This window comes from Moschus berezovskii, chromosome 8 (assembly GCF_049115385.1).
Source record: "Moschus berezovskii isolate FMDL1 chromosome 8, NW_MosBer_1.0, whole genome shotgun sequence".
Taxonomy (NCBI): Eukaryota; Metazoa; Chordata; class Mammalia; order Artiodactyla; family Moschidae; genus Moschus; species Moschus berezovskii.
The window spans coordinates 95,167,922-95,301,912 of NC_142467.1; the positions used below are offsets into that span (position 1 = coordinate 95,167,922).

Genomic DNA, 133,991 nt, shown 5'->3' on the forward strand with positions numbered 1-133,991 from the left:
CAGTCTTGAGGTTGGAAAACTCCAGTCTAAATAAAGTGGAATAGAAAATGATAGAATAGATCATATCAGAAAGGGTTGCTCAAAAAACAAATAAGTATCACTTCACAAGGCTTATCTAAGGAGGTAATGGTTTTTTGGGTTTCTTTTTTTTAATATTTATTTGACTGTTCCAGGTCTTGGTTGTGGCATACGGGATCTTTAGTTGCTGCATGAAAACTCTTAGTTGCAGGATGTGAGATCTAGGTTCCTGACCAGGAATTAAACCCAGGGCCCTCTTCTTTGGGAGCAGAGTCTTAGCCACTGGACTACCAGAGAAGTCCTAAGGAGGTAGTGTTTGAACAGAGGTTTTTGTGTTGAGCAAGATTCAGGCAGAGGACACAAGCAGAGGCCAAGTGGCTGGAAGGCACTTGGCATGTCTGGGGAGCAGAAAGCAGGTCAGCGTGGCCCCTGAAGCCAAGTGGAGAAGAAAGGGTGGAAGGAGAGGAGGGTAGAGGTCAGCTGGGGTGATGGGAAGCCAAGGGGAGGATTTTAGGTAAGGGAGGGATATGGTTTAGCTTCTAGGGAGTATCCTGATAGTCTAGTGGTTAGGATTTGCCCAAATTCAATCCCTGGTCAGGGAACTAAGATCCCACAAGCCATGAGGCCCAGTGACTGCCCTCTCCCACCAAAAAAAAAAGTCTTTACAAGGATCACTCAGGCTGCTGAATGAAATAACAGCAAGGAGTCCAGAGTGGGGGAGAAGCTGCAATACTGACAAGGATGTTATTGAGGGTAGTGACAAGGATGCAGGAGGTGAAAAACAGCTGAACTGTGCCTAGATAGAGCAGGTGTAACACAGCAGTGAGGGCAGAAGTGCTTGAGCAGGGCACTGCGAGGGTGGTGGCAACTGATGGGACAGCCCTTCTCCCCAGAGGCAGGGTGGGAGCTCCGGCCTCAGGGAAACCGGCTGGGCAGGGTCACCCACCTGACTCATAGCAGAAACTGGAAGGGCCAATGCTGCTCACCCACTTCTTCAGTCACTGCGGTGGAAACACCACTCCTAGCACCAGGGTGCCTGCAGTGAGTGAGTCAAAGTCGCTCAGTCGTGTCCGACTCTCTGCAACACCATGGACTATACAGTCCATGGAATTCTCCAGGCCAGAATGCTGGAATGGGTAGCCATTCCCTTCTCCAGGGGATCTTCCCAACAACCCAGGGACCAAACCCAGGTTTCCTGCATTCCAGGTGGATTCTTTACCAGCTGAGCTACCAGTGAAGCCCAGGTGCCTCCAAGGTCTCCTCTAAACTCTTCCGCTTCCACATTCTTCCCTCTTTCCTGCCCCTGATTCCGTAAGGTGAAAAGTGTCTGTGTCCTTCTCTATTTTCTCATCAGACTGGGCACAAAACTATGTTTATCTAGGACACCTAGCTTCAAATTTAGAGTCCAGCAATTAGGAATGGTCTGCCTGTGAACTCCTACCTATGCATCAAAAGCCATGCCAAATGGACCCTCATTTGGGAGGGCTTCTTGGATGCCTGTGGTTGCAGATCTAACACAATAACTAATACACATCAATTACCATATGTAAAATTAGACAGCCAGTGGAAATGTGCTGTATGACACATGGAGCTCAAATCCGGTGCTCTGTGACAAACTAGAGGAGTGGGATGGGGTGGGAGGTGGGAGGAAGATTCAAGAGGGAGGGGACATATGTATACCTATGGCTGATTCATGCTGATATATGGCAGAGAACAACACAATATTGTAAAGCAACTATCCTCCAATTAAAAATAAATAAAATTAAATATATAGAGAATAATATATATAATACATACATAGTAAATATGTATATATATATATAGAGAGAAAAATCTCTCCCACCAAATACATATCAATAGCTAGTACAAATCGAGTACTTGCTGCATTCCAGGTCCAATTCTGAGGACTTGACAATGATCCCAGGATGTAGTTTATTACTATTATGTCCATTCTATAGAGAGGAAATTAAGGCTCAGGGTCACACAAACTAGTTGCCTAATGGGTGTCGTGACCCAAGGACTAAAGAACTGATAAAACCAAGGAGGGTCTTGGAATGCAAGAATGGAAAAACCACACCGTTATCATCCTTCTCTCCCCCATGTTGGAACTATTAACAGACTTCAGGTCCTCCTGTCTCACCTCCCACCCCAAACAGGGAGAAGGCATTTGCCTTACTCTTCCCCCACCCAGTATTCGTGCGTCATCCAATCAGCAAATGACCCGCAAGATTCCTATCCCACTCCTTGTACCCTGGCTATAAGAGTGGACTAAGGACCCCTATTCAACGTCCGTTCTCCCTTGAGCTGGCCCACTGTTCTAACAGTATCTCCCACTCAAATAAACTTTATTCTCCTCTCATTCTGCTTCATGTCAAAATTCTTTTGCAACCCGCGCATGGACCATGACAGTGGGGCCAAGATTTAAACACAGGGAATGTCACTCTGCTGCCTCAGCAGCAGGAATCCTTAAATCCTTCCCGGTAAAACTGGTTTGATCATCACCATCTTCCAAACAAAAAATCTTCAGGCTCAGAGGAGTTAAGCAATGCACCTGAAGATCACACAGCATGTCAGTGGCTAAACCAGGCTTGGCATATGGGTAAGCTGCCTTCAAAGATCTCAGCTCTTCTTTTAAAAAAAAAGTTTTGAAATATGTTAATTTACCCCTAAAAGTTACATTAAATGAAGAATTTTTTTGTTTTTATTTTTTATTGAAGTATATGGTTTTTCCAGTGGTCATGTATGGATGTGAGAGTTGGACTGTGAAGAAAGCTGAGCGCCAAAGAATTGATGCTTTTGAACTGTGGTGTTGGAGAAGACTCTTGAGAGTCCCTTGACTGCAAGGAGATCCAACCAGTCCATTCTAAAGGAGATCAGTCCTGGGTGTTCATTGGAAAGACATGCTAAAGCTGAAGCTCCAATACTTTGGCCACCTCATGCGAAGATGACTCACTGGAAAAAGACTCTGATGCTGGGAGGGATTGGGGGCAGGAGGAGAAGGGGACGGCAGAGAATGAGATGGCTGGATGGCATCACCGACTCGATGGAGGTGGGTCTGAGTGAACTCTGGGAGTTGGTGATGGACAGGGAGGCCTGGCGTGCTGTGATTCATGGGGTGGCAAAGAGTCGGACACGACTGAGCGACTAAACTGAACTGATAGCTGAATTCAAAGCGCTAAGCTCTTAAGCTACCTCCTTTACCACTTCATCTCTGGGTTCAAAGTGTACTTAATGAGCACCTACTGCGTGCAAGGCAATGGTTCTAGGCTCTGGAGACAAAATAAGGAACAACTCCCAGGTGACATTTGAACTGAAAGATGAAAGAGAGTCCACCCTGAGACGATCTAGAGGCAAAAAGAGGTTCCAAACGTTACCAGGAGCCTTCCATCACCACCACCCCCAACCTTTGTCCTCCCTTAGCCAGGAATGCCTTTCCCTACATAACAAACTTCTATACATCCTTCAAAACCCAGCTCCAACACCTGCTCCTCCTAGGAAGCCTTTCCAGACCGACCTCCCGGGTGGAAGTCCGCAACTTCCACCCTTGGGCTTGCACATCTTGGGGCCTTCCCACTACCCCATAAATAACCATAGACGTATGGGAAGGTCTCGGGAGTCGGCCCCACCAGGCTGGATGATCGTTGAGGCCCAGGCCCAGCGGCCGCACAGAGCTCATTTTTTTAAATTAATGAAGAGCAGAAAACTATGACAATTCTTCAGGAAGAAGACTCAAAAGGTATCTCGTAAGCTCTCCGGCTCCACTCGGGCACCACTTGTAGGGCTCCGCCCCTCCATCGCCCCGCCCCGAAACGTATCCCATGCTTCCCGGAAGTGGGCGGTCTCGTAAGCCAGCGCCGCGGGCGCAAAGCACGCTGAGAGTTGTAGTTCCGGCATCGTACGGAAGCCGGGAGGGACGGGCGGCGCGATGTGGCCCAAAATATTGCTTAGGGGGGGCCGGGTGGCGGCCGGCTTGTGCCCAGCACTGGGGCCTCGCCTCGCCTCCCGCTTTTCCCCGCAGCGGACGCCCGAGAATCGCCTGGCCCCGCAGCGGAGCCTGCACGCGACGGCGGCCCGGGCTCTCCCGCTCATTCCCATCGTGGTGGAGCAGACGGTACAGTGGCCGGGCGGGGACACGGCCTGGGAATGCAAGGGCTTGAGGCACGAAAGGCGTCTGACCCTCATCCGCGTCTTTCTTCCCCAGGGTCGCGGCGAGCGCGCCTATGACATCTACTCGCGGCTGCTTCGGGAGCGTATTGTGTGCGTCATGGGCCCTGTGAGTGCCTCGCGCCGCGATCCTCCCATTCGGCTGCCCGGATCTCCGCAAACCTCCTTGATCCTCTGACTTCTCCCTCATGACTTTCCTCCCTAGGCTGATGCTCTTGTCCCAATCTGACACTCCCTGCTTCCTGGGCACTTAAGCCCCCTGATGCTCCCTCCCGGCCTGTAGTCCCCCCTTCTACTCCTTTAAATCCTCTGCGTCTCCCTCCCTAATTTCTGACTCCCTCGTCACCAATTATCTTCCTCCCCATTCCTGGGCTCCAGTCCCTCTCCCCAACCTCCTCACCTCTTTCCTTCCTGTTGCCTGAGTCCCCCCTTCCTGTGTCCCCAAGCCCCTGGTTCCGGATCAACCCCCACCACATCCACTCCTGGTCCTGAACGCTTCCCGACCTGTCTTACTTGGGCCCTGACCACCATTCTGGTGCCCTGACTCAACCCCAGCCACGCCATAACTGCTGCCCTTAGCTTCACCCCCATCTGGGGCATCCCTGCCCTCCTCACTTGCAGATCGATGACAGTGTTGCCAGCCTGGTCATCGCACAGCTGCTGTTCCTGCAGTCGGAAAGCAACAAGAAGCCCATCCACATGTATATCAACAGCCCCGGTGAGCAGGGCCTTCCCTGGGTGCCAGGGGCACTCCTGGGGACACACCAGGTGACTCCAGGGACTGAGACCCCTTATCAGGGAGGTTCTGTCTCTGGAGCAAGAAAAGGGGCAGAGCTTCCTTCGGAATCTCCAGAGGGTCTGGAAACCTCCAAAAGCTGCCTCTTCCCTTGCTTTTTTAAAGAGGCACCTGAACCTGCCTCTGATCCCATACGTAATGTTTTACCTAATGTTTTGACAACCTGACTTCGGTTGTCAAAATGTTTTAAACTGGTAGATTCCATCCTATCCCCGGAAAAAGGTAGACTAGCCAACAGCCAATTTATTTTATTATGGTCAAGTTGTTCCTCCTGTGAGATCTTAGTTCCCTGAGCAGGGATCAAACTCAGGCCCATGGCAGTGAAAGCCCTAACCACTGGACACGTGGGGAGTTCCCTGAATAGCCAATCTTAATTGATCGTTTACTGTGCCGGGCACTTTTATAAGCACTTTATAAGCATTTAACTCATTTTCTTCATGCAACCTCACGTGATGGGTAGTGTTTAGTTATCTCCAACCTACAAGGAGGTATCATGTCTCCAAGAGGCTGGGTAACTTGCCCAAGGTCACATGTGGTAACCTGCCCAGCCAGGGGTCATACCCAGGCAGACTGGCTCCAGAGTCTTCACTCGTAGTTATTACTTTCTCCCAATTCTTGAGAACGTGGCCAGTCTCATCCTTCACTGGGTCCACATGCAAGTGTGGCAACTGTCAGGTCACTTTGGAGCTAGCCCTCGTTTGTTGCCCCCACCTGCCCTGTGTCACCTTCCTACCTCTGGGAGTATTTCTGTTTGAGACCCCAGCCCTCTCCAGGGCCTTAGGGGAAAGGATGGCGGAGGGTAGCTGGCACAGCCCCTCACTCTCGGCCCCATCCGCAGGTGGCGTGGTGACCTCGGGCCTGGCCATCTACGACACGATGCAGTACATCCTGAACCCCATCTGCACGTGGTGTGTGGGCCAGGCGGCCAGCATGGGCTCCCTGCTTCTGGCTGCTGGCACCCCAGGCATGCGCCACTCGCTCCCCAACTCCCGCATCATGATCCACCAGCCCTCTGGGGGCGCCCGGGTGAGTGTGCCCTGAGAGCTGCTTTGGGGGTGGGGTGGGGGGTCTAGGCAGGTGAACCAGCCAGACAGGCAGGAGTCACGTGACGAGGTGGGTTTAAAATGTAGGTTTTGTTCGTATGCAGATATGGTGAGGCCAACTGATCAGGAGAGGGTTGCCATTAAAAAGACAGTTTATGACTCACAGATCCCAAGAGGAGGGAGTGTGCCAGGCCTTGGGGACCACACAGAGTGGCACCAGGGTTGGTTGAGAGGAAACGTGGGCAGGAGCCTTCTTCAAGGTTTCTGCTGGAGAGAACATGTGAGGTTAGGATGGGCTAGCATGAATAGTGTCGGTGGGCTCTAGGGCGTAGGGACTGTCCCTAGTTGTCTGGTACCCTGGGGTGATGGGGCAGGAGGATGGTGACCCAGGGTGTGATAGCTCTGCAGAGGAGGTGGTAGGGGTGTGGGCTTGGACTGGCGGCTTTGCATGTGAAAAGTGTGTTCTGGGCAGCTTTCTGATGTCTCCAGGAAATTAGCTCCCTCCCTCCTGGTCAGGGAGGCACCAGCTGCCAGAAATAAGAACATAGAGTTAATACAGAGAGCCTTCCTGGAGGTGGTGAGGATGAAACTGAATGCTGGCAGCTAGAAGCCCAGGGCGGTCTCCTGAGTCCCTCTCCATGCGAGTGGCAGACCCTGATCCAAACCTTCCCCCTCTTGGGATGGCCCCCCAGGGCCAAGCCACAGACATCGCCATCCAGGCAGAGGAGATCATGAAGCTCAAGAAACAGCTCTACAGCATCTATGCCAAGCACACCAAACAGAGCCTGCAGGTGATCGGTGAGCGCCCCCTACAAGGCCCTCAGCTGCTCTTTTATTGGAACCAATACAGGCATACTGGTCAGGCCTCTGGACCTGGTCCAGCTGACACCAGGCTGGATCATCCTGTGTTGGGGCCCCTCCAGGGCCCTGCAGGATGTGTGGCACATCTCCACGCTCTGCCCACCAGCTGCCAGCAGCATCTCCAGGTGTGACAGCTAGAACCATCTCCAGCCATTGCTCAGTGTCCCCCTGGGGACCCCACCCTACCCCCAGCTGAGAACCCCTGTTCTGAGCACTCTTTTTAGAGACCCAGGGACTTCACTGGTGGTCTAGTGGTTAAGACTCCGCACTTCCACTGCAGGGGATGCAAGTCTGATCTCTGGTCAGAGAATTAAGATCCCACATGCCGTACAGTATGGCCAAGAAGAAGTAATGATAATAATTGAAAAATTAAAAGACATAAACACTTGACTGAAAGAGGTCCAAAGGTTTTGAACAGGGTCTCCCACAAAGAAGATTTCAAATGGCCAAGAAACAGAAGCCAAGGTTTTCATCACCTTTAGTGATGATGTTTAATAATGATGTGTCATCAGTGGGACTTCCCTGGAGGTCCAGTGCTTAGGACTCTGCGTTTCCACTGCAAGGGGCACAGGTTCCATCCCTGGTTGGGGAACCAAGATCCCACATGCTGCATGTGGTGTGGCCAATAAAAAAGAAAAAATTATAGTAATGACATCATCAGTTATTTGGAAAAGGCAGATCAAGGCCCTGATGAGGTACCATTTCAGTCCACTGTGCTGTGTGTGTTCAGTCGGGTCCGACTCTTTGAGACTCCGCGGACTATAGCCCTCCAGGCTCCTCTGTCCATGGGATTCTCCAGACAAGAATACTGGAGTGGGTTGCCATTTCCTCCTCCATTTCAATCCACTGGAGCAGCTCAGATAGAAAATACTGACACCACTGAATGCTGAGGGGAGCGTGGAGCCACTGGAACGTTTATCCACTGCAGGTAACCACGATAACTACAACCACTTTGGGAAGCTGTTAAGGCACTGAGGGTGAACACCCAGAAAGACACCTGGTTCCTATGCTCGGCATGTAACCAAGGGAATCAAGCGCTTCTGTCCGAAGATGCAGACGGGAATGTAGTCCTGTTCCTACAGTCCCAAATGGGGAAAGACCCAAGTGCCTGACAGCAGGAGAGTGAGTGGCCAGTGGTGGTATATTCACAAGGTGGGACGCTACCCAGCCAGAAGGACTGGTCCACAGCCTAGATAAATCTCCAAAACAGTGCTGAGTGGGAAAAGGAGTAAATGCTCTGGTTATGTTTATTTACTTTTTTAATTAATTAATTTTTTTTACCACATTGCTCCGCATGCAAAATCCCCAACCAGGTGTCCAACCCATGTCCCTGGCAGTGGAAGTATGGAGTCCTTTTTTTTTTTTTTTTAATTTGGCTGCACCAGGTGTTAGCTGCGGCACATAAGACCTAGTTCCCTGACGAGGGATGGAATCTAGGACCCCTGCATTGAGAGTGTGGAGTCTTAACCACTAGACCACCAGGGAAGTCCCTGTGATTGTGTATTTAAAAAGCAAAAAATTGGCATAACCTCTATGCCATTAGGTCACTCTTAGGGGGTTGGGGGGGGGAGGGGGACATTTAGCAACTGTCCCCAGCAGGGTTTGGGAGGTCTGATCTGAGTGCTGGCCGCATGTGTGGGTTCAGTCTGAAAATCACCACACTGCCCACTTCCATGATCTGTGCCCTTTCTTAGATGTGTATTCACACATAACAAGCTAAAAAAAAAAAAGAAACAGGTATTTTACTGGTGAGGAAACTCAAGGCACAGGGATGGGGAGGCAGGGTCACACAGGGTGGACTTGGGCTGATTGAGGACTGGAACATGGCCCTTTCCATTGTTCACCACCCGCATCCTGCCTGTACGCCCCCTGCAGAGTCAGCCATGGAGAGGGACCGCTACATGAGCCCCATGGAGGCCCAGGAGTTTGGCATCTTGGACAAGGTTCTGGTCCACCCCCCACAGGATGGGGAGGATGAGCCGGAGCTGGTACAGAAGGAGCCAGGGGAGCCAACAGCGGTAGAGCCTGCCCCAGCGAGCGCCTGAGAACTGGCCTCCCTCTTGCCCTCCCAGGGAGAATGGAGGTGCCTGGCCTGCAAGCCCCTCCACATGAGCCTGGAGGGGCTCCTTGAGGAACTGTGGATTTGGGGGTGCCCCTGTGGCTGGGTAGCCCAGCTGAGACACTGTGATTTTAAATTAAATCTTTGTAGCCTTTGCTCCCGGCTCCGGCGCCTTCCCTCTGGCGTCTACCCTGGCTCATGTGTGCCTTCATCTTGAGCAGAGCCCAGAGCCTACGTGACACTCCAGACACTGCTCCAGAGGCCACAACTTACTGTGAAGAAGACACAAAAGTCCCCGTCCTGAAGAAACTTACATTCTTGGGAAAGCAGACAGTTGTTTTTTTTTAAATCAGGGCAAGAGGTATGCAGTGTCGGGTGTGTGTGACAGAAGTTAGATGCTGTGGCCTGCAGAGGCCTTGCTAAGAAGGCAACATTAGAGCAAAGACCTGAAGGAGGTGAGGGTGGGGGAGCCAGATTGCTCTCTTGGGACACAGCAGGCTTGGCAGAAGGCATGGCAAGTGCAAAGGTCTTATAGCAGGACTATGCCTGGCACATGAGGGGAACCATGAAGGAGCTGTGGTGGCTGGAGGGAGGGAGGGAGGGAGGGAGGGGAAGAATAGAGATAAGAGCAGGAAGAGGAGGAGTATAGATCATAAAAGGTCTGGTAGGGCTTCCCAGATGGCTCAGTGGTAAAGAATCTACCTGCCAAGATTCAGTCCCTTGGTCGGGAAGATCCCCTGGAGGAGGAAATGGCAACACACTCCAGTATTCTTACCTGGACAGTCCCATGGACAGAGGAGCCTGGCAGGCTACAGTCCATGGGGTCGCAAAAAGTCAGACACGACTTAGTAATTAAACAGCAACAGGTCTGAGATAGGAGGGAGGTGCCCCATGGAGGGTTTCAAAAAAAGGAACGGGACTTCCCTGGTGGTCCAGTAGCTAAGACTCTGCACTCCCAGTGCAGGGGGTCTGGGTTTGATCCCTGGTCAGGGAACTAAGATCCCACATAGTGCAACTAAGCCCAAGTGCTGGAACTCCTGAGCCTGCACCACAACAAAGACCCAGCACAGCCAAAAAAAAAGAAAACAGAAAAGAGGAACAAAAAGGAACCAGAGTGGTGGGTGGAGGGCGGCAAGCACAGAAACCACCCAGAGGAAGGGTGACCCGGCCCCAGCCACATGGTGAGAGAGGTCAGTTTCCTGCCAGGTTTCAAAGGTAGGGCTTACGGGTAGGATGTGAGATTTGAGAGAGAATGAAATCTCCCAAAACTCCTAGGTGTTGGCCCAAAGCAGCCAGAAAGATGGAAAGAGAGATGAGATGTTTCCAGGAGAGTTGTGGGGAGGAGCAGGGGTCAGGATCAGGAGTTGACTTTGGCTGTCTGAAGTCTAGCATGCCTCCCCACTTCTGCCCATCCCCCTCCCCACCCCCGCCCCGCAGACATCCCAGGGCATGGTTAAATCTGGAGTCAGGGTTGGGAATAAAAATGTGGACTTCAGTGTGTCCATGAGTTAGCAGTCAGGCTAAGAACTGGCTATGGCACTTGGCCCCGCAGAAATCACTAGTGGCCTTCAATAAGACCACTTTTAGTACTAGGGGGCCAAAAGCCAGGTTGGAGTGGACCCAGAGAGAAGGGCTGGAAAATACTGGGCACTAGACAAGTTTTCCCGGAGAAGGCAATGGCAAGCCACTCCAGTACTCTTGCCTAGAAAATCCCATGGATGGAAGAGCCTGGTAGGCTGCAGTCCATGGGGTCGCTAAGGGTCAGACACGACTGAGCGACTTCGCTTTCACTTTTCACTTTCCACTTTCACACATTGGAGAAGGAAATGGCAACCCACTCCACTGTTCTTGCCTGGAGAATCCCAGGGACAGGGGAGCCTGGTGGGCTTCCGTCTGTGGGGTCACACAGAGTCGGACACGACTGAAGTGACTTAGCAGCAGCAGCAGCAGACAAGTTTTCCAAGGAATTTTGTTGTCAGAGCAAAGAACAATTTTTGTTGTTGTTTTTTAATATAGAGGACTTTTTAATTTGGCTTCATTCATCAATTACATTTGGTTGAACTTTTTCATTCTGTGCAATTTAAAATATATACAAAAGTGGAGAAGACCCTCATGGTCCATTGGTTAAGAATGGCCTGCCAGTGCAGGGGACACAGGTTTAATCCCTGGTCGGGGAAGATTCCACATGCTTCGGAGTAACTAAGCCTGTGCGCCACAACTACTGAAGCCCACATGCCCTAGAACCCATGCTTCACAAGAGACACCACCGCAATGAGTCTGTGTGCCAAAACTAGAGAGTAGCCGCTGCTCCCCACAACTAGAGAAAAGCCCACACAGCAATGACGACCCGATGCTGCAAAAAAATCACCTGTAGTAATTTTTTAAAAAAATAGGAAAAAAAGTAGAGAAACTAGAATAATGAGGTCTCATGTACCCACCACACCAATTCATGGCTGGTTATGACTCGTCCCTCCCCTGCCTCTACAAAGCCTTTACCATGGCTTTGTAGTACTTTGAAGCAAATCCCAGCTTTTCATTTCATCTGTAATATTTCAGTATGTATTTCTAAAAGGATAAGAAATTTTATTTCTCAAAAATACTAAAAATAGAATAACCACATGACCCAGCAATTCCACTCCTTTTGGTATATATATATATATAAAAACACTATTTAGAAAAGATAACATCCATGCCTATGTTCATGACATTATTTACAACTGCCAAGATATAGAAGCAATCTAAGTGTCCATCAAAAGATGAATGGATAAAGAAGATACAGTACATATACACAATGGAATATTACTCAGCCATAAAAAAGAATGAAATAATGCCATTTGCAGCAACATGTATGGACTTGGAGGGTATTATTCTAAGTGAGTTAAGTCAGACATTCTGTATCATATCACTATTATGTAGAATCTAAAAAATAAACTAGTCAATAAAACAAAAAAAAAGAGACACAGTTACAGAACAAACCAGTGGTTACCAGTGGGGAGAGGGAAGGAGGAGGGGCAATATAACTGTAGGAGATTTTTTTTTAAGATTATTATTATGAGAGTCTATGAAATCATGTGTGTGAAACTTTTAAAAACTGTAAAGTGCTACAGAATTTAAAGAACTTTCAAAAAAGATTAATAAAGGACAAGGAATCTTTAAAAAAGACAACCACAACATCATTTTCAACCAGAAAAAAATAACGCCGTGGTCGAATATTCAACCACGTCCAAATTTCCCTGGTGATCACTATTTTTTTTTTTTTAATTTTTCCAATCAGGATCCAAATAAGGTGCAGGCATTGCCAACTGGTTGATAAATCTGTGTCTTGTTATTGTGGTTTCCCCCTTTAATCTCTTAATGTCTCTCTCCCTCTTTTTCTTCTCTTTTCTTGAACTTGTTGGAGAAACAGGGTCATGTGTCTTATGAACTCTCCCTATGAATTTTGAGGATGCGATTCTGTCCTTGATACTTCCGGTACCCAGTGTCTGGATCTAGACACGTTTGATTCGATTCAGGTTCCGCTTTTCGGCCAATGACCTTAGAGTGAGGCTGCCTTGTAGCAGGAGACATTTTAAAACCAGTTGTCTCTGTTACCATAACAATAGGAGCGGATGATAGTCCTCTAGAATTATCAGCCCAAAAAGGGCTGACAAATGGTGACATTCCAATTCTACCATTAAAGGAAGAGGAGTTTTTGTTTATATACTATTTTTAAACAAAGTATATAAACAGTTTATATACCGTTTTAAACTGGAAGCCACCCTGTTTGTATGCGGATGGGGGGGTTCAGGATGGAAGGCGCCTCGTCTTGACCTTTGACTGAAACCCCTAAGTCCACAAACCTGGTCCCACCCCATAATCACAGCCTTAATGTCACTCCGCTAACTCCTACAGCTCAGCCTGACTGGACTCGAACCTTAACTTCATAGCCTCGACCCAATCCTTCTCTGAACCCTTGACCTCCGACCCCCGGGCAGACCTAGTCTGTGACACCACCGCCCCGCCCCGCCCTCTGGAAGACGGACCTGACGCACAACTAGTAGTCTTGAGCCTCTGTGGTCGAAAGGACCCAATAGCGCTGGATAGGAGGCAGGTTCTGGGAAGAGCCAATAGCTTGAGAGGACGAGCCAAGTAACAACCAGTAACTTTGAGCGAGAGGCGGGACTCTGAGGAAGACCAATTGCTGGAGGGACTCGGTGCAGCCACAGCCAATGACCCTGGGGCGGGGCGTGGCCCTGACCCCCAGCCTCTTCCAAGACCCGGCTCCGGGGCTATGGCCGGAGGTGGGCAGGTGGTACTACGGACGCTCTCCCAGCAGGGCTGGGTGCGGGGCTCGGGCCCAGCCGTGCTGAGCCGCCTACAAGACGCGGCCGTGGTGCGGCCCGGCTTCCTGAGCGCGGCCGAGGAGGAAACACTGAGCCGCGAGCTGGAACCCGAGCTACGCCGCCGCAGATATGAATACGACCACTGGGATGCGGTGAGGCTGGTGGCGCTGGGGGCGGAGCCACAGGGGCGTGGCTTGGGACGTTAGAGACCGGGCAGGAGTGGAGCGCTGGGGTGGGCGGGGCTACATCTGGGGCAGGGCCTGGAGTGGGGGCGCGGTCTTGATGCTTGGGGTTTTGGGGGCTGGAAGAGCGCTTTGGAGATGTGGGCGGGGCCATAACGAGGCAGAACCGAAGGGTGTTTGGGGGACAGGACAAAGTTAGGGGTGGAAACGGGTGTGGAGCGAGATGAGGGAGAGTCTCGGGTTAAGGGGTGGAGACAGGGGACCCGGTGAATCAAGTTGTGAATATTGGAACCGGTCCACCGCTAGGGACGGAGTATGGGACTGAACTGGACCCTGATGGTGGGTAGAAAGGACTAAGGCCAGACCCAGATGTGGCAGGGGTTGGGGTTTGAGAAAACATCTTGGGGTAGATAGGATCAATGTTGAGAGTTGAGGATGGGGTCAAGTGTCATGCTGGAAAAACCAGGCCTTTGCACTTCCACCACCCTCCCCCCTCATTCCCTCCCCAGCCCTGGGCTCTGCCTCAGTTTCCCTGTTCCCCACTCCTGGAAGCTTCCAGGCTTGACCTGAGCGCTCTGGGCAGGCCATCCACGGCTTCCGAGAGACAGAGAAGTCGCGCTGGTCAGAGGCAAGCCGAGCCATCCTGCGGCGTGTGCAGGCAGCCGCCTTTGGACCTGGCCAGAGCCTCCTCTCCTCGGTGCACGTGCTGGACCTGGAACCTCGGGGCTACATCAAGCCACATGTGGACAGCATCAAGGTGGACAGGGGGCAGTGGCTTGGAGCTCCCAGCTGGGGGCGAGCTGGCCAGGCCAAAACCCACCCTCTGCCATGTCCGTTCTTCCAGTTCTGCGGATCCACCATCGCTGGCCTGTCCCTGTTGTCTCCTAGCATCATGCGTCTGGTGCACACCCAGGAGCCGGGGGAGTGGCTGGAACTCTTGCTGGAGCCAGGCTCCCTCTACATCCTTAGGTATTGGCAGCCAAGGAGCCCACACTCCACCAGTAACTCACAAGACACCCACTCAACATTTGCAACACCTTCTGTCACTCAGCCCTGACAGCAGACTCTACCCCTAGGGCTCGTCTGCCCGGAACCAGGGCCGCCCTCACAAGCCACATTCTCTGTTTTCTCCTGCAGGGGCTCGGCTCGTTATGACTTCTCCCACGAGATCCTTCGGGATGAAGAGTCCTTTTTTGGGGAGCGTCGGATTCCCAGGGGCCGACGCATCTCGGTGATTTGCCGCTCCCTCCCTGAGGGGAGGGGGTCAGGGGAGCCTGGGCAGCCACCCCCAGCCTGCTGAGCCCCTGGACTATTACCCCAAGCTGTTCAGGACACCATGTTTGTGAATAAAGTTGTGAATAATGTTGGAGAATGGACAAGCTGGCCTCCTGTTGCCAGCTGTTTGCAGGGAGGCCAGGATCTGCCGGGGAAGCCCAGGACCACACCTGCCTCCCCCACCCCTCCTCGGAGCATTCCCAGCTGAACACACAGTCACAAGGCTGGAGGAGCAGTTTCCTTTATTGAGCCCCTTGCTGGTGGCCCCAGCCCACCTTCCCTTCTCTTCGCCTCGGCCTCTGGGCCTCCAGTAAATAAGTCAGCTGAGCTCCTCCAGCGGCTGCAGGGCCCCGGGCCAGCCATCCTTAGCCACTGCAGCCACAGGCTGCTGCCGAGAGCTGGGGCAGCCGCTGCCAGCGGTGGTGGTCGTCGAGAAAGGTCACATCAGCGTAGCGGGTGGGCCGGCAGCAGGGTCCTCCATGGGCTCGGCCTTGGCCCCGCAGTCGGGCCAGCGTCAGGCCATGTTGGGTGCGGGCACTGCGGGGACAACTGCCGGCGCAGTAGCGGAAGATGACCGTCTCCTCCGACGTGTAGCCCAGGCCCAGCTCGGCCACAGGCAAGGACAGGCTCCACAGCTGGCACGGGCTGGTCAGGGCTCGGCGCAGGCGGGCCCCTGCGGGGACAAGGGGCAGCTCACAGCAGGCAGAGTCTGGGCAGAAAGGAGTTGGGGAGCACACAGGGTTCCGGGAGTCCTTACCCAGCTGTGGCCTCTGGGTCTCTCTGTCCACCGCTGGCTTGGATGAGAGCTCTCTCTCCGCCACCAGAGCCTCCCAGGCACCCCGGCTCCCACCAAGGTCCGAGTGGAGGATCAGGAGAAGCAGAGAGCCTAGCAAGACTCTTCCTGTGGCCATGATGACGGGCAGGTCCTGAGGATGCAGATGCCCGGCACCCTCAATTTATCCCCCCTCTGCCCGAGCTGGAGAATTAACCTCATCACTTCCAGCCGCTGCTCGTTGCGAAGGCTCCAACGTTGCACACCTCGGGCCCAGGCAGCCCCGCTCCTCTGCCCCACACCCCATCCTTCCAAGAGTTAAGGGTGCACACCCCCTCACACACACACCCCATCCAGACATTCCACAGACCCATTTCCAACACCCCCTCCACCCCCTGATTTACGAGTGCTGTGTCGGAAGCCAGGGCCGAGCTCAGGGAGGGCAACTCGAGGTCCCCACCCCACCTGCTGTCTGGAGGGAGGGCTGGGGGGCCCCATGGGTCTCCAAATGGGGGTCCTACCCTCTTGGGCAGGGTGCTGGGGCCCAGTAGCCCCCACATTATGCACCAGGTAGAGTAGATGTGCATTCAGGGAAGAGGTGGGTGAACTGACGGGGAATCCATCATGGCTCCTGCCTGGAGGATTAAGACATCATGCCCTGCCTCCGGGTCTGGCCCAGCCAGTATCAAAACAGGAAAAGGGAGAGGCCTGGGGACTGCCAAGAGCTGGGACACCAGGGGCAAGAAACTCACCCTGCAGGGACTTGTATCTCTAGAAGGCCAACCTTAGTCCCCTTGAACCCCAGCCCTACCTGGGGTTGGAGGGCATCAGAGCAGGAGGGGAGGTTAAGCCCGGCTCTGGTTCCGGTAATCTCCCAGCCTTTCTCCATCATCCTGGGGAAGTGAGCCTCCATCCTCAGCCATGAAAGGGGACTAACAGAGCCCCTCCCACATGAGGTCCTAAGGACAGACAGAAGACATATTTAGTGTGTAGCAGGGTGCCTGGTACCAAGCAGTTAAGAGCCTCTTAGAAGCTTCCCTGGTGGCTCAGATGGCAAAAAATTCACCTGCAATGGAGGAGACTCAGGGTTCGATCCCTGGGTTGGGAAGATCCCTGGAGAAGGGAATGGCTACCCACTCCAGTATTCTTGCCTGGAGAATCCCACGGACAGAGGAGGCTGGTGGACTATACAGTCCATGAGGTTGCAAAGAGCTGGACACGACTAAGTGACTAAGGACGCACAAAATGCTCGAGGCACAGGAAATAAGAGCATCTTTTTTATTTTCAATTAAAAATTTTAGGCCATGTCCTATGTCATGCGAGATCCCAAACAAGGGATCCAACTTGTGTATCTGCATTGGGAGCCCAGAGCCTTAATCACTGGACCACCAGGGAAGTCCTGAAATGCAACTTGTGTAGGTTTGACAAGGTGCTTGAACTCAATGCAGGCAAGACCAGATTAAAGCTCCTGCTCCTAAGATTGGCAAACATCAGAGTCTGCTTACACATGGCTGGGGGTGTGTGTGTAATGGGCATGCCTGTTGGTAGCAGTATAAACCAGTGGCAGTTGAACACTGGCTACAGAAACCACCAATCCCATCCCTTTGATCCAGGACACGTGCTTCAGGAACTCATTTCAGCTGAGCCAAGGTGCAAGCTCCGGGGCTTTTCACTGCCCTTTGTATCAAGAAGTGGGAAAGGACCACAGCACCACCCATGGGGTACTGCTTCAGTGATTTTTGTGTGCTTTTTTTCTTCTCAACTTCTTGTTGAGACTACCTTCAGATGGGGGGTGTGGGTGGGAGGAATGTCACTTATCCAAAGTCACCCAGAATTAAGAGACACAGGTAGGGTTTGAACCCCAAGTCCTGCTGAATGCAAGACTCCTGATCTGAACCACTGGGGCACATAGACCAGTGTAGTGGGGGAGGCCTCAGACCTCAGTCCATGTGGCAGGCAGAGCAGGGCTGAAATTGTCAGGGTAAGGGGCAGGCACTTCCTTCACAAAAGTCCTGGCGGAAGGATGGGAGGGAGGTTGGAACGAGCTGGGACATTCCTGGGAATTAGCCGGACATCTCAGGCATTCCAGCTCGGCAGCCAAGGGCCTGTAGAACTGGGTGGGGAGGTTTTCCACCTGCCATCTCCAGCATCCTGCCACCAGCCGGATCACTCAAACAGGGGTTTCAACGTTGTTCCTGCTGCCAAGTTCCATTTCCAGCAACGTGACTCTCCACGAATGCAAAGAACCCTCTTCCTTACAGAATGCCTAGCCATACTGGACAAAATAAACACCTTACCAACTTGTGAGACTCTAAGGGAAGCCCCAGAAACCCCACTGGGAAGTTGAAAAATAGTGTCCAGATGCCAAGACCAGTAACAGGGGTTTGGGATGTGGTGGCCATTTGGGACAGAATCAAGAGTTGAGAATCTTAGAATGAGACATCTGAGGCGTGTGTGCATGCTAAATTCCTTCAGTCATTTCCGACTCTTTGCGACCCTATGGACTGTAGCCTGCCAAGCTCTTCTGTCCATGAGATTCTCTAGGCAAGAATACTGGAATGGGTTGCTGTGTCCTCATCCAGGGGACCTTTCCAACCCAGGGATCAAACCCCGGTCTAAGTTTCCTGCATTGGCAGGAGGGTTCTTTACCACTAGCGCCACCAAGAAACGGCTTCTGGGGCACCTGGTGGGCATGTGCAAAAACCATCTGGAAGAACTTGCCTGGGACTTCCCTGGTGGTCCAGTGGCTAAGGCTCCACTCCCAATGCAGGGGGCCCGGGGTTCGGTTCCTGGTAAGGGAACTAGATCCCATATGCTGCAACTAAGACCCAGCACAATCAAATAAATAAATAAAAACAAATATTATTTAAAAAAGAACTTGCCTGCAAAGCAGGCCAGCCAGGAGCCCCACAGACAGAGCCTGGAACTAGGAACGAGTCCCCTATCCCAGGTCACAAACACGATCATAAAGAGGCATCAGAAAACAACAGGATGCCCATCTGCTTCAGGTACTAGGTGAGTGTGATGGAGACTGTAAGACAAGGATGTTTAAACTAACAATGGAAAAGAAGGCATCAAAAACCAAATGGGCCATACACTCAAAACAGACCTACTGATCTGAAAAAGAAAGATACTTTGCAGAACTGAGAGACAGTGACACTAAGTACTTATGGGTTTGTATACATGTGCTCAATCATGTCCAACTCTTTGGGACCCCATGGACTGTAGCCCCACCAGGCTCCTCTGTTCACGGGATTTCCCAGACAAGAATACTGGAGTGGGCTGCCATTTCCTCCTTCAGGGGAACGTCCTGACCCAGGGATTCAACCTGCATCCCCTGCACAGGCAGGCAGATTCTTCACCGCTGAGCCACCTGGGAAGCCCTACGTTTAATGGGTTCAGGTGATGGATAAGCCACAGCTGAAGAGAGAACCAGCCAAGTGGAAGACAGAGCTGAAAGAAATCACCTGGCAGCTCCATGGAGGAGGCTGAGGGGGTAAGGAGAGGATTAAGTTCTAAGAGGCGTCTACAGGCGGCGGGACGAGAGGCAGCGAGGGTGGGAATGAAGACACTGAGGACTGTGGAAAACAGCCTGTTTATTAGGGGTGGCATCACTCCTTGAGGGAGAAATGCATCTTGTCGTTGATCATCTTGCGCTCAGGGTTCAGGCGCTTCAGGATCTGAGCCAGCACATTCACTGTCTGCTCACTGCTCAGCCCCGTCTTCTTGGTCTGGAACTTCTTCAGCAGGTCCTTGGTGGTCATGGGCTTCCGCGTCAGGTAGCGGCGCACGGCGTCTTCAGTCACTTGAACGTCGCTGGAGGTGGGGAGGTGGGTGTCAGCGGGTGTCCTCTGTCCCTGAGCCCCCTGACCCCCAGCCCCCACTGGCCCCTGCCATCCTCGCCAACTTACCCACTGCTGGGGGTTGACTTCCCCGACTGGGGCTGAGGAGTGGATTTCCCGGACAAGCTCTGGGGCCCGGCATCCAGTCGCAGCCGCTTAGCTGCCGGCGTTTCGCTGGTGCGCTTCCCTGTGGGAGGGGGCAGTGGGGCTGAGACCAGGTCTGGGAGGCTGGATCGCCGGGCAGGGGGCTGGGGGACAGTGCTGGGGTCATGTGTGCAAGAGGCTCAGAGGACGCGGAACAGGAAGACCAGGATGCGGTCAAGAGGGCGGGCAGGGCGGGATGGGGGGTCACTACTCACCCTGCTCCAGCTTGCTGGCGGCTGCCCGGAGGGTGGAAGAAGTACTGCCGGCCTCAGTGCTGGGCGTGCCTGGCCGGCTGTTACCCCGGGAACTGCCCCCTGATGGCTTCCGCTCCCTTTTGGGGGGCGTCTTCTTTTTCTGTGGAGATCGCAGCTGAGCACACATGTTGGGAGAGGGCCCCCCACCGTCCTACCTAGCCGGCCCTCCCTCAGCTGGGCCTTACCGCCATGAAGAGTGCCGAGGAGGCTTCACTGTCGATGTCACTCTCTTCCGAGCTGTCGGACTCCTCGCTGCTGTCTGCAAGGGGCCAGAGGAGGGGATGTCAGGGCCGGAGACCCCTGAGCCAGCCCTGGGCCCTGTCCCAGATCAGGGGCTCAGGGGGGCCAACCCACCTTTCCTCCGCTTCTTCTCCTGCGGCGTGGGCGCCTTCTTCTCCTCCTCCTCCTCCTTTTCCTCCTCGGGCGGCTTTTCCTCCTCACTCTCTTCACTGCTCTCACTCTGCTCGTCCACGCCCTTGGGACCCTCCTCTTGCTGGGTGACCTTGGGCTTGCCTTCCAGCTCATCCTGGGAGCTGCTGTAAGACAGAGAGCGGGCAGAGGGTGAGTGAGCGCGTCCGCAGGCCGGCCCAGGGTCTCACACCCGCCTCCCGCCTGCCTCACCTAGAGCCGTCGGACATGTAGTCCACCTCCTGGCCCTCGAAGTCCCCGTCATCACTGTCCTCAAAGGCCTCATCATCTGAGCCCTTCTTCTTCTTCTTCCGGCCCCCCTTGCTGGGCGGTACCTTCTTCTTGGCCTTGGGGGCTCTGCCACCTGGGGAAGGACAGACAAGGTGAGGGGCTCAGATGGGCAGGCATCGTGTTGTGTGTATATAATGATGCCTGAACGTCTCAGGGGCTGTGGTGATGCCAGGATTGGCCCCAATTCCTCCAGGAGGCAGAGAGCTGGCCCAGGGTTGTACCAATCACCCACTGCCAAGCAGGGAATCCCAACTCCACACCCCCAGCCAACCCCTTTCTCTAACTCACACTCAAGGCCGCCATCCCTGGCCTAAATCACCGGGGCCAGCCAGCCACCGGGCAACCAGAGACCACCCCTTGGCCCAGAGCCTGCTGGTACGACTCAAACTGGCCAGTCCCAAGGCCATTCCCATGGAAATCCCAGTCGAGGCCATGGCCGAGAGAGACCTTCCTGGGACCTCCTAACCAACCCTGGTGCTTCCCCCAGCGGCCAAGTTCCTGGGGTGGATCCAGGGGTCTGCAAGTAACCAAGCAATCCTCTCAGGGGCATTCACCTCTCTGAGTCATCACACAGGACCTGGATTAATTACAACTGCCACCCCTGCCGCCCAGGGCTGGCTCCACCCGCCTCACCCTCCTCGCCGCTGGCCTCGCTGTCATCGGACGACATTTCCAGGTCGTCCTCCAGGTCATGGATGCGCAGCTCGCTGGCCTTCTTGCGGCTGCGCTTCTCCTTCTCCTCATCCTCCTCGTCCTGGTCCTGGTCTTTCAGTCGCCGCTGCTGCATGATGCTGAAGTGGTTCAGGACCTTGTTTCTCCTGTGGGGCGGGGGCAGTGTTACAGCAGGGGCTGGCAGCGGGCCTGGCTCCGGGGACCCCCTCCGGGAGTGGGCCTCATCCACTGGTGCCTCCCTGCACTTCCACCAGGTGTGCCCCGGGGGGGAGCCACTGATACAACTTAGGTGATGAGCAGGACGACCTGACCCCACACGTGGGGACACAAGCATGTGGCAGAAAGACCCTGAGATCACACAGGGAGAGCTGGCCCTCCTTTGGTTCCCTCTCTGCCCAGAGTCCCTCAGGAGAAGATCTCATGTGATGCTGACGCCCTAGCACTGGATCCACCTCCCCATTTCTCCAGTCCATCTGACCCCTGGAGCTGAGTCCCCAGCTCCCAGCTGGGCACAACGTCGGGGGCTTGCAGCCCTTTTCCAGGCGTGGCCCCATCACTCACCTCTCCCACTCCTCCTCAGCCTCCTCGGCCGTGAGCGTGCGGTGTTTGGCCAGCGGCGTGAAGTTATACCAGTTGTGCACAGGGAAAGCCTCAAAAGCCCCATCAGGGCACTGGGTGAAGATGTAGTAGGAGGTGTTTTCTGTCACGCCGCCCTTCTTTATTCCCTTGAACCTGCAGGGAGTTCAAGGTCACAGTCTGTGCAGGGAAGAGGGACCAGAGCCACCCCCAGACCACAGCCCCTGCATCCCTCTCTCCAGGGCCACCTGGGTTCTCCCAGCAAAATCTGAGGCTGGAAGGCTGGCCCACTGACTGCCTGAGCCTGGTTTCCCACATCTGGAAAAGGGCGGGGGGCTCCCTGCCCTCGCAGAGCAGGCTTAGGGCTCCTGTGCACTATACAGGTCATGGTCCGTTCTGGAAGGAACTGTTAGATGGGCCGTAAAGAGCACAGGGCTCTACTGTCAGACCCCTCTGGATTCCGCTCCGGAATCCTCCTTGAACCACTGCCAGCCCAGGCCCCTCTGGGCCTCCATCCTTTCCCTTTTCTGCCCACCCCCACCACCAAGTAGAGGCAGTCTTACAGAGTGCCCCTTCCCCACCTACAGCCTTCAGGCTGCCCAGGCCCCAGGCTACCCCAGGGCTCCAGCTGTGCCTGGCACTCCCAGCGCTCTCAGTCCACCCACTCTGCCATTGTCATGCGCTGTGACAGTCCCTGGGGCTCGGTGTTTCACGCCTTCGTGCTCACTGTTCAACCGGGAGTGCCCTTCATTTCCCTTAATCTCTGTCCTCCCCACGGTTCCCAACCCTCAGTTCTGGGCAGTCCTTGGCTGGGAGCAGGAGGACAGCAGGCGGAATTCCTGCATGCCTAGGGAACACTCGAGCATCCCCTTGGTTCATCTTCCCCAAAAAAACCCCTTCACGGGAGGATGAGCTGTCACCCCCAGCCATAGGACCTAGAAGTTCGGCCAAGGACACCGGGGAGTGGCGGGAGGGGCACTTACTTGCGGCCTGATTTGCCGTTGACCCGCAGCAGCCAGGGCTGGTCCTCTGGCCGGAACTCCTTGAGGACAATGCCGTACTTCTTCCTCCGCGCCTCCTCCCGGAGCTTGCGGTTGAACTCGCTGCCGGCGCCCGACTCGGGCATCTCTTCCTCTTGGTAAATCTTCTTGTTGCTCAGGTCTCGTTCCAGCCGGGCCTGGGAGGACGCAAGGCGACACTTCTCATCAGGGAAGCTGCTCCCCATCCAACGACACCCCTTCCTCCCCGAAGGCTGAGCGGTGGACCCTCAGAGCCAACTTCCCGCTTGGCGAAAAGAGGCTCTGTGAATGTGGGCAAAGGGATCTAAAGCCCGCTGCGATGTCTGTTTTTGCAGCTTTTTGAAAGTATGAAGTTATTTCCAAATGAAAAAAAAAAAAAGACACCCCAGAGTCCAATCACTTCTCATAAACTGTTTGCTGCAAACCCCATCACAGGCTCACCTAGTCCAGAGCCTTCACCTCCACCCTGCCTCCCTTCACTTGCCCTCGACCCCACAGTGGACAAATCTCTTTACAGACTGTTTGTAACCCTTTAATGGCTTCTGCTATGGATGAATGTTTGCGTGCCCCCAAAATGCATTCTCTTTGGCTGTGATCCGGGGCTTCTGGAATCTTAGTTCCCCCACCAGGGATAGAACCTGGGCCCCCGCAGTGAATGGGCTGGAGTCCCAACAGTTGTATCTCCAGGGAATTCCCCCTAAATGCATATAACCTAATCTCCAATGTGATGGTATTTGGGGGCGGGGCCGCTGGTAGATGATGATTAGGTTGTGAGGCTGCAGCCTTAATTAGGAGTGGGATAAGTACCCTCTTTAATAAAGGATTCCAGAGTGCTATGTCCCTCTTCTGCCAGGTGAGAGTACAGTGCAAATGCACCAGCTATGAACCAGAAAGCCTGCCCTCACTAGACACCAAATCTGCTGGCGCCCTGATCTTGGACTTCCAGCCTCCAGAATTGTGGGAAATAAATGTCTTGTTTATAAACCACCCAGTTTCTGGAATTATGCTAGAGCAGCCTGCAACAACTAAAACAGCTTCTAAAGACCGTTCTGGAGTCTCCAACAATGGGGGCTCTGAGTCACCTCTAGGAGGCAGCCCCCTCCTCTCTTGCCCAGATAGATCTCGACCTCAAATGCCCATCAATGGGCACAAATTTCAGGAGAAAGCCTCCTGCAGGGCCATACATATCTTGCCCTCAGGGGTGCCCAGAGGCTCAGTCTGGGCCTTAGTTATCATTTATCTGCACATGGGGAGAGCGGGGGATACTAAGCCTCAGTTACTATCACAACCAAGCAACTATTATATCAAATCCAGGGTCAGGTTTTCTCACATCCTCAGAACTCAGACTTACCTGATTCCAAGTAGTGAGGTTGACTTTATCGGCTGCATTGAAAGCCATGATATTGTATTTCTTGGTGGTATTTCTGGAATGGACAAGAAAGAAGAGGCAGTGCTCAGTCAATCATTCATTAATTCAGTAAACCCTGCCAGGCTCAGTCCTTTGTGCTGGGCAACGCTGGAGACCCATGAAAAAAACCCAGAGATCAGTTAGGGACAAATATTTCTGGGAAGCCAAGATGGGATAATTAGGAACTCAGCCCTGGGCAGGGGGGTGGACAGGCAGGGAATGCCTCCTGAAGAAGGAAAATACTGTAACGGAATTTCGCAGGATCAAAAAGAACCCACCCAGTAGAGTCAGAGTTGCCATTCCTGGCTGAGGGAATCCTAGGCAGGGAGGTTGCGTGTTACTGTATATTAATGTACTCATTCATTCACTCCATTAAAAAAACAGTAATGCCCGAGAGGCCTAGGCTCAACCCCAGCCCTGGAAGAAAAATCAGACACTCCTGGAGGCTCAAGATTTTAATCCTTTTCTGGAGGGAGAAGGGGTTGGTAGGATCAGGGACTTACTTGGGAACTCGGACGACATACTCAGTGACATTCTGGCTGCTGGGGCCCTGAGGGGAGAAAAAGCAGGACAGTGAGTGAGAGGCTACAGAGGCCACCACCGGGACCGCAGTCGAACCGCCTTGCCGCACACTTACGAGGGCCGCCATGGGCGATGGGCGATTGACCCGGGTCCGGTCAGAACCTCTTTCTTTACGCCTCCCTCGGGGTGCGCGTCCCTCGGTTCCGCGGAGGCCGCCCTCGAGGTGTCGGTCTCTGGCCTCGATCACGGACCGTACGCCGGGGATACAACCGATCCTGGGAAAAGCTATCCGGAGTCGGCGCTGGGTCGGCGATCAGCTTGAGATCGCCTGTGCCAAGTCTGCGCCTGCGCAGACGCCTAAACCGGAATCGAAATCCCTCAGCAGGCCTACTCGAAGCAACCTACTCCGAACTGAAGGCAACACCTTCTCTATCTAGCGTGCTGACGGCCCGCAGTATATATAGCACGATAATCCCATCAAGCCGATAACCTCATCATGCGGATAACCCAATCAGGTGATGTGGGGACGCCCCCAGTGACATGACATCTCAGGACCGCGGGGTATCTTGGGAAGGAAGGGAGGAAACCCGCCACCCTCAGGCCTGTCGGGCTATTTGCGCATGCGCTACTTTACTCCGGAAGTGAGTTCGGGGAGGCCGCGTTACCACAGCAACCGAGGCCTCCTCTGCAGCCGACTGCTGCGGCTCTACCTGAGCCTCTTTGGGGTTCATTTCTCCCCACAGCCCCCGAGGGTAGCCCTATCATCTCGCGAAATAATCGGACCAGGGGCCCTTGTGACGTTCAACCAAACCAGGAGGGGTCAGGGCCTGTGTAGGGGATGGAGCGCGATCACCCCACGGGCCGCAGGTGGGTTGGGTTTGTGCAAGTCCAAGCTGCCCCAAATAGGCAGGCCTCTGAGGCCCCAGAAGAAGGGAAACATCGCGGGGGTGGCTGGCTTACTCGGGGGAAGGGAGGGAGGTTGTGGAGGGGGGAGAATGCAGGTAACCCCGCCTCGAGTCCAGGTGTGCACACGCCCCTCCTCCCGGCCCCCTACCTTATAGTAACACAACTGCGCATGCTCAGGGCCAGGTATTCTGTGATCCACTTTAGCACCTGCTGGGCTTCCCTTGTGGCTCAGCTGGTAAGGAATCCGCCTGCAATGCGGGAGATCTGGGTTCGATCCTTGGGTTGGAAAGGTCCCTTGGAGAAGGGAAAGGCTACCCACTCCAGTATTCTGGCCTGGAGAATTCCATGGGTCATAAAGAGTCGGACATGACTGACTGACTTTCACTTTTAGCACCTGCTGCGCTGGGTTCTGGAAAGTCCATGGGGAATGTCGGAAGCCAGCACTATAAACTACAGGTCTCCATAGATGTGTCTGATAGTTATGGATATTTATCTATTCCTCACTTGCTACAATTATGTCAGAAACTATGCCAAGCACTAGAAATACAGGGACAAGGAAGACAAACAGATTCTGTCCTCTTGTAGCACATAGTCTGGCAGGGGAGACAAGAACAAGTAAACAGGCAAACTCATTACTGATAGTGGCCATTGCTGGAGGAAATAGGATTCTTTTTGTGTGGTGGTGAGGAATTAGGGTTTTGAGACTGGGAACAATGCGGTGGGAGGCTCTTTAGACAGAGATTAGAGAAGACCTGAAGGGTGAGCTGCAACCTGAAGGGACTGTGGTATGGAATTCCAGCGGGGGTGGGGATGGGGGAGGAGCAACAGGGAGGTGATGAGTACAAGGGTCCGAAAGGCCACTGGGCTGAAACACAGTAAAGAAAGGGGAGGGTGGCATGGGATGAGACTGGAGGGATGGGCAAGTCCCCATCCGTCTCAGAGCCTCAGTTTCCTCAACTGTAAAAAGGGGTGATGCTTCAAGGAGACGCTGCACACAAAGGGCCTGACCTGCGTGGGTTCACACCTCATCCACAGGACCTGTAGCAGTATTAATGGGTGCCGCGCCTGGATATATCACTGGGTGTGGACACACACCCCCAGATACCACCCTAGGGCAGAAATAGGTCTGCAGCAGACATGTGTCCAGCGTCACCCACTATAGTTGACACAGTCACCTCAGCACCAGCTGACCCCTACAGGCACCAACCCCTCTCCCCCCGTCCCTCTTCCTGGGGCACTGCAGACATCCTCAAGTCCCCCTGATCATCTTTGTGATGGGTGGTCCAGGCTGCGGCAAAGGGACACAGTGCAAATACATGGCAACCAAGTATGGCTTCTGTCATGTGGGGCTGGGCCAGTTGCTGCAGCCGGAGGCCCAACAGGGTACCCAGTGGGGCTGGAAAATCCATGACCTCATGCTGCAGGGGATCCTAGTACCCACAGTGAGAGCTCCCAGGCAGGGCAGCAGAGGGATGAGGGGGCCCATTGGGAGGAGCTTCCCAGGAGGACCCTGTAGGAGCCAAGGGGCCTCTCGAGGGCAGAGGCTTTGTCAACTGGCTGCTGCTTTGTCAACAAAGCCTCTGTGTCCTCACCTGTAAAATGGGAGAGCAGCTGGACCCTCAGCAGAAGGCTAGGGTGAGGAGTGAATGACTTCATTCCTATAAAGGGCTTGGCAGAGTGCCTGGCCCTTAAGACACGCTTAGTAAACTTTATTATTGTTTTAGTCACTAAGTTGTATCCGACTCTTTGAGACCCCATGGACTTTATCCCTTCAGGCTCCTCTGTCCTTGGGATTTACCAGGCAACCCACCAGAGTGGATTGCCATTTCCTCCTCCAGGGGATCTTCATAACCCAGGGATCAAACCCACATTTCCTGCATTGGCAGGGGGATTCTTTACTGCTGAGCCACCTGGGAAGCCCTCAGTAAACTTAGCTAGTATTTATTCACTTTGTGACCTTGGGCATGTTGTCAGTGACCCTTTCTGCCCCCAGTTCCTCACAATAAGATGGAGGCTGTCCCAGTTCCTTATGATAGTGATGAGCAAAGGAGCCCAACAAGCCTGGAGTGGGGCAGACGCCCCCCGCCCCAGCAGACAGTAGCTGAGAAGTGCCCCCAGAGACCCCCAGCTCATCAAAGCCGACTCAGGATCCAGGGTACCCAGCAAATATTCCCCCGAATTCACCAGAACTTTCCTAGGTGACCTCTTAGGTGAGGGGGCCCCCCAGGCACTGAGTGCAGCCGCCCCTTCCCTCCCCAGGGAGTCATCCTTGTGATCAGCGTCCAAATGCTGTCCTGCCCAGAGAGCCAGGGCTTCCTCATTGACAGCTTCCCCCAGGAGCTGAGGCAGGCCAAGGAGTTTGAGCACTTTGTGAGTGACCCCAAGAGGGCATGAAACCAGGCCTCGTCCCCACCTCGGATGGAGACGCCAGGCAAGAGGAGCTGATGACAGGGAAATGGTGTTTTGTGTTAATTAGGGGATGGTCGGGAGATGGTTGGAAGTGTCTAGGCCCCCAGGTGAGCTCTTCAAGGGTGAGGACAAAGTCATTTTAACATCTTCCCTGGTGGCTCAGACAGTAAAGAATCTGCGTGCAATGCAGGAGACCTGGGTTCAATCCCTGGGGCAGGAAGATGCCCCTGGAGAAGGGAATGGCTACCCACTCCAGTATGTTTGCCTGGAGAATTCCGTGGACAGAGGAGCCTGACAGGCTTACAGTCCATGGGATGGCAAAGAGTCAGACATGACTGACTAACACTTGCACTTTCCACACAGTCCCTGGCAACTGGTAGACAAACTATTTGCCCACTGAGAGGCAGGCAGGCTTAGCATCACCTCTGGGTCGTAAAGATGGACTGTAGCTCTCCACTTATCCATTTATTCAACCTCCTGTGCCCAGAATAGTTCTTGAGGGCAAGCTAAGTCCTCTGGACTTCACCAGACACATGGGACAGGGACTAGCAATATGTTCCATGCAAAATACAACAGAATTTCTGGTAGCGATAAGTGCAATGAAGAACAGAAAGCAGAATGACATCCCGGAGAAGCTGTTGATCAGTCTCTAAGTCATGTCCCACTCTTTGCAACCCCAGGGACTACGGCACGCTAGGCAGGAAAAGAGAAACAGTGGCAGGCTAGGGGCCTCCAGGCTTTCCTGGGACTTGCTGGATGCGGTAGAAACACATTCAGGTGCCAGGCGAGGGGAAGAAATCAAAGTTCGCAGGGGGCTGCCCCCGCCCCCCTGCCCCCCAATCCTGCCCTCTGTATGCACCTCTACTGAAGCAGTTTTGTCCAGTTCGGTGTGATGAAGGTAAAAGGCAAACAGTGGCTCCCTCTCCAGGTCTGGGAGCTTGAAGGGCAAAGGCTGAGCTAACGAATGACTCTAGCCAGCACCTGGCCTAGGGTAGACGTCCAGTCACCCATGCCAGCTGGATGGTCTCCACAGGTGGTCGCAAAGCATCAGGACAGAGGCTGCAAAACCCCCAGGGCCTCGGGTCCCACGTGATCCACTGACATGTTCAGTTTGGACTATTCAGCGTTTCACACGCTTTTTTTTTTTTTTTTTTAATTCGTGGCCAACCTTCAAAAATCCGGAGATGCCACATGAAAACTCCCGGCTCCTCCTGAAAAAAAACTCCTGACTTGGCAACACGGGAGCCTGCTGGTCCCCATGGCAACTGCAGTCTGAAGTCCTCCGGAGCTTTTCACCAACCCAGCACTGTTCTCCACACTCTGCACAGATGAACTCTGATCTTCCGGAACGTTCCAGGCACCCTGCTTTTTCACAGAGGGATCAGGGAGCTAGCCCAGGTCACACCATTCAGGCAGCCAAGGCAGGACCAGGGCTCTGGTTTTAACACATGGACGGGATGTGCTCCCTCTGTTTCCCACCGGCCCCCCTACACCCAGCCGCTCCCTCTCCTTTACGGAGGCCCATTTAGGATCCTGCTTGTGTGGTGGCTTCACGCTAAGAAGCACAGCACACGTGCTTTTCTCTGGCACCCGTGTGGCTCTGAGAAGTAAGAAAATGAAAATAAACAGGATCTTAGTTCCCTGACCAGAGACTGAACCTGTGCCTTCAGCAGTGAAAGCTTGGAGTCCTAACCAATGGGCCACCAGGGAATTTCCAAGAGTGGGTTTTCTTTTAAAAAAAAAAAAAAAAAGTATTTATTTTGGCTGCGCCAGGCCTTAGTTATGGTATTCAGGATCTTTAGTTGTGGCATGTAGAATTCGAAGTTGTGGCATGTGGGATCTAGTTCCCTGACCAGGGATGGAACCTGGGTCCCCTGCAGTGCTGAGGCTTAGCCACTGGACCACCAGGGGAGTCCCAAGAGTGGGTTTTCTTTACAGAGAATTTTGATCTCTGTGAGCCTTAGGGTCCATCTAGGGTCTGCGTTAAAAAGCGTCCCTGGAGCCACCCAGCTTAGACCTCCAGCCCTGACCCCACCGGGCTTTCGAATCTGTTGCAGGCCCCTCTGGCTGGTATGAGTTGGAGCAGTAAGTCTGGCCTGAGGCTGAAGCTCCACAACAAGAACACGATGCCCAGGAATTCTTCCCTTTATCCTTCCTGCTTTCTCTGTGCTGTTGGGGGGACAAAGGTGCTGAAATTCACAGGAAGCCAGAGCTAGACACTGCCTCGGCGTTCCCAAAAGACCAGCATTCCTATTTTATAGACAGGAAAACTGAGGCCCAAGCAGGGAACATTCTCTGAGACTGGTCCCTACTCTGTGGGCGGCGGTGGGCTGGCCTTGGAGCCCTTGAGACAGGGGCTGAGGTCACACTCAGCTGCTGTCTCCACGTGTCCACTCTGGGTCAGCACTCCCAGCCTGTTTCCTCACTGCGAGTGAGGCTGATGCAGGGAAACTGTCACGTCTGTTTCTGAGTTGACTGCAGTCACATCTGCCCCCATCCTGAGAACACACGCTCTGGGGAACCGTGGGGTCCTTAGCCATTTGTCTAAAACTTGGCCTGGCTCGTGGCAGGAAGCATCTGTTTGTTGTTGTTGTTGCTTTTGTTGTTTTTTACTTTTTTGGCCACATCCTGTAGCATGTGGGATCTTAGTTCCCTCACAAGGGATTGAACCTGTGCCCCCTGGAGATGGGAATGCAGAGTCTTAACTACTGGACCACCAGAGAAGTCCCCAAGCAGCATCTGTTGAATGAGCACACAGGAAGCCCCCAGGAAGCAGTAGGCTTGAGGGCCAGTGGGCCAGGCCAGACCAGACACCAGTAGCCCTGACTATCTGCATCAGGTCGGGTTGTGCAGGAGATCCATGAACAGTCTCCCCAAGATGCCCAGGGACAGAAGGCCCACTTATGGGATTCATGTTTCTCCCCAAGAATCACTTATACTGTGAGACCAATGATTTGGGGAAGTTCACAAAGGAATGTTTTAATTATTAATTTTTTGGCCTTGAGGCATGTGGGAATCTTAGTTCCCCCACCAGGGATTGAACCCATGCTCTCTGCATTGGAAGCGTGGAGTCTTAACCACTGGACCACCAGGGAAGTTCCAGAAGTAGGCTTTACAATAATGACGTGTGTTTTCAAACTTTATCCTAAGTATAGCCTCACAGGAAGTTGCCGAGATGGTGGAGAGGTCCTGCCGGACCCTTCATCTGGCTTCGAGGAAGGGGCATGTCTCATGCAATGCGCGCTGCCCAATATCAGAACCAGGCCGTCAGCCCTGGTTTGTATTTGTTTTCACAGTTGCCTCCATGGCAAGTGACATCCACTTTCCATTTCCCAAACTGCTACCATTACCTTTAAAAAAAAAAGTAGAAAAGGGAAGTGGATAGAAGTCAAAGCCTTAAATGATAGCTCAGGCAGTGAAACGTGGACTCAAGTCAGTCAAAGAACATTTTTTGAAATTTATTTATTTATTTATGGCAGTGCTGGGTCTTTGTTGCTGCAAGCGGGCTTTTCCTCCAGTTGCAGACAGTGGGGGCTACTCTGTTGTGGTGCTCAGGCTTTTATTGTTTCAGAACACAGGTTCTAGGACTTCAGTAGTTGCAGCTCCCAGGATTTGTTGCTCCTCCGCATTTGAGATCTTCCTGATCAGGGATGGAACTCATGCCCCCTGCATTGGCAGGCAGATTCTTAACCACTGGACCACCAGTGTCGTAGTCGCTCAGTCGTATCTGACTCTTTTGAGACCCCATGGACTGTAACCCACCATGGAATTCTCCAGGCAAGCATACTGGAGTGGGTAGCTATTCCCTTCTCCAGGGGGATCTTCCTGCTCCAGGGATTGAACCCAGGTCTCCTGCATTGCAGGCAGATTCTTTACTGTCTGAGTCACTAGGGAAGCCGGGGGGAAGTCCTTAATTCTTAAAAAATTTTTTGTTTTGCTCTGCTGGGTCTTAGTGGCAGCACAGGGGATCTTCAATCTTCCTTGCAGGAGGCAGGATTTTTTGTTGTGGCTAGAGACCTCTTGTCGGAGAAGGCAATGGCGAGCAACTCCAGTACTCTTGCCTAGAAAACCCCATGGATGGAGGAGCCTGGTGGGCTGCAGTGCGTGGGGTCGCTAAGGGTCGGAGACGATTGAGCGACTTCACTTTCACTTTTCACTTTCACACATTGGAGATGGAAATGGCAACCCACTCCAGTGTTCTTGCCTGGAGAATCCCAGGGACGGGGGAGCCTGGTGGGCTTCCGTCTATGGGGTCACACAGAGTTGGACACGACTGAAGTGACTTAGGAGCAGCAGCAGCAGAGAACTCTTAGTTGAAGCATGTGGGATCTAGTTCCCCAACCCATGCCTCCTGCATTGAGAGTGGAGTTTTAGTCACTGGACCACCAGGCAAGTCCCTGCTCTTTTCTTTTTAATCCATGAATATTTTAGTACATATTTCCTAAAAAGTGAAGGCTTTTGTAAAATTGTATCATGCTTCCATTATCACACCTTACTATCCTCCATGTTGTGAAATAACCAGCCATCATGGAAATTCCTGTGAACACCTCAAAATCTTTTTCTTTTCACGTCTTGTCTTAATCGGGATTGAAGTAAGGTTGGCCCACTGTGATCGATTGCTTTGTCCCGGTCCTAACTCAGTATAACTGGTGGCCTTTTAAGAAGAGGAGGTTCATACATGGACAGAATGGCCACTGCCGACACAGGGAGAGCACAAGCCATGGAGAGAGGCTTCCGAAGGCCTCCATTCTGCCAGCACCTCAGCCTCACATTTCCAGTCTCCAGGACTGGGAGGAAGTGGAATTTCTTTTTTTAAAAAAATTTATTTTGGGCTGTTCTGGGTCTTGGTTACTGTGAGTGTGTGTTTCTCTAGTTGTGGCGCAGGCTTCTCGTTGTGGTGCCTTCTCTTGTTGCAGAGCACCGGCTCTAGCAACTGAAGCACAAAGGCTTCAGTAGTTGAGGCGCCCAGGCTCTAGAGAGCAGGCTCAGTCTTTGCGGTGAACAGGCTCAATTGTTCCACAGCATGTGGATCTGAATTCCCGGACCAGCGATCGAACCCTCGTCCCTTGCCTTGACAGATTCTCAACCACTGGACCACCAGGGAAGTCTCCGGGAAATAGAATTTCTGTGCCTGAAGTCACCCAATTGTGGTACTTGGTGTGACAGCCCTCACAAATTTAAGATAGAGGGTCAATCAGGGGCTGCTGTAACACACCCCCGCCGGCCCCTTATCTTAAAGATTCATTCATTGCTGATTGGAATCAGTAACTTCGTATTCCGAATCAATTCAAAATGTATAACTTTCAGTCATTTGTTTCCCCCACATAAATTAGCTGACATTCTTCCCTTAAAGAAGGAATGTCCTTCCTCAACAAGGGCTATTTGAAATATATTGGTTCCTGCCAGACAGGTGGGACACAAGCTCATCTTCTCCCTTCCAAGAGCCCATTTTCAGACTGAGGGGTGACAGTGAGGTTCATTGTTTTGTCTTCCTACGTTTTGTTCTCTTGCATCCTTACCATCTCAGTTGATGCTGCTGCTAAGTCGCTTCAGTCGTGTCCGACTCTGTGCGACCCCATAGACGGCAGCCCACCAGGCTCCCCGCATCCCCGGGATTCTCCAGGCAAGAACACTGGAGTGGGTTGCCAGTGCCTTCTCCGGACCATCTCAGTAAAATAAGTATTTAAAGTATTTAAAGTGAGTCTTCTTTTTTTAAATTTATTGGAGTCTAATTGATTTAACACCCAGGATTGATCTCCTTTAAAATAGACTGGTTGGATCTCCTTGCAGTACAAGGGACTCTCAAGAGTCTTCTCCAACACCACAGTTCAAAAGCATCAATTCTTCGGCGATCAACTTTCTTCACAGTCCAACTCTCACATCCATACATGACCACGGGAAAAACCATAGCCTTGACCAGGCGGACCTTGGTTGGCAAAGTAATGTCTCTGCTTTTTAATATACTATCTAGGTTGGTCATAACTTTCCTTCCAAGGAATAAGCGTCTTTTAATTTCATGGCTGCAATCAGCATCCACAGTGATTTTGGAGCCCCAAAAAATAAAGTCTGACACTGTCTCCACTGTTTTTCCATCCATTTCCCATGAAGTGATGGGACCAGATGCCATGATCTTTGTTTTCTGAATGTTGAGCTTCAAGCCAACCTTTTCACTCTCCTCTTTCACTTTCATGAGGAGGCTTTTGAGTTCCTCTCACTTTCTGCCATAAGGGTAGTGTCATCTGCATATCTGAGGTTATTGATATTTCTCCAGGCAATCTTGATTCCAGCTTGTGCTTCCTCCAGCCCAGCGTTCCTCATGATGTACTCTGCATATAAGTTAAATAAGCAGGGTGACAATATACAGCCTTGACGTAGACGCTTACTCCTTGGAAGGAAAGTTATGACCAACCTAGATAGTATATTAAAAAGCAGAGACATTACTTTGCCAACCAAGGTCCATCTAGTCAAGGCTATGGTTTTTCCGTGGTCATGTATGGATGTGAGAGTAGGACTGTGAAGAAGGCTGATCGCCGAAGAATCGATGGTTTTGAACTGTGGTGCTGGAGAAGACTCTTGAGAGTCCCTTGGACTGCAAGGAGATCCAACCAGTCCATTCTAAAGGAGATCAATCCTGGGTGTTCATTGGAGGGACTGGTACTAAAGCTGAAACTGCAATACTTTGGCCACCTCATGCGACGAGTTGACTCACTGGAAAAGACTCTGATGCTGGGAAAGGTTGGGGGCGGGAGGAGAAGGGGACGACAGAGAATGAGATGGCTGGATGGCATCACCGACTCTGCGGACATGAGTTTGAGTGAACTCCGGGAGTTGGTGATGGACAGGGAGGCCTGGTGTGCTGTGATTCATGGGGTCGCAGAGAGTCGGACACGGCTGAGCGACTGAACTGAACTGAACTGAATTGATTTACAACGTTGTTTTAGTTTCAGGTATACAGAAGCATGATTTGTTTGTATATATACTCATTCTTTTTCAGATTCTTTTCTGACATAGATTTTTACAGAATATTGAGTAGAGTTCCCTTTGCTGTACTGTAGGTCCTAGTTGCTTATCTGTCTTGTATACAATACTGTGTATACGTTCATCCCAAGCTCCTGATTTATCCTTTCCCTCCTCCCCACATGTCCCCTTTGGAAACCATAAGTTTGTTTTCAATATTAAGTCTGTTTCTGTTTTATAAATATGTTCATCTGTGCCATTTAAAAAATTAGATTTCACATATGACTGATATCATATGATATTTGTCTTTGACTTATTTCACTTAGTATGATTATCTCTAGGTCCATCTATGTCACTGCAAGTGGCATTATTTCATTCTTTTTCCAATTTCTATTTTTTGGCTGCACTGCATGGTATATGTGATTTTAGTTCCCTAGCCAGGGATCAAACCCAGGTCCCCTGCATTGGGTGTGCAGTCTTAGCCACTGGACCACTAGGGAAGTCATGATTTCTTTCCTTTTTTATGACTGGGTAATATTCCATTGTATATATGGACCATATCTTCTTTATCCACTCATTTATAGATGGATATTTAGGTTGCTTCCGTGTCTTGGCTATTGTAAATAGGGCTGCTGTGAACAAAGGGGTGTATGTATCTTTGAGTTATGCTTTTCTCCAGATATGTGCCCAGGGATGGGATTGCTGGGTCTTCTGGTAGCTCTATTTTTAGTTTTTTGAGGACCTGCCATACTGTTCTCCACAGTGGCCTGCACCCGTTTACATTCCCACCAACAGTGCAGGAGGGTTTCCTTTTCTCTACACCCTCTCCAGCATTTATTGTTTGTGGACTTTTTGACGATGGCCATAATAGGTCTTCTTTTTTGTTATTCAATGTGTCTCATTTGGGGCCATTAGGAGTCCCCTCAAGCTGCACAGTGTCCTCCAGGACACAGCTCCATTACACATTCACCGACTCGCTTTCTTTCTGTGTAAGACGACACTTCCCACCCCCCACCTTTCACATTTCTAGCCCAGCACTGGAATCAGCCATTTCTCCTGGAGGCCCCTGGGCAGTGGTGTTCCATCTGGGGGCCAGGGCACTCATTGCTACAGGTGCTCATTGTTTCCAGGCCTCTCCAGCAGACAGGGCCAGGAAACACATACTTTTGAAAGGAAAAAATATATATATATATCACAAGTTTATACTGTTGTTTCCAGCTCACATTCAACATCACCGTGTTTTACTTTTCTCTTTTCCCTAAAAAGTCTGCTTCCTAAAACCACTGATATTCTCATTTGCATTATTAAATTAGATGCAAAATAGTTTCCAAATAAGTAACATGCCAATGTTAACTACTGAGAATTAAACTACTATAGAAAGTTTAAGACTTCTTTGCAGCTATGGTTTTCCCTGGGCTTCCTTCGTGGCTCAGATGATAAAGAATCTGCCTGCCAATGCAATAGACTGGGATTCAATCCCTGGGTCAGGAAGATTCCCTAGAGAAGGAAATGAAAACCCACTCCAGTATTCTTGACTGGGAAACCCCATGGACAGAGGAGCCTGGCAGCCTGCAGTCCCTAGAGTCACAAATATTCGGACACAACTGAGCAACTAACACTTTCTGGTTTTCTTTATAATAGCTCTCCCTGTGGACGGACCACAAAAACACTGGGTCCCTAGTGATAATTATTTTCTCCCTGCATTTGCAGCATGACATTGACACAGGGTTCATTCATTTCAGCTTGGCTTTCAACATTCAGGGATTGCTTTTTTAAATTAAAATTTTGCATATGCAGCATAGGGGGAGCCTGGTGGGCTTCCGTCTATGGGGTCACACAGAGTCGGACATGACTGAAGTGACTTAGCAGCAGCAGCAGCAGCAGCATACTTAATGATTTCAAAGTCACATAAAAAAGTAGATCCACCCCTGCCCCCAACTGTGCCCTCCCCTCCCTGTATGCAACCATTTTCATTAAGTTTTGGATTGTTCTTTCTGATATTTCTTTTTGCAAATATAATATAGGTGTGTGTGTGTGTGTCCCTCCTCATAAAAACTAGCATTCCATATACACCACTTCATTTTTTGTTTTACTTTACAGTATACTCTGAGATTTTATATCAGTGTCAAGGAGTCTTCCTCAGACTTCCCCCCTGGTCCAGTGGCTAAGACTCTGTGCTCGTGGGCTCTGGAATGCACAATAGTTGTGGCGCATGGGCTTAGCTGCTCTGAGACATGTGGGATCTTCTTGGACCAGGGATGGAACTCATGTCCCCTGCACTGGCAGGCAGGTTCTTATCCACTGTACCATCAGGGAAGTCCCTCTTAGTGGTTTTAAATGGGCATTTCTCTTATGTTGAATGAAGCTGGGCATCTTTTCCAAAGTTTTAGGCCAGTTTCATTTCTTCTTCAGTACATTCTTTATATCTTTTGCTCACTTTTTCCCATCCTAGAGGATTGTTGGTCTTTTTTTCTTCTTGAATTTTGGGAACTCTTTATATATTAGCTGTTTGTAATATAGATTGCAAAATTCCTCCCCGCCCCCCCTCCCTGTTTGTCAATTATTTTTTTACTTTATTTTACTGTGCCTTTGTTTTTTTTGGCTGTGATGCCCAACTTGTGGGATCTTAGTTCTCTGACCAGTGATGCAACTAGGGCCCTGACAGTGAAAGCACTGAGCCCTAACCACTCAACTGCCAGGGTATTCCTTATTGTGACTTTATATATTTATTTGGCTGTGCCTGGTTGTAGCATGCAAACTCTTAGTTGTGACCTGTGGAATATTGTTCCCTGCCCAGGGATCAAACCTGGGTCCCCCTGCATTGGGAGGGTGGAGTCTTAGCCACCAGACCACCAGGGAAGTCCCAATAGTGGGCAGTTTTATCTTATTCCCAACTTTACTCAGAAAGAAATTTTCCATTAAATAAGATGCTGGCTTAGGATGTTTATCAATTCCTAGTGTTTTTTTTTTTTTAATTAAATAAGGAATGTGTGAATTTTGTCAATTAAATTGCTCTTTCTGTTTAAAAGGATTATCATATGACTTTTTCTTTAGTTAAGATAGTAACACAATAAATTGTACTGAACCGTCCTTGCTTTCCTAGAATGAATCCCACTGGGCTGTGGAGTTTTGTTGTTGTTATTTTGTTTTTTAATGTGCTGACAGGTTCTGTTTTGAAAGGAAATTCTGGAAGAACTAGGAGGTAGGGTTCAGGGATTGGATCAGAGATTGAACCCATGTCCCCTGCATTGGCAGGCAGGTTCTTATCCACTATACCATCAGGGAAGTCCCTCTTAGTGATTCGAAATGGGCATTTCTGTTACAATGAATGAAGCTGGGTGGCCTTGGAGATCCTGGGAGGTCTCCCTGGAGTTAGGAGGGGGCATTGGTGAGCTGAAAACTCTTGTACTTTCCCCAGTCGAAGTGCTTGCGTGAGAGGAAAGCAATGGAAAACTGCTTAAATCCGTCTTAAAGAGAATGTGTGTGTGTGCTTAGTTGCTCAGTCATGTCTGACTTTTTGCGACCCCATAGACTATAGCCCAACAGGCTCCTCTCTGTCCATAGGGTTCTCTCGGCAAGAATACTGGAGTGGGTTGCCATTCCCTTCTCCAGGGGATCTTCATGACCCAGGGATGGAACCTAGTTCTGCATTGCAGGTGGATTCTTAACCATGTGAACCACCAGGGAAGCCCTTTAAAAGGAATATTTCTATCAAAATACCCATCAATGAGGAACCAGTTAAGTAAATTGTGACACACATCCATACAACATAATGGGCTTCCCTGGCAGCTTGGAGTTAAAGAATCCACCTGCAATGCAGGAGACTCAGATTCCATCCCTAGGTGGGGAAGATCCCCTGGAGAAGGAAATGGCAACTCATTCCAGTATTCTTGCCTGGAGAATCCCATGAACAGACCGGGCTACAGTCCAAGGGGTGGCCAAAGAGTCGGACACAACTGAGTGACTAAACGAAGCAACAATAAAACAGAATACTATCTAGTGATTAAATAATCAGTACCTTCCTTGTGTGTCAAATACACAACCATCTTCAGCTTGCTGCTGCTGCTGCTAAGTCGCTTCAGTCGTGTCCGACTCTGTGCGACCCCACAGACGGAAGCCCACCAGGCTCCCCCGTCCCTGGGATTCTCCAGGCAAGAACAGTGGAGTGGGTTGCCATTTCCTTCTCCAGCTTACTAAGTGAATAAAATCAAGGGCAAATCAGTGTCTTTACCACGTATATGAAAAAACAGGGAAAATAACATCAGAACCAAATTTGCTTGGTATATGCCCAAAGAGTTCCAGAAGGAGACACAAGAAACAGATTAACTTGATTGCGTCCAAGGAGGGTGAAACTGGGTGCTTGGGTGCAGCAAGGAGACTCTTTACCCTTTCCCACTGGTCTTGTTTGGCTTATGAGCTCTGCCAACGTCCTACCTGTCCAAAACACAAACAGAAGAAAAACTTGGAACGACAAGAGTAAAACAGACCCAAGGGGCCTGGTTTTTTACTGGGGCAGCACCACCCTAGACCCCTGCTCTCAGGTCAGGGGTGGGCACAGAAGGCCACCTCACTCAGCCTCTTCCTCACCCAGCCCCCTTTCACAGATGCCCAGGTGGGCTGGGCCCCCAAGGTCGTCATCACATTTGCCTGTTCGATGGTGACGATGATGCAGAGAGCCCTAAGCCAGGGCCAGGTGGAACACTGGACAGACAACTGTGAGGCGGCCCTCCATCAGCACCTGGAAACGCACTACACCTTGTATGAAGCTGTCCTGACCTTCTACCAGCAGAAGAACCTGCTCCCAAACGTAAGTACCATTCCCCCGCCCCAATCCCAGCCCCCGCAAGGGGACCAAGTCCAGCTGAAACAGAGTAGGGGTTACACTGTTACCTGGGTCCCAGATCTCTTGGGCTCGCCTGGGTTTCCCCAAGCACATACACCAGCAGTGGGGGGCGTTCCATCTTTTCCATTAGGCAGAAGGGGTGCGGCTGTGTGGATTACCAGAGATGATGCTGTAGGTCTGAACAGAATGACTGGCTCCAAAACCACAACATTAAGTATGTTCTAGAACATGTTGAAGGTAGTTTAGTTGCTCATTCATGTCCAACTCTTTGCAACCCCATAGACTGCAGCCCAATAGGCTCCTCTGTCCATGGGGTTCTCTAGGCAAGAATACTGGAGTGGTTTGCCATTTTCTTCTCTGTGGGATGTTACAAAATTTAGGATCATGACAACTGGTCAACCACAGCTCAGCTCCAATGCAGCCATGAGTCCTCAAAGTGTACAAAGTAGGAATATGTGTTTCGGTTTGAATTTTTGGCTGTGCTGGGTCTTCACTGCGGTACACAGGCTTTCTCTACTTGTGGCGCATGGACTTCTCTTGTTGCAGAGCTTAGGCTGAGAGTGGACTCAGTAGTTGTGGCGTGCAGGCTTAGTTGCATTATGCTTTGTGAGATCTTAGTTCCCAGACCAGGGATCAAAACTGTGTCCCCTGCATTGGAAAGTGCATTCTTAACCTCTGGATCATCAGGGAAGTCCCCCCAAGTAGGGGTCTCTTAATTCTGAAAGTGACCCACGCAGCTCCTATACACTGCTATGGAGATAAGAGAACTTTGGTGTCATTCCTGGTCCCCTCCCCCAACCAGAGAGAGGAAGGGGCCTGGAGCACCATGGTGGGGTGGGAAGGCGATGAGCCAGCCTGGCACAACCCCCATCCCATGCAGTCTGTGAGGCCAAGCCAGCGCCCAGCTGCCCCTCCCTCATCTGTGCGGCCCTGGGGCTGCACCTGTCAGTTCCACTCTAGCAACTAAAAGGGGAACCTGCTCTCCCCTGGTACGTGTGTGGGAGAGGTGTGGAGGCCGTGACCTGGCTCTACTCTGAACTGACCCCCTCTGCTACCCCTTGTCTCCATTTTGGCTGAAGTTCAAGAAAACATTTTTGCCAAGTGTGGCTCTGTCATTGAAAGCCTGCAGCAAGCCAGGAGAGGGCCAGGGGCCCCGACTCCCCCCTCACCTGAGGTCAGAGCGGGTGCACTGCCTGAGGTGAGATGCTGGTGAGGGGAGCCTTGGGTTCCAATCTAAACTGAGGCTCCCTGCGACCCCAGGGTGACAGCCTTCCCCCTTTCCTGGGCCCACAAATGGCTGACTGGGGGCCACTCCCACAGGGGTAGGTCCCTAAGGAGCCTCACGTGGGAGATCACAAGGGCCGCGAACAGCCCCACACCATGACACCTGAGTTTCCCTGCTGGAATTCGACCATACCCCCCAGAACTCTCCCAGCAAAGTACGCCTCTGGATGACCGGCCCTGGGCCAGACAGCTCAAGGAGTCCTCCACAACTGCTCTCCCATCTCATCCTCATCCTGACACTGCCAACCCCTGGGACAGATGTCCTTCCCTTGGACAGGCCAGGTTTCCACCTCAGGGCTTGCCAGCCAAACAGGCCACAGTGAGGACCGGATCACACAAAGCTCGGTGTGGGTTTGCTCCAGCAGCGGCAGGCTGTATCCATGGGAACACCTGTCCTCAGGGACCCTGCTGAGTGCCCTGCTCCCCAAGTTCCCAGTGGTACAAATGCACTGCTGGGGCTCTGCCTGCTTCTCCCTTCCTGCAAGACCAGACTTCAGTCAAAGTTTTTAGGGGCCCCCACTCGACTCTCATTGGCCAAGCCTTGTTCCTCTTCCACTTGTTTCCTCTAGAAATACAACTGCGGCCGGCACGCAGTTTTAGACAAAAAGCACTTTATTTAACCAAAAAATGGGGGAGGGGGTGAGAGTTAGGAAAGCACAATGCGCCTGCAGAAAACTATCATCTCTTAGAATTGTTCTTTTTTTAAAATAAAAAAAAATAAAGGAAAAAACCCAATACAACACAAAGCTTATAATTTCCAATCACCATTATCAGGCTTTTACAACATCTATAAAGAACAAACATCTGCTTCAAAACTCTATGGGGGGGGGGGGGCAGGGGGGAGAGAGAGAGACAGAGAGAGAGAGAGAGAGACGGCACCCGGCAGACTTGGGGAGGTTTTGTTACCATTTATTTGTGAAGTTAAAAACGAGCGATAAAAAGTAAAAACTGCCATACAATTTTTTGTTTGTTTTGTTCTCAATTGTTTTCAGTTTCCATGTCCTCTTGAACAGATGAAACACAACAGACCAGTCCTGGGGGCAGGGGGCAGGAGGGGCAGCGCAGCGGGGTGAGGGGAGGGGGAGCGGAGCTGGGTGAAGAGGAGCGAGAGGAGGAGCAGACAGGCTGAGGGAGGGGCCGCCTGGCACAGGGTGGAGGACGGGCTTTCCTAAACATCAATACCTGGTCCAAGGAATGTTCCAACTCTAACTAAAAAGAAATAGCAAGAATGATTTTGTTTCCTTTTTTAAAAGTTTATTTTAAAAACATGAAGAGGGCCAAGGGTGGTCGCAGGGAGTGAATGAATTGCTTTCTCCTGAAAGAGGCAGTTTCAGGAAGGCTGGGGCGGGGTGGGGGACGATAGAGATTTTTTTATATATATATATAATTTTATAAGTTTTGTTTTGCTTTTAACTTTTTTTTTTTTGCAGAGATTTAGTTCTCGCTATCTTCTCTGGCTGGCTCAAGATGAAGGATCCCAATTTTGAAAGAAAAAAGCGTATGAGACACACAGAATGAGCGAGAGAGCGAGAGCCTGGCACTGCCCGCGCCTCGACCCCCAAGCCACTCAACAGAGGGCTCCCCTGGCACCCCCCTTGGCAGCCATCGCTCTCTCGACAAACAAACGGAAAAAAACAAACGAAAAAGCCCCCAAACAGAACAAAATGGAAAAAAAATAATAAAAGATTTTCACAGATGAAGAAGTTCACATTCATTCGATTCATTGAGCCTGCGGAGAGGGAAGAGATAGGAATTGGTCACTACGGGGCGGGGAGGGGGACAGGGCGGGAGACTGGGGGGAAAGTGGCAAGGAGGGGGCCAGGAAGCCCCTCTCCCGAGCCTGTGGCAAGCGCAGGCTGGAAGGATGTGTTTGTAGCTGTCTAGTCAGTGCTCTGGGACTGGCTGCAGTCAGACTGGCTCTGAGATGGAGGAGAGTGACACAGGAAGGAGAAGCAGGGGCCGAACAGAGAGAGCGAGAGCAAGAGAGAAGCGCTCAGGGCTGGGGGGATGGGAGAGGGGTGCCCTGTGTCTTCAGGAAGGCGGGCAGGCAGCTCCCGGCGCATCACGACATGACAACCAGAGATCACGGTGTCCCCACAACACCCCTGTGAGGTAGGTTGGAAGGTGGCAGCGATCGTCATGCCCACTTCACAGACAAGACCGGGACACGAGGCGGGCGCAGGCGTGAGAGCAGAGGCCGAGCCTGGGCGTGGCGGGCGGGCCCTGCGGCCGGGCCCCTTGGCGCCGCCCCCGGCCCCCAGAGCTGTGGCCGGGCCCCACGGGGCAGCTGGCAGCACACACAGTCACTTGGACACGCGGGGAGAGATCGTGGGTTTAAAAATAAAAGAATCAAAAGAACAAAAACCATGAGAGTAATGCAGAGAGGGGCAAAAATATCCGTTTTCTTCCCAAGTGGCCAGATTGTGAGTGAGCGAGTCAGCAGCCGGGACGGCGACCTCCGGCTGAGCGGATGGCCTGCCCCCCACCCCCAGGACTACCCACCAGTTCAACAGTTCCTCCTTTTATCTGCTGCGCGCTCTCCCCCAGCATCACGACAGCGTTACACAGGAACAAGCGGGCCGGCGGAGAGGCCTCTTCTTTAACCTCTGGACCCAGCGCACACTTCCCCCAGCTTGTGGGGGCTCCCGGAGACCTCTGGCCACACGGCCCCCGCTGCAGGCATCAAGGACACACCCCGCAGGGGAAGGGGTTTCCGGCGCTACCCACTAAGGCAGGATGGACGGTGGCCGGGGGTTGGAAGGAGAAAGGAGGAGGAGGAGGGTGGCAATTCCCACTTGCCTGCTGCTGTCCCTGCTGTGTGGGCGGAGGCTGGGGGCCGCCGGGACCTGGAGTCTGTCCGTAGTAAGCGGCTTGCTGTCTGTAATATTCAGCCCAGGCGGCACTGTAGTCTGGCTGGGAACCCGGGGGTGCTCCTGGACCCCCTCCGGTGGCCACTTGAGCTGTGGGGGAGCAGAGGGTGGGTGAGCGGACCAGGATGCCAGCACACCTGGTCCCACCCCTGTGGCCCACTGACTCACCCTGCTTCTTGTAGTACTCTTCCCAGGCCTTCGTGTAGTCCTGCTGCGGGGGCGCTCCAGGCTGCTGGGGCTGCTGGCCTGTGGGGGCAGGCCCCAAGGTCAGAGGACAGGCGGGCATGTGGCCACCCACTTGCCCACCCCTCCCTGGCTGACTGGAGCTCCTGTGGCGGCCCACGCACTCACCGATCTTTTTGTAATACTCTTCCCAGGCCTTAGTGTAGTCCGACTGACCAGCAGGTGGAGGCTGAGGGGGCTCACCCTGAGTGGGTGGGGCCGCGGGGGCAGGTGCTGGGCCAGGCACAGGGCCTGGGGGCTGCTGGTAGTAGTGTGAGTAGTAGGCGGCCCAGGCGGCGTTGGGGTCGGCTGCGGCGGCTGCAGCTTTATCTGTAGGCAGAGAGCGTGCAGGCTAAGCAGTGGCCAGGAAACCGGCCCCTGCCCACTGCCCTGCTCAGATCCTTATACTCACTCGGGTCATGAGGAGCAGGCGGCTGCCACTGAGGGTAGGTGTTGCCCCAGCCCTGGGGTGGGTACTGGTGAGGAGGGGGGCCTCCAGCACTGAGGGTGAAAACGAGGGACACATGAGCCAGGTTACCCCAGGGTCCTTGCAGAGGACGGCCACAGCCTGGAAGGGGGCCCAGAGCACCCTTTACTTGGAACTGCAGATTCCTGGCCCAAGGAAAGGCATTAGACGACTGATGCAAGGGACATGGGCCATGTGGACTTCAAGGATGTGATGATCCCCCACTACACCACACAGGATTCCAGGATCTACATGTGGGAGACCAGGGGCAACACCCACAGCATCTTTTAAAACTGGCGTCTCTAAAACAAGGGGTTGGCCAGGGTTGTGTTTGGCACTTCTGCAAGGTGGCAAAGGCTTCTCGGAGGTGAGGAACACGGACACAGTTCCTGCTGGCCTCCCTGCCCACACTGTGACCCCCACATCAGTACACAGGAATACTCACTGAGGGGGAGCCCCAGGTGGGCCCTGATTGAAGGGCCCGGGGTTGAAGGGCCCCATGGGGCCAGCAGGGCCTGGTCCCCCCGGGCCTGGTCCGACTGGGCATAGGGGACCCTGGAGGAAGGAAAAGTGGACAAGATCAGTGGAACAGGAAGAGGAGCTGGGCCCAGGTGCCCAGAACCCCTCTTGAGCTGAGCCCACCTCAATCTTCTCTTCAATGAGCTGCTTGGCATGGTCGATCTGCTGGGGTGAGCCCCGGATGATAAACAGCTTAAAGTTGGGGTCTCCGTTGGGTGGCAGCTGCCGAGATATCTCTACAAAGGCGCCTGTCTGCTGGTTTATGGCTTTCACATTCTCACCGCCTGCAGGAGCCATGGGCAGTGAGCTGAGAGCAGGAGGAAAGCAGGGGGAGGGGTGGGGCCTGTGGAGGAGCCACTCACCTCGGCCGATGACCAGCCCGCACTTGTGGGTGGGAATGGAGAAGGTCATCTCCCCGCCCGGAGGGCCCCAGTTGCCTTGGCCCCTGCCTCGACCTCGGCCTCCTGGGGGCATGCCAGGACCCCCTGGAGGGCCCGGGGGCCCGCTCTGCAGGGCAGGGAAAAGATGGGACAGTTAATGCAGGCAGCCAGCTTGGCCTCCCACTCGAGCCCGCCCACTCAGCACACCCGGCACCACCCACCCTGAGGCTCTGGAGGAGATCGTTGATAATCCGCGCAGCGTGCTCACACCGATCTGGGGGTCCCATGATGTGAGCTATCTTCTCAGGACCCGTCCCGTCGTCTGAGGCAGCACAGGAGAGCAAACAACAGTTACAAGAGATGCACAACTCCAAACCCCCAACGTTGCCTCTTCATGGCAGTTGCCAGCCCGAGCCATGTCTGGAACATGTCAAAGTGCCACTGGCTGCCTTTCACATGTTCAGGAGCAGATGAGGATCCCTCCTGCACTTGGTGCCCCAGAACTAGCAGACGTGCTTGGCAGAACCAAGAACTGACAACAAATCTCTCAAAAAGCATGGGGGAGTTTGTCCTCCCCAAAAACCACTGGGACTGGGTAGAAGCCCACGGCTGAGGTCTCAAGAGCTAACCTCACCCAGGGGCTCAGGTGGCCTGTCATGAGAGCCCTTGAGAGGGGAGAGGAAGAGGACAGCTTGACAGGAGAGGAAAACACACTCCTCTTCACCTTGGGAAGTCTGCCTGTCATTCACTTTCTTATGGGGCTGCCCCAGAGCGGGGAAAAGGCATGTTCTGCTAGTCTAGGAGTAATGAGGCACTGCAGACGCTAACCCCAGTGCCAAGCTGCCCGCCTTGGACCCCAAGAATGAGTCTCAGCAGACCCCAGCTGGCCCCTGACCTTGTTTAAACTGTATCCGAACACCAGCGTCATTCTGGATCTTCTTGATCATCTCCCCACTCCGGCCGATGACCACACCCACAGAATGCCTGGGCACTGGCACCTGAGGGCGGGCAGGACAAAGGAGGATCAATGGGCTTTGTCACCGTCTGCAGTCCCCCTACTGCCTACAAGCCAGCCACCACCCCTGCCATTCCATCCACCCAAGAGGCCCGCACTCACATCAATACCCCCGCCGATCCGGGACCCATACTCGTTCCGGTCTCCAAAGCCACCCTGGTCACGCTCCCGCAGGATGTCCATCACCATCTCGCAGGCTTGCTGCGAACAAAGTGTGGTGCTCACACAAACACTGCTGCCCCACTGCACGCCCCAGGGTCACAGGCCAGAGCTAAGGACCAATACAAGGCTGCCCGGACCTTTACCCGCTGCCCCAAGAGACGGACACGGTGAGCACCCCGGCTTTCTGGACTAAGGCCAGTTGAGGCCACCTGCTCATGTACAGACGGCTGGGAGGGAGCCCAACAGAGAATGAGTCCAGGGCTGACCTCAGAGCCAGTGCTCTAGAAAATCTCTCCACTTGCATCCAAATCTCAACCCGCTGCCCTCTCTTTGCTCCCCTGAACCACCCCCTCGGCCCTAGGGCGCCCACCTGCACTTTGTAAGGGTCTCCGATGATCCGCAGTGGTTTGTCCACATTCGTGTTCTGGGAGCCATCCTGGATTAAAATCATCTTCACTCCAGCCCGTTCCTGTACAACCAGGGTGGCGTCAGTACTGAGCCCTCCAAGGACTTCCTGGGCATGGGGGGGGAGGGTCACGGGCTCTTGGCTCGGTGGCGGGGGGCAGTGGCGTGCACAGGCACAGCCATGGGCAGGAGGCTGTCCTGGGACAGGAAGAGCCTGCACCCTCACCTGCAGCTGCTTGATGGTCTCCCCGCCTTTGCCAATGACCAGGCCGGCCTTGCCTGCAGGGATCATGATCTCCTGCACTGTGCCGTTCTGGCCCCCATTGGCATTGTCATGGAACTGGCCCGGGGGCCCCCCACGGCCCCGGGAAACAATGTCATCGAGCATCATCTTCGCTTTCCTGGAAAGGGGAAGAACAGGTGCTCTCTGAATGCTTGCCTGGAGGCTCAGCTCTGCTCCCAGGAAAGGGGGTTCCAACCCACAGGTCTGACAGAGGGCCCGTCCCCAGGGCTGGGGCTATTCTGGGCCAGGTTCCCCAGATCTCAGGAGACTCACTGTGTGAGGCAGCCCCCCAGTGCAGGCAGGGCATGAGGAACATGGTATGGGGGTCACCCTCAACTTCAAAGGGATCCAGAGGGCTTCGCCCACCCGCTTTGTCATGATGACTGCTGCTACTGCTAAGTCACTCCAGTCGTGTCCGACTCTGTGCGACCCCACAGACAGAAGCCCACCAGGCTCCCCTGTCCCTGGGATTCTCCAGGCAAGAACACCAGAGTGGGTTGCCATTTCCTTCTCCAATGTGTGAAAGTGAAAAGTGAAAGTGAAGTCGCTCAGTCGTGTCTGGCCCTTAGCGACCCCACGGACTGCAGCCTACCAGGCTCCTCCATCCATGGGATTTTCTAGGCAAGAGTACTGGAGTGGCTTGCCATTGCCTTCTCCATGTCATGATGACAGGCCCAGCCAAAGACTTACTGCACAGACTCCGGGGCTCCTGTCAAGGACACACTGCGTTCAGGTAGGCCACCGCTGTCTGTAGAGAGGAGAGGAAAGAGGATCAGTGCTTTTTTGAGTCAATGCCTTGGGCAGACAATCGGGAGGACCTTCCATGGAGATGAGACTTCCAGGAACAATCAACAGCTATTTCTGCCACTGTACGGCACCCTCACAAATTAATTTACCTCCCCAAACACTTGGGAGGGTGCTCTATGCACGGCCAAGATCAAGAAGCTTGAAGTCTAGCAAAGGAGGCAAAACTTTTAGTGAAAAGATAACATGGAAGGAGACGCAGATTCCAGAAGATCCCCAACCGGGCCCCTTCCATCACCACCCACGTGAGCGTCCTCCAGCCGATGGACTGCGTGCCAGGCAGGGCAAGCACTCAGAGACCCCTGCAAACCAGGTGCCTGCCAAGGCGCAGGCAGGACTGCATTTAAACCCAAGCCTGACCTCAAGGGTGTCCTTCCTAAGGAGCTCCCCTGCCTCACACTTTCCCACAAAGCGTTGCAGCTCAAGTGGCAACACAGTCAGAGTGGGATCTGGGGTGTGGCTCCCTATACTGGATTCTAGCCCTCCCCGCTCATGGAAAGCAGAGGGAGACAAGAGTTGTAGCTACACCTTGAGGCGCTGGGCTGAGGCGGCACACAGAACATGCTCAGTAACACCAGCCTGCTTCATCTCCACCCAATCACGGCTGTCAGAGGATCACGAGAGAAAGCGCCAAGAGCCCCAGCACAGGCACCCATCCCCATCCAGCTCTAGTGCCCCTACCTGGAGAGATTTGGACTTTGCAGCCTGAGTCCTGCTGGATTTTGTTAATCTGTTCACCTCCTCTGCCAATGACTAGGTGGAGAAAAAGAAGAGCAGAGATGGATGGGGGGAGGCTGGTGCTGAGAGCCCCCCTGACCAGAGGATGGATGAGAGAGTAAGCACAAAACAGCTCCTTCAAAATAAAAGAAAAAAATAACAAAAACGAAAAACAAACAAAAATCGCACAATACAACAGGCTCCTTCAATGCTCCCGTGGCCTCTCTGCTTCTGCACAGACCCTTCTGGTGCCCCCTCACCAGATCTCTGAGCTGGGCTGGGGGGCTGCCCAGGCAATCACTCCCCATTCCACTCACCCTTTCCTGCACCTTCCCCAGAGCCTGGGCCTGGGTCAGAGGGGCAGGGGGAGGAGGAGGCATCAGTAGGAAAAAAATATGAACAGACTCATCTTTGGGATTTCCAACCACAAAAGAAACTACATATAACTATGTATCTCCACCATATGTAATGAGGAGAAAGAAAATCACTGGCTCCTTCAGGTCTCAGGGTTGGCAGGCGCTCTCCTGAGAGACTGCCCTGGGGGACACGGGAGAGGGGTTAATGGGCACTGCTGGGTCAGTGGTCCACACTCACTTAGTCCCACCATGCCGTCTGGGACCCGGTACTCTTCTGTCATTGAAGTCCTACAAAGAGAAAAAATGAGAGTCAGGCTCAAGTCAGGAAGCAGCAGAGAGGATGGAAGAGGCCCTCCTGGAAAAAAAGACCCTCAAAACCAGAAGTCCTGCCTCCTGTGACATGGGGACCAAGCCCCCACAGGCCTAAGCAGAGTCTGACAAGGGCATGGGGGCTTCCTCACCCCACAGCAGACCACCCGACCTCTCGGGGCCTCCGTTTCCCACTCTGGGCCACAGGAGGCTCAGCCTGGGGTGGTGTGACCCGCTGGGCCAGTGCTGCCACCAACCCAGGGCAAGAGGGAGAGACTGAGACACTTTCACAGCAATCTGACAGCGTCATCCAATACCTATAGATTCTAACTTAAAAAATCGGTTTTGTATCTTTTTCACTTCATTCTTCTAGTGAGTTATTTTTACTTCATTTCACAAAATTTTAGCCAATAATAATAATAAAAAAAAGAACGTGGTCCTTCAGAAAGAATGCTCTAGGGTAAAAAGGTAGGAAAGGAACACACCCCCACCCCAGCTCTCAGGGAACAAGAATCCGCAGAAGCAGGTGAGAGGTCAGGGCCAGTCCCCAGCCTTTTCCAGGAGGAAGGATGGCAGGGCTTCTGAGTATCCACATCCAACAAAGGAAGCAAAGGGGCGCAGAAAATCCCCTTCCCCATTACAGCTAACAGCCACAGCCCTATGCTCCCTATGGCCCCACAGACAGCGAGTAGGAACGACAAATGAAGCTCCTTCTGCCTTTCAGTCTTCTCCCTGGTTGACCAGAAAGACAAAGCCCTGTACAACCTGGCACCCAGACAGAGCCCTCCCTCCCGTCAGCAAAAAGGCCAGAGACAATGAGGAAACGACTTGCTCTCCAAACCACCACTTACCTAGGGGGAGGATGAATGGGTCCAAGTTGAGAACTCATGGCTGCAAAGAGAAAACCCAAAGAACAGATTGGCTCTGCTCCTCTCTGGGACCCCAAACACCATGCCCTGGGCACTCCTGCCATGCAAGGGGCCACAAGCTACATCCCAGTGCCTCTGAGCCTCCCTGAGTGAGTGCAACAGGGCTGCCTCACAACAGTCATGCTCGGCAGTGGCTGCCTTACAGTCCAGGCTCTGGGGTCTCATGGGCCCTGGAGGGACACCAAGAGCCTCCATAAAGGAGAGGTGCTGTCTGCTCAATACTTCCAGCTCCCCTCTGGAGAGTACTTCCTGCTAAAACCTCTTATGATCCTGAAGTGGCCTCTGCCGGTGTCACCTAGTGGACTTACAGTCTCCCTGGGAAGCCAGCTTCTTGCTCTCTGGTTGGTCTGTGAAAAGAAAGAGGATGTCAGATGCAGTGCCCACCCACCCACAGCTGCCTCAAATCTGATGCTGGTGCCACATGTCCTGGCAAACAAGCCTCCTGCCCCCCACTCTTAACATCAGACCCAAGACAGGAGAATAAGAGACCTAATCTCACCACCAGCACTCAGGGATAAAGAGCCCTTTATAACAGGGGGAAAATGATGATGACCCCAGTCCTTTCAGCATAGGCCCAAATCTGCCTTGGGGAAGTCAGGCTGATCAGTGAGTTGACAGTTTAGGCTGCTTGCCTCCGGGTCAGCCACACTGCACTGACATGGGGCCTTAAGAAAACCCTAGCTTAGCAGAAGAGGAGGAACAATCTTGAAAAATTACGACCTGAACCTGGTCAAAATCAATCTGCCCTCCTCTCAGCCACCTGATACTTCAGGATGGCAGCCCAGACAAAAAGAACAAACAAAGCTGGGATTGCTGAGGTTTTAAAACACCAAATGGCAGCGGGCTCCCCTCACTTTGAACCACATTCCAACAAAGGCACTTCACTCTCTGCCCCCAGCCCTTCCAGCAAGACAGGTAGTTACCTCCATCTTCTAACTGCCTCTTTTGGCCCCCAAAACCAAAATCAGGAGTGCTGTTATTCACTGTGGTAGCTGCGTCGCCTCCAATCTTGGCTGCGATCTAGAAGTGAAGTTGTGAGCAGAGAAGAATTACCACCCAAAGTCAGCCTCTGTGGTGCTCAGGTCAACCTTTCACCTTTTTGGTTCATGAATACTTAACAGGTCTTGCTGTCTGGCCTGGGAGTGGCGTTCCCTGGATTTAGGGACAAGCCTGTTGGTTAAGGCTTCCCTGATGGCTCAGCTGGTAAAGAATCCGCCTGCAATGTGGGAGACCTGGGTTTGATCCCGGGGTTGGGAAGATCCCCTGGAGAAGGGAACGGCTACCCACTCCAGTATTCTGGCCTGGAGAATTCCATGGACTATACAGTCCATGGGGTCGCAATGAGTTGGATACCATTGGGTGACTTTCACTGTTGGTTAAGACACTTCTAGGAGTTTCCACCTAAGGCTCCAGAGTAATTCAGGAATTTCAAAGAAGCTCCCTTTCTCTATCAAATTTGTGCCTAAACTGTTCATGGCCAGAGGGTAACACATAATGACTTGTTCCAGGGATGAAAGGAGCAAAAGTTCAGGTGCCCTCCACCAGGGAGAACTTCCAAACACTTCCTTGCCCAAGTACCTGGGCCTCTGGGATGCTCAAGAAGAGCACACCCTCAATTTGAATCTTTCCATTTGTTGAACAAATCTTAGGGAAGTTTGCTTCATGGCATCTGAAACTGTCATCTAGACCAAAACAAAAGGCCCTTTTCTGAACACATGTTACATTTTGGACAAACAACGCTGAATAAACCCCAACCCAATAAATTTAAAACCAGTTAGGATCACTACAAGTTTTCCAAAGAGACACAAACCATGAGCTGAGGAGCTACACTTTAACCTCTCTAAAACTTAAAATAAAAAAACAACCCAAAACTTGGAGCCTAAACTCTTGGGATGCCCAGATGGGGTCTTAACCCAACCAACCAGAGAGCACCACCTCCCCTTGTTTTAGCTGCTTCTCAATTAATCCAGTGAGGGTGGGGAAGTGAGGGGTCAATCACATCAACTGCACCTAAGAACTCTATCGCATGCCTAGGGTGAAAGCCACAGACCACACTGGGAGGGGAACAGGGCGTTCCCCTAAGGGGACATCCCTGTGCTGGAGGCTTTAGGGGCAATTCTGACTGAGAACGCACTCAATGTCCAGAGCCAGGTCAGTTTCCTTTTGAAAGGGCGGCAAAGTCCTCGCTTTCTATGGGCCTCTTCCCCTCAGGCCGTGGGGCGGCCAGAGAGGTTACACATCAGCATGTGAAACCTCCATGTAGTCATCACGCCCCAGAACACAGGGTGGGACCCTTCCCTTCTTTCCCCAAGAGAAATAGGGTGCTTGCAAGTGACCTGAAGCATCAGAGTCAGTCCCTAGGCCTACCCTCCCCATTTCAACGGAACGCTTGGCCACTGCCTGGCAGCCACAGGATCCCCTTTCTACTTTCCAGGTTCAACAGGAAGGAATTTTCTAACCATCTAAAGTCTCTCCGTCCTGGGGACCAGGCAGAAAAGGGACCAAGTTGGTAGCAAAGGGGGCTCCGATGGGGAGGTGGGAGCACAGAAAGACCTTCCCGGGAAGGCGGAACCCCTGCTTCTACTAGTAGAGAGTGTCCTAAAGGGCGGGAACCCCAAGGTGAGTCCCCGCGCTGCAGGGGACCCTGCACACTCTGGGGCCGCTTTTGGGTGACCCCTCCCAGACGACCCTTCCCCGCTGTAGGGGGTCACCCCCGGGGGGAGTGCCCCACTCCAGGCTTCTGGGGAGGCCCAGGCCCCCGCCTACTGCCCCACGTGACCCCGTGGCGGCCCCGGCCCCCCCTTGCGACCCCGCGCGCGCGCACGTGACCCCGCCCCCTCCCCCGCCCGCCCGCGCGCCCCTCGGGCCCGCGGCCTCCTCACCTGGCGGGCCCGCTGCACGGCGTCTGCGAAGGCGTCCTTGCGGATTCCCGGGCCGCCGCCGCCGGGTGGCTGCGAGGGGCCACCGGCCGACCCTCCGCCCGGGCCGCCGCCGCCGGGGCCGCCGCCGCCCCGGTCCCCCGCGCCCGGCGGGCCCGGTGGCGGGCCTCCCCCGGCGCCCCCGGCTCCTCCAGACCCCCCGCCCCCGCCGGCGGGTGGCGGCGGCCCAGGCGGGGGTCCTCCCGTGCTGTAGTCCGACATGGCGCGGCGGGGCCGGGCCTGACGCGGAGGCTGAAGCTGAGGAGGAGGCGGCGGCAGCGGCGGCTCAACGCGGGAACAAGGCCTCGCTCCACACGGCCGCGGAGCACTCTGGGAAGCCAGCGGCTGGGAAGACGATGCGGGGGGGAGGGTTGGGGGCGGAGAGGGACGCCCCCTCCGGACGCCGACTTGATGGACGGCGCCGTCGGGCCAATGGGGGGTGGTCGCCCCTCCCGGGACACCAATCACAGACTCTGTAGGCGAGCGGCCAATCGGAGTGCCGCGAGAGGCAGTGGGCGGGAGATACCGCGAGATCGACAGCTCTGGGGGCAATGGGCTGCGGGCGGACGGCTTTGGGCGGGCAAATTGAGGAGACCGGAGGAGGCCGAAGGCCCAATGAAGCGGGAGTTCCAGAACCGCGGGGCGGCTTCTGAACCGATTGACGGCTCCTAAGAGTCAAGCGGACAGGAAGGAGGAGTCTGGTGAAAGACTTATTTGAACGGGCTGGGTGGGCATCCAGTGAGATCGTCGTGTACGCAAGCCAATGGGTACACACGGAAGGCGGTCTACCGGTCTTTACAGAGATTGACAATTAACTTAAGCCAATCTCTGGTGAGGTCGGTGTGATGCGCTTGCGTTTGGACTGAGTTACTTTAGCGTTAACCAGAATCCTTTTCTAGTCCCGTAGTCTAAGCCAATGGCCGAGTGACGGGGGCGGGTGTAAGGTGACTGACCTCACCCTAGGCAAATGACAATGAAGGAAATGGAGGTGCCCTGTTTTGGTGGGAGCTAGTGGAAGCGCCGCTGCATTGGGGCGGAGTCAGCCACCAGACGCCGGGAGGGGATTAGCCGGAACCGGATTGAATGGCAGTCGACGTGGGCATTGGCCACCGGCTGCAGGAATTCAGGCCTGACGTCTGGGTTAGAGTCCCCGGAGGCCGGCCGGGTAAGCCAGGCACGTGGCCTGCTTGAGGCCTTGGAGACGGGTGCTTCCGGGGGTGGGGTGGCCCCAAAGCAAGAGGAAACTCAGGGAGCCTCTCATACCCTCTCCTCTTTCCATCCAGGGATATAGAGTCCTTACTTCTCTTCAAGAAATGGAAGCAGCTCTCCTACCAACTCAAGGGTCTAGATTTCCTCCCAGGACCGAGGGATCCTATACTCTTAATTCGACACCCTACACCAGCTTCACATAAGGTCCTTGGATCCGAGCTCCAAGCTCTGATCTAGGCCCTCAGTTTATCTTCTGAACCCAGGCATCTTCCAGGCTTCCAATTCCCGTTCAAGACTAAGAGGCCCAAGGTACTCCCGCCGCCCCCACCCCAACCCCCCACAGGACCCGGGTATCCAGATCACCCGCTGCCCTCCTGAACCCAGATATTCCAGACATGGCCAGCAGAAACCATCTGTTTATTCCTCGTTGTCTCCACGTTCACCCTTTTGCCCTGGAACCAGGACAAGTTGCAGCAAACCAAACTGGAGTCCAGACTAGTCCCAGGCTGCACCCAGGGGAGGAGGCACCAGGAATCTTCTGACCCAGGCAACCAGCCTGCTTCTCCAGACAAATCTGCCCTCGGTCCTGAGCCTGGAAGGCCCTTTGGGGCCAGGAGACACTGGATCTTCCCCTCCATTTCTGCCCAGGGTATGTCGCCTAGTTCACTGCTTATACTCCCAGGGTCTTCTTCATGGCTTCATACACCACGTAACTGATGCCGCCTGCAGGCAACACCTTCAGTAATGTGGGGGTCATGCCTCGGTACAGCCCTGGCCAGCCCTGCTGGGCCAGGATCCTCCGGAAGACTCCACACATGGTGGGGTTCGAACCCTCCACAGTGTCTGTGGGGACAGAGGCAAGCTCAGGGCCTGGGCCAGAGATGACTTGTCATCAAGGGGCGGGCGTGGGAAGTGGGGAGCTGGAATGTTGGGAGGTGGGGACTGAAGCCAGGAGCAGAGGGTCTGGGGTGTTAGCTGAAAAGAAGCTTGGAAGCCTTTTAGAGGAAATTGGTCAGTTTACAGAGAGTGAGGAATTTTCAGAATTTGTTTTAGGGAACATCTTAGAAAACATTGCAACTTCAATATTCATTGGAAGGACTGATGCTAAAGCTGAAGCTCCAGTGCTTTGACCAACTGATTGGAAAAGACCCTGATGCTGGGAAAGATTGAGGGCGGGAGGAAGAGGAGGCAACAGAGGCTGAGATGGTTGGATGGCATCACCGACTCAATAGACATGAGTTTGAGCAAACTCTAGGAGATAGTGAAGGACTGGGAAGCCTGGCAGGCTGCAGCCCATGGGGTCACAGAGAGTCAGACACAACTTAGCGACTGAACAACAACAAAAATCTGCTAGAGCCTTGCAGTGTGCTAAGGGGTGGGGACACTGTCAAAATCAAGGTAGGAAGTTAAGAATCTGTTTGGGTATCTGAGGGTTTGTTTAGGGGTTTGAGAGCCCATTTGTGGGAGGCAGATTTGGGGAGTTCCCTGGATATTGGGGGGAGGTGGTTATGAATTTGGGAATGTCTAAGTGTCAGTTTTTGAAAATATAGGAACCATTTGCCTTTTGGAGCCAGATGAGGCCTGAGGCTGATCTGGACAAATTCGGGGGTCATTTGGGGACTATATGTCTTGAGGTTAGTATGGGGGCCTAAGTCACATTCAAGGAGGTTTGTGGGAGTCCTTTGGGAGCTGAGTGTTCATTTTAGTGATATGTAGGGTTAATTGAAGGGACTGGGATCAGGTTTGGGGGTGAGTGTAAGTTTGGGTGGGTTCAGGGGTCAGCAGAGATGGCCAGGATCAGATATGGAGAGTCTGGGAGTCAGTTTTTGTCTGTGTGTGTGTGGGGGGGTGATGAGAAAGTTCAGAGAGTAGAGGCAAGGGGTGATGGTATGCGAGGTTGCCAAAAGGGCCAGGCTGACCTTGGGCTTGCATCCTGGTGCGCACCAAAGTCAGTGGGTAACTGGCCATCTGTCCACAGGTGGTGGACAGCGTCACAGACGACAGACTGATCAAGCCACTGGGGTCCTTCATGTCCCTGCCTGACTTCAGCCAGAGACACTTGAGCATCTAGGAGAGAAGAAGGCCTGGAGGAAGCTCTCCACGGGCCTGGGTTCACACTGTCCCTGCCAACCCCTCTGCGGGACCCACACCTCATAGACAGCCAGGTCGGTGCAGGCATATGGAATGATGCCGAGCATGTTGGGGAGGTACCCGCGATAAAGGGCGCGGGTGCCCTCCTGCTCCAGGATCTGCCTGGCGCAGTCCAGCAGCCCCTTGTACTGGCCGGTCCGGCGCAGGGTCAGCCGCGTCTTCAGCACCTGGGGAGGATGAGGAATAAGGCGGCTTATTTGAGCTAATCGCCTCAATGACCCCCCAGCACAGGAGGCAACGGTTCAAGAATGCACACAGCTGGGTTTCAAACCCTGCTGCCAAAAAAAAAAACCCTGCTGCCTTGGCCTATAAGTGCTGTCAACCCAAAGGGTGAGGGAGGGACTTCCTCGGCAGTTCAGTGGTTAAGACTCCATTCTGCCACTGCAGGGGGCACAGGTTTGATTCCTGGTTGGGGAAATAAGGGGGCTTCCCAGGTGGCGCTAGTGGTAAAGAACCTGGCTGCCAACACAGGAGACATAAGAGATGCAGGTTCAATCCCTGGGTCAGGAAGATCCCCTGGAGAAGGAAATGGCAACATGCTTCAGTATTCTTGCCTGGAGAATCCCGTGGACTGAGGAGCCTGGTGGACTACAATCCACGGGGTCCAATAGAGTCAGACACTGAAGCAACTTAACATGCACGCACGGGGAACTAAGATCCTGCGTGATGTGAGATACAGCCAAGAAAATAAATAAAACTAAAAAAAAAAAGGATGAGAGAAGCTATGTGAGCTGGGTGGGGTCTGCAGAGGCCCTCACCCAGCCAAACTCGCCCTACCTGGACCCCAGGTAGGCAGATCTGCCAGTTTTCCCAAAGAAGCCAGAAACTGGAGTTTTTATGAAATGCCCCAGCATCAGAGTGTTGGCGACTCAACAGTTGTGCAAAAGACAGCACACCGTGTGTGGTAGGCAACATTCTCGGGCGGTCCCCATGGTTCCTGGCCCCTTTATACACACGCTCTGCTTCATGGCCTCCCTCTGCCCTTGAAAATGATGTACACCTGTGAGCGTGATGGGCTGTGACTCTCTTGGATCAGGGTACACAAAGGACAAAGGCAGAGGGATTTTGCAGATATAATAAAGCCCCTAACCAGCTAACTTTGTTTATTTTTTAGATTTTTTTAATTGGCATATAATTGCTTTACAATGCTGCCTTAGTTTCTGCTGCACAGTGAAGTGAGTCAGCTTTACATGTACATATATTCCCTCCCTCTTGGACCTCCCTCCACCTGCCCCCCTCCCACCCATCTCGGTCATCACAGAAGTGAGCTTCCTGTGTCACCAGTTGACTTAAGAGAAATCATCCTGGGTGGGCCTGACTCAATCAGATGAGCCCTTTAAAAGAGTCTGAAGAAGAGATTGAAGGCTCAGAAACACTCTTGGATTGGTTTTTTATATCGTGGCCACGCTTCTAGGCTCGCAGGATCTTAGTTCCCCAACCAGAGACTGAACTCAGGCCCGTGGCAGTGAGAAAAGTGTGGAATCCTAACCATTAGACCATCAGGGAGCTCCCTAGGGTTGGTCTCAAACACACTGTTATGGAGAGGACCTCAGGGCAGGGAACATAGGGTAGCCTCCGGGAGCTGAGGACAGTCAGTCCTACAAGCATAAGAAACTGAATGCTGGTAACAACCAGGGAGTCTGGCAGAGGACGCCCAAGCCTCAGACGGGCTCATTGGCAGCCCAACCGACTGACACCTTGATTTCCACCTGATCAAATCCTGAACTGAGGACCCGACTAGCCAGTGCCTAGACGTGACCCCAGAAACAATGAGATAATAAATCTGTATCATTTTAAAAGCTCTTGAGTGTGGTGATTTGTTATGTAACAATCAAAAACACTTCACAGATGCAAACTATTATATATAGAATGGTAAAGAAGGTTTTACTGTATAGCACAGGCAACTATATTTGATATCCTTTAATAAATCCTAATAGAAAAGATATATTTTTTCTTTAATGTATTTATTAAAGATTGTATATGTATGACTGAATCACCTTGCCATACAGGAGAAATTAACGCAATACTATAAATCAACTATATTTCAAAAACAAAAACACAAAGAAACTCAACCAGACAACAGCAAGAATTACATGAAGAAAGCTTTAAAAGACCGTTTGCTGCTGCTGCTAAGTCACTTCAGTCGTGTCTGATTTTGTGCGACCCCACAGACGTCAGCCCACCAGGCTCCCCCGCCCCTGGGATTCTCCAGGCAAGAACACTGGTGTGGGTTGCCATTGCCTTCTCCAAAAGACCATTTAGGGGACGAAAAAGGAGACTTGACCAAATGGATGTATTCTTGGATATGTAGACCCAATATTGTATAGAAAGTGAAAATGAAAATGTTAGTCGCTCAGTCATGTCTAACTCTTTGCAACCCCATGGACTGTAGTCTGCCAGGCTCTTCTGTCCGTGAATTTCTCCAAGCAAGAATACTGGAGTGGGTTGCCCTTCCTTCCTCCAGGGGATCTTCCTGACCCAGGGATCAAACTTGGATCTTCTGCATTGCAGGCAGATTCTTTACTATCTGAGCCACCAGATGGCAATAATCTCTAAACTCATGTAAGTTTAGAGTAAATGAGCTAAAAACAAATACTAGTGTGTGATTTTGTTTTCTGAACTTCCCTGGTGGCTCAGAGGTTAAAGCGTCTGCCTCCAATGCGGGAGACCCGGGTTCGATCCCTGGGTCGGGAAGATCCCCTGGAGAAGGAAACGGTAACCCACTCCAGTATTCTTGCCTGGAGAATCCCATGGACGGAGAAGCCTGGTAAGCTACAGTCCACGGGGTCGCAAAGAGTCGGACACGACTGAGCGACGGAACAGAACAGTGTGTGATTTTGTTTTCTGAACAAGGCAGATTACTTCTAACGTTTTAAAAGGAAAAAAATCAGTGGAGAATAGCCTGAAAAACTAATAAGAGAAGGAATGGAGAATAATCAGACATAATATCAAGCCTCAAAAATGAAAGACTGGGCTGGGACTTCCCTGGGAGTCCAGTGTTTAAGAACCTAATCAATCCAATGCAGGAGGCGAGGGTTCAATTCCTTTTTGAACATAGGCCACGGGGTGCCGCCAACAGGAAAAAAGGGGGCAAAACTACATAGACAGTAACGTGATCAGTGGTCATTAGGGAGTGGAGGAAGGGGGGAGAGGTGAGTAAGTGTAGTGCAGTGACTTATTAGGGCAGTGGAATTTTTCTGCATGACGCTATTATGGCGGCTGCGTGTCATACGTTTGTCAAAGCCCATAGCAAGTCACAACACCAAGGGTGAAGCCTGCCGTCAACCATGGGCTTTGGTTAATAATAATGTGTCGATATTGGCTCATCAATTTTAACCACTGTACCACCCAAATTCAAGTTGTTAATGATAGTGGAAACTTCGGATGTAAGCCAAGACATATATGGGAATGCTCTTGTCCTTTTTACCTAATTTCTCTGTAAACCTAAAACTGCTACAAAATAAAGTCTACTCATTAAAAAAAAATTAGATCATTTAAAATTAAAAAGAAAAATTAGAAGTGCATGAAGAGAACCCAAACGACAAGAAGAGAAAAAGTGAAAGTGTTAGTTGCTCAGTCATGTCCAACTCTTTGTGACCTCATGGGCTGTAGCCCACCAGGCTTCTCTTGCCATTCCCTTCTCCAGGGCATCTTCCCAACTCAGGGATTGAACCCAAGAAGAGAAAGGTTAGAAGTAAACCCAGGGACTTTCCCTGGTGGTCCAATGGTCTGGCTTCTACTGCAGAGGGCACAGGTTCCATCCCTGGTGGGGAAACTAAAGATCAGGTGATATGGCAACAAAACAGAACAAACGAACCCCACCAAAACAAACATACCAACATATATAGGAATTTGGGGCTTCCTCAGTGGCTCAGCAGCAAAGAATCCGCCTGCAGTGCAGGAGCTGCAGGTTCAATCCCTGGGTTGGGAAGATCCCTTGGAGGGGGATCTACCCCCACCAAGTATTCCTGCCTGGAGAATCTCCACGGACAGAGGAGCCTGGCAGGCTACAGTCCTTGGGGTCGCAAGGAGTCGGACACAACTGAAGCAACTGAGCATGCGTGCATATAGGGATTTAGTAAATTACAGTGGTGGCATCTTGGGTCATTGGTGATGGAGAGGAGAGGACCCATTCAGTAAATAGTACTGAGATGACTGGGTAAGCCATCTGAAATGCAACTTTGATGTGTGTCTTACATAAAGAGGAGGAGGAGGGGGCAGGGAAGGAGGAAGCCATAGCAGCTGCCACCCAGTCATCTTGTTTCATCTTCTCTGGGGCAGATACTCTTACCTCCATGGGGTTGATGAGCGTCTGGGAAGTGGCCACAGCCAGAGAGCCAGCAAGGAGACGTTCCTGAAAGGGTGGGGCCTCGTGCACTCCGCAGAAGTAGTTTTTACACTGGGATGGGAGAGAGGAATGTGAGAACTAGCCTCCTTTCCTTCCTGAAACTCACCCAGGGGAAGAGGTGTGGGACCTGGAGGATTAAAATATGTCTTGGGGGCTTCTCTGGTGGCTCAGTGGTAAAGAATCTGCCTGCCAGTGCAGGAGACGTGGGTTGATCCCTGATGTGGGAAGATCCCACACGCCTCGGGGCAACTAAGCCCAGGCGCCACAACTACTGAGCCTGTGCTCCAGAGCCCGGGAGCCGCAACTGCTGAAGCCGCATGCCCTAGATGGGGCTTACTCTGCAACAAGAGCCCTAGAGCCCTTACTCTGTGACAAGAGAAGCCACTGAAATGAGCAGTCTGCACACCACGGGTAGAGAAAGCAAAGAGGAGCCTCTGCTCGCCGCTACTAGAGAAAGCCCATGCACAGCAATGAAGGCCCAGCACAACCAAAAATACATACATAAAAAAATTTTTTAAAGTATGTTTTGGATAAAAATCTAGGCTTTAGGGGGTCATGGGTACCAGAGAGGTGACGGCTTGAGGGTGGGGCTGGGGAAAGCAGATCATCCCCATCCCCCTACCTGTTCGAAGACAGAGAACTTGATGGCGTACTCTGGGGCAATCTTGAGCACATTGATACCATTGCCCCTCCAGAGTGAACGGATGCCCCCTTCCTGGATCAGGCTCCGGAGACCTCCCAGCAGATTCATGAAATTCTTCTTGGAGGAGTAGACCTGGAAATAAGGAGCCCCCGCCAGCCCTCTGAGGCGCCCTTCACCTCATCTCCATTCAGCCCCCATCTTTTTTTTTTTTTTTTGGAAATGGGACCTCCGTTCCCTGCTAAGTCGCTTCAGTCGTGTCTGACTCATTGCAACCCTATGGATTATAGCCCGCCAGCTGTCCATGGGATTCTCCAGGCAAGAATAATGAAGCAGGTTGGCATTTCCTTCTCCAGGGGATCTTCCCAACCCAGGGATTGAACCCGCATCTGTCTCCTGCATTGGCAGGTAGGTTCTTTACCACTAGCGCCACCTGGGAAGCCCTGACCAGGGATCAAACCCGTGCCTCCTGCAGTGGGAGCATGGAGTCCTAACCACTGTCGGACTGCCAGGGAAGTCCTGCCCCCTTCTAACTCCAACTTCGCTCCCAACCCCACACTTGTCCCTCTTTCCGATTTACCTACTCACCCCACCCCCCTCCCTGAACACCATCAGCTTCACGTCCATCCATCCCCCCCGCAATGGCCCCAGCGCCACGGTCCCCACACACCTGCATGTACACCTTGGCACGGTCCAGAGGGGCCGTGCCCGTGCGAGACACTGCCCCAGCCATGGCTCCCGAGAGGAGGAACTTCCACAAGGCTCCCTCATTATCCACTTCCAGGACATCCACGGGGACCATCAGCTGCTCCCCTGTGTCCAGCACCTGCAGGACAGACCCAGCTCCCACCCACACTCATCCAGGCTAGAGGTCCTTTTCCTGACACCTCTGGAACCTCCCCTCCCCCTCGGCTCCAGTCCAAGGCTTGCCCTGGTCCCCACAGCTTCCAGGTGTCATTCCACCCAGGCTGGCCTGGAGGGGAGCAGGGCATGCAGAGCGGGCGGGCAGGGTGACCTTCTCCCTCTGCAGTTCCAGCTGCAGGTTCTTCAGGGCTGTGGTTGCCAAGCTCACCTGCTGCGATGGGGGATGCTCCGGTTCTCTTTCCCCCAGGTGCCCAAACACGTACCCGTACACATGGGTACAGCCCAGGTTCCGGGAGGGGGCTGGAGGTGGGGGTGGGGGACCAGTTTTGGTGAAGAAGGCCTTGACTCTCTTAAACAGGGTCTGGACCCGTGAGCTGGGCTTCTGAGCTTGCTCTGGTTGGGCTCCCATCATAGCTGGAGGGTCAGGACACTCAGGTTCAAATCTCTGGCCAGAAGTTGGCCCATCCAGCAACTGTGTGGGAGGGGTGCTTTATAAATTTGGGTCCCAGGGGATGATGAGGTCACAGTGGTCCTTGTGACCTCACTGCATATGGTAGAGTGAGTGTCTCCTCCCCGCCCCCACCGGTCCAGATCCCAATCACTCTGAACCCACGAACGTGTTATGCTACATGGCAATATAAGGGAGAGGGAGTGGATTAAATTTGCAGATAGAACTCAGGTTATTAATTAGCTGATGGGGAGATGGAAAAATGACTCTGGATTCACCACAGGGGCTCAATGTAATCTCACCAGTTCTTCAACAGGGAAAAGGGAGACAGAAGAGTCAGCGTTAGAGGGATTGGAGGTGAGAAAGACTCCACAGGCTGTTGCTGACTTTGAGGATGGAGGAAGAAGGCCACGAGCCATGGAATGCAGGTGGTCTTTTCAGAAGCTGGAAAAGGCGAGTTAGCAGATTCTCCCCTGGAGCTTCCAGAAGGGGCCAGCCTTGCTGACAGCTTAATTTTAGCCCAGTGAGCTCCATGTCAGGCTTCTGACTTCCACAACAATGTATTGTTTTAAACCACTAAGTTCGTGGTCCTTTGTTATAGCAGCCACAGGAAACTGACACACCGCCTTTCATTGTCACGTCAACAGGAGATGGAAGTGGGGGAGAAGGGGAAGTCTTTAGAGTTCTAAGAGAGAGACGCACCTTCAGCCCCTGAAGTGACATGGGCATAGGTTTGGAGTCAGATGGCCCCGAGTTTGGGTTCCATCTCAGACTCTTCTTGCTGTGTGACCTTGGGCTACCTGCTTTACTTCTCTGAGCTTCAGTTTCCCCATCTGGAGACTGGAAGTCATGATTGACTCTACCACACAGCGTTGTCAATAGGATCCAGTGAGAGTCTTTGTTGGGAGCATCTCCATTGTCCAAACTGTCTGATAAAACCCCTGATGTCATCCTTAATTCCTCCTTTTCTCTCTTGCGCAGTCTGTCACTACATCCTGTGGGCTTAATCTTCAAAGTATATCGAGAATCTGACTGCTTCTCATCATGTACATGGCTACCACCTTGGTCCAGCTCATTGTTACTTACCTGGACCAGGGGAGTGGCCTGCACCCCTGTTCCCCTAGCTCCAGACCTAAGGGTTTAAAGTTTGTCTTCCCTGCAGCAGCCACCAGAGGGCGCTCATGAGTACCTGAGTCAGGGCCCACCCCTGCTCAGCCCACAGCCCTCCAGGACTTCCACCTACCCCCCCGAATCCTCCTCGCAGCCCACAAAGTCCTGCTCTGCTTGCCCCATCCCCTCCCAGGCCTCCCCTCCTCCCTCTCTCCCACTTGCTCAGTCTGCTGCAAACAGGCCTCCTCAATGTTCCTCTAACACACCAGGCATGAGGCTGCCCGGGGACCTTTGCACCTGCTGTGCCCTCTGCCTGGGATGCCGTTTCCCTAGGCATCCCCATGGCTCCCTCCCTCACCATTTAAAACTCTATGTAAACATTACCTTCTCCTCGACCACTCATTGTTTAGTCGCTAAGTCGTGCCCCACACTTTTGCGACCCAATGGACTGTAGCCGGCCAGGCTCCTTTGTCCATGGGATTTCCCAGGCAAGAATACTAGAGTGGGTTGACATTTCCTTCTTCAGGGGATCTTCCCGACCCAGGGATCGAACCTGCGTCTCCTGCTTTGGCAGGTGGATTCTTTACCGCTGAGCCACTGCTGCTGCTGCTGCTAAGTCACTTCAGTCGTGTCTGACTCTGTGCGACCCCATAGACGGCAGCCCACCAGGCTCTGCCATACCTGGGATTCTCCAGGCAAGAACACTGGAGTGGGTTGCCATTTCTAGGGAAGCCCTAAAATAGAATATTACTCAGCCTTAAGAAGGAAGGAGATTCTAACACCTGCTACAACATGGATGAACCTTGAGGACATGATGCCCAGTGAAATAAACCACACAGAAAAGGGCAAATAATTTCATGGTTCCAGTTTTAGGAGGTCCCAGAGGAGTCAAATCTGGAGACAGGAAGTAGATGGTGGGCCCAGGGGCTGGGGGAGGGGATGGGGAGTGAGTGTTTAATGGGGACAGAGTTTCAGTTTGGAAAGATGAGAAAGTTCTGGAGATGGATGGTGGGGATGGTTGCATGACAATATAATATACTTAATGTCAGAACTGTACACTTAAAATTGGTTAAAAGGGTAAATTTTATGCAACATGTATTGTACCACATAGAAAATATTTAATTTTCTTGTTGTTTTAAGCCCCTTGTTTTTGATAACTTTTTACAGCAGCCCAAGGAAAAGGACACACTTGTGTAATGAGAAAAACATACAGGACAGATTAGGAGGGCTCTTGAATGTGGACTTGCCCCTGCACCCACTTTACAGATGTGGAAACTGAGGCTCATGGAGTCATTTCTTGGTCTCCGTGAATGATGGATGACAACCCATGTGTCTTCCCTGTGAGTAGTTAGCGGTGCTCCCACATCCACCCACCCCCTTTCAGTAAAAACCACAATGAAAGAGCTTAGAAAATGTATTCCTTTGTTCTTTTCCTTTGAAATAACACGCACAGGCAGGGCACAGGCAGGGAAGTGGGGTGTAGTGTAGGTGGAGGAGGTGGAAGCGTTGGGGGAGCGGGTCCTCCCACCCCCCAAACATCCCAGTTCCTCTTTCACAGTCCTTGAATGGGGTTCCCCAAGGACTTGGAAGGAATGGAGAGAGGGGTTCCCCAATGATACTAAGCTTAGCATCCAAATATAAAGTGCAGAATGTACAGGGTGGGGGGCTGGGGTAAGTAGGAGGGGTGGGTTGTCAACTCCTCTCTGGTAGAAAAATAGACCTGGAGTGAATTTGGGGGCTTAGGGAGTTGGGGCTTTGTTTTGCATCCTTGATTTGTTGCTCCTGGTTTCCAACTCTGAAGCCTGGGGAGGGACTGGCAGTGCTGGGGTGTGTGTACGTGTGGGGTCCCCTTCATGTGTTCCCAGCTTCAGATTGCCTGCTTGCCAGCCCTAAGAGAGAGGGAGTCGGGCTCTGGGGATTGTGATCAGCCTATAGGTGGGAAGAGGTTGTGAGACCAGCAGAGTGCTGGAGGAGCATTTGAGTGTGCCATTCCCCCTACCCCGACCCTGCCCCAGGCCTAGGGGATGTCCGTGCAAGGGAGCTGGGGGTCCAGCATCTGTGCAGGGCCTGGGAGGGATGTCTCCTCCCCTTGCCAGCATCATGTGTGTCAGGACTGTGGGCACATCCTGTGGGTTTTCAAGCTGGGAGGCTGGGACCTGGGCTTCCTGCAGGCTCCATAGACTGTGGGATTTGTGCCATGGGGGAAGGTCTCTGGTGTGTGTCTGGAACAGGGGCGTGTGGGATCCAGGGTGCTGACTGGCCTAGTGGGAGCTAGCTGGGGCTCTGAGCTTTCAAGGTCCAGTGCCTGGGAGGGTTCAGGTCAGAGATCAGGGGTTAAGGGGTTGGCATCCAGTGCCTAGAGGTGGCAGGGTCTGCCTCTTATGGGTGAAGTTTCAACATCCAGTGCCTGCAGTGCAGGGATCTGGGGTCCTACAGTTGTAGTCGCCTGGAACCACTCCTCTGCCATTGGGTTCTCCAGATTGTGGTTTGAGGAGTGAGGATCTGGCAGATCAGGGCTTGGGAATCTGGGGTCCATGGTTAGGGGTGTCGAGGGAATGATGCTTGAAATGTGGGGATCGGGGAGTTGAAGCAGCAGGATCTGGGACCCTGTGTTGAGGTAAAGGGATTCAGGAATCCAGCGTTTGGAGGGAGAGGATTCGGGATCCAGTGGATGGGGTCCCAGGATCTAGGCCTCGCATTGTCAGGATACTGTGGCTGAGGTTTCTTGAGATCCATAGTCCAGTGGTTGAGCTTGGCGATCCAGGACTCGAAGCAGAGAATCTAGGATCCGCCAGTTTAGGGCTGGGGATCTAGGATCCAGCACTGCCTGAGGACACTGGATCCGGTGCCTGAGGCAGCTGGTGGGGGGGCGGTTAGATACTGGGTAGGTGCTGCTGTGGTTGGGGTGTCACAATCCATTAGCTGGCTTGTGGGGGATCCAGTGGTTAAGACATGGAGGTCCAACACTCAGCACGGGGGTGAGGGGTTGGGGAAACGTGTGATCCAGTGGCCGGAGTGTGGGGATGCAGGACCCAGTGGATGAAGTACGGGGATCCTGTGGTTTGAATGGTAGGGTGGAGGGAGGACCTGGGATCCAATGGCTGTCTCGTCGGTCTCCAGTGGCCCAGGTGTGGGGGGACATCATGATTGAGGTGAGGGAGCTGGGGGTGGGGGGTGGGTTCTGGGTCCCTCACCTGGACGTGACCCCCAGGGCCTGCTTCATGTTCTCGTAGACCACATAGGAGATGCTCACAGCAGGGATAACCTTCATGAAGTTGGGGGCAATGCCCCGGTAGAGGCCCCGCACGCCCTCTTGGGCTAGGATGTGACGGACGAGACCCAGCATGGAGAGCTGGGGGGCTCCCTCAGTGGAGGCTGGGGAGGGGTAGTGAGGTCAGGCAAGGCCAAAGGCCCCCCTCTCACTTCCCCCTCTTTCCCCACCACCCCGACCAGGGCTGGGCCAGGCGGTCGTTGCAGCAAGAGGGACTAACAGCGGAACCTACCACTACAAGTTGGGGCTTCTGCTGCCCTTGGACTTGGCTGCTCAGCTTCTCACCCCGACCTGGAGGGCCCGCATTGGGGGATGATGAGAAGCAGAGCAGGTGTGTGTGGAGGGGGAGGTGGGAGAGGACACAGAAGTGTCCTCTTCCTGGAGCTCCATCCCATCCTTCTTCTCTCAGCTAAACTCTGACTCATCCTTCCATTCTCCATCCCAAACCAGCTCTTCAGGGGAGCCCTCCTTGGTGCCCCAAGTCTGAGTCTGGCTTTTTTCCCTCCCCTTCATTCAACCCTAAATCCATACTTAATTTTGGGATAATTTATTCAGCATCTTCCTCTCCAGCCTGGAAGCCCTTTGAGGTTTGGGAGACTACATATATTTATGCGCGGATAACCCCCGGCAAAAATCCCAACACACAAACGCTAAAATCCCCGTAGAAATTCTCAAAAAAAGAAAAAAGATTGAGGGATAGTAGCGGGGAGAAAAAATAAAAATAACCTCAAAAAAACAATCCAGGGAAACACAATAGAACAACTGTAGCCTGGCCCTGTTGCTCCCTGGCCTGGCTATAACCCAGCCTTGCAAATGAGAACTCAACCAGCCCAGAAAGCTTGCCTCCCAACTGAGATCGCTGGGATGCTCATCCAGTACTGACTGTGTCCGTCCTCCTGCTTAGGATAAGGGGCTCCCATTCCAGTGTCACAAAAGGGTAAACTGAGGCCCAGAGAAAAGTCAGGACTTGAGTCAAGGCCAATCCAAATGCCAGGAGGATCCCAGCCTGGGACTCTGCCTTCTCAGGAGGAGGAGCTGGGGGATGGGGAGATGGGCCTGAGTTGTGACACCTTCCCTGTCTCCTTGTCCCACCCAGGCCTCACCTTGGGCCTGCATGCGGGTCCGGACCAGGGCCAGTGGGTAGCTGGCTATCTGGCCGCACGTGCTGGAGATGGTGCCACAGGCCAGGAGGACGAGGATGCCCGGGTCAGCTGAGTCGTGGCTATACTGCTGGAGCCACCGGTTCTTCAGGGTCTGGGAGGAGTGGAGAAGGAAGGAGGGTGGGTTGAGCTAGGTGACACCAGGACCTGGCTGGCTGGCTTCTGTATCCTGTGACAGTTGGTCTTAGCCAAGCAGGCTCTTGCTTAGACCTCACCTAAAGGGGACTTCCCTGGTGGTCCGGTGGTTAAGACTGAGCACTTCTAATGTAGGGGGCCTGGATTCCATCCCTAGTGGGGGAACTAAGATCCCACATACCTGCTGCACTGTGGGGCCAAAAAACCTCACCTAGACTCTTTCTGGGCTTCCCTGATGACTCAGATGGTAAAGGATCTGCCTGCAATATGGGAGACCTGAGTTTGATCCCTGGGTGGGGAAGATTCCCTGGAGTAGGGAATGGCTACCCATTCCAGTACTCTTGCCTAGAAAATCCCATGGACAGAGGAGCCTGGTGGGCTACAGTCCATGGGGTTGCAGAGTCAGATGCAATTGTGCACACTCATGCAGACCCTCTCTGGTATGTGGAATAATGGCCCCCCTATTGTTCCTGCCCTAATCCCTGGAATCTGTGAATAGGATACCTTCCTTGGCAAAAGGGACTTTGCAAATAGGATTAAGTTAAAGATCTGGAGGTGGGAGATTATCCTAGAGCTTTCAAGTGGGCCCAATGTCATCATAAATCTCCTTCTAAAATTCAGAGAAGGAGATGTGATGACAGAAACAGACATGAGAGAGAGACATGAGGTGGGGGAAGAGGCCATGTTGCTGACCTTAAAGATGGAGAAGGGGCCATGAGCCAATGAACGTGGGCCACCAGAAGCTGGAAAATGTAAGAAAACCGATTCTTTCCTAGAGCCTCCTAAAAGAAAGAAGCCTTGCCGACATTTTGATTTTAGCCCAATTAGACCTATTTTATGGGTTTCTCTGGTGGCTCAGTAAAGAATCCCCCTGCCAATCAGGAAATGTGGGTTTGATCCCTGGGTCGGGAAGGTCCCCTGGAAAAGGAAATGGCAATCCACTCCAGTATTCTTGCTTGGAAAATTCCATGGACAGAGAACCTGGAAGGCTACAGTCCGTAGAGTTGCAAAGAGTCAGACACAACTGATATGACTAAATAACAATTACTATCCCCATTTCACTGATGAGAAACTGAGGCTCAAGGGAAGTTACTTGCCCAAAGCCACAAGATAAAGGTGACAATCAGCATTCAGAGTCACCCCCAAGTCCAGAGCTATGCTCTTGGCCAATCCCTTCTGAAGCCTTCTGTGAGGCCTCTGTAAGTCCAGGATCTTTTTTCTGACCTTGGGACCGGAAAGCCTCATAGGTTACATTTCCTGAGTCAATCTTAATCCATTGCTAATGGCTTCCCAGAACTGTATTGAGAGAGACTCAAGTGTGGTAATGGATTGGTGATGTCTGGTCTGGGTGTGGAAGGGGCAAATGAGAAGTGTTTACTATACTGACTTTGGGGCTAGAGCTGCATTAGCCAACTAAGTGTTTAATGAGTTTTTAAGAGCAGTTCTGTTAAAAAGAGGTTTTGACACCTGGATAAGTATGGCCAACACTGCACTTAAAAAAGAGTAAATCATGTTTCTGCAGGACTTCTCAGAGTCTTTAAGAGACTAATTAAGATCTTGAAATGTCAAGAGAGCACAGGGCTTTTCAAACTACTTAGACCTCTGAAATCCCTTTTGGGGTGAAGAATGAATGAAATAAGGTTGTGTCTTATTTCTGCTCAGGAGTCTTAACGGCTTCCTATCACCTTAGGGAGAAACCCAAACTCGTGATCTTTGAATCCTTGCTGACGTCAGTTCTGTCTGGCCACTCAGGACTTCCACTCTTCAACAGCAAAACAACCAACCAATCTAATCAAAAAATGGGCAGAAGACCTAAAAAGACATTTCTCCAAAGAAGACATTTCGATGGCCCATGGGAATGTGAAAAGATGCTCAATGTTGCTAATTATTGGAGAAATGTAAATCAAAACTACAGTGAGGTATCACCTCACACTGGTCAGACTGGCCATCATTAAAGAGTCTACAAATAATAAATGCTCAAGAGGGTGTGGAGAAAAGGGAACCCTTCTATACTTTTGGAGGGAATATAAATTGGTACAGCTACTGTGGAAAACAGTATGGAGGTTCCTTAAAAAACTAAAAATTGAGCTGCCATTTGATACAGCAATCCCACTCCTGGGCATATATATGGACAAAACTATACTTTGAAAAGATACATGCACCATTATTCACAATAGTTGAGACAGAGAAACAACTTAAATGTCCATTGACCATATAAGTACTTACTTAAATAAGTACTATATAAGATGTGGTTTGTATACAATGGACTACTGCTGCTGCTGCTGCTGCTAAGTCACTTCAGTCGTGTTCGACTCTGTGTGACCCCATAGACGGAAGCCCCCCAGGCTCCCCTGTCCCTGGGATTCTCCAGGCAAGAACACTGGAGTGGGTTGCCATTTCCTTCTCCAATGTGTGAAAGTGGAAAGTGAAAAGTGAAAGCGAAGTCGCTCAGTCATGTCCGACCCTTAGCGACCCCACGGACTGCAGCCTACCAGGCTCCTCCATCCATGGGATTTTCTAGGCAAGAGTACTGGTCAGCCATTAAAAAGAATGAAATAATGCCATTTGTAGCAATGTGGATGAACCTAGAGATGATCATACTAAGTGAAGTAAGTCAGAGAAAGACAAATACCACATGATATCACTTGTACGTGGAATCTAAAATACTATACAAATGAACTTATCTATGAAACAGAAACAGACTCCAGACACAGAAAAAAACTTATGGTTACCAAAATGGAAAAGTGAGGGGGGGAGGGATAAATTTGGAGTTTGGGATTAGCGGATACAAACTGTTTGTGTGTGTTAGTAGCTCAGTCATGTCTGACTTTTTGCGACCCCATGGACTGTAGCCCACCAGGTTCCTCTGTCTGTGGAATTCTCTAGGCAAGAATACTGGAACAGGTTGCCATTTCCTTCTCCAAGGGATCTTCCTGATCCAGGGATCGAATGCAGGTCTCCTGCATTGCAGGCAGATTCTTTACCATCTGAGCTACAGGGAAGTCCCATAGATACAAACTACAGTATATAAAATAAACAACAAGGTTCTACCGTATAGCACAGGGAACTACATTCTATATGTTGTAATAAGCTGTAATAGAAAAAAAGAGACTTTTACTCCTCCAAGAGACCAAATTCAATCCTGTGTCTGGCCCTTGGCACTGACTGTGCCCTCTGCTTTGTTCACACTCTCTTTTGATATATATTCAACACGTCACTCCAACATCACCTCTCAGAGGCATTCCCAGCAATGCCCACCTCCTGCCCACGGCTACTTTTGATTACACATTCTCTTTGTTGTCTTCTGAGAACTTTTCAGGATCTGAAACTATTTATTTGCTGGTTTACTGCCTTCTTTGTTCCCTGGAGGGGTGTCCCAGGAGGACAAGAATTATATTGTACTCTTTGTATGCATGCATTGGAAGGATTGATGCTGAAGCTCCAATACTTTGGCCACCTGATGCGAAGAGCTGATTGATTCACTGGAAAAGACCCTGATGCTGGGAAAGATGGAGGGCAAGAGGAGAAGGGGGCGACAGAGGATGAGGTGGTTGGATGGCATCACCGACTCAATGGACATGAGTTTGAGCAAACTCAGGGAGATAGTGAAGGACAGGGAAGCTTGGTGTGCTGCAGTCCATGGGGTCACAGAGAGTTGGATACGATTTGGCAACTGAACAGCAACCTTGGATGCAGCAGCCAGCACAGTGCCAGGCACTTATGGATGCTTAGGAAACAGTTGCTAAACCAACAAATGAATGAATGAAGCTTGATTTCATTTGGCTATGAAGATGCTGGGTGCTGGTAGGGAAGGTAGGGTTGGCATGTATGGGAGATCTCAGATCAGGACCAGCTATGTCATTTGTGGGACCCAGTGTGAAATAAAACTAAGGGAGGTCCCCTGTTCAAAGATTAATGAAAATTTTAAGATGGGACTTTCCTGGTGGTCCAGAGGTTAAGAACCCACCTTCCAGCGCAAAGGACATGAGTTTGATCTCTGGTCCGGGAAGATGCCACATGTCAGGGCAACTAAGCCCATGAGCCACAACTACTGAGCCTGAGATCTAGAGCCCAAGTGCCATAACCCTTGAAGCCCATGCACCCTAGAGCCTGTGCTCTGCAACAAGAGAAGCCACTGCAATGAGAAACCTGTGCACCGCAGCTAGAGAGTAGCCCTTGCGTGCCACAACTAGAGAAGGCCTGAATGCAGCAAAGAAGACCCAGTGCAGCCAAAAATAAATAAATACATACATAAAAAGAAAAAACAATTCAAGATGGTAACAGCAAAGCATTCAACCAAGCCCAGGGCCCTTTTGAGTTGGCAACTGGACAGGTTGCCCACCCAGGAAGCTGGGCTGGATACAAACATCGGGGCAGGGATGCCTGGGGACTTCTGTGTTAATTGGGAGAACCTGGTGATCCTGCCAGGAGAAGGGAGAAGGATTGGATGAGGCCCCTGGAAAAGAAACAGCAAAAACTCCCAGCTCCTTCCTCTCCTGATAAAGGTCCCAAGATGCTGACCAGGCGGTGTGGATTTTATAGTGATGATAGACACCGAAATGGGCAGGCCTTAAAGAAAACATTAGCTTGGAGGTAGAGGCGTGTTTGACCCACATTTGGGGAGGAGATGGGCATCTTTGAAGCTCATCTTTGCCTGCTCCCTTGATTCTCTGAACTGGAGTGGTCCCCAACTTTCACATGTCCTGAGACCTGGGAAGACCAAACTACAGATGGAAGGTTCTTGTGGTGGCAGGGGATGGGGCTCCAATGCCTGAAAAGATTCCCCAGGATCCCATGGCCCATGGTGCTTTGCTTCTCCACCTGTAGCTATGGAGGTCAACTGATTCAAACCCACAGGGCGAGCAGACCCCAGAGAAGGGAGTGCCACAGACCTCATAGACGGCCAGGTCGATGCCCGCGTAGGGGATGATGCCCAGAACGTTGGGCAGGTAGCCACGGTAGAAAGCACGGGGCCCTTCTCTCTCCAGGATCTGCCACGCACAGTCCAGCAGCCCCTTGTACTGGCCCGTCCGGCGAAGGGTCAGCCGTGTCTTCAGCACCTGGGGAGAACCCGGTTATCCCTGGAAAAGTTGCCTTTGGAATCACAACTTCCAGGAATGAAGACAGCTGTGGGGAGACACCCTGAGAATAACTGAATTAAAAGAACCACTAGAATCTATCTTCTGCCTCCAAACTCTATACCGACAAACTGTTAACATCTATCAGGGTTGCATGTGGCACCACTGCTAACTGTCTCCCAATATCCTGTTATCTTCTCCCTTAGCAATCAGTTCAGTTCAGTTCAGTTCAGTCACTCAGTCGTGTCTGCCTCTTTGCGACCCCATGAATCACAGCACGCCAGGCCTCCCTGTCCATCACCAACTCCCAGAGTTCACTCAAACTCAAGTCCATTGAGTCGGTGATGCCATCCAGCCATCTCATTCTCTGTCATCCCCGTCTCCTCCCGCCCCTAATCCCTCCCAGCATCAGAGTCTTTTCCAGTGAGTCAACTCGTCGCATGAGGTGGCCAAAGTATTGGAGTTTCAGCTTTAGCATCAGTCCTTCCAATGAACACCCAGGATTGAGCTCCTTTAGAATGGACTGGTTGGATCTCCTTGCAGTCCAAGGGACTCTCAAGAGTCTTCTCCAACACCACAGTTCAAAAGCATCAATTCTTCGGCAATCAGCCTTCTTCACAGTCCAACTCTCACATCTATACATGATGACTGGGAAAACCATAGCCTTGACTAGATGGACCTTGGTTGGCAAAGTAATGTCTCTGCTTTTTAATATACTATCAAGGTTGGTCATAACTTTCCTTCCAAGGAGTAAGCGTCTTGTAATTTCATGGCTGCAATCAGCATCCGCAGTGATTTTGGAGCCCAAAAAAATAAAGTCTGACACTGTTTCCACTGTTTCCCCATCTATTTCCCATGAAATGATGGGACCAGATGCCATGATCTTTGTTTTCTGAATGTTGAGCTTCAAGCCAACCTTTTCACTCTCCTCTTTCACTTTCATCAAGAGGCTTTTTAGTTCCTCTTCACTTTCTGCCATAAGGGTGGCGTCATCTGCATATCTGAGGTTATTGATATTTCTCCCAGCAATCTTGATTCCAGCTTGTGCTTCTTCCAGCCCAGCATTCCTCATGATGTACTCTGCATATAAGTTAAATAAGCAGGGTGACAATATACAGCCTTGACGTACTCCTTTTCCTATTTGGAACCAGTCTGTTGTTCCATGTACAGTTCTAACTGTTGCTTCCTGACCTGCATACAGGTTTCTCAAGAGGCATGTCAGGGGCTCTGGTATTCTCATCTCTTTCAAAATTTTCCATAGTTCATTGTGATCCACACAGTCAAAGGCTTTGGCATAGTCAATGAAGCAGAAATAGATGTTTTTCTGGAACTCTCTTGCTTTCTCCATGATCCAGCGGATGTTGGCAATTTGATCTCTGGTGCCTCTGCCTTTTCTAAAACCTGCCTGAACATCTGGAAGTTCACGGTTCACATATTGCTGAATGCTGGCTTGGAGAATTTTGAGCATGACTTTACTAGCATGTGAAATTAGTGCAATTGTGCGGTAGTTTGAACATTCTTTGGCATTGCCTTTCTTAGGGATTATAATGAAGACTGACCTTTTCCAGTCCTGTGGCCACTGCTGAGTTTTCCAAATTTGCTGGCATATTGAGTGCAGCACTTTCACAGCATCATCTTTCAGGATTTGAAATAGCTCAACTGGAATTCCATCACCTCCACTAGCTTTGTTCGTAGTGACGCTTTCTAAGGCCCACTTGACTTCACATTCCAAGATGTCTGGCTCTAGGTCAGTGATCACCTTATCGTGACTATCTTGGTCGTGAAGATCTTTTTTGTACAGTTCTTCTGTGTATTCTTGCCACCTCTTCTTAATATCTTCTGCTTCTGTTAGGTCCATACCATTTCTGTCCTTTATCGAGCCCATCTTTGCATGAAATGTTCCCTTGATATCTCTAATTTTCTTGAAGAGATCTCTTGTTTTTCCTATTCTGTTGTTTTCCTCTATTTCTTTGCATTGATCACTGAGGAAGGCTTTCTTATCTCTCCTTGCTATTCTTTGGAACTCAGCATTCAGATGCTTATATCTTTCCTTTTCTCCTTTCTTTTCGCTTCTCTTCTTTTCACAGCTATTTGTAAGGCCTTGTCAGACAGTCATTTTGCTTTTTTGCATTTCTTTTCCATGGGGATGGTCTTGGTCCCTGTCTCCTGTACAATGTCACGAACCTCCGTCCATAGTTCATCAGACACTCTATCAGATCTAGTCCCTTAAATCTATTTCTTACTTCCACTGTATAATCATAAGGGATTTGATTTAGGTCATATCTGAATGGTCTAATGGTTTTCCCTACTTTCTTCAATTATAGAACCTGTTATTTTCAGCAAGCAAACAGCCTCTAGAAATATAGACTACATTTCTCAGCTTCTCTAAGTGTGTGGCCATGTGACTGAGTCCTAGCCAGTGAAGGTGAAGAAGTATGCAAGGCTGTCAGAAAGCATCCTTAAGGTCAGGGAGGTGTTCCTTCCTTTGTTTTTCCTTCTTGGCTGGAATGTGGATGCTGTAACTGGAGCACAAGCAGCCATTTTGGCCCATAAGCAGGGTGCTACATGCTGAGGTGGTAGAACAAGATAGAGTCTTGTTCTCCAACACTCTGAAGCCACTATACAATCCCTTAACTGCTCACCTCTGGACTTCATTTATGTGATTTAAGTTTTCTATCACTCACAATCCTAACTGATGCCTGGTACAACCTGAAACTTGAAATGATTTCTCAAAAAATGGTTTCACTTGGAAATGATTCCCTTGGGGACAAGCATCCTGGAAACCAGGATCCTTAAAAGAGGCATATCCATCAATGGCTGGCCCCCACAACCGTTATCTAAACAGTTAAACCAACCCAACACTGATCAAACCAGCCAATCCTGATGGAAATCAACCCTGATTATGCATTGGAAGGACTGATGCTGAGTCAAGCTCCAGTACTTTGGCCGCCTGATGTAGAATCGACTCACTGGAAAAGATCCTGATGCTGGGAATGAGAAGGGGGCCCTTCTCATCCAGAGGATGAGATGGTTGGATGGCATCACTGACTCAATGGACATGAGTTTGAGCAAACTGGAGCTAGTGAAGGACAGCGAAGCCTGGTGTGCTTCAGTCGCAGAGTCAGATATGACTGAGCTGAGCGACTGAACAACAACAAACCAACAAACCACTACTGTCCCCAGAAATCACATGTCAAACTGTGATACCCAGACCAGCTACACAGGAAACGGCATTGCTGTAATGAGTCTGAATCAGGAAGAGACAAAGTGATCACCCAGTGCTCAGTGGATCAATGTGAAGTGGATCATCCCACTTCACACCTTGCAGTGAAATGGTGATTGCAGACCTCCTACAGTGCAACGAGGTCTCTGCCAGGGCTCCTCCTCACCTCCATGGGGTAGATGATGGTTTGGGCTGTGGCACCAGCCAGGGAGCCAGCCACAAAGCGCTCCTGCACGTGCAGTGTCTCCTGTTGCCCCCGGATGGCCCGCTTGATCTGAGAAGGAGACACAGAGGTGGCGGGACCTCAGGGCTTGGCCTTCCGTGGGCTTGAACTTCCCGTCTGCTGTCCTGCTGGGGGCATCCCGTAGGGGAGCAGATGTCCATTCTCAGGGACCCGCAGACGTTCCCCCACTCCCAGGCCAATCCTGCAGTCCATGCCACCCCACACCTGCCCCCACCTGCTCATAGGCCATGAACTTGATTGCCGACTCAGGTGCAATCTTGAGCACGTTAATCCCGTTGCCACGCCACAGGGAGTGCACGCCCCCCTCTTGGATCATGCTCCGGAGGCCCCCCAGGATGTTCAGCCGGTTGGTCTTGGAGGCGTGGACCTGGGTGGGGGGAGACAAGGTGGCTTTGGGGTCCCTTCCAGGGGTCCAGGCCTGGGAAAGGAGCAGGTGGGTCTCTCCAGGGCCTCTCACCTGCATGAAGACCTTGAGGCGGTCCAGAGGGGCTGTACCTGTCCGGGACACGGCACCTGCCACCGCGCCTGCCACCAGCTGCTTCCACCACATGCCAGTCAGCTTCTCCTGCTCCGAGAACTCATCCGGGACAGTCAGGCACTCGCCAATATCCAGGACCTGGGGATGCAGAGGCTGGGGGTGTCATGACCCACTGGGGCTAGGGAGAGGTAACTCTGCTCTAAACTGGGGCGTCTCCCCCATGAATTCCAGGATACCCAGAGAGTCCACCAATCCAAGATATCTCTCTCAGATCCCTACCTGACCTAGCCCCGCAGTCTCCATGAGAGGTAACATCCTTCCTGGGGACCTCCACCAAATCCCATCAAAGCCTCCTATTCAAGCCTCTGCTCCATAAAGATCCCTCCAGGGCCAATGAAATCCCTCTGCAGGATTCCACTCAACTGTCTCTAACATAAGGATTCCAGAAGATTCCTCCAGGGCCACACAAGATCCTACCAGGGGCTTCCCATATCAGGATCCCAGTGGCTCACTCCTGGGGTCTCCCCCTGATCCCCAGGGGTCTCCCCAACAGAGATCATCCATTCTCTAGCATCTCCACTTGTGGACTTCTTAACCAAGCCCCTCATAGGTCTCCCAGGGTGGGAATCTCTGGAACTCTCAAGAGATTCTCAGCAGATCCCAAGGATGGATCCCCTCCAGATGCCATCAGATCCTATCAGAGGCATCACTCAGGGATTCCCACCCCAGAAATGACAATCCAGAGCACTTCTTCCCTCAATTTCTAATGGATCCCATCAGACCCTCCAAAAACAGTGGCTTCCTAACTTGTCTTTTCAGCAGCAAAATTCTTTATCAGGCAGAACTAGAAACCAGCAGAAGGAAAGCTGTGTAGGTAGAGGGTGGGAGACCAGAAGCCCCATCTGGTGAGCCCTCTCTTGCCTACCTCCCCAAAGCCCCGCAGTAAGTCTGAAGGGCTCCCATCAGTCCCCAGATCCCCAGATGAAGGAAGAGGAGAGCAGAACCTCACCCTCAGGCTGCTCCCAGTGGCTTCTCCCACTAGAGTGCTGATCCAGCCCCTGCCCCTATGCCCTGGGGAAGAGAGGTCCCAACCACCAGGCTGGGATCGTCACCCCCACCTCACCGTGGAATGCTTCCAGAAATACAGCACGTCTTCCACGTTCTCCAGCGAATGCAACAGGAAATGGTCACGCCACTCCTGCCAGTCAATGGTCATGGTGCCATCACGGTCCATGCTGGTGGGGGGAGGGGCACAGGTGGGACAGAATCAGTGCCTGGGGCTGGGAGGTGAGTTGAGGGAGGTGGGAGATTCTGGTTGGTTTGGGGAGGAGACTGAGCTCCTTGGCACTGCAAGGTCCCCCATTTTACAGAGGGGCACACTGAGGCTCCGAGTGGGAAAGCAACTGGCCCAAGATCTCAGCTCCACTCCCTCCCTGGGATTGGGTCCAGGACTCAGAGGCTCGAGGTGGCTGAGGGGGTCTCGGGGATCTGAGTTACCTGGGGTTGTGGACCCAGCCACTCACCTGTGCAGGATTTTCTCTGCCTGTTCCAGCGAGATGGAAATGCCCAGGGCTCGAAAACTCTGCTGGATCTCAGAGACATCAATCTGACCTGGGGAGGGGGCCCGAGTGGGGGACCCCGAGTCAAAGGACCAGAATAGCTTGGACGGGGGATGTCTAACAAGACCAGGGCACGCAGGTACCCAAGGTGAGGTGTGTGGCAGAGTTGCAGGGAGGGGCCCTTGACCCACTGGGATCAGAGAGGTGGAACTGGTTCATATTGGGAGGGACTTGCATTTGCTGAATGAATGAAGGATTAAGTTCAGGGGTAATTATTGGTGTCCCCATGCCACAGGGAGTTGAGGCCATATTGGACATACAGAAAATGCAATGGGGGTGGCTCTGTCGCACAGGGAATCCAGGAGCAATGTGAGGAGGGGAATCTTTGTGCCACAAATAATAAGACTAATAAATAATAGGGTCCCACCCCATTAGGAAAAGGAGGTGGGATAGGCCAGCTGGGCCCCAAACCACCTAGCTGAGGGTAAGGAGAGCTCCCAAAATAGTCTGTGAGTCATCAGGGAGAATCAGCCTTCCCCCCTTCCTCCTGGCACTGCCAGTTCTAACCCCATTGGGGTCTCCAGGGCCCCCACAGCCCCATCCCTGGGCCTTACCATCCTGATTCCGGTCTAGACTGTGGAACAGAAGTAGAAGGCGCTGTTCCCGCTCCTGCAGGTAGAGGATAAACTCCTCCAGGTCAAGGCTGCCATCTGGGTCAGTGTCACCCTCAGGGGAGATGCCCTGGCAGGGGAGAAAGGTCAGCGGGAGCTCCTCTAAGCTGCTCCCACAATGTGGGGCATGACAAGCTTATGTCCCAGGAGCCTGGGCCCATCACTCTGCCATCAGCTCTCCCCTCAACAAGATGTCCAAGGCCATGGTAGGTCTGTGAGGTGGACAGCAGTTGTCCAACTTTCTTGGCGAGCAAAATGAGGCTCGTCAAGGTCAAGTAACTTGTCCAAGGTTACAGAGCTGGGAAATAGATAGGTGGACTTGGGCTCTTGTTTCTGCAAACCTGTCCTTCCAGCTGTCTCTTATAAGAACTTGTCCTCATGGCAGTTTCAAGAGCTCTCACTGGAAACAGCACTGGGCAATGTGGTAGCAAGGACACAACCATACTGAGCATCCGCTGGGCCTCTGTTTACCTATCTGTAAAGTGGGAGGGTGATTGGAGGTCTCAGGGTGCTATGGAGACAGTCCAGTGGCACCTGGGTCTTCAGGTGTAGAGGGATTGGGGTCAAGTTCCTGCTTGGATAGGCGCATCCCCAGCTGAGGGCAGCCTCAGATAGGATTGGGGCCTTGGCTGGGATAACCGGGGGCAATGAGCCAAGTCCTAGAAAGGACAGCGAAGGGAATGTAAACATAAGAGTCTGGGGCAGCTGCCTGGGAGAGTAGTGGGTGCCCAGAGCCGGGTAGGATGGAGGGGAGGGCATGTTTCCCTGTAGGTGGGTGCAGGCCATGTCTCTGGGTTGTGCAAAGAGTTCAGAGGAGGGTGTGTCCAGGGCAGTGGGCAGAAAAGCGCACGTGGCCCCATTCCCTGGCAGACATCCTCCACCCAGAGAGAGGAGGGGGACGGGTTTGGCAGCCTGAACTGCAGGCCTGGGGCCTCGAAGGTCCTGTCTTGAGAGATCCCGTTCGGCCCGGACACGGGCGGGCAGGGGCAAAGAGACAGGGACGCTCAAGCTAGGCACAGGTCCTGGAGACCAGCCCAGGCTGTCACGGGCGACTCCCGGCGCTCCATTCAGGGGCTCAGATTACCCGGCGCCAGCTGGGCCCAGCGCCGCGCACCAGGATGGGTATCCCTGCGGGGGTACCTGTTGGGCGCCGCGGTCCGGATCGCCCCCGCCCCGCCGGGCCAGTCCCTGGCGCAACTCGCGGATGTCCACGCGACCATCCCTGTTACTGTCCAGCTCTTCGAAGAGGCGACCCCAGCGTTGACGCCGCTCGGCATCGCCCGGGCCCCCCCGCATGGCGCCAGCCCGGGGGGGAGGGGAGGCCCGGCGGCTGCGGCCTCAGAGGGGGCTGGACGGCTCCCCCTCCCCCCCCCGGGCCCCGCAGGGCCAGCTCCGCGGCCACGGCCACCGCAGCCTCCGCGCTGCCTGCCGGGCTCCGGCACTTGTAGAAGGCGGTGACTGCTAGCCGTCGCCGCCCGCGCCAGAACTTGCTTCTCCTCCCCCGACCAGCTTTGGGGGGAGGGGGCTGAGGGCGGAGCGGGGGGGGGGAGGGGGAGGGATGCCCCGGTATTAGCACAAGGGGGTCACACAGAGTCGGACACGACTGAAGTGACTTAGCAGCAGCAGCAGCAGCAGCAAGGAGCACCACATTCATTCTGGAAATGGAGTGGCTGGAGAGAGCAATATCTCAGGTCTGGTTTCGTAGTTCCTTTTCTATGTGCCTCAGTTTACCCTCTTCCCAAGGAGGCGAGGTAAGGCGAGCTCAAGGATTGGGTTACGTAATCCCTTTCCACTTGACCTCCCGCCTCTACTAATTTTCATCAGGAACTAAAGTTCTCTTTTTTCCTAGACGTTCTCAAGGACCAACTCTGCGCCATCTAGGCCTGCAACAGCCCGCCCGCTCCAATCACATTCCCTTCGCGGCCACTGAAGCACAATATCTAGCCGTGCTGTCATCCCGCCCGTGCGCCTCCTTTCTCGGTTCCACTCAGCCTGGGAAACGGAAGATCAACGCGCCGGGAGGCTGCAAAGTCGGTTTCCTATTGGCCAGAGCCGCAAGAACTGTGCCCGCCCTTCCCGCCTCTCCCACCCACCTAGGCGGGGCCTCCCCACTGACCCGGGTCAGCCTTCGGCCCCGCGGCCCCTGGCTCTCCCGGAAGTCTTAAAGGGGCCCCGACCTGATCCGGACACCGCGAAAATTGCTTTCTCCGGACCTGCCTGGGGAGGAGTCCCAGGCTCGGCTGGGGATAAGGACCGCGTAACTGAAGACGGGGACCCAGTGTGTTGAGCTCTGTGCACCTGCCGAAGGTCCCTCCCACTAGTTTCGGGCTCAGTTTCTCGAGTCACCATTAGGGGGAGGGTCGCCCAGGCCTTTTGACAGCGAATAATAATAGCTAACGTTGATTCATTGCGTTGCACAAGCCTGGTCTTTTACTCACCTCTCGCGTCGTCTTCTCTAAAACCCTAAAACGTAGGTGGAACTGGCTTTCGCACTTCACGGAGGAGGAAATAGGAGGTTAAGCCGCTCACCCCAGTCCATATGCCCAGGAAGGAGCAAAGCAGAGATTTAACCAGACCTGGGATTCTTACCCATCGTTGATCTATGACCTGGAAGGGATTAATTTTCCCTTAACCATAATTCTTCACTCTAGAGTCCGCAGGATGGGGTCGTCTTATTACCATCGTCCTTTATGTAAAGATACAGCCGTGAGGGCAATATGGTTCCCTGGCAATACGCCCAGACAGGTGTGCTCTAACAGGTGTGTTCCAGACAAAACCTCTTATAGAGGGTCTCCTCCTAGACGTTTTCATTCACAGATGGCCCTCTCAGGTGCCCTACAACACAGGGGGATACAGGTATTTTCCCACGGAGATGTCCCAAACAAATGGTTTCTCACAGGTGCATCCTTGACAGGCGGACCTCAGTACACACGAGCCCCCCTCAGATGTGCTTCTGTGTTAGTGTGCCCCACGCAGGCGTGCTCAGGTCTCCCTCTCACGTGAGCTCAGTTCGATGCAGCTGTCCCTCCTGCACGGTTGTTTCCTCCACCTCATAGGTATGTGTCTGAACAGGTATTCCTCCACCCAGGAATGCGTTATACAGCCTCCCCCACCACAGGTGTATTCCATTTAAATATTCATCCACATGGGGCTTTTTCATATAACTGGGTCCCCTACAGGCGCACTTCAGTGCAGGTGTATCTTTACAGGTGTTTCTAATGTCTCTCCACACGGCAATTCCTCCTGCAAGTCTTGTTCGTTTCATAGGTGAGCTATGCAGATGCATTCCCAAAACAGATGTGCCCCGCGCCACATGCCTCAGCAAGGTGTTTGTTAACATGCAGGTGTGTTCTCTACAGCTGTTTTCCCCACAGGCAGGCTTCCATTCAGCTGTACTCCAAATAGATGTGTTTCAAGGCAGATGCGTCCCATCGGTGTTCTTACACATCCGTGCAGATGTCTTCTTTACACATCAGCTCTCATGCAGGTGTGTCCCACATAGGTATTTTTTCCTTAGAGGCTCCCCCATCCCGGTCTGACCAAGACAGGAGTGCCTCACACGCCGATGTTTCCATGCCCTTGTGTTTCCACACCTGGACAATTCTACAGGTGTACCTGCAGTGCAGGTGAGAGACCCCTTTTACACCTGCGCGCTTGCACTTCTTACGCCTTCCGATTGCAGGATTGGGCTCCCGTTACAGGTGCATCCGCGGCGCGGCCCCGCCCCCGCTAGGCCCCGCCCTCTCATCTAGGCTCAGGTGCAGAAGCCGGAAGTGCGCTCCCCTCCCAGGTGAGTGACTAAACTTTCCGGGTCACGTGAGCGGGCGGAGCTGGAACAGGGCGACCCAGCCACTGACCGACGTACCGAGGGTTCGAGCGAAGGACCGGCATCCAGACCCAGAGCGAGGTCGAAGGCGCCCGGACCAGGTAGGGAGGCAGGTCGTGCGGCTGGGCCTGGCGCCCCCTCCCCCCTTCCCTCCCCTTCCCCTTTCCCCAGCCCAGGAACGCGCCGCCCCGAGTTAATCTTTAATCTCTGACCTCTGGCGGCGGGGCGGGGCGGGACTCGCGGGTGACCGGCACGGGTCGCCCCTCCCAGGGGCCTGTGACTGGATCCGGCCCCCTCCCCCACGCCCTGGCCTTTCTCCTTCAGCTCCCAGGTGCGGGGTCGAAGGTACCCCCGGCCGGAGATGCGGTAGGAGCGGCGCCCACGACAAGCCCCTTCCCTGTACCACCAGCCTGTCACCCGGCCCATGGCGAGCCCGAGCCTGGAGCCGCTCCTGGCGCTCGGCCTGCCACTGCTGCTGGCCCGCTGGGGGCAAGGTAGGTACCGGTCCGGGGCGCTGGGGGTCTGGGCTCTGAAGAGCTGTGTCCCTGGAACACTGAGAGGTCAAGAACCCAGGAGCGGGCATGTGATGCCTTGGGAGCAGGAGTCGATAGAGTCAGAGCTGGAGGGTGAGAATTTCTGTGTCCTTCCTTAGACGGTTGGAGTTGGTCTAGGAGAATTCCTGAGTTGGGTGGAATTGTGAGCTGCCGGGAGAGGAGGCCTGCGGGCCGGAGTCTCAGTAAGGTTGAGGACTCTGGGGAAATGCGAATCAGGAGGAAGCCTGCCCAGGACTTCAGGCCCAGGTTGAGCAGACTGGCCCAAGGTGTGGACCCTGCCTTTCTGCCCTCTATTCTAGTTTCGGGTGCCTGGGGGGAGGTGTGTGAGTCAGACACTCCGGGGAAATACAGGATCCGCCCAGCTCCTTAAGGGCTGAGGGAGGGCCGGGGAGGTGGGTTGTGGGGGGAAGGGTTGGATTTTGGGACATTATCCATTATAATAGCTCCCAACTCAGTGCAAACTACAAACTGCTGTTGGTTGATTACTCGCTGCTGGGCTACCAGGGGTAGGGGGTCCCCAGAGAAACAAAATCAGTGGGGCCATCCCCTTCATGGAGGTACCCACAGAAAGAAAGCCTCAGAAGGGCAGAGTTCTGGTGAGGGGAAATGCCCAAGGATGATGAAGATGTTTCCAGATGGGAAGGAATAGAAGGGGGTTCATTTATCTTCTCTGGAGCTTCCCAGATGGCTCAGCAGGTAAAGAATCCACCTGCCATGAAGGAGCTGTGGGTTCGATCCCTGGGTCGGGAAGGTCCCATGAAGGAGGAAATGGCAACCCACTCTAGTATTCTTGCCTGAAAAATCCAGTGGACAGAGGAGCCTGGCAGGCTGTACAGTCCATGGGGTCACAAAGAGTCGAACATGACTGAGCAACTTAGCATTGTCTTCTCTACCACTCCCCAGCAGTTTCTACGACCTCTGCAAGTGTGAACACCACCACTACACCCTCTGGCCCCAGCCCTGGCTCCAATGGAGCCCTGGTGAGTTGAGTGGGGAGGGTGGTGTATAGGGGAGGAGGGCAGAAGGGATTTTATTGAGTCCCTCAGGTAGCAGATGGAAGGGCCTAGACTTTCAGGGGTGACAGGTTGGGTTTGGTGGGGGAGGCATTGGAGAACCCTATGGTAGAGACCGGAAGGCCAACTTGGCAAATGGTGAGACCAAGAATGCCTGGAAGGGAGTGAGCAAGAATACCCTGCCTGGCAAGGTCAGGAGCCCCCTGTGCCTCTCAGGCAGGGGGAGGGGGGAGCTAGAAGCTGAGGTGTGGCAGGCACTTGGAAGGAGGACCCCAGACACAGCAGGTGGAAGAGCCCGGGAGCCCAGGTATGATAGATGGGGATCAGGAACCCTGGGGGGAGGAACCCAGTCACCCAAGGCAGCAGGTGTTGGGGGGAGGGGACTACCATCCGCAGAGGCTTCTCGGGGTTGGAGGGTGGACAGGATGTCCAGGTTCAGGGGTAACTCACACCTGTCCCCATCCCCCGCAGTCGCAGGAGGCCACCACCGCCATCATCGTGGTTTTCTCCCTCCTGGCTGCCCTGCTCCTGGCTGTGGGTCTGGCCCTGCTGGTGCGGAAGCTGCGGGAGAAGAGGCAAACGGAGGGCACCTACCGGCCCAGCAGTGAGGAGCAGGTGGGTGCCCGAGCTCCACCGCCCCCCAACCTCAAGCTGCCGCCTGAGGAGCGGCTCATCTGAAGGCTGGGGCTGGCCGCAGCCACCACCACTGCTCAGGACTGCCCGGCGGCACTTGCTCTCTCACAGCCACCGAGACACCGGCCTCTGATGGTTCCGGAGGACTTGGGGGGCCACGGGGCACCTGCCGGGCGGGCTCTACGAAGCATGCCGCCTCTGCTTGACTCTGCCTGCAGTTGGGGTGCCAGGGCTGGGGACCCACCTCCTCGCTTGCTGCACCGTCGGTTATCTGTCCCGCTGCTGCACAGGCCCGACACTCCGCCCCTCTCCTTTCCTTTCAGTTCTCCCATGCAGCTGAGGCCCGGGCTCCCCAGGACTCCAAGGAGACGGTGCGGGGCTGCCTGCCCATCTAGGTCCCCTTCCTCTACCCATCACCCTTCCTGGTTGTGTGACCTTGGGGGAAGGCAGAGCCCTCTCTGGGCAATCAAACCCACCCAGTGCTTAACAATAGAAGGGAAGAAGGTGCCTCCAAGACCGTGCCCTTGATGGCAGGGGACACTGTGGCTGCTCACTTTACACATATATCTATATAGTGGGTGGTGAGATATTATAAGACCTTCCTGTGGGCTGGTAGGAGTAGGAATTAGCCTAGATGAAGGAGACTCCTACAGGGCACATAGGCTGTTGGGAGAGGAATTCTAAGAGGGTCCTAGGGGCTGGGAGGGCTTCCTGGAAGGGAGGGGCTTTTAGCTCCACCTAAGAGCCAGCCTGAGGTTGCCTCAGGAGGGGAGATGGTGAGTGGTGTGGGTTTCAGAGCAAAAGAGGGCTCCCAGATAAACTCATCAGGAAAATCCAGCTTTGGGCTCTTGAGGCTTTATTAACAAGGGGCCAGAGTGTCTCCCAGACCCTTAGTCCTTAACCTTCAAAACACTTTTTAAGGTCAGCGACTCTGGGCCTGCTCCTGGCCTGGGGCTCCTGCCAGTTGCTTGCAGGTGCAGCTGGGGACCTGGGGGCTTCTGGGTCCTCAAGGGGCTGGAAGTGAACTGCAAGCAGGCCCTCTGAAGGCGGGGCTCCGGGATTCTCTGAGGAACCCGGATCTGAGAAAGAATCAAGGGCTTGGGATGTCCAGGTAACACCCAAGTTGGGCTCAGGTCGGGGGATTTCGGGAGGGCTGGGTTGGCTGGGTGCTGCCAAGAGCTGGGAGCAGGGGTCCTCCTGGGCAGTGGGATCTTCAGTTGCTTCATGGGGAGGTGAGAAGCGGAGAGGCTGGGGCTCTGCGGGAGAGGATCCAGGGTCCTCTTTGCTGCTGGGGTCTGCAGAAGCTGTCAAAGACTGGGATGGAGACTCGATTTCTGGGCTGGCCTCTGAGGGCAATTGGCAAGTGGGGTGCTTCCCGGAGCTTGTGGCATCCGAAGGCTGGGGGGTGTGCAGAGGCAGCAGGGACAGGGGCTGGGGCTCTGGCGGTTTGTCGTCATCCGCTTGCCAACTCGATCTTCCCGGTATGTCGGGCTGGGTGGGGATGGGAATATGGGCAGGTTGCTGGCCTTTGGATGAAGCAGGCGCTGGCAGGTTGAATGGACAAATGGGGAAGGACTGGGGGGGCGGGAGTGGGGCTCTCACCAGGCTGAGGCAGCTGTCCAAGTCCTCTCTGTGGCAGCAGTCTAAACTCTGGCTGGGCCGCAGGCTACTGGTCCTCGTGGCTCTCGTGCTCAGGCTATCCAATATCTCACTTAGCAAATCCATTTCTTCTCCAGACCCCAGGAAGCTGCCGTCCAGTGCTTCCTCTGCCCACAGGTCCTGAGCATCCTCTGGGCTCAGGGAGGGTGTCCTGGGTGAGGATGGGCAGCCTCAGGTTTCTGCCCCAGACCAGCTTCCCTGAGGTGTCTGGAGTCTGGGGACCCAATTCCTCATCAGTCCTGGGCCCCACTTCCAACACTGCCCCACCCCCGCCCCCTGCCTTTGAGTCTTACGTCTCTTCCAGGGACTCAGAAGGTTTCTCTTCCAGCCTGAGCCTCCTGCTGGGGCGACTCCTAGGGCGAAGGGGCCGGTTCTGCAAAGGACACATTTGAGGGCTAGGAGCGGGGCCTCAGGAGCTACAGAATCAGGGGGCTCTGTGAATGGGGAATGGTGTGGGCACCCCATTTGGGGGTAGTTGAGATGCCTGGTTGGAGGCAGGGAAGGAGAGAAGGACTTGGTGATAATTCCAGGTGTGTGCATTGGCACTAGGTGGGAGGGGGCTTACCTGTCCAAAGTGCTGGGTGATAGGCAGGCGCTGCTGCAGGCGATCTGAGCGGCTGGTGAGGGAAAGGGCCCTCAAGGAGCCCCCTCTCTGCAGGCCAGAGTCCCCTTCCTAGAAAGAGGGTGGGTAAGCCAGGAACTGCTTCCCCCTACTGCCCCCTGGCATTGGCCACTGACTTTACCTTGTACATGAGAAGACTCTGCACACCCTTCAAGCCGCTCTTTGCCTATGGAGGAACCAAAAGAGTGATTTGACACGAGCGTTTGAGAACCAGGCCCTCCACCCCCAAGGACAGACTCATCTTGCCATCTGCTCATGGATGTCTCAAAATACATTCAGAATCCCCCTGTACCAGCTAAGGAGTCAATACAAATATGCCTCTTTGACTAATACAAAAGGAATATTCCCGAAGGAGATAACCCCCAAATGAAACAGGGAGTGGCAAGGCCGGAACGCCGTAAAAAATTAGTGTTCAAAAGCTGAGCAAAGAATAAAAATTCAACAGACGGTTCCGAGCAGCAGGAGCCGGTCCCAGGAAACTTTTGGATTTGGGAGAAAAACAAAACACTAAGTGTGGAAGCAGGAATGTTAGTATCTCAGAAGGAATACCCCAAGATGTTTGCCAAAGAATCCTGGTGATCATTTTTAAATAGGAAAGACGTGATCTGACAAATGTGAAAGAACACAGTCAATGGAAAATAAAAGTAGGAAACGTTGCAACTGGTTTAACTGCTGGTTCAGTTCTGATAAACTGTCCTCTAAAGGGGAGGTTAAAATATCCTCTGGCTTGGTCACCCTGGTAACTGGTCTGTCCACCCCAGCCTCACCGAGCGGTACATGTTCCTGACAGCTGGTTGGGTCTTGGCCTTGACGGAGTGCAGAAGGGCACCACCACCTTTCTGTGGAGAGAAAGCCAAAGAAGAGAGGCATAGGCACGTGGGTTATCCTAGACCCCACCTGCCCACCCGCGTTGTGTGTTGCTGGAAAAACCCTTCTCCCTCTCTGAATCTTCTTTTTTATTAAATTAAAAACTGAGTGATAATTTACATACAAGTCACTTGCATTACTTGCACAACTCAATGATTTTTGGTAGGTTCACAGTAGTTGCCTATCACCATAGGTATAGAGGTTCTTTTGTTTGTTGTGTGTGTGTGTGTGATATGTGGGATTTTGGTTCTATGACCAGGGATCAGAGATCCTGTGCCCTCTGCATTGGAAGCGCAGAGTCCTAACTGCTGGACCGCCAGGAAAGTCCCTCTCCCTGAGTCTTGATTTTTTTCACCTCTTTCTATAAACGAGCATAATGAGGATGGCTATGGGTTTAATTTAATCTTGCAATAAACACTAAAAGTGGTATTACTACCTTCAGGTTGTCTGCCCAAAGCTGGTAGGAGCGGAGTGTCCCTGCAGAGAAGAAAGCAGAGAGCATAGCATCTTCAGGGTGGGTGGGCTTAGGTAGGGGTGCTGGTGGGGTGGGGGCTCTGAGGCCAGGTGCAGAGCTTACCTGAGGAGGCCCCACTACTAGTGATCTCCTGCTCGAAGAGGTCTGAGAAGCCTTCACCTGTGTTCAGCTTCTCCAGTCTGCCGTCGATGAACTGGGGGTGTGGGAGAAACAGGAAATCAGGGTGCCCCAAACATTAGAATGTGAGTTCTAGGGATCTACTCCCATCAAGACATAGAAGACATCCTTGGCCCCACCCTTCCCCAACATGAGGCCTCTGGAGTCTGGAGCCCACCTCAGCAAGCCAGAGGTCCGCCCCGCCCCACCCCAAGTCAGGATCTGTCTTCAGGGACCAGACTCTGTGGCTCACAGGGTCGGAGAAGTAAGACTGCCACTCCACACCTGCCTGCCTCCTCTCAGTGACCCTGGGAAGAGGTCGACTCCACCTCCAGGGACCCTAGAAGCCAGTTCGCCCCGAAGGACACTGAAGTGCATCCAACTTTCGCCCGAGAACCCAGAAGTCCGGTTCCCCCTCCCCCTCCCCGATCCCTGGGGTCCCAAAGGCCGGCCTGCCTCCCCTCCCCGCAAAGGGAGTCTGACATGAACCTCCATCCTCGATCCAGGAGGCCCCCGCGTTAGGACTCAATAATTTGGTTCCAGCCCAATCTCCTCAGGGACCTAGAAGTAAAGCTTATCCCTAGGAACTCAGGTCAGGGGCTTCCATTTGTAGAGACCCAAGAATTCATGTCTCTCCGACCCCGGAGACCCTGGAGTTGGGGATCCGTCAGGGCTCAGTAAACCCAGGCGTCCATCCCTCCAGCCCCGGCTCCGCCCTCTGGGATGCGCGCGTCTGCGCCCCTAACCCCGCCCCTCCGGCCTCAGCCCCGCCCCCAAGGCTCAGGCCCACCTGTTTGAACAGCTGCAGATGCACAGCCCGCCGGTGGAAGGCCTGCAGCGGCGCCCCGGGTTTCTGGGCCAAGAAGGCTTCTTCATTGAAGGTGACAGGCTGGCCCTGGAAGAAGGAGCCGAATTCTAAGCTCCTCGCGGCTCTTTTAGATCCCTTATTCTGCCTTCCCTATTCTACTGTCCCTCTGTGTAGCGAACATCCATGGCGTGCCTCTGTGAGCTTGAACTCCAGCAGGACTTTATGGGCTGCAGGGAAGACCTGGGCTTTTACCCGGAGGGAGGTGGCAAATGGGACCTGACTCATGCTCCCAAGTGACTCCTGGCGGGGGCGAGGAGGTCAGACTATGGAGTGCAAGGGTGAGAACCCGGAGAGGGGACTTATAGTGACTCTATGAGAGTGCTGATTCAGGCAACAAACAAACAAGGTGGGCCAGACTGGAGTGGAGGCAGAGGAGGAGGAGAAATGGACAGTTTCCGGCTGAGTTAAAGGGCAGAGCTAACTGGAACATCAGATTCTCAAATGATTGAACTCCCTGACAACCTTTTTATAGAACAGTTGTGAGAAACTGGGGGTAGGGGTGGGGAGGGTGTCAGGGTTGAAAGTCAGCAGATCAAAGACCTGGCTTCAACACCCACCTGCTGTGGGTTTTCTCCAAGCCTTGGTTTTTTCATATGTAAACTGGGACCATAATAGTATCCCTCTCACTGTACTGTTATGAGCATTGAGATAATAACAGCAACTGTAAATCTAGCGTTTATCTATTGCGATGTGCCAAGCACTGTCCGAGCATTTCAGACACATATGACCTTTTTGGGTGGGTACTGTTGTGGTCCCATTTTACAGATGAGCAAATAGAAGAGCTAGAGAAGGAAATGGCAACCCACTCTAGTATTCTTGCCTGGAGAATCCCATGGACAGAGGAGCCTGGAGGGCTATAGTCCATGGGGTCGTAAAGAGTCGGACACGACTGAAGCGACTTAGCACGCAAACGGAAGCTCAAAGTAAGCACTCCATAAAAACTGGGTATTATTATTCTGAATCCTGCAGGCATCCACGGGGCTGCTCCCTTCTCGTTCCTGCTACTCACCGGGCTACAGACGAGTGCATCGCGGTACCCTCCGAAGAGCAGGGCCTGGGCTTTGAGGAAGAGACGGGACACCCCTTCCCCAGGGGCCAGCGCGACCTTCCTTAGCCGCAGCCTCAGTAGAGACACCTGGGGGAAAAGGGGGCAGCGCTGAGCAGGCAGGTGCTGAGCCTCGCCTACCGGATGTGGCAGGAGGCTGGGGAGCGGGTGACACTGACCACGTCTGGGGGCAGCGCCTGCACATCGTCGAAGGGTGTCTCCAAGGTATTGGAGTCCACGTTCATCATCACGACGTCCTCCAGGGCTTTCTCCCGCACTCTCTGCATTGGGGAGTCGGAGGGGGTGGTCGCTCAGGGCCCGAGGATCTCGGGCGGGGAAGGGTACACACTCCGCCCGACCGTGCCATCCAGGCCCGCTCCTGCTTACCTCAGCGAGACTGGCATGCACTCCGATGAGGTAGGGCATAGGCGCGCTGCGGACGACCGAGGGGGCCGGGTCATGCAGGCGCCGCCCCCGGGTCCCCAGGACCCCAGGCTTCTTCCCCAAGCCCTGCTCCCTCCCCAGGCCCCGCCCCTCACCAGCAGTAGTCCAGTAAATGCGGCGGCAGCGTGGGGATCAGCACGTGCTCCCAGTGCATGGGATACAGGAGAGCGCAGGACGCGTGGACACAGGAGGTCAGCTGGGGACGGGTGGAGGGGACCTTGGAGTCAGAGCCTGGACTCCCAGCTGCAAGGATTCCTCGCTGGGACGGTGGCTCCCCCGACTTCATTTCTCACGTCCTCAGTCTCCTGTCCCCCTCCACCCGGTTCCTCAGAGAATACTAGGTAAGAAGTGAAAACTCAAACACTTTCACGTGAAGGCCAGTAATTCTACCAATTACAATGCTGGGGGCTGGTGGTGCCAGGACTCGGCACGTGCTAGTCTCTTTCTCTCTAGGGGGCGAAGCTAATATTCAACTCACCGGATCACTCTCTTTAGGGGTAGGACAGCGACCCAACCCACCAACCCCATTCTGAAAGAAGAGCTATGAATGAGCAGGACCTGGTCCCGCCTCTAGGGGTGGAGCAACGGTTAGCCTCACTGACCCCACCCCTAAAGAGGTGGAGCTATGATTCAGTCCCTCACTGGTCCCGCCTCTAGGGGTGGAGCAAAGGTTCAGCCCCACTGACCTCACCCCTAAAGAAGTGGAGCTCGAATTTAGTCCCTTCCTGGTTCCGCCCCTAGGGGTGGGGCCCGCATGCAGCCTCCATTTGCCCCGTCCTTCCTCGCTCGGGGCGGAGCTAGAATTTAGGCCTCCCAGCTCTCACCCTTCGGGGGGCGGAGCCAGTCTTGTTCCGGCCCGTAGTGGGTGGAGCCTGGACTCGGCGCAGCAAAACCAGACTATACAGCATCCCCCTCGGATTTCCCCCAAGAAGGTGGAAGCAGAGTTCAACGCAACCATGACCTTCAAAGGCGAAGAGCCAGGACTTTGTCCTCGGGTATCGCCTAGTGGGGTTAGAGCTAGGAATCCGCCTCGGTTGTCCCGCCCCTAGAGGCCAAGCGAGGCCTCTGTCCCTCCCTGGCCCGGCGACACCCGCCTCACTGTGCTCAGTTTGCTAGACGTGAGCAGGACCCTTCTCTCTGCCAGGAGGGCGGCGAACAGTCCCACGATGTTCTCGTCGGTCACCGCCACCACCAGCTCTGTTAGGTTCCTCTGAAGAACAGAGAGAGATGCTGGACACGAGGGACCACAGGATCTCACAGCCCCCTCCTGGTTTCTGGACCTCTACCCTCCCCCAGAGCTCTCTCCCGGGGTCTCCACTCACGTTCTCAGGAATGGATGGCAGGCGGCCGGAGTCGGGGGCCACGAAGCAGGAAAGCTGGCGGGGGATTGGGGGAACAGGGGGATGGAGAGGACCAGTCAGTCAGTGGATTGTCCTCACGTGGATCCCAACCTTCCAGGGTTCCCTATCTCTGCTCACCGACATGTTCTTCCCAGGGACAGGGGGCTGCAGGCCTTGTACACTGGCAATCCTCACTCCACTGCCCTGGGGGAGAGATGTACGGTGTACTTCTCAGGGCCTGAGTGCAGCCTATCCTGCCACCGGAAGTCTGCCGCCGCCCAGGGGTGAGGGGTACTCACCAGCTCCAGACCTACTGAGGCCTGGGTCCCAGGAAGGGGCTGCTGCAGCAGATTTAGAAGAAGTTCGTCCACCTCTGAGACCTGGATGAGGGTGGGATATCTGAGCCAGGACGTGGGTTGGGGACTCTGAGTGTCTTGACTCAGGCTTTGTGGTCTGGGAGGAGTCAAGGGGCCCAGGTCAGGCCTGGGAAGCTGAGGGCTTGGGTGGTGGTGGTGGGGCTGGGACTCCTGCAGAAATGACAGGGAGGGTTGGTCTCACTTGGTCTTGAGCCAGGAGGTCTCCCACTGTGTTCAGCAGCTTGTAGAACACCTCAAACCAAGGCAGGTGGCTGTGGAGAGTGGACACAGTTTCCATGTAGTGCCCCTGGGCAGAGGCCCCAACCCCCACCCCCAGACCCCCATCTCCCACACCTGAGGATACAGAGACAGCTGAGAGCACCAGCCCGCAGGCGGCAGAAACCAAACCTGCGGGTGCCTGTCAGATCCGTGAGCGCGAAGGTGAAATGCTGTACAGCGGGGCTGGGGGGCTCCCTGGGAGCAGGAAAGGCTCTTAGAGACCTGGGCATCCCACCCCTGTGAACCGCCCTCCCCTCCATGCCCCCAACAAGGCTCCTCATACTGTGTCCATCAGTCTGGGGCCCTGGGCATATAGGTCCCTAGTTGACAGGGCCCCTGGTTCTCTGAGTCCCTGGGTCCCTCTGTCCCTGGTTCTCTGAGTCCCTGGATCCCTCAAATCCCTGGTTCTCTGAGTTCCTGGATCCCAAAGTCCCTGAATCTCCAAGCCTCTGTGTCTCTGAGCCCCTGGGTCCCTCAGTCCCTGGATCCCCTCAGTCCTTGGATCCCTGAGGTCCTGGGTCCCTGAATCCCTGAGCCCATGGTTCCCTGAGTCCTGGATCCCTGAGCCCCTGGGTTCCTGTGTCCTGGATCTCTCAGCCCCTTAGGCCCTGGGTCCCTGGACCTCTGGATCCCTGGACCCCTGGATCCTTGGGCCCCTGAATCCCTGGGCTTTGGAACCCTGAGTCCCTGGGTAAATGAGTCCCTTTGTGTATAGGTCACTATTTGTCAGAGTCCCTGGGTGTCTGAGTCCCTCGGCCCCTGAATCTCAGATCGCTGGGCATATGAACTCTGCTGTCTGAGTCTCTGGGTGTTTGAGTACTGAGGGTCCATGAGAGGCCTGCATCCCTGGGTTCTCGGGTGTCTGCTTCCTTCCATACCTTTCCACATCAAAAGGGAAGCAGAATTTAGGCACCATCTGCATAGACTCCTGGGGATGGAGAGAAGCACTCACTGCTTGGCCATGCAGGTTGGGCCCCACCACAGAGTTCCCGGTGGTGATCTGTGGTCTGAGACATTGGGTCCCCTCCCCAAGGGGAACGGGCCCTGGTCCCGGGGGAAGAAAAGAGCCAGCCTGCATACCTGGTCCTGGAAGTCTGGGGGGAACTGCCGCAGGATGGGGGGATCTGCACCGAAAATGAGCCACTAAGTTCACCGTCCCAGGCCCACCCTCCATCTCCCCTCCCCCAGCGATGGCCCCTGACTCACCTTCCTGCAGGGAGGCAGGGTAGGCTGCTTCAAAGAACCAATCAAACAGGGCAAGGGGACCCCCTCTGTGGGACAGAAAAGGGTTTAGTGGGTCCAGGGACTTGCTTCTGTGTGTGCCTGCACATGTGCGTGATTGTGTGTGTGTGTATGTGTGTGTGTGCAATTCTATACTGTGTCTGCCTGAAAAGATCGAACTCTCCAGGTAAGACTGTGTATGTGTGGCTGAGCCAGTGTGAAGGTGAATAACATCCCCCTTTTCTTGCATAGCCGGTCGGGTCACTGGGTGTATGTGCGAGGCTCTGCCCCAAGACTTCATGGGGCCCTGGGGACTGACCCCAGGTTTCCTATCAAAGGAAAGAGGGCAGTGTGCCCTGATCCTCCTGGGAAGCCTGCAATCTCCTCCTTCCTCCCCTGGCCCTCTCCCTCCACCCACCGTGCAAAGGCTTGGGGACTGGGCTCAGAGAGAGAGAGAGACAGAGAAAGACGATGGGGAGGGAGTGCAGACACACTGTCCCAGACATGGGGACCTCCTCACGCTGAGCTTCATCCTCACACTGAGATAAATCCCACACAATCAATTACACACACACACATGGACACACAGAGTCCCCTTTCACCCACTGCTGACCCCGGAAGCCAGACTCCCCATTACTGAGATGTATCAAAAGGCACACACTCAGAGGAACAAACTTAATCATACAGAGGCAGAGGGGAAGAGAGACTGGGGAAAGCCCCAGAGTGGCCTGAATGTGCCTGAGAGCAGAGTCCATACTGTAGGCCAGCTGAGTCCTGCTCTGATTCCAGCCACCTGCCCCTGTGGCTCACGTCCCTCCCGGGCCTGCCCCAGCCTTGCTCCCCTCAGCCCCAGCCCAGGCTTGGTCCAGAGGATGGGAGAGGGGGCAGCTCTTACTCAGCTGTGGATCCCATGGTCCTTGGAGGGCTGGCCCAGCGGGACCCTTTCCCCAGGGGTCCTGGGGGCCTGTGCTTTCTTGGGGCTGGGCCCTGAGCCGTCTCAGCTTCCTGTGTGGCTGAGAGAGGAAGTTTAACGGGTGACGTCCCCAGAGGAAGGCTTCTGCCCCCACCCACTGTGAGAGACCCAGGCGTCCTGCCTTCTAGCCTTCCGCAGGATGGATGGGCAAGAGGTCCATAGGCTCAGAGGCCAGATCCCCCCCACGTCTGCCAGGCTGGGGCACGTGTGGACCCCACCATTACACCCAAGCCTTCTCTTCTCCGTAGCAGCCCAGGACTCACAGTTTGCCTAAAAGCCTTCCTCTTCCCTTAACTCTTTTCCTTTTGGTCCATCTGCACTGGCCGTTCCTCATGGGACCGCCAGAGGGAGCCAGGATGGAGAGTGGACACGGGGGGCACCAGGAAGGTGGATGGACAGCAGACAGAACACAGGCACCAAGAGGCAACACACACAGGCCAGAACAGCCACAGACCTCAGACAGACACAGAGGGATACCCAGTCATAAAGGCAGCACATAGTCACAGACCCAAAGTGACAAGCACGGAGGGACAGCACATACATAAAGAAGCCCTTGTCCATCCAGATGATAGGTGCAGGGGGATAATGCACAGGTTCCACCCAGCAAACAGTTCCAGACAGACTACAGACACACACACAGAGACCACAGTTGTCAACACAAATGAAATATCAGAGAAGCAGACCCAGACAAGAGACTGAAATGTACAGGGCACGGATGTAGAGCAGTAATGAAGGGACAGACATGGTCAGGGCTCAACCTCAAGTCAGATTCATAGCTGGACATAGTCACACACACAGAGAGACACACAGCCAGACACACCCAAGCAGTGTTGCAGACTCAGAAACAGACAGACACCTAGGTGGACAGATGTCATGTTGAAAAACAAAGATCCGTAGACACACCTGAAAGTACCAAGGCAGGAGACATGTATGGTCATGCACATACATGCAAAATCCCACAGACAGGGACGTCCCTGGTGGTCTAGTGGCTAAGAATCCACCCTCCCAAATGCAGAAGACTTGGGTTCAATCCCTGGTCAAGGAGCTAGATCCCACATACCGCAACTAAGAGTTTGCAATTAAGACCCAGTGCAGCCAAATGAAATGAATAAATATTAAAAAAAAATTCCACGGAGTCAAAATGCAGCAGAGTCTTCAAGACTCCTAGGCTCCCTGCAAGATATTGAGAATGTCTGTGTGGAGAGAGGCGTGCATTTCCACGGATCCACGTGTGACCTGGCGTGGCCTGGGGTATCTGGGGTTGAACATGGTGTCCATGTGTCTGTTGAATTTGTGTCTACTCCATCAGGCCGAGTGAGAATGTGGATGACTGGGGATTTTCCTTCTGTGCCTGTCCACGTGACTGTGGGTGCAAGGGTATTTCCAGTCTGGGTGGTGGGGGGTTAAGTTAGTGCATAAGTATATGAACACACACACAGATATATACACACACACACAGCCCTCCAAAGCCTCCAGCCAAGATGTAGATGGATGAGGCTGATCACAGCTCGGTCCCCCCTTTTTCTCCAAGGGGAGCTGGATCCCAGCCAGGGCTGGGGATCAGGAATACAAAATACTCGGGCCATCCCTCTCTGCTTCACCCTTTGGGGCCTTGATATAGTGCATATTTGTGGGGCCTCTTGAATTTACATGCTGAATCTCTCTCTCTTTTTTGGTGTGGGGAGCCAGGCTTGATGGATCCTAGCTCCCTGACCAGGCATTGAACCCAGGGCCATGGCAGTGAAAGCTCAGAGTCCTGACCACTGGACAACCAGGGAACTCTCAATGCTAAATCTTAACCCCTAAGGTGATGGTATTAGGAGGTGGGGAGTGGGTCTTTGGAAAAATGATTACAACATGAGGGTGAATCTCATGAATTGGATTCAGCTCAGTTCAGTTCAGTCGCTCAGTCGTGTCCGACTCTTTGCGACCCCATGAATCACAGCACGCCAGGCCTCCCTGTCCATCACCAACTCCCGGAGTCTATTCAAACTCTTGTCCATCGAGTCAGTGATGCCATCCAGCCATCTCATCCTCTGTCATCCCCTTCTCCTCCTGCCCGCAATCCCTCCCAACATCAGGGTCTTTTCCAATGAGTCATGAGGTGACCAAAGTATTGGAGTTTCAGTTTTAGCACCAGTTCTTCCAATGAACACCCAGGACTGATTTCCTTGAGGATGGACTGGTTGGACCTCCTTGCAGTCCAAGGGACTCTCAAGAGTCTTCTCCAACACCACAGTTCAAAAACATCAATTCTTTGGCACTCAGCTTTCTTCACCGTCCAGCTCTCACATCCATACATGACCATTGGAAAAACCATAGCCTTGATGAGACGGACCTTTGTTGGCAAAGAAATGTCTCTGCTTTTTAATATGCTATCTAGGTTGGTCATAACTTTCCTTCCAAGGAGTAAACATCTTTTAATTTCATGGCTGCAGTCACTATCTGCAGTGATTTTGGAGCCCTCCAAAATAAAGTCTGACACTGTTTCCACTGTTTCCCCATCTATGTCCATGAAGTGATGGGACCAGATGCCATGATCTTTGTGTTCTGAATGTTGAGCTTCAAGCCAGCCTTTTCACTCTCCTCTTTCACTTTCATCAAGAGGCTTTTGAGTTCCTCTTCACTTTCTGCCATAAGGGTGGTGTTATCTGCATATCTGAGGTTATGAATTGGATTAGTCTCCTCTTAACCCTGATTATTCATTAGAAAGACTGAAGCTGAAGCTCCAATACTTTGGCCACCAGATGTGAAAAGCTGACTCTCTGGAAAAGACTCTGATGCAGGGAAAGGTTGAGGGCAGGAGGAGAAGGGAGCAAAAGAGGATGAGTTGGTTAGATAGCATCACTGACTCAATGGACATGAGTTTGTGCAGACTCTGGAAGATAGTGAAGGACAGAGAAGCCTGGTGCGCTGCAGTTCATGGGGTCGCAAAGAGTCAGAAACAACTTAGCAGTTGAACACCACCACCACCACCAAACTCATAAAGGAATTGCCAGAGAGATCCGTCACCCCTGCCACCATGTGAGGACATGGCAAGAAGACTGCCATCAGTAAACCAAGAAGCAGGCTTTCACAGCAACTTCTGGCACCTTGATCTTGGACTTCCAGTTTCCAGAACTATGAGAAGGAAATGTTGGTTGTTGATAAGCTTCCCAGTCCATGGTGTTCTGTTAACGGCTGGAATGAACTAAGGCAGAGCCTTTGCAGAGATATTTCAAATCCTTTTTCATTTCTGAAATTCACTCCAATGCAATCCAAAGGCAAACCCATGGGGTGGGAATGCGAGAGGAGCTCATGCTCCTTTGCGAAAGTGGGACCTTACCTGTCATTGTTTCTGCACCTTTTTTTTTTTTTTGCTATGCTGTGCAGCATGCAGGATCTTAGTTCCCCGACCAGGGACTGACCCTGTGCGCTGTGCAGTGGAAGCATGGAGTTTTAACCTCTGAACCACCAGATAATTCCCCTGTTTCTGCATTTGTATCATAAGTAAACATGGTGCTTGTTTCAGAGATCCTACGAAGGTTCAGTGAGAGATTTCACGTGATATATTTAGTACAAAGTCACACCTGAATCAAGCTTTTGGTATGTTCTGTCCATGATTAGGGGAGACGGGTCAGGGAATTCGTTAAGAGAATAATTTTGGAGTCAGAGATACTTTGGTTCAAGACCTAACTTAGTTCTTTAACATCTCTGTGACCTTCAGCTCAGTGCAGTTCAGTTCAGTTCAGTCACTCAGTCGTGTCCGACTCTTTGCGACCCCATGAATCACAGCACGCCAGACCTCCCTGTCCATCACCAACTCCCGGAGCTCACTCAAACTCAAGTCCATCGAGTCGGTGATGCCATCCAGCCATCTCATTCTCTGTCGTCCCCTTCTCCTCCTGCCCCCAATCCCTCCCAGCATCAGAGTCTTTTCCAGTGAGTCAACTCTTCACATGAGATGGCCGAAGTATTGGAGTTTCAGCTTTAGCATCAGTCCTTCCAATGAACACCCAGGACTGATCTCCTTTAGAATGGACTGGTTGGATCTCCTTGAAGTCGAAGGGACTCTCAAGAGTCTTCTCCAACACCACAGTTCAAAAGCATCAATTCTTCGGCGCTCAGCTTTCTTCACAGTCCAACTCTCTGTGACCTTAGGCCGGTCATTTGACCTCTCTGTATTAATTTTTTCTGGCTATGTAATCTATCACCCTATAGTTTGTGGCTTAAAAGAACACACATTTAGGGACTTCCCTGGTGGTCTAGTGGCTAAGACTCTGCACTCACAACTCAGGGGGCCTGGGTTCAATCCCTGGTCGGGGAACTAGATCCTACATAGCGCAACTAAGCATTCACATACTGCTGCTAAAGATCCCACGTGCCACAGTGAATCTGCTACAAAGATCCTGTCCTGACACAGCCAAATAAATAATAAATGTTAAAAAAGCACACATTTATTATCTGACAGTTTCCATGGGGGCCAGGACTCTGGACACAGCTGGGTTGGGTCCTGTACTTCAGGGTCTCTCTGCTGTAATAAGGTGTCATTTGGGCTGTGGTCCCTTCTGATGTCTCAACCAAAAATGGATCTGCCTCCAAGCTCATGGTGGCTGTTGGCAGGAGTCAGTTTATTGTGGATGGAGCACCCCAGTTCCTTGCTTGGTTGTCGATCAGGGGTTACCCTCAGGTTTTGTTTTGTTTTTTTGCCATGGGGACCTTCCCAACCTGCTTCTTGCTTCCCCAGAACAAGCAAGCTAAAAAGGCAATAGAGAACTCATCAAGGCAGAAGTCACAGGCTTTCGTAAGCCAGTCTCAGAAGGAACATCCCATCACCTTTGCCATATCCTGTTGAGCAGAAGAAACCTCCGGGTCCAGCCTGTGCTCAGTGGGAGGGGAGAACATAAGGGCATGAACAGGGAGATGGGCATTGTTGAGGGTCATCTTAGAAGCCACCTTCCACCTTCCCTGTGTCTTTGTTTTCTTGCTTTATCTTTAAAATTAAAAAAATAATTTAGGGACTTCCCTGGTGGTCCAGTGGTTAAGAATCCTTCTTGCAATGCAGGGGATGAAGGTTCGATCTTTGGTCAGGGAACTAAGATCCCACCTGCCTCAGAGCAGCTAAGTCCCCACACCACAACTCCTGAGCCTGAGAGCCACATCTAGAGAGTTTGTGCACTGCAATGAAAATCCCACGTGCCACAACTAAGATTCAACACAACAAAGTAAACATTTTAAAAATTAAAAAAAGAATTTTTTTTTGATCACCACATGGTTAGTGGGATTTTAGTTCCCCGATCAGGGATTGAATTTCTGCCCAGGCGGTGAAGTTCAGGTTCAGGGACTGAACCTCACCCCTGCAGTAAAATCAGAGTCTCAGTGACTGGACCACCAGGGACATCCTTGTTTCCTTCCTTTGAAGGTGAGAAAACATGGGAACTCTCTGGCATTCCAGTTGTTAGAACTCTGCACTATCACTGTGGAGGGCAGGGGTTCAAACCCTGGTCAGGGACTAAGATCCCACAAGCCACGTGGGGCAGCCAATAAATAAATGGATACACGTCATACATCTTTATTTATTTATTTGAAAAATAATTTTGTTTATTTTTCGCTATGCTGGGCCTTCGTTGCTGTTTCTCTAGTTGCGGCGAGCAGGAGGTACTTACTGTCTATTTGCTGTAGTTGTGGCTCCTGGGCTCTAGAGCGCAGACTCAGTAGTTGCGGCTTATGGGCTTAGGTGCTCTGTGGCATGTGGGATCGTCTTGGACCAGGGATCGAACCCATGTCTCCTGCATTGGCAAGCAGATTCTTTACCACTAAGCCACCAGGGAAACCCCATACATCTTTATTTAAATTTTTTTCAAAGGAGGAAAAGAATACACCTCACAGTGTGTTGTGAAGTCTCACAGCAAATAATTACTGAATGTCTGTGTGGCATAAGCTGGTTCTATACATGTGGTGAGCAAAGTAGACAAGTTTCCTTGAAGCTTACCTTTCAGTGGGGAGGGAAGGGGACAGACAAAAGAAACTAGAAATAGACAAGATAATTTGCGTTAGTGATAGGTGCTATGAGGGAAACACCTGATAGGGGAAAACAGAGGGAAAGTGACTAGGTACAATTTGGAGTTGCCAGGGCAAGGCTGCTCTGAGGAGGTGTCTTTTGAACTGAAACCTGTGGAGAAGGAGGAGCCAGCCTTGTGAACACCTGGGGGAAGAAGGAGCAGGAGCTACATGAAAGGCGCTGAAGCTGCATTGAGCTGAGAACATAAAGGCCACTGTAGTTTCAGCTTCAGGAGGGAGGGGGAAGGTGATGAAGCTGTCGTCCTCAGGGTAAAGACCAAGGTGAGAAGTCTGGGTTTCAGTCTGAGTAAGATGGGAGTGGTGGGTGGGAGGGTTATTATTTGCATACAAAAGCTCCTCTGACTGCTGTGGGAGGGGGACAGTGCACACTGGGGGAGGGGGTGGAGGTGGGAGTGGGGGTGGGGTGGCAGGCAGCAGCAAGCCCAGGGAAGTGATGAAGGGGATTGACTGGGTGAGCAACAATGGCAGCTTAGACCAGAGTATAGATGGGAGGAGTGAACTGGCTCAGTCGTGTCTGACTCTTTGTGACCCCATGGAGCCTGCCAGGCTCCTCCATCCATGGGATTCTCCAGGCAAGAATACTGGACTGGGCTGGGAAGGGGAGGAGGGGTCAAATTCAGGACATATTTTGGAGACAGAGACAACTGGATTCAGCAAAAGATCCGAAGAATGTTTTGGGTATAGAAAACAATAAATCAAGGCTGACTTCTTTTTTTAATCTTTTACTTTTTAAAAATTTATTTTTAATTGGAAGATAATTGCTTTACAAGAGCTTCCCCAGTGGCTCAGTGTAACGAAATGAATCCACCTGCAATGCGGGAGACTTGGGAGATGTAGGTTTGGTACATGGGTCGGGAAGATCCCCTGAAGGAGGGTACGACAACCCACTCCAGTATTCTTGCCTGGGAAATGCCATGGACAGAGAAGCCTGGTGAGCTACAGTCCACGAGGTTGCAAAGAGTCGGACATGACTTGGTGCCTAGACAACAACAATAGGGAGTTTTTCTGTGGTCACATTATATTTAGGATAATAAAGACAGCCAAACTTGCTGCCTAGTTCATCATCTTTCTGCTCCACCATCCAGTGATGTGCTGAGCCTGCTGAGATGGAGGTGGCTGCAGGCTGGATTTCCCAGGCTGTCTTCCTTCTGGCTGTAGTGGGACCCAGGTAGGGGGCTGGGGCCCCATCTGGATCTGGTGGTCCAGTGGAAGAACTGGGTGGGAGAAGTTGGTTGGCTTTCAGTATCCCTCGCTTTCTTTCTGTCTCTCCCTCCTAGTTTGCCTTCCTGTGTACCAGAAGCTGGGGGAAAACTACATTGTCCAGAGTTCTTTGCAGCTCTGGTTCTGGATGCTGATTAGGTTCTACCCATGAGCAATGCTCCTGAGAGATCTGGAAAGTAGAAGTGAGACAGAACAGTGTGTGTGTGTTTAATTATTTGAAAATAGTTTTAAGTTCATTTTAATTAATTTTGCTCAGTGTCCTAGTGGACCTATCTCTCTGGCTTTGTGGGTGTTGGGGTGGCGTTTTTGAACTCAGTTATTTCCGGTGGCAGCCCTCTGATTCTCCAGTCTGCAGAGGAAGCAGCTCCCAGGGTGGTGTTCCAACCTATTCTAGGGCTACACCAAAGAGGGCCTTATAGGCAGCAATATCAGCATCACTTGGGAGCCTGTTAAAAATGCAGTTTCTCCCCTTCCCCCTGCCCCTTACTGAATCAGAGATTGTAAGGTGGAACTCAGGAAGCTGTGTTCATGCAAAACTTTCCTGGTGACTCTGTGCTGTGCTGTGCTGAGTCATTCAGTCATGTTTGACTCTATGCGATCTCGTGGACTGTAGCCCACCAGGATCCTCTGTCCATGGAATTCTCCAGGCAAGAATACTGGAGTGAGTTGCCATTGCCCTCCTCCAGAGGATCTTCTGGACCCAGGCATCGAACCCACTTCATTTATGTCTCTTGCATTGGCAGGCAGGTTCTTTACCACTAGCGCCACCTGGGAAGTCCTCTGGTGACTGCTGCACATCAAATTTAAGCAGCACTGGCTTACAACCCTCTCTCTCAGCCCCTCCAGAGATGCTGTAAGCCCCTAAATCCTCACTCTGAATGACTCATACAGCTGCCAAGCGGATGCCTGGGGGCTCAACAGGGCCCTCCTGCTGAGTATCCAATCCCTTTCTGCTTAATATGCCTAGAGTTTCCCACACTGAACAATGGCTGATAAAGTGCAATCAGAGTTCTTGACCTAAACTATCAGTTTGAATCCCAGGTCACTGCTTCATAACCAAGGGATCATGGGCTAGAAACTTTGTGCTGCAAATTGTAATTTCTAAAGAGGGTCATAATTGTAGCTTCTGTTCCACATACTCTTCTAGAATCTTGCTACTCAACCCTCAAGAGTTGGAGTCTACAACCCATCCTCTGGAACCTGGACAGGCCTTTGTGAACACTTCAATTAGGAGTCCTCAGGACAGCAAGTGACCTCTAAAGCTGTTAGAAAAATGCAATGGGATGTTTGCTGTTGGAGGAACCCAGCTGCGGGCAGATCATGGAGAGGTCCCAACACCCTCCTTCTACTTGCCCCTGCTGAAGGCCCAGGAATCCACTTGGTGGCTATGTGAGTGAGTCAGTCACCTTGAAAGGAGACCCCTCAGCCTCAAAGAAGATTCTGTAGCTGATGCCACAGGGAGCACCAATAAGCTACCTTTCCAAGCCCTGCCCAAATTGCAGATTTGGGAGCAAAATGAAAAATTGCTGTTGCTTTAAGCCCCTAAATTTTTGGGGGGTTAGTTTGTATGCAGCAAAGGCTAACTGATACACTGTTTAAAAGCTCAGATCTTTTTCTTTTTGGCCATGCGTGCAGCTCGTGGGATCTTAGTTCCCCAACCAGGGACTGAACCTGTGCCCTGTGCAGTGAAAGCAACGAGTCCTAACCTCTGGATCACCCGGAGGCGATTAGGTTCATTGTGCTATCTGTGCTTAGTCGCTCAGTCATGTCTGACTCTTTGCGGCGCCATGGACTGTAGCCCACCAGGCTCTTTTGTCCATGGGGAGTTTCCAGGCAAGAATACTGGAGTGGGTTGCCATGCCCTCCTTCAGGGTATCTTCCTGACCCAGGAATTGAACCGGGGTCTCCTGCATAGCAGGCAGATTTTTTACCAGCTGAGCTACCAGGGAAGCCTGATTAGGTTCATTGGTAGAAATTGCATCCAGAACCAGGGAATTTTCTACAAGCTCAGATCTTACAGGGCTGGTGTGAGGGTTATAAGACACGTATCGGGCCGTCAAAGTGCTTCACAGCATTAGTAACCATTACCCTGGCAGGACTGCCCCTGAGGCACTACCCACGGCTACCATCTCCCCAGCATCCTTTTCTAGAGGTTCCCCTTTCAACTTTCCATACTTGCAAGATGCCCCACGGAGAGTGGTGGCACCTCTATCACTAAGCACCCACCCAGTACCAGGTACTGTGCCCTGAGTCCTTACAAAAATCCTTGAGGTGTGGCATGCAGGAAAACATGAGCCCATTTTACAGGTGAGGCAATCAAGGCTCAGAGTGGGCAAGCATCTTGCTCAACACTAGAGGGTGAGTTGGTAGCATAACCCGGTCTGACTCTGAAATCACTGTCCACCCCCAGATTAAAAGTCCCTTCAGCTCCCAACTCCATCCCACAGGGAGAGAAGGGGCGATGAAAAATACACTCGGCATAAACATGGCAGGACAACAATTAATTTATTGAGAGTGAGGCAGTAGGGAAGGTCAGGGAACAGCCTGTCTTGTCCACATGCTCCAGGGCTTCTTTCTCCCCAGCAGCACCCTTGAGAAGCCAAGGTTGGCAGGAGCTGAGGAGTGAATTTAGAGCAGTGGGGCTCAGGGGATCCAGAAAGGAGGGATCAGAGGGTGGGTGGGGCAACAGGTGGGGCACATTGGGAGAAGAGAGGACAGGCTCAGAGGAACAGGGCACATAAGTCAGGGTTTATAGGTCTGTGGGTGTAAAGGGAGGTGGGGGGCTTGAGGAGAGGTCAAAGGTGGAGAGGTCAGGGGTGAAGGAGGGATCACGGAGTTAAAGGTGGGACTTGTGGGGTCGGAGGTGAAGCAGGGCTCATGGGGGGTGTTCAAGGTGGGAGAGCTCAAGGGCGGGGATAAAGTGGGGCTCAAGGTCAACAGTTGGCCAGGGGAAGAGGTGCAAGGTTGTAGGGTCAGAGGTGAGTCAGGCTGGGAGGTGAAGCGGGGATTCTCAGCGGACAAAGGTTAGCCTCCTAGTAGGGTGCGGAGGTGAAGTGATGGAGGCGCCCTAGGCCACCTCCTCCTCGGCCTCCTCCTCAAACTCGCCCTCCTCGGCCGTGGCGTCCTGGTACTGCTGGTACTCGGACACCAGGTCATTCATGTTGCTCTCGGCCTCGGTGAACTCCATCTCGTCCATGCCCTCGCCTGTGTACCAGTGCAGGAAGGCCTTGCGCCGGAACATGGCTGTGAACTGCTCTGAGATGCGCTTGAACAGCTCCTGGATGGCCGTGCTGTTGCCGATGAAGGTGGCGGCCATCTTCAGGCCGCGGGGCGGGATGTCGCACACGGCCGTCTTCACATTGTTGGGGATCCACTCCACGAAGTAGCTGCTGTTCTTGCTCTGCACGCTCAGCATCTGCTCGTCCACCTCCTTCATGGACATGCGGCCCCGGAAGACGGCGGCCACAGTCAGGTAGCGGCCGTGGCGCGGGTCACACGCGGCCATCATGTTCTTGGCGTCGAACATCTGCTGGGTCAGCTCAGGGACGGTCAGTGCCCGGTACTGCTGGCTGCCCCGGCTGGTCAGTGGGGCGAAGCCAGGCATGAAGAAGTGCAGGCGTGGGAAGGGCACCATGTTCACAGCCAGCTTGCGCAGGTCGGCGTTGAGCTGGCCTGGGAAGCGCAGGCAGGTGGTGACCCCGCTCATGGTGGCCGACACCAGGTGGTTGAGGTCCCCGTAGGTGGGGGTGGTCAGTTTCAGGGTGCGGAAGCAGATGTCATACAGTGCTTCATTGTCGATGCAGTAGGTCTCATCCGTGTTCTCCACCAGCTGGTGCACGGACAGGGTGGCGTTGTAGGGCTCCACCACCGTGTCCGACACCTTGGGTGAGGGCACCACACTGAAGGTGTTCATGATGCGGTCGGGGAACTCCTCGCGGATCTTGCTGATGAGGAGGGTCCCCATTCCAGACCCTGTACCCCCGCCCAGCGAGTGGGTCAGCTGAAAGCCCTGCAGGCAGTCACAACTCTCGGCTTCCTTCCGAACCACGTCCAGGACGGCGTCCACCAGTTCGGCACCCTCTGTGTAGTGACCTTTGGCCCAGTTGTTGCCGGCTCCAGACTGGCCTGAAGAAGGAAAGGGAGGGGACACCCAGTCTTATATGGGGAAATCCCACGCTCCACCCCACCCCCAGTCATCTAGTAGTTAAATCGTAATAAGAAAATTATTATTATTACTATTCATTATGAATTGTTCTTTTGGGTTCCATCCTTGCTTCCCTTCACCCAGCAGCTAGAAGGATTTTTTGGGGGGAAAGAATTATTTTTATTTATTTGGCTGCACAGTCAGTTTCAGCATGTGGGATCTCAGTTTCCTGACCAGGGATTGAACCTGGGCCCTCTGCATTGGGAGCACGGAGTCTTAGCCATTGGACCACCAGGGAAGTCCTGGCTAGAAGGATTCTGATGACACCTAAATCATGTTCCACCTTAGCTCAAAACCAGCCCCAATTCCTCTCTCTTTCAGTAAAAGCTCCAGTCCTCCCTGAATCCCACAGGGTCCTGTACGACCTCTCAGGCCCACTGCCCCCGCCAATACCCTTCCCTCCTCCCTCTCTCTCCCTCGCTCATTCCGCTCTAGACACACAGGCCCCCTGGCTGTTCCTCCAACACACCGAGCCTGGTCCTGCCCAAGGGCCTTGGCATGGGCTGTACTCTCTGCCTGGAGTGCTGTTTCCTCAGATACATACACGGCTCCTCCCGCTTTCCCCTCCTTTAGAGGCTCTGCCCAACTGACCTATACAACTGCAAATCCTCCCCATTTCTAACTAATCTTTCATACTTAATTTTTCTCCATAGCATTGATAAACTTGTTCTTTTTTAAAAAAAAAAATAATTATGCTTATTGTCTGTAATTTTGCAGAGAAATGCAAGCTCCATAGGACAAGGATTAGGATTAGACTATTGGTGGGTATTTTTGTGAACCGGTAATATTTCTTCTTGCCCCTGTCTCTGCTTCCAACCTGGTCCGGCCCCCTTATCACCCATCTGGATCAGAACAGTGGCTTCTGCGCCTGGTTCCTCCAGCAGCAGCCTACAGCCTCTCCACAATCTGTTCTCCTTGAAGCCACTAGAGGGAGCCTGTGAAAACCCGTGTCAGGTGCCACCCCTCCTCTGCCCGCTGCCCCTCCAGGGCTCCCATCTCCCTGGGAAAAAAAACCAGTCTTCCCAGCAACGCACAAGGTCCTACACAACCTGCGCCATCCCCTCCCTGTCCTCCCCTCCTCCCCGCTCACTCTGCTCCAGTCACATGGGCCTCCTCACTGTTCCTGCCCCAGGGCCATTGCACGTGCTGTTGCCGCAGCCGGGAATGCTCTCCCTCTCAGGTATTCCCCTGACTGAAACTGTCTTCAGGTCTCTGTCCAATGTCACCTCCTCCAAAAGAAAAGGGTCTGAAGTGGTGGTCTGGCTCCTGAGTCCACACTTTTACCACCACCTCCCCTACCTTATCTCTCAGAGGCCACAGAATCTTTTGGCCTGACTGGAGCCACCCTTGATCATCCAAGAATCCCTCACGTCCTTTGGCCAATCTCATGTAGTCTCTCCATAGCCATTTCCTGAGGACTTATGGTGAGCCCTACCCACACAGACTCATCTTTATCTTCCTGAATCTTTCTCAAATCAGAGAGGGGAAGTCACTTGTCCAAGGTCACACAGCCTGTCCTGTCAGTCCCTAGACTCCAGGTTGAACTACTGTGTACTGAGGAGAGGTGCTGGGGGAGCGGGAGAGCCTGGGCTCTGAGGTCATGTGGGGGCGTGCATTTAGCTTGACCTAGGAGAAGGCACGGAGAAGGCAATGGCACCCCACTCCAGTGCTCTTGCCTGGAAAATCCCATGGACGGAGGAGCCTGGTGGGCTGCAGTCCATAGGGTCGCTAAGAGTCGGACACGACTGAGTGACTTCACTTTCACTTTTCACTTTCATGCATTGGAGAAGGAAATGGCAACCCACTCCTGTGTTCTTGCCTGGAGAATCCCAGGGACGGGGGAGCCTGTTGGGCTAACGTCTATGGGGTCGCACTGAGTCGGACATGACTGAAGCGACTTAGCAGCAGCAGCAGCAGCAGGAGAAGGCAATGACAACCTACTCCAGTACTCTTGCCTGGGGAGTCCCATGGATGGAGGAGCCTGGTAGGCTGCAGTCCATGGGGTCTCGAACAGTCGGACACGACTGAGCGACTTCACTTTCACTTTTCATTTTCATGAACTGGAGAAGGAAATGGCAACCCACTCCAGTGTTCTTGCCTGGAGAATTCCAGCGACGGGAGCCTGGTGGGCTGCTGTCTATGGGTTCACACAGAGTAGGACACGACTGAAGTGACTTGGCAGCAGCAGCAATACATGTGCTCAGTTGCCTCAGTCATGTCTGACTCTTTGCAACCCTATGGACTGTAGCCCGCCAGGCTCCTCTGTCCATGGGATTCTCCAGGCAAGAATACTGGAGTGGGATGCTATGCCCTCTTCCAGGGGATCTTCTCGACCCAGGGACTGAACCCAGGTTTCTCATGTCTCCTGCATTAGCAGGTGGGTTCTTTACCACTAGCGCCACCTGGGAAATCCCTAGGAAGCTTGCCTGAGAAGTATGAGGAAAGCTTTCCCAGAAGGTTGTTCAGTGTGTGCATGCCCTTGAACTTGAGGGCTGCAAATGTGTCCACTGTCTTCGCCTATGCTGTTCCCTCTGTCTTGCACGCCTTTCCTCTTTTCATTGCCCTTTGGGCAGCCCAAGTCCCACTTATCTTTTAGGCTGAAGACATCATTAAGAGCGATACTGATAATAAAACCTACAGCAAAACATCAAATGCTTATGTATTTTTTCCTCTGTGCTAAGCATTGTTCTGAGTTCCTTATACATATTAGTGGCTTTAAGCCTCACAGTCTCGAAAAGTAAGTCTCCGTATTAACCCTGTTTTAAAGATCAAGAGACTGAGGCACAGGAAGATTGTAGGGCCTGCCCAAAAGTCACCCAGTGGATTCAATCAGTGATTGAGTTTGACTTTTTCTTTTCTTCTCTTCCCATTTATTTATCTTCCCAGCTCCCTCCAGCAGGATGTCAGCTGCAGGGGTGGACAGAGAGCTTTGTTTGTTTTGTTCTTGGCTATATTCCCAGGGTGGGTACAGCAGGGCCTGGGGTATGCAGTAGGTGCTTAATAGGTATTTGTCGACTGCATGAAGTGGCAGAGCTGGGATCTGAACACTGCAGTCTGGCTCAGGTCCATTGGTTAAATTAAAATGCCTCCTCCTCTGGGAAGCCTTCTCTACTCTGCACTTTGCCTGTTGTGTCAGATGCCTCCCCTGGATTCCCACAGAGGCTTGTGCATCCGCTTTCCCTGCTGGGCTCTGAGTTCCTCGGTCTAGATGCTAGGTGGAGAGTTTTCACCAAGCATGTGGAAGTGAAAGAATTGGGGGGAGGGGGGCGCTTCCCTGTCTGTGCCTCATGGTGACTCACCAAACACAAAATTGTCAGGACGAAAGATCTGGCCGAAGGGGCCAGAGCGGACAGAGTCCATGGTGCCAGGCTCAAGGTCCACCAGGACAGCTCTGGGCACGTAATTTCCTCCTGCAGAGAAGCAGATGGACAGCAGCTTGGTCAACTCCAGGAACCAGCACCAGTCCCCTCCCAGGCCCTCTCCACCCCCACTCTGGCCAGGTGCCTCTGCCCCCTTACCAGTGGCCTCATTGTAGTACACGTTGATTCTCTCCAGCTGGAGGTCACTGTCCCCGTGGTATGTGCCAGTGGGATCAATGCCATGCTCATCACTGATCACCTCCCAAAACTAGAGAGGGGTAGGTAGAAAGGACCAAGAAGGGGGAGTCAATGGCCAGGCCTTCCCCTACCGCCTTCTTCTGAGCTCAGGATCCCCAGTCACCTCCCTGGCTGCCACCTGTCCCCCAGCAAGGTGAGTGGGGGAGCGGGTCGCAGAGTGGGCAGGCGAGGATGAGGCAGCAAGGAGGGAGAGGTGGGGGCGGGGGAGGCAGACTCAACACCCCAGCCGAGACGGCCGGCGGGGGCAGCTCTCCCTGGCTGCTGCCGTGGGCAGGGGCGGGGTCTCTTTGTGCCTGTGGAGGGGCCAGCGGGCCAGCTGTGAAGCCAGCTGTGGCGAGCGGACAGAAGGCCGGGCCCCACCCCCATCAGTTCTTTGTTTCCCAGCTTGGCCCTGCCCTTCGCGCCCTTCCCCCACCGTCCCTGGGGTGCTGGCTTCCTGGGGGACCTGGCCCCGCCACAGGCCCGTGGTGGGGCTCAGTGGGCCGCGCTCGGCACCCTCCCAGGGCCCGGCCCCCCGCGCACCTTGGCTCCGATCTGGTTGCCGCACTGGCCGGCCTGCAGGTGCACAATCTCCCGCATGGCGGCGGCGCTGGTGCTGGTGCTGGACGCGGCGGCGCTGGCGCTGATGCTGCGAACTGCGGCGGCGAAGGCGGCGGCGAAGCACGGTCCCTGCGCCCCCGGGGCGCCTCTATAAGGGCAGGCGGGGCTCGCGTCACGGCCCGGTCACCGGCCGCTCCGCCCCCTAGTCCCGCCCCGGGACGGAGGGTGCGAGGAGGGAAGGAGATCCCTCCCCTGCCTCCTAGAGACCTCCCGGGAGCGGGGATGCGCTGGACCCCCTTCCCCCCCAACTCCGGGCGGTGCGGGGGAGGCCGCTTGGGCGCCCTCAGTACCCTCTCCCTCCGTCCCTCCCCTCCCGCCGCCAGCCCGGCCTGGCAGCCTGGGATTTGCCTGGAATGGGTGGGGAGCAGGATGGGGCGGAGCCCCCGCCGCGAACGCCCCTGCCTCAGTTTCTCCGGCCCAAGCCTCCCTTCCCGTCCCGTTTCGTTGTCAATCTCCAGAAACGCTCGCCTTAACCACGAGGGCTCGTGGTGGGGGCCGAACTGGCCGCTCCAGAGGAGCCGACTGTTTGGGGAGGTGGGAAGCAGTCGGTTCCTGCTGGACTTCTCTTGAAGCTGCGTAGTAAGTAAAACCACGCTTTGCCTTCCATGTTCCACTGCGGATGCTTCTGGAAGCCGACGGAGGTGTGTGTGTTTTGGGGGGGGGGGGGCTGTGCGCTCCCCCCGGACACCTCTGTTGGGCTCTGAGTCTGTCGCAAGTGGGGTCATCCTCAGCGTTGCTTGGGGTCGAACATCAGTGATTTAAGACTTATAGCTGGATTACAGATTGCAGGGGAATAGAGGGCCCCTCCGAGGTGGGGGGCTGCCTTGCTCCCTGCTCTCGGCACCTTCCTGTTCCATTGTTACAATTTATTATAAGTCATCGCCCTGCCTTTGCATTTCTAATTAGTACATGACCTTGCACAGGTCACTTGGCCTCCCCCTGCAGAATTTCCTGCAAGATGGAGCCGTCAAGAATGCCTGCCCTGTAGGCAATTGGGAGGGTCCGAAAGCCCGCCCCAGGGTCCCCCGGCAGAGTGAACAATAAGTTGTAGCTACTGGTATTACGATTATTATTGTGACACTGGGCTAGACTTCCTGTGCTGCCCCTCTTGGGGCCAGCTTCTGCTGGCAGCCTCTGGCTCTGACACCCCAGGAAGCCTCGACATCCTCTGTGACTTCTGGCTACTTCGGTGTAGGGGTGGGGTTGGCCAGGCCCATGGAAGGGCTGGGACCTCACAGTTCTCACCAGTGGCTTCCGATTTTGTGGTTCTCCACAGGGCAGGGACGCTTGGCAATGTCTGGGGACATTTTTAGTTATGCCTAAATGGTTTGTGTGTGTGTGTGTGGGGGGGGGTTGCGTGCTGCTGGCACCTGGTAAGTGTGTTGCTGAGCATTCTAGGGTGCACAGGCAGGACACTCTCCCTCCACTATAAGAATTTTCTGGTCCAAAGATCAATAGGGCCCAAGGCCAGGGATCAGTCCCCAACCCCCAGGGTCTAATGCCTGATGATCTGAGGTGGAGCTGATGTAATAGTAATAGAAATAAAGTGCACAAGAAATGTAATGTGCTTGAATCGTCCCCAAACCTTCCCCTGACCTGCCCTGGTCCATGGAAAAATTGTCTTCTATGAAACCAGTCCCTGGTGCCAAAAAGGTTGGGGACTGCTGTTTAAGGCTAAGAAATCGTATGTTAATTATTTGAGAAAAAAACAAATTTTTTTGTTGATCCAGCTCCAGTTTGAGTTGGATCTTTAGGTTCATACTAGACACCAGAGCACTGAAGGAGACCTGGGTTTGATCTCTGGTTAGGAAGATCCCCTGGAGAAGGAACGGACAAGCCACTCCAGTATTCTTGCCTGGAAAATTCCAGGCAAGGAATTTTCAAAGGAGCAGAGCAGCCTGGCAGGCTACAGTACATGGGGTCGCAAAGAGTCAGTCATGACTGAACAACTAACACAACAAGAAGACACCAAAATAAATTCCTGATTGATCAGATCATACAAATAGGGGTGACCCCCACCCCTACCCCAGGATCTGTGAATTACTTCCTCTCTCTGTTATTTAAATGTGTGTAGCATTCTGGGACTTCAGTAGGTCAGATAATTATGGAGCGCAGTCTCTTGAGGGAGCTTCACAGAATCCCCTAACCCAGAAATTCTCAGCTGGGGGTGACTCCCCCTCCATTGCAACCTGGGGTTGCAATTGGCACCCAGTGGGTGGAGTCTGTGGAGGCTGCTCACTGGCCTACAGTGCACTGAAATGGACCCTGCAGCAAAGAATAATCTGGCCCTGAAAACTAACAGCAATAACCAAAGTCAAGAAACCTGACACTTTCGAGATTATCAGACATTGTTATAATTGATCCCTGGGACATGGTTCCCGGATTGATATATGAAGTCTATCAATCCATGTTAATATCTCTCAAGAATTGATAAACCCGGTGTTGGCATTTCATTCTTTAATATAGCAAGAAAACATAAGAACATAAAGTGGAAGTGGCCCTGTTGGGAGGGGCTAATTTGGGGTTCAGCCCCAGGAAAATGGGACTTCCTGTGTCACCCCTCCAGGACAGGGCTGATCTGGGGTCAGGACTGAGCTCCAAACAGCTGGGGCTTCCCGGACTAGCCCACCTGGGAAGGGACAGCCCCCCTGGGGAGCACAGGCCGTGGAAGCAGAGGGTGCCCTCTGTCTTTCTCTGCATCAGGGCATGCCTCGGGTTCCCTGAGGGTCCTTGGGGGAGGAATACAGAGAGGGGAAGTGGGAAGGAAAGAGGCACACAGAGCAGAGGTGGTTCTGGGACTTGGCATTGCCTGAGATGTAGAAAACCTGCAGGGATGAAGCCAAGAGAGGTTGTGGTGGGCTGACATCAACTTCATCCCATGGCCATTCTTCTGCTCCAGTCTGGCCTCTCCTGCACTCCCTTCCTGGGAGAAGAGGAGTGCCAGGCATACCCAAGGGCTCCCAGACAAGCAGACCCTCCCTGTACCCAGGTGTCCCATGGCATCACTTACTACCCAGAAAGCCATCAAAGCTCCCTGCAAGAAGCCGAAAAAAGCATCGTGGGGGTGGTGCCAGTGGTCCAAGACCGGGATGTAGCCAGTCAGCAGAGCCAGGGACAAGAAAAGTAGCTGGATGGTGGGCCGTAAGAGCCAGACTTTCTTTCCCCAGGAGCCAGCCTGTATGTAGAGCTGGAAGGCGGGTGGCAGTGCCTTGAAACCCTGGGAGAGGGTAATCAGAGGGACTCCACCCCGGGGCTGCATTTTTGTGCCCACCTGTGTTTTCTATCTGAACCTGCCAGTTTTACATGGAAATGTATTTCAGCTTCTAAAGAGGGTAGGGGCTGTGTCCATAAGAGAATTGTGTGCTCTTAACTACATGCTAGCGTTGGGAGAATTGTTAGGTGGTGAATGATTTCCTAAGAGTCAGGAGAGACCCTCTGGGTAGACTCATACTGTGAGTGGGCACTGCCACTTCCTGCCAGGGTCAGGTCTCCAAACAAAGCAGGTCGGCCTCATCGATGAACCCTCAAGGAGCAGAGTTTGGGCTTTTGATTTTCAAATGGAAAACAGAAAAAAAAAAATTCCATCAGGTGAAATTTACTTCCTTGAGATGAGCAAGAAGAACAGTGGTGCTTGTGTGTTTCAGGGAGATATCAACTGTGGGCACTTGAGGGACACTTCAGAGGTTGGGGAATTCCCCGAGGTCCAGAATATTCTGTTCGCAAAATTGTCCATTCCGTCCAAAAATCAGACCAAGGCCGGCCTTTGAGTTGTCTGTGGTCTGTCTGTGCACACTGGCATGCACCCCGTCCCCCAACCACCGCCCCATCCCGGGGACTAAGGGAGTCTGTTTTGCTTGTTATTAATGATTAATAGTGACCTTTAGGCCAGATCCTGTTCTAAGTCCTTTGAGGGTATCAGCTCATCTGTGTGTTAACTCGTGAAACCACAACCCTAGGAGGCAAGTGCTCTTTCCATACAGATGAGGAAGCCGAGGTTCAAGGTCGCACCCAGTGTCACACAAAGTTGAGGCTGGGAATAGAGCACGTACATTCCACCTCCAAAACCCTGCGCTTTTACCACTACCAGAAGCTGTAATTACTTTGTCTTAAAATACAAAGGGGCAGGGATGGCTTGGGGGAGCTCGCAGTTGAATACGCTGTCTTTCAGGGAGAAAACATTGCTGGTGTGAAGGCAGCTGTGTGACCATCACGTGCCCCGGTGGCTGGAGCCTCTGTGTCGTTGTGTCTGCCCACCACCGAGCTTGGGTGCTTTGGGCTGGCTCTAATCTGCTTCTGCCACCCAAGTCTATGCCCCTGGGTTGTTGGCTCCTTCCCAGAGGCAACTCCCTCCACCCCCCGTACCCCCACCCCCCGCTTCCCTTCCTGCCATTTTATTACCTAAATCTTAGATCTTCACCTCAGCTGGGTCTTGGGTGATTTCCCTTCCTGCTGTCCTTGGTGGAGCCCAGTCCTGGGCACAGACCCAGCCTGGCATGAGCCCTCACCAGCTGCAGGGGCAGGGGCCGGGGGGACAGAGGGTTCTGCAAGTTGCTATTCTGGGACCAGGATGCTGAATGAACCTTAAGAGGAGATGGGCCCACCCCACTCTTGCCCTCCTGACTCTGGGGGAACACACAAGCTCTGTGGGAGCTGTGCCTGGCACTGTGGGCACCGACCATGGGACGGTGGGGGCGGGGGGAACAATGGAGCATTTTCTGGCCTTGCTGGGTGTGCAGCTCACCTCCCACCAACACTCACCACCAGATATACCATGCAGTACATCCCCAAGGAGGCGTTCTCAGAGTAGAAGGACATCCTGGGGGATGGGCAGGGGGAGCACGGATATCAGCTGGGGATGGAGTGGGGTGGGATGGGGCTGGGACACCTCCTGGGTTCCCCTCCCTTCCCACCCACTCGCCTGGCATTGAGGACATCTTCAGGATGCCCTGTGCAGCTGTAGTTGGTGATGTAGCCATTCTCACAGTCAAAAGAGGTTGGATCGGGCAGGCATGTGGCCAGGAAGTGGGGCCGCAGTTGACCTGTGGTCATCTTGGCGATACTGGTCAGGGAGAAGCTGGCCAGGCCACCAAAGATGAAGGTGCCCAGCTGCTTGTAGATCATGGCCATGTAAGCACTGCTCATGAAGGCTGGCGAGCTCAGCTGCAGGCCCCTGGCCCGAATCAGCTCTCCCAGGCTGATCTGTGGGGCCAAAGTGGATGGGTGAGGGCGTCACTGCTGAGGGCAGGGGGTGCAAGGAGGGAGGGAAATCCTCCACGCTTTATCGCACATGGAAGGGAGGCTGTTGTTTCCCACTAAACAAGCTGAAAGTGTAGGTCTTCTCATTCCATCACACACACACAAATGGGTGACTTCTCCCACCCCTTGTGTCTGAAATGGGCAAGACTCCTAAGCCAAGGAATATGCCTTCCCATTATCACCAGGGAAAGGTGATATCTGAAAGGGGTAGGATTTCGATATACCAGGAAAAGAGGCAGGGCATGGCTCTAGCTTATGTCAGACATAGGTAGGATTTCCTGTCCTATATGTGAAAGGAGTGGGACTTCCTGTTACACCAGGAGAAGAGGTGGGACATCTCCCTAGTTTATGTCAGACATAGGCAGGATTTCCTGTCCCATATCTAAAAAGGGCAGGACTTCCTGTCATACCAGGAAAAGAGGTGGGACATCTCCCTAATTTATGTCATACATAGGCAGGATTCCCTGTCTCATATCTGAAAAGGGCAGGACTTCCTGTTACACCAGGAAAAGAGGACAGGCTTCCACCCAAATGGGCTGGAAAATTGTGGAACATCCCCTGTCACCAGGAGGAAAAAGCAGGATGCTCCATGTTTGAAAGGAGGAGGTTTCCCACCTTCCCAGGGGGCAGGGCTGCTTCCTGCCTTCTGCATAAAGGGTGGGGGCTTCCCAGTCTACTGGGGGGAGGAGGGGCTGAACTTCCTGTTCCATGCCTAAGGCAGAGAGGGGGTTCTTTCCTCTATACTAAGTCAAAAGTGGGGGCTTACTTTGTCCTCAAGGAAAGGGGTTTTATGCCATTGAGCAGTGAAATGCCCCATTTCAGTAGGAAAAAGAGGTGGTATTTACTCCTGCTTTAGATCTATAATCCGTGGGGGTTCCCATTTTGCCAGAAAAAGGGGTGAATTTGCTCATAGTGTGTCACCACAGCCTGAGGTGAAAGTGGCTGCCAGCCTCTTACCGTGAAGATGGAGATGAAGAAGTCCATCTTCACGAGTGCCGAGTCTTCGATGATATAATGGGCCATCCGGGGGTATTGGATGGTGGTGTCATTGCAAAAGAAGCCCAGGATGTGGGGTTCCAGCAAACCGGTCTCACTCAGCACAATGGGGAGGCTGACTGCAGGGGGTGGAGATGACCCCACTCATGGATGGGTCACCTGAGGTTGACTCTCCTTAGGCCTTCTGGCCAGTCTGTCCTCCCAGCACCTCCAGAGCCTGGACATGGGGACATGGGCGGGGAGGACAGTCTGGCCAGGAGGCCAGAGGAGGCCAGAGCCCCAGGGACCCATTCACAGGTGGGGTTTTGGGGACAAGATGGGTAAGGGGTAAGGATAATGATGGGAGGGGGAAGGGGGGAAGGGCTCACTCTTTCCGTGTGTGTGTGTTTAGGTATGCATGCACATGTGTATGACTGTGGCTCTGCATGTCTTTGTGTGTGACTGTGTATGTGTGCTGATGGATAGCTATTTCTCTGTCATGTGTATGTGGTGTGAATAGGTGTCTGTGGTGCTCCTGAGTACATGTCTGTGTGTGTGTGAGAGAGAAAAAAGAAGATTATACATTGTATCCATGGGTGTGTGGGTTGCACTGGTGTGTGTGGTTGTGTCTGGTATCTGTGTACGTTTCATGCCTGTGTGGATGGTTCTGTGGCTGATCAAGCTGGGAGAAAATGGTAGCAAAGTTGTGTGTGAGCAGCATCTGGGGCCCCTCACCTGCCACAACTATCCTGACGTCAGGCAGAGGAGTGGGCCTGTCTCCAGCCGGTGTAGGCCTGCTCATTCTAAAAGCCTATACCAGGCCTCCCTCCCCATGTTGACTCTGTCATCCACTGAAGCCTAGTGGAGTCAGGCAGCTGGAACCCAACCTCTCACCATCCCCAGCTCCCTCTCTGGGCTGGAAGGGCCAAGCTAGTGTCCCAGCCTGGCCTCTGCATCCCAGCAAAGGAGCTTTGGTTACTAGTTCTGCCCACTGGGGAGTTGAGGGTATTGGTTTATGCCAGCCACACATCTGAACCCCAAGCAAGCTCAGGCCACATGGGTACCCACACACCCAGAATCTGACACACACAGTTATACAACCACACATTCTGACCCAGACACCCAGATTCAGATGTACACACACAGACATATAACAATATACCCACAATACACATAGGCCCATATAGACCTAGACACAAAGCTGGCTACACAAATACCATTGGATGAACCACCACCCCAGATGCATAGTTACGGGCTCTCATAGATCAAGTGCATGCATAGGAGTCACCCACAGTGAACACCCTCCCACCAAGCCAATACAGCATGCAACATTGTAATACAATATGCAACTCAGGGACCCAAAGGGACACATGCATAAACACATACATGTGCATACACACACAGAATTATACATTCACATGGATATAAGTGCAACACAGACCAGCCCCAGACACAGATAGACCCAGGGGCTATAACACAGCATGCTGCTGCTGCTGCTGCTGCTAAGTCACTTCAGTCGTGTCTGACTCTGTGCGACCCCATAGACGGAAGCCCACCAGGCTCCCCCATCCCTGGGATTCTCCAGGCAAGAACACTGGAGTGGGTTGCCATTTCCTTCTCCAATGTGTGAAAGTGAAAACTGAAAGTGAAGTCGCTCAGTCATGTCTGACCCTTAGCGACCCCACGGACTGCAGCCTACCAGGCTCCTCCATCCATGGGATTTTCCAGGCAAGAGTACTGGAGTGGCTTGCCATTGCCTTCTCCGATAACACAGCATACACATAGTCAAAATATACACATAGATATATATAGTACAAACATAACCTCCCACCACAGACATATAGACAGACTCAGATACACAACTCAAGGAGACTTAGAGCACATAAAGTTGTATGCAAGACTGAAAAAAAAAAGATGAGCAGCTGGATGCTGACCCCAGCATCCAGATCCAGGATGACAGGTAAGCACACAAAAGCCATTGTGGAGAGTCCCTTTCTGCTCCCTTCACGCAGAGTCTCATTGACCCAGACATCCTAGAAAAATGCTGATGACATGAATGTGAAGACACACAGCTCAAGTACACACATTAGGGCAGGCAGCCAGCTCCAGGCCTAGCAAACCTCAGATAAAGACACACAGGAAGACAGACTCCCTCCAAGACTTCCTGGGTGTCCACATGGGGTAGGGGCTCAAGGGTGGTAGGGAGGGGGCTCACCCAGCATCAGACAGAATAAGTCCAAAGCCACCAACAGCTTGGCAGTCCAGGAGTGTGGCAGCGGATGGAACAGGGGTGTCCTGCACGGGTCTCCAGGCCACAGGCACTGGTATCGGACCACCAATTCAGGCAAGGCCAAGATGGTATGTGGTAAGTTGATTGACTGTGGGGGACGAAGGTGTTGGCATGCCCACCTGGACTGGGATTAGAACTCAAGAGGCGATCTGGTCACAGCGGGGGAGAGGCTGGTTTGAATGGTGAAGATCAAAGTGGGCAGGGAGGGGTCCCATTGCAGGCCAGTAATTAGATGGCCAGGGAGGCAGGGCAACCCCGAGAATGGCCAAGGGGGTGGGACCTTCCTGAGGATGGCCTAAGGGTCGGAGGAAACTGAGGCCTCCCTGACTCCATTAGTTGGGAGCCCCATCCCATTCAGGGACTTGACTGATTTGGGAGTAAGGTCTTAAAAGTTTGAGTGGGGTCTGGAAGAAGGTGGAGAGGAACAAAGTGGGTGGGGCCTAAGTGCTCAGACAAAATGCTCAGAGACCAGAGGACTCCAGGAAAGTCAGACTAAGAGTGGGGATGGTTCAAAGACCTGGACTAGGAATGGGGCAGAGAGTTCTGGAAAAGTGTTCAGTTCAGTTCAGTTCAGTCGCTCAGTCGTGTCCGACTCTCCGCAACCCCATAAACTACAGCACGCCAGGCCTCCCTGTCCATCACCAATTCCTGGAGTTCACTCAAACTCATGTCCACAGAGTCGGTGATGCCATTCAGCCATCTCATTCTCGGTCGTCTCCTTCTCCTCCCGCCCCCAACCTTTCCCAGCATCAGAGTCTTTTCCAGTGAGTAAACTCGTCGCATGAGGTGGCCAAAGTATTGCAGTTTCAGCTTTAGCATCAGTCCTTCCAATGAACACCCAGGATCGAACTCCCTTAGAATGGACTGGTTGGATCTCCTTGCGGTACAAGGGACTCTCAAGAGTCTTCTCCAGCACCACAGTTCAAAAGCATCAATTCTTCGGCAATCAGCTTTCTTCACAGTCCAACTCTCACATCCATACATGACCACGGGAAAAACCATAGCTTTGACTAGACGGACCTTTGTTGGCAAAGTAATGTCTCTGCTTTTTAATATATTATCAAGGTTGGTCATAACTTTCCTTCCAAGGAGTAAGCGTCTTTTAATTTCATGGCTGCAATCAGCATCTGCAGTGATTTTGGAGCCCAAAAAAATAAAGTCTGACACTGTCTCCACTGTTTTTCCATCTATTTCCCATGAAGTGATGGGACCAGATGCCATGATCTTTGTTTTCTGAATGTTGAGCTTCAAGCCAACCTTTTCACTCTCCTCTTTCACTTTCATCAAGTGTAACCCAGGACAAAATACTCAAGAGACTGGAGTCTCCAGAAAAGTCAGACTAGGGAGACAATAAAAGGGCGGAGCCTGGGGAGAGGGCAGTGCTGGCCCGAGAACAGTAGAAAAGTGAGTGGGCCAGGAGAGTGGACAAGGTCTTGGAAGTTGGTCTGAGAAGTAGGCGGAGCTTACGGGAAAGTGGGCGGGACTGTAGGGTGGGCAGGGCTTGGGACGCAGGTGGCTAGGAAGTGGGCGGGGCCTAGGGAGAATGACAGTGAAGTGGGAGGGGCTGATTAATGGGCGGGGCTTGGGATACCGAGGGCGGGAGAGTGGGCGGGGCCTGGGAGAAAGATAGGGAAGTGGAAAAGGCTTACGGAGTATGACGGGGAAGTGGTGGGGCTTGGGAGTGGTCAGGGCTTGGGAGACTGGGGCAGCTCTGTGAGGGGCAAGCCTACCTTTCTCAGGGTCCCGCGGGTCAAAGTAATATCGGAGTTGACGAGAGTCCTCCTGGGAGAGACGTCTCCGGACTGGAGATTGCAGACCTTGGGCGATTCCCTGGTGGTCATTCGGCTGAGAGCCTGGTTGGGCAGGCGGGACCCTTCCATCTCCATCAACGGCTGCCCTGTCCCTCTCCGCCAGGCCGGGAGTGCTCGCCGCTCCTCATTGGTCCGGCGCGGACCAATGGGAATTCGCCTCCGGGCTTACCCTGTCTTTACTGTCCCCGGACCACGTCCCCGCGGGGACCCGGGGCTGCACCGAGTGGGGATGGGTGAGAGTCTTCAGTCCCACTCCTGCTTTCTACGCCCTGTTCCCGCGTCCAAGACCCTGTCTGGTCCGTTTCCAGCCGGGCTCCGGTATTTCGCTTTCCCTGTTGCCACGCTCCTTTCTCCGAGTTTTTCAGTAGACGCCGAAGCATCTTTTCATTCTTTCAGCCTAGACACCCTCCTCCCACCCGCCCATTCCGTGAAGCCCTGGACCGAGGCGCCGGGTCCACCAGGGGTCGCCCGCGGCCCATACTGCCAAGGAAAGGGACCCAGAGTTTCCTTAAGGGAGGGAGGGATACGCCCCCAGATGGAGAGCCTGGGGGGTTGATCTTTGGTGGCTCAAAGACCCCGGATCTTCCCTGGGGGCGGGGCCTCGATTTCTTTGGTTGTGCTTCCTTATATTTGTGTCTTTTCCAGTCTTTCCAGGTCAGCCTGTGTCAGTCAGTGTGTGACTTAAGTGCTTTTGGTGGTCTTTGGGCATCTGATGCTGTGTCTTTGAATGCATATCCCAGAGCCTTCAAGACTCTTTCAGGCTATATGTTAGTGGGTATGTGTGACTCTGGGCATGGATCTGTCCTTTTGTGCTCTTGTGGTTAGCTTGGGCAGCTGTGTGTCTAGGTTTGCATCTCTGGGCATGTCTTAGTGTGTGACTTAGTGTGTGTATGCCTATATGGTGTATCGCTACCCCTGTTTCGGTATGCATGTGATTGTGGGTCTGCTATTTTGTGTACTTATATTCTTGGGTGTATATGCTCTGAATATGTATCTGTTGTGTCTCTGTGTGTGTCTGTGGCTAACTTTGGTGGCTACTCTTGTGTATCTGTGATTATGTGTCTCAGTGTGTATATGTGTATGTGTGGTGTGTTTGTGTGTCTGTCTTTGTTTGTGTAATTGTGTACTGCCTGAATCGGGATGTCCTTTGTTCACCAGTGTCTGTCTGGTGGCTGCCTTTCTGGGCCAGTTGGAGAGTCCCTTCCAGGTGTTAGCCGTGCTGGGGCCTCCTTCCTCGGACAGGCTGGCTTGCTTCCCAGCAGAATGAGCTGGCTTCTCAGGGACTGGGCCCTCTGAGGGGTACCCCGGGCTTGCCCTGGTATGCTTGGGTCTTCCCCATCCCTGTGTTCGTCCACTGCCATTAGCAGGGAAGCACCATTTCCTACCTTTGATGTCACTGGTGTGAAAAATTTCCCTTCCTCCAAATAGCTCAGGTCACTGGTTTCTTTCTCTCTTTTTTATTTTTTCTCTTAAAATGTGTGTGTGTGTGGCCACTAGTTTCTTTCTCTGTGTGCTCATACCTGACCATGATTCAGTACGTAACACTTACACACAAACCAAGACAAAGCAAATGTGGAAAATGTAAGTGGGCAGAAGCTTATACAGTGGAAGGTTCATGTTCTCTTTTTCAGATAATTCTCCTGAATACCTCTAGCTTCCTTCCTTTTTTTTTTTTAATTTACTTATTTATTGGGCCGCCCTGGGTCTTAGTTGTGGCATGTGGGATCTAGTTCCCTGACTAGGGATCGATTCCAGGCCCCCTGCATTAGGAGTGTGGAGTCTTACCGGGGAAGTCCCCCACTAAGCTTCTTATAAACCTTCCAGATATATGCTATGCAAATATGTCTTTGCTCTGAAACCAAATCCGCATTCTTTGTTTTCTTAGCCCTTAGAGATCTCTATCGAGCCCCAAATAGATGACTCAACCTCCCCCATGGCTTGATTACTGAACTGATTCTATGAGTGATAATCTGACCATTTCTCTTTCGATGACACTTTTGACTATTTCCATTCTGAATTCTTCCTGCCTCTCTTTTGGCCCAGACATCTGCACTCGTTTCTGGACTCTGCTGCTTCATCTACAGGATCAAATCCCCGCCTACAAGTCACACAGAGGCACCAGACCATCAGCCTCAATCGTGCTGGAGAGCACTTGCTGTATGCTAGGTGCCATTCTGGCTTCCAATTCAGGACAGTAATCCTAGGAGGTGGTCCCTGCATTAGTTGTACTGCCCCGATGGGAACCTTGAGGCAGAGAGGTGAAGGCATTTGCTTTGAGACAGAACTGTGATTTAAAGCTAGCTATGCATTGAGACCTTCTCTTATTCCCATTTCAGTTCAGTTCAGTCACTCAGTCGTATCCGACTCTTTCCGACACCATGGACTGCAGCACACCAGGCTTCCCTGTCCATCACCAACTCCTGGAGCTGGTGTGAAAAGCGAGGCTCAGAGATGGGATCTTGTGCCATTGTTGTTCCTCAACTAGAAATGCACTGGTACGTACATCCCCTCACTCCCACTTTCTATATCCTGAACACTCATTATGTTGGAAACACACAGTTCAACAGTATTTGGGAAGGCACCCCAACTCCACAAAGTCTAATGGCACCATCATGCCTTGTCATGTTTACCCAATATGGCAAGTGCATTCACATGCCGGGTCTGTGTTTCCCCAGCCTCCCCAGGGCCAAGGAGACTCGGACCCAGCTTTTCCAGAGACCTAACCTGGAGAATGTGATTCCTCTCTCAGTTTCAATTTCCTCCTTCAACACGTGTGGACACTCCCTCAGCTCAAAACCAATCTCACTCAATTCTTTTCTTCTCATTTTTCTTATTTTCTTGGTTTACAGCCCCCTACTGGGTCCCCTGCTCTCTCACTAGGCACTTACCCAGTAATCACTAAAGATCTCTTTCAGGCTTTGCCTGTGGGGACACGAAGGGTCCAGTGCAATGGACTTCATACAGGGTGGCAGGCAGTCAGGAACTCAGAAGGAGGTGAGTTTGGCTAGGAAAAATCAAGGCATACTTCCTGAAGGAGGTGCCTGTTTGCTGGGCCTCTGAGAGGGGAGAAGGGTCCTCCCCCCTCCAACTACTTCCTGCCCAATCCCTCCCTTGAGCCTTGGAACAGCAATGGTGAGAGAATTCAGGTCCTTCCCCTAGAGGGGAGGGAAACCAGGGCCCGCTCTCTCCTGGGGAGACAGCTGAGCACAGAGGTGTGACTACGGAACCATGAGGTGCTAGGCAACTGATGCTGAGAGCTCCATGGTGGGCGGGGCTGTCTATGTCAGATGTCCCAACCACAACAATGCGTCATGGCGCTCCTTGGCTGTGGCCTGCGCCTGCCCCAGGCTGCCAGGCCTTGTTCCCCCACCCTGGAGGGGGTGTACAGAAATCTGCTGAGCTCCTTGGCATGTAGAGTTCAGAAGTCACTGGAAGTCCTTGACTGTGACTTTGACTTTTGGAGTCTCAGGTTTTTTTTTTTTACTCCAGCCATTGGAATTGTAGAAAACTCAGTGATCTAGCTCACCTGGAATGAGCCTTTGCCATGGGCCTGCCACTGCTCACAGCAAGTTCTCAGCTACTCTTTGAGATTTACTCTTCTTCCCATTTAGCGGATGTGAAAAGTGAGGCTTAGAGAGCTGAAGCAGCTTGCCCCAGACGACACAGCAAGAAATTGGAGGGCTGAAATGCAAGACTGTTAGGGCGGGGGCAGCAAATTTTCCACTGAGAGACCAGAGAGAGTGAACATTTGGGGCTTTGTGGGCCAAATAATCTCTGTTGTAACAACTCCGTTTGGCCGGAACATTGCAAAAATCACCACAGACTGTATGGAAACGAATGAGCCTGACTGTGAGCTGATACAGTTTTATTTGTGGACACTGAAATTTGAATTTCACGTGATTTGCACCTGTCAGGAGTCTTCTTTTGACTTTTCCCAGCTGCTTCAAAATGAAAACACACAAAATGTCAGGGGACTGAGGTTTTTCCACCTCTAGAATCCATGCTGGTAACTATTATACTTCATTCATTCCTTTATTCAATAAATACTATCAAGGCCTATAATTTTCTAGGTTCTGGAGGTAGCATGGAAACCAGGCAGGCAAAGATACTCCTCTTTGGAACTTAATAGTTTCTTGGGGGAAAACAATCACGAGCAAGTAAACAAACGAACAAGAATATCTCACGTGGTGGAAACTGCTAGTAAGGAAATTTCAAGGGGTGATGTAACTGGGGCCTGAGAGAGAGACAGTTTCGTTTGGGTTGTCCGAGATGGTGCCTGGGAGTTCTCTGAATTCCTCTTTTTCGTCAGCTCAGGCAAACCTTGTCTGTGAGCTGCCTTGGGGTGGGGTTTAATAATAAACAGAATGGCCCGTGGCCTGTGAGCTTCTTGGCAGAGCGATGGTATCTGGTAAAGCCTCTTTTTCCTCAGAATGTTTGTATCTATCTTCCTGGCTGGTCAGATTCCTCAGAGAAAAGACCCCATCATCCTCATCTTTCAGGTCCTGGCTGCTGGGTAGGGGGCAAGGGTCCAGGTGGGACAATTTCAGCTCTTGCATTCAAGTTCACAGTTGATTCACGCATGATCCTAGCATGATTCTTCTATTATCAACTGCATTCCTCCCACCAGAAATGTTGAGATTTCGGTGGTCTGGAGGGGGAAAAAAAAAAGCAACTAAGAAATGACTGTGTTTCCACCCTACTGGGGAGCAGAGCTGGTATCTCTTTTGGGAATTTACTTTCAACCAACGCTTCTACTTTAGCTGCCACCCACCACAACTCTTTTGGAATTGGCAGGAGGTCACCAATAACTGAGGTGCGAGACACGGTGGCTGATGGTGGTATTTTGCTAGGGAGTGTTTATTTGGCATTCCACCCCATGGCTGACCAGTTTTGGTTTAGGTTTTAAAACAGTCCCTTAACTATGGCTGCAGTGAGATTCTGGGAGACAGTAAAAGTAGGCGCTGGACCTTAATTCATCCTCTTTACTCAGAAGGACAGCTGACGGCAGATCCGGGAGAAAGAACATTCCAGGCGTAGGGGACAGCAGGTGCGAAGGAACAACTCTGGTACAACGCAGTGGGTTCTTCAACTTGGGCAAGTGTCAGAATGTTCTTGAAGACTCCTTCAGACACTGAGTGCAGGGCTTCAGTTCCCAGAATGTCAATAGGTCTGGCTGAGGTGCTAGAATTTGCAGAGCTAGCAAGTCCCCAGGTGATGCTGGTTTGGGCACAGCGCTTTTTTATAAACCGCTAGTATTAACGGAAGCGTTTTACACCTAGGTGTCAACAAGAGCCAGTATCATTAGTGTTTTCTTCGTTTAATTCCTCAGAGAGGCTTAATACAAGGTTGAATAGAGGGCCGGTATCCGATCTTTGTTCAGTTGAACCAAAACACCCCTCCCCCCATTTCCTGGGCCGCTGGTGGACGGGTGAGATCAATTCCCGGGTCCATTCTCCCTTGCGCTATAGGGGAAGTGAGACCTGAAGGATAGAGAGGTCCACCCTGCTGGTCTGGGCAGAGCCGGGCTTCTATGGGAACCCAGGGCTTTTCTAGGGCTGGCCATCTGTCAATCCACGGTTGCTTCCTCTTCTGAGGCAGAGTTTTGGCCGCATCTCCGCTCCTCCTCCCGCCCCCGCGGACACCACGGGAGCGCGAACGGGAAATTTGAGTTTCCTCCGCCTCACTCAAGGTTGTCCCTTTACTACAAGGGGAATTTCTCCACCTGGACTCTCCAGCCTTTTGCTTGTGGGGTCCAGGGAGCCCCTGACGGGAAGCGTCTAGGTGGGTGGGTGGGGGCAGGCCAGGGAAGGTCCGGGGTCCCGGGAAAAGAGAGGGAAGTAGAGGGAGGAATGCGCAGGGCACTCGGGGGTCCACTGGGAGGACTTATGCCCCAGAGGACAAGCGGGCTGAGGCTTGGCTGTTCTCTGACTCCTCCGAAGACGTGATGAGTTTAGGGGAGCCCTGGGGGAGCCTGCTGCTGCTGCTGCTGTGTCACTTCAGTCGTGTCCGACTTTGTGTGACCCCATAGACAGAAGCCCACCAGGGTCCCCTGTCCCTGGGATTCTCCAGGCAAGAACACTGGAGTGGGTTGCCATTTCCTTCTCCAATGCATGAAAGTGAAAAGTGAAATTGAAGTCGCTCAGTCGTGTCCGACCCTCAGCGACCCCATAGACTGCAGCCTTCCAGGTTCCTCTGTCCATGGGATGTTCATGGCAAGAGTACTGGAGTGGGATGCCATTGCTCTGGGGGAGCCTAGGGAAGGATAAGAAATCGGGGAAAGAGACAAGAGAGAAGCAGAGAGGCGAAGAGATAACCAGGGAGATGCAAGAGAGATAACGGGATCAAGAGGATTTGATGGAGCAGAGCGTAAAGAGGTACAGAGAGAAAAGGAGACGGAGATTCAGGGAAGAGAAAGTTGGGGAAAGTTTGGACCGAAGGTGGAGGGGGCTGGGCGGGGCCGCACGGGGCGGGGAGGGCGGGAACCAACCTACCCAGCGAGTCGCTGGGATCCCCGCGGGCCACTCCCCGGAAAGCGGGGTTAGCTATAAAGGGCCGTGCGTCGGACCCGGCTCGCAGCCGCCCGCAGCCGGCCATGCACTCCAGCACACTCGTCACCCCGGACCCTGAGGCCCAGCGGTCGCCCGCGCCCCCGGGTCGCGTCTGCAACCCGCTGCCCTGGGCTCTGAGCGCCGCGCTGCTGCTGCTTGCCGCTGCCTGCGCCACCTGCGTGGTGCGGATCTGGGGAGTCCCCGGGACCCCTGCCTCGCCGGTTTCCAGTCCCGCGCCCAGCTCGATTCTCCCCGTGGGCCTGGAGCAGACTTCCGACCCCCACGCCCGCCTCCCCAACTCTCCTCAGGTGAGATACTGCCCGATCTGGACCCCGAGAGAGACCCGCACCCAGCCCCGGGATCCCTTCTCCATCCGCGACCCCGCCTCCCGCAAGGTCTTTTCTGCGTCCCTGGCCGAGGGTGGAGAGACCCACTCCCTGTCCTTCTTGGATTTCTGAGGGCACCAATTCTTTATCCAGCTCTCCAAGGGGGCGTCATTCCAATCCTAACCCCCCGTGAGACCCCATCTACACCCCGGGCTTCAGGTGGGGACCGTTTCACCGACGCGCACCCCGAAGGACACTGTCTGCAGCCATCGCGGGGTTTCCGTTTTCTTTCGTAACTCACGGAGAACCTCGGTTTTCTCCCGGACCGTTAGGGTACTCTGGTTTCCCTCTCAAGACTGCAGTGTCAAGCCCCCTGGAGGGACTGTCTCCTCATTTCCCTCCTAAGTCCTCGGGGTCCTCTCCTTGCAGACAGCCAGGGCTGGGGCAGCGTGTCTCTGTGTGTGTGTGTGTGCGCGCGCGGGGGTGTGTGTGTGTGGTTCTTTTGGAACGGGAAGGGAAGGGACCGTAAAGACTGTAGACTCAAGGCCTGCGCAGATCCCGGGGACCCCACTTTCCAGGGGGCTGCGTGTTGCGAGTGGGAGGACCTTTATCCACTTTCCGTTCGTCCTTTCTCTCAGCAGGGCGTGTTCGCGCAGCTGGTGGTGGCCGATGGTGGTGAGTGACTCCCTAAAGACCCGGGGCAGCGGCGGGAGGGTGCACCAAGTGGGAGAGCTCCGGGAGAGGGAAGCCCCCGCTTCTGACCCAATCTGACCCTCTTTCCCTCCCTTCCCTGAAAAGCTCCCCCTGCCCGCTGAGAACCTCGGCTGTCCCTCTCCGGTCTCCTCCTCCTCTGAGCTCCATCTGTGTCCACCTCAGACCCCCGCCCTCTTAAGGCTGGGCCTGGATCCGCGCAAATCTCAGCCTTCTGGCCTCTGGGAGATCCGGACCCCTCCTCCCCAGCCCTGTTTCCCCTCCCTCACTTCTGGAGACCCTGTTTCCCACTCACTTCCCTTCCCCGCTTCCGGAGACCCTCCTCCTCCTCGTCCTCCCTCTTCGGGAGCCTCTTTGCCTGTCCGCTCTGCAGCTCCCTTTCCCGGACTCTCCTCCTCACACTCCCTCTGTAGACCGTCCCCCTTTTCTCTCCCTCTTCTGGGGACTCTTCTCCCCAGCCCTTTCCCTCCCTCTTCCGGGCTCTCCTGCAGCTTCCTCGCGTCTCTTTTAAGGAGACCTTCACCCATCCCGTCCTCTCTTTGAAATTCCCTCCTTCTTCACCCTCCACCCCTTTCTCTCTCCTGCTAGCTTTCCTCTAGGATCTTCGCTCCTTCCTGACAAGCTTCCCTTCCCGCCCTCTCCCTCTGGCCCGCCTCCTTCTCTGAGTCCCTCCATTCTACCGCCTCTCCGCCTGCCCGCTGTCTCTCCAAACCCCTTCCTCGCATCCCTAGGAGCCTCCTTTCCCCTCCAGCATCCTTTCTGGCGTTACATGTCCTCCTCCTCCTGGTTCCTGGAAGTCTCTCTCCCTCCACCAGCACCCCCTCTCACCCCTCCGCTTCCTCAGTCTCCAGCTTTCTGAGTCTCTCCCTCCTCCCCCCAATCCTTTCCACCCTTCTTAGCCTCTGTTTACCCTCCTCAAGCCCCACTTCCCTCTGAGACCCTTTTCCTTCTCTGAGTTCCCTTGTCTTTCTCACACACCCCTCCCCACTTTTGCCTCTGCCTTAGAGGCGCCCCCCTTTCCCAGGGCTGTGCTCCCCAACCACCAGCCATGCTCAGGGTCCCTTACCTTCCCTTCCCACAGCACAGCTGACCGAAGGGCCGGTGCAGTGGCGAAGCGAGCCGGGGTTGACAGGTGTGACTCTGGCGCCAGGCGTGCGCTATGACAAGCGCACCCAAGAGCTGGTGGTCCCCGAGGCCGGAGTCTACTATGTTTTCTTGCACTTGACCCTGAAGCGCGTGATGGCCAGCGACCACAACAGCTCCGACTCCATCTCCGTGGCCCTGGACCTGCAGCCTCACCAAGCCGGGGCCGCCCTGACCCTGACCTTGGACTTGCCACCCCCACCCTCGGGGAACTCAGCAGCTGGTTTCCGGAGCAGCTTGCTGCACCTGGATGCGGGGCAGCGTTTGAGCGTCCACCTGCATCCCACGATCCAGGAGCCTCTCTCCTGGCAGCTCTCAGCCGAAGCCACGGTCTGGGGCCTCTTCCGCGTGGTCGCCCAAGTTCCCAGTGGACTCCCCTTGTCAAAGCTCACGTGACCCCAGGCCTAGGTGTCACCTCCTGGTACAAGACTGCGTCTTCCCCTCCTTCGTTGGGGCCCAAGGTGATGGGACCCAGCTCCTCTACCTCACTGGGCTGGCCAGGGGTCAGTGCTGCTGACCCCCTTCCTCCAGGATCTTCTGGGTCCCTCGGTATTTATTCTGAGCTGAGCTCAGACACTGTACATTATATTAATCCATTCAACTGATATTTATTGAGCTTCTGCTCCATGCCAGGCACTGCACAGGGCTAGAGAAATAGGAGCAAATAAAATAGATCCTCTCCCCATCCTTATTTATGTTAATATGTGAGAAATAAAGACTCATTTCCAGCCCCTTTCCTCCCCACTCCATGGGACTCATGGGGCTAACCTGTGGGAGGGGGTCCAAGTACCTATGCTGCGTGAGCTTTATTCACTCATGAAAATTTATCAGGCACTGTTTTAGGTGTTGGGGATCCAGCCAGGAACAAGATAAGACAAAACCTCCAGCTTTTGCCAAGCTGATGGTCTAATATGCTGGCTTTACACTATGACTGTGTGTGAGCCCGTGTAACAGGGACATACAGGAGGGTGCGAGGTGGTACCTGATGCTGGATAATAAAATATTTTATATATTATGACTGCTATGTATTGTACATTTACTAGACAGTGTGAGTTATCTTGAGGCTTCAAACTGCCCTGTGCCTTAACCATGGGATTTTGTTATTCTTTTGATATTATTTCTATGCCCTTGAGATAGTTTACCTCTACTGTATCTGGCAGTGGAAATAGTGTGTAATTCCGTTTTGCAGGACATTGCTTGCCAGCTCTGTGTTCAGGATCACCACACTAGTAACTTGAAATGGACCATGGTGATGGTATTTACACTAGGGGAAGCGGCAAAGCTTACAAGCCCGATTTGATGTATCGTTTGTTGATTGCCTACACTCAAAAGTGCTGGGAAAACAGATGTTCACCATGTAGATGACATTTATGTGGGTTTTGTCTGTAACTGTTATATTGTGACTAGCACACAAAAAAATCGAGGAAGTCTTTCTATAGTGCTGTCAAACCATTATCTGATTTAGCAAAGAAGTTCCAAGCATCATCAAAAAGCAAGTGAAGTGTGAACACACATCTTGATTGTTTCGTTCCATCTCCGTGTCTAGAGGAAAATTTCAACCTCCATTCGCTTGTTTCTCACCTGCAAGCATAGATTGGCTTTGGGTTACAAGAGTGGAAAAAAAAAAAAACGAGAAAGGCGTTCTGTGACACTCAGTTTTGGCTGGATGGAATTTGCAGTCGGGAGTATCTTATTTTATCACTGGAGGTTGCATGCTAAACATTTATGCCAATAAAATTTATAATAAATACAGATTCAATTCTCTCCTTTTTAAAAAAATTAATTTTGTTTATTTATTTTGCTGCATTGGGACTTAGTTGCAGCACTTGAAGATCTTTTGATCTTTCTTTGAGCACCGAGGTCTTCAGCTGTGGCATGTGGAATCTAGTTTCTTGACCAGGGATTGAACCTGGGCCCCCTGCATTGGGAGCGTGGAGTCTTAACCACTGGACCACTAAGGAAGTTCCTCAATTTTCTACTTCATGAGAGCTGGTTGTTGAACATTTGCTAGCACACCACTGTCCTGACCAGTTTTCCCAACCCCCCTAGTTTTCCCATCATGAAAATCTGCCCCTTGGCCCATTTAAACCAGATGGACCTTGGCTTCTGGGGCTGGGGTGGACAGGGAGGTTTCCATAGGGCAGGTGACCTTGATGGGGACTTAAGAGGAGGTGAGGAGGAAGGGGAAGAGCTTTGCCTGTGCTAGACAGCCAGGAGGGTGTGTGGTGGGCAGAGAAGATGAATTTCATTGCCTGACCCATCTTGAGTCCTCAAAGTGTTCCATTCCTCCCTTCTGAGTAAGCAGAACTGACATTGAACTGACAACCATGAATATGGGCTTGAAAGTGAAAATGTTAGTTGCTCAGTCATGCTTGACTCTTTGCGATCTCATGGACTGTAGCCTCTGTCCATAGAATTCTCCAGGCAAGAGTTCTAGAGTGGTTTGCCATTCCCTTCTCCAGGAGATCTTCCCAACCCAGGGATTGAACCCAGGTCTCTCACACTGCAGGCAGATTCTTTACCTTTTGAGCCATCAAAGTGAAGTGAAGTCGCTCAGTCGTGTCCGACTCAGCAACCCCATGGACTGTAGCCTACCACGTTCATCCGTCCATGGGATTTTCCAGACAAGAGTACTGGAGTAGGGTGCTATTTCCTCCTCCAGAGGATCTTCCCAACCCAGGGATTGAACCTGGGTCTCCCGCATTGCAGGCAGAGGCTTTACCATCTGAGCCATCAGGGAAGTCTCAAATATTTGTAGCTCAGTCAGTATAGGATCTGCCTGCAGTGCAGGAGGCCTGGGTTCGATCCCTGGGTTGGGAAGATCCTCTGGAGAAGGAAATGGCAACCCACTCCAGTGTCCTTGCCTGGAAAATATCATGGACAGAGGAGCCTGGTGGGCTGCAGTCCATGGGGTTGCAAAGAGTCAG

General features: G+C 53.0%; 14 protein-coding genes and 1 long non-coding RNA gene across 20 annotated transcripts; 6 read left to right on the plus strand and 9 right to left on the minus strand.

Annotated features, from left to right (window-relative positions):
- The first annotated feature begins 3,895 nt into the window (after positions 1-3,895).
- Positions 3,896-9,097, plus strand: CLPP (caseinolytic mitochondrial matrix peptidase proteolytic subunit). Its single transcript, XM_055430808.2, has 6 exons — positions 3,896-4,129; positions 4,220-4,291; positions 4,804-4,900; positions 5,817-6,004; positions 6,714-6,819; positions 8,758-9,097. The coding sequence occupies exons 1-6, from the start codon at positions 3,944-3,946 to the stop codon at positions 8,925-8,927; spliced, it is 819 nt and encodes a 272-aa protein (XP_055286783.2). The 5' UTR covers positions 3,896-3,943; the 3' UTR covers positions 8,928-9,097.
- Positions 9,098-10,429: 1,332 nt separating this feature from the next.
- Positions 10,430-14,833, plus strand: ALKBH7 (alkB homolog 7, RNA demethylase). Its single transcript, XM_055430814.2, has 4 exons — positions 10,430-13,415; positions 14,029-14,202; positions 14,290-14,414; positions 14,583-14,833. Exons 1-4 carry the CDS (start codon positions 13,212-13,214, stop codon positions 14,743-14,745), a joined length of 666 nt encoding a protein of 221 aa, XP_055286789.1. The 5' UTR covers positions 10,430-13,211; the 3' UTR covers positions 14,746-14,833.
- A 128-nt stretch (positions 14,834-14,961) lies between these two features.
- Positions 14,962-15,643, minus strand: PSPN (persephin). The gene is made up of 2 exons (XM_088838924.1): positions 15,478-15,643; positions 14,962-15,393 (listed from the first exon to the last, which is right to left on the minus strand). Exons 1-2 carry the CDS (start codon positions 15,629-15,631, stop codon positions 15,086-15,088), a joined length of 462 nt encoding a protein of 153 aa, XP_088695050.1. The 5' UTR covers positions 15,632-15,643; the 3' UTR covers positions 14,962-15,085.
- Positions 15,644-19,071: 3,428 nt separating this feature from the next.
- Positions 19,072-25,162, minus strand: GTF2F1 (general transcription factor IIF subunit 1). The gene is made up of 12 exons (XM_055430803.2): positions 24,744-25,162; positions 24,610-24,656; positions 24,050-24,122; positions 22,663-22,856; positions 21,665-21,835; positions 21,065-21,249; positions 20,354-20,504; positions 20,087-20,268; positions 19,918-19,991; positions 19,694-19,832; positions 19,404-19,521; positions 19,072-19,308 (listed from the first exon to the last, which is right to left on the minus strand). Exons 1-12 carry the CDS (start codon positions 24,753-24,755, stop codon positions 19,104-19,106), a joined length of 1,551 nt encoding a protein of 516 aa, XP_055286778.2. The 5' UTR covers positions 24,756-25,162; the 3' UTR covers positions 19,072-19,103.
- A 1,646-nt stretch (positions 25,163-26,808) lies between these two features.
- LOC148777136 (adenylate kinase isoenzyme 1-like) lies at positions 26,809-41,127 on the plus strand. Its single transcript, XM_088839312.1, has 5 exons — positions 26,809-26,976; positions 27,794-27,904; positions 39,513-39,707; positions 40,823-40,941; positions 41,064-41,127. The coding sequence occupies exons 1-5, from the start codon at positions 26,809-26,811 to the stop codon at positions 41,125-41,127; spliced, it is 657 nt and encodes a 218-aa protein (XP_088695438.1).
- Positions 41,128-41,920: 793 nt separating this feature from the next.
- Positions 41,921-53,712, minus strand: KHSRP (KH-type splicing regulatory protein). Of its 4 annotated transcripts, none has more exons than XM_088838926.1 (20): positions 53,590-53,712; positions 53,347-53,448; positions 51,388-51,484; positions 50,773-50,811; positions 50,387-50,426; positions 49,465-49,514; positions 48,835-48,906; positions 48,040-48,097; positions 47,293-47,467; positions 47,032-47,130; positions 46,602-46,700; positions 46,380-46,482; positions 45,706-45,806; positions 45,467-45,611; positions 45,228-45,388; positions 45,031-45,140; positions 44,532-44,620; positions 44,249-44,449; positions 44,066-44,143; positions 41,921-43,987 (listed from the first exon to the last, which is right to left on the minus strand). In XM_088838926.1, the coding sequence occupies exons 1-20, from the start codon at positions 53,602-53,604 to the stop codon at positions 43,710-43,712; spliced, it is 2,112 nt and encodes a 703-aa protein (XP_088695052.1). In that variant the 5' UTR covers positions 53,605-53,712; the 3' UTR covers positions 41,921-43,709. The 4 variants fall into 4 exon arrangements, with proteins under 4 accessions (XP_088695052.1, XP_088695053.1, XP_055286774.1 ...); XM_088838927.1 differs by having other exon boundaries at positions 53,347-53,443; positions 53,585-53,632; XM_055430799.2 differs by having other exon boundaries at positions 41,921-42,756; positions 43,827-43,987; positions 53,347-53,619.
- Positions 53,713-53,744: 32 nt separating this feature from the next.
- Positions 53,745-58,541, plus strand: LOC129559241 (uncharacterized). Of its 2 annotated transcripts, XR_016038081.1 has the most exons (5): positions 53,745-54,547; positions 54,666-54,900; positions 55,054-55,240; positions 56,142-56,225; positions 56,570-58,541. It is a non-coding gene; the product is annotated as an uncharacterized LOC129559241 (long non-coding RNA). The 2 variants fall into 2 exon arrangements; XR_008686496.2 differs by lacking the exon at positions 56,142-56,225 and having other exon boundaries at positions 53,775-54,547.
- Positions 55,236-63,031, minus strand: SLC25A41 (solute carrier family 25 member 41). Its single transcript, XM_055430807.2, has 7 exons — positions 62,803-63,031; positions 62,401-62,556; positions 61,713-61,865; positions 61,034-61,141; positions 56,742-56,909; positions 56,511-56,658; positions 55,236-55,434 (listed from the first exon to the last, which is right to left on the minus strand). The coding sequence occupies exons 1-7, from the start codon at positions 63,004-63,006 to the stop codon at positions 55,262-55,264; spliced, it is 1,110 nt and encodes a 369-aa protein (XP_055286782.2). The 5' UTR covers positions 63,007-63,031; the 3' UTR covers positions 55,236-55,261.
- A 4,025-nt stretch (positions 63,032-67,056) lies between these two features.
- Positions 67,057-81,429, minus strand: SLC25A23 (solute carrier family 25 member 23). The gene is made up of 10 exons (XM_055430805.2): positions 81,112-81,429; positions 79,915-80,041; positions 79,265-79,352; positions 78,865-78,976; positions 77,721-77,879; positions 77,478-77,630; positions 77,186-77,293; positions 73,611-73,778; positions 68,527-68,677; positions 67,057-67,527 (listed from the first exon to the last, which is right to left on the minus strand). The coding sequence occupies exons 1-10, from the start codon at positions 81,265-81,267 to the stop codon at positions 67,343-67,345; spliced, it is 1,407 nt and encodes a 468-aa protein (XP_055286780.2). The 5' UTR covers positions 81,268-81,429; the 3' UTR covers positions 67,057-67,342.
- Positions 81,430-83,740: 2,311 nt separating this feature from the next.
- Positions 83,741-88,941, plus strand: CRB3 (crumbs cell polarity complex component 3). The gene is made up of 5 exons (XM_055430816.2): positions 83,741-83,898; positions 84,122-84,291; positions 85,255-85,331; positions 85,836-85,979; positions 86,321-88,941. The coding sequence occupies exons 2-5, from the start codon at positions 84,222-84,224 to the stop codon at positions 86,390-86,392; spliced, it is 363 nt and encodes a 120-aa protein (XP_055286791.1). The 5' UTR covers positions 83,741-83,898; positions 84,122-84,221; the 3' UTR covers positions 86,393-88,941.
- Positions 86,837-96,372, minus strand: DENND1C (DENN domain containing 1C). Its single transcript, XM_055430818.2, has 23 exons — positions 96,225-96,372; positions 95,315-95,379; positions 95,189-95,232; positions 94,987-95,036; positions 94,184-94,303; positions 94,032-94,101; positions 93,773-93,853; positions 93,612-93,677; positions 93,456-93,509; positions 93,233-93,343; positions 92,229-92,329; positions 92,077-92,122; positions 91,869-91,970; positions 91,654-91,779; positions 90,567-90,671; positions 89,723-89,813; positions 89,582-89,622; positions 89,046-89,117; positions 88,400-88,444; positions 88,222-88,329; positions 87,950-88,029; positions 87,600-87,807; positions 86,837-87,488 (listed from the first exon to the last, which is right to left on the minus strand). The coding sequence occupies exons 1-23, from the start codon at positions 96,239-96,241 to the stop codon at positions 86,895-86,897; spliced, it is 2,397 nt and encodes a 798-aa protein (XP_055286793.2). The 5' UTR covers positions 96,242-96,372; the 3' UTR covers positions 86,837-86,894.
- A 9,699-nt stretch (positions 96,373-106,071) lies between these two features.
- Positions 106,072-112,091, minus strand: TUBB4A (tubulin beta 4A class IVa). The gene is made up of 4 exons (XM_055430806.2): positions 111,927-112,091; positions 111,306-111,414; positions 111,087-111,197; positions 106,072-107,708 (listed from the first exon to the last, which is right to left on the minus strand). Exons 1-4 carry the CDS (start codon positions 111,981-111,983, stop codon positions 106,651-106,653), a joined length of 1,335 nt encoding a protein of 444 aa, XP_055286781.1. The 5' UTR covers positions 111,984-112,091; the 3' UTR covers positions 106,072-106,650.
- Positions 112,092-114,703: 2,612 nt separating this feature from the next.
- Positions 114,704-116,819, minus strand: LOC148777137 (phospholipid phosphatase 2-like). Its single transcript, XM_088839313.1, has 4 exons — positions 116,763-116,819; positions 116,510-116,512; positions 115,015-115,221; positions 114,704-114,829 (listed from the first exon to the last, which is right to left on the minus strand). The coding sequence occupies exons 1-4, from the start codon at positions 116,817-116,819 to the stop codon at positions 114,704-114,706; spliced, it is 393 nt and encodes a 130-aa protein (XP_088695439.1).
- Positions 116,635-122,672, minus strand: LOC129558857 (phospholipid phosphatase 3-like). The gene is made up of 4 exons (XM_088838929.1): positions 122,256-122,672; positions 120,451-120,613; positions 118,218-118,375; positions 116,635-117,203 (listed from the first exon to the last, which is right to left on the minus strand). The coding sequence occupies exons 1-4, from the start codon at positions 122,409-122,411 to the stop codon at positions 116,850-116,852; spliced, it is 831 nt and encodes a 276-aa protein (XP_088695055.1). The 5' UTR covers positions 122,412-122,672; the 3' UTR covers positions 116,635-116,849.
- Positions 122,673-128,914: 6,242 nt separating this feature from the next.
- TNFSF9 (TNF superfamily member 9) lies at positions 128,915-132,812 on the plus strand. Of its 2 annotated transcripts, none has more exons than XM_055430811.2 (3): positions 128,915-129,192; positions 129,849-129,885; positions 131,003-132,812. In XM_055430811.2, the coding sequence occupies exons 1-3, from the start codon at positions 128,929-128,931 to the stop codon at positions 131,458-131,460; spliced, it is 759 nt and encodes a 252-aa protein (XP_055286786.1). In that variant the 5' UTR covers positions 128,915-128,928; the 3' UTR covers positions 131,461-132,812. The 2 variants fall into 2 exon arrangements, with proteins under 2 accessions (XP_055286786.1, XP_055286787.1); XM_055430812.2 differs by having other exon boundaries at positions 129,852-129,885.
- The last annotated feature ends 1,179 nt before the right edge of the window (positions 132,813-133,991 follow it).

Coding starts and splice junctions, on each gene's coding strand:
- TUBB4A (XM_055430806.2), bottom strand. CDS start 111,983: ATGCGGGAGATTGTGCACCTGCAGGCCGGCCAGTGCGGCAACCAGATC. Junction 111,198..111,305: donor GTACTACAATGAGGCCACTG/GTAAGGGGGCAG, acceptor GCTTCTCTGCAG/GAGGAAATTACGTGCCCAGA. Junction 107,709..111,086: donor TCCTGACAATTTTGTGTTTG/GTGAGTCACCAT, acceptor TTCCTTCTTCAG/GCCAGTCTGGAGCCGGCAAC.
- DENND1C (XM_055430818.2), bottom strand. Junction 91,971..92,076: donor TGCATGCCAGTCTCGCTGAG/GTAAGCAGGAGC, acceptor TCCCCAATGCAG/AGAGTGCGGGAGAAAGCCCT. Junction 89,623..89,722: donor TAGTAGTGGGGCCTCCTCAG/GTAAGCTCTGCA, acceptor TCTTCTCTGCAG/GGACACTCCGCTCCTACCAG.
- CLPP (XM_055430808.2), top strand. CDS start 3,944: ATGTGGCCCAAAATATTGCTTAGGGGGGGCCGGGTGGCGGCCGGCTTG. Junction 4,130..4,219: donor CCATCGTGGTGGAGCAGACG/GTACAGTGGCCG, acceptor TTTCTTCCCCAG/GGTCGCGGCGAGCGCGCCTA. Junction 6,005..6,713: donor AGCCCTCTGGGGGCGCCCGG/GTGAGTGTGCCC, acceptor ATGGCCCCCCAG/GGCCAAGCCACAGACATCGC.
- CRB3 (XM_055430816.2), top strand. CDS start 84,222: ATGGCGAGCCCGAGCCTGGAGCCGCTCCTGGCGCTCGGCCTGCCACTG. Junction 84,292..85,254: donor GCTGGCCCGCTGGGGGCAAG/GTAGGTACCGGT, acceptor ACCACTCCCCAG/CAGTTTCTACGACCTCTGCA. Junction 85,980..86,320: donor GGCCCAGCAGTGAGGAGCAG/GTGGGTGCCCGA, acceptor CTTTCCTTTCAG/TTCTCCCATGCAGCTGAGGC.
- GTF2F1 (XM_055430803.2), bottom strand. Junction 19,833..19,917: donor CCTCGGCACTCTTCATGGCG/GTAAGGCCCAGC, acceptor CGATCTCCACAG/AAAAAGAAGACGCCCCCCAA. Junction 19,522..19,693: donor CGCCAGCAAGCTGGAGCAGG/GTGAGTAGTGAC, acceptor CCCCTCCCACAG/GGAAGCGCACCAGCGAAACG.
- LOC129558857 (XM_088838929.1), bottom strand. CDS start 122,411: ATGGAGATGGAAGGGTCCCGCCTGCCCAACCAGGCTCTCAGCCGAATG. Junction 120,614..122,255: donor CCCGCGGGACCCTGAGAAAG/GTAGGCTTGCCC, acceptor CGTCCCCCACAG/TCAATCAACTTACCACATAC. Junction 118,376..120,450: donor CTTATTCTGTCTGATGCTGG/GTGAGCCCCCTC, acceptor CACCCCCTGCAG/TCAGCCTCCCCATTGTGCTG.
- TNFSF9 (XM_055430811.2), top strand. CDS start 128,929: ATGCACTCCAGCACACTCGTCACCCCGGACCCTGAGGCCCAGCGGTCG. Junction 129,193..129,848: donor GCCTCCCCAACTCTCCTCAG/GTGAGATACTGC, acceptor CCTTTCTCTCAG/CAGGGCGTGTTCGCGCAGCT. Junction 129,886..131,002: donor GCTGGTGGTGGCCGATGGTG/GTGAGTGACTCC, acceptor CCCTTCCCACAG/CACAGCTGACCGAAGGGCCG.
- LOC148777136 (XM_088839312.1), top strand. CDS start 26,809: ATGGGTGGTCCAGGCTGCGGCAAAGGGACACAGTGCAAATACATGGCA. Junction 26,977..27,793: donor AGGGGATCCTAGTACCCACA/GTGAGAGCTCCC, acceptor TTCCCTCCCCAG/GGAGTCATCCTTGTGATCAG. Junction 40,942..41,063: donor GAGCGGGTGCACTGCCTGAG/GTGAGATGCTGG, acceptor CCACTCCCACAG/GGGTAGGTCCCTAAGGAGCC.
- SLC25A41 (XM_055430807.2), bottom strand. CDS start 63,006: ATGATGGGAGCCCAACCAGAGCAAGCTCAGAAGCCCAGCTCACGGGTC. Junction 56,659..56,741: donor CCGACCTGGCTGTCTATGAG/GTGTGGGTCCCG, acceptor CTTCTCTCCTAG/ATGCTCAAGTGTCTCTGGCT. Junction 55,435..56,510: donor CACCAGGATGCAAGCCCAAG/GTCAGCCTGGCC, acceptor CTGTCCCCACAG/ACACTGTGGAGGGTTCGAAC.
- KHSRP (XM_055430798.2), bottom strand. CDS start 53,604: ATGTCGGACTACAGCACGGGAGGACCCCCGCCTGGGCCGCCGCCACCC. Junction 50,812..51,387: donor GAGGCAGTTAGAAGATGGAG/GTAACTACCTGT, acceptor TTCTTTTCACAG/ACCAACCAGAGAGCAAGAAG. Junction 44,450..44,531: donor GCCTGCTCCTCATGACCCGA/GTGAGTATAAGG, acceptor CTCTGCCTACAG/ATAAAGCTGCAGCCGCCGCA.
- SLC25A23 (XM_055430805.2), bottom strand. CDS start 81,267: ATGCGGGGGGGCCCGGGCGATGCCGAGCGGCGTCAACGCTGGGGTCGC. Junction 78,977..79,264: donor GCAGAGAAAATCCTGCACAG/GTGAGTGGCTGG, acceptor TCCCCCCACCAG/CATGGACCGTGATGGCACCA. Junction 67,528..68,526: donor GACCCGCATGCAGGCCCAAG/GTGAGGCCTGGG, acceptor ACCCCTCCCCAG/CCTCCACTGAGGGAGCCCCC.
- LOC148777137 (XM_088839313.1), bottom strand. CDS start 116,819: ATGTCCTTCTACTCTGAGAACGCCTCCTTGGGGATGTACTGCATGGTA. Junction 114,830..115,014: donor CTTTGATGGCTTTCTGGGTA/GTAAGTGATGCC, acceptor TCATCCCTGCAG/GTTTTCTACATCTCAGGCAA.
- PSPN (XM_088838924.1), bottom strand. CDS start 15,631: ATGGCCACAGGAAGAGTCTTGCTAGGCTCTCTGCTTCTCCTGATCCTC. Junction 15,394..15,477: donor GACCCAGAGGCCACAGCTGG/GTAAGGACTCCC, acceptor TTGTCCCCGCAG/GGGCCCGCCTGCGCCGAGCC.
- ALKBH7 (XM_055430814.2), top strand. CDS start 13,212: ATGGCCGGAGGTGGGCAGGTGGTACTACGGACGCTCTCCCAGCAGGGC. Junction 14,203..14,289: donor CACATGTGGACAGCATCAAG/GTGGACAGGGGG, acceptor CCGTTCTTCCAG/TTCTGCGGATCCACCATCGC. Junction 14,415..14,582: donor GGCTCCCTCTACATCCTTAG/GTATTGGCAGCC, acceptor TTTCTCCTGCAG/GGGCTCGGCTCGTTATGACT.